At 35.7% G+C, this 129,215-nt stretch overlaps 6 protein-coding genes across 19 annotated transcripts in view; 3 read left to right on the forward strand and 3 right to left on the reverse strand.

Moving 5' to 3' along the window:
- Positions 1-2,985, forward strand: part of LOC113230497 (guanine nucleotide exchange factor DBS-like) — a 135,806-nt gene extending 132,821 nt beyond the window's left edge. For all 5 annotated transcript variants that reach the window (XM_026464454.1, XM_026464456.1, XM_026464458.1 and 2 more), the window contains one exon: positions 342-2,985. In XM_026464454.1, the coding sequence (XP_026320239.1) occupies positions 342-439 (98 nt within the window). In that variant the 3' untranslated portion in view covers positions 440-2,985. The remainder of the gene's footprint in view (positions 1-341) is intronic.
- A 3,110-nt stretch (positions 2,986-6,095) lies between these two features.
- LOC113230294 (adenylate kinase) lies at positions 6,096-8,408 on the reverse strand. The gene is made up of 3 exons (XM_026464164.1): positions 8,125-8,408; positions 7,487-7,723; positions 6,096-6,659 (listed from the first exon to the last, which is right to left on the reverse strand). Exons 1-3 carry the CDS (start codon positions 8,224-8,226, stop codon positions 6,270-6,272), a joined length of 729 nt encoding a protein of 242 aa, XP_026319949.1. The 5' UTR covers positions 8,227-8,408; the 3' UTR covers positions 6,096-6,269.
- Positions 8,409-9,665: 1,257 nt separating this feature from the next.
- Positions 9,666-25,545, forward strand: LOC113230374 (nucleoporin NUP188 homolog). Its single transcript, XM_026464281.1, has 16 exons — positions 9,666-9,700; positions 9,797-10,010; positions 10,421-11,025; positions 11,801-11,921; positions 12,399-12,512; positions 12,591-12,890; positions 13,322-13,830; positions 14,200-14,380; positions 14,715-14,979; positions 15,098-15,387; positions 16,456-16,752; positions 16,834-18,261; positions 18,337-18,455; positions 23,549-23,765; positions 24,381-24,587; positions 24,883-25,545. The coding sequence occupies exons 1-16, from the start codon at positions 9,681-9,683 to the stop codon at positions 25,471-25,473; spliced, it is 5,478 nt and encodes a 1,825-aa protein (XP_026320066.1). The 5' UTR covers positions 9,666-9,680; the 3' UTR covers positions 25,474-25,545.
- Positions 25,546-27,344: 1,799 nt separating this feature from the next.
- On the forward strand, positions 27,345-47,805 carry LOC113230120 (double-stranded RNA-binding protein Staufen homolog 2). 8 transcript variants are annotated; one of them, XM_026463899.1, is made up of 19 exons: positions 27,345-27,473; positions 27,568-27,713; positions 31,168-31,405; positions 31,936-32,098; positions 34,284-34,346; positions 36,221-36,435; positions 37,548-37,649; positions 38,365-38,491; positions 38,829-39,021; positions 40,011-40,168; positions 41,340-41,470; positions 42,004-42,204; positions 42,748-42,976; positions 43,182-43,315; positions 43,666-43,777; positions 44,085-44,203; positions 44,437-44,621; positions 44,723-44,742; positions 45,868-47,805. In XM_026463899.1, exons 2-17 carry the CDS (start codon positions 27,571-27,573, stop codon positions 44,596-44,598), a joined length of 2,490 nt encoding a protein of 829 aa, XP_026319684.1. In that variant the 5' UTR covers positions 27,345-27,473; positions 27,568-27,570; the 3' UTR covers positions 44,599-44,621; positions 44,723-44,742; positions 45,868-47,805. The 8 variants fall into 8 exon arrangements, with proteins under 8 accessions (XP_026319684.1, XP_026319680.1, XP_026319677.1 ...); XM_026463895.1 differs by having other exon boundaries at positions 44,437-44,594; XM_026463892.1 differs by lacking the exon at positions 44,723-44,742 and having other exon boundaries at positions 44,437-44,594; positions 45,868-45,965; positions 46,309-47,805.
- A 2,330-nt stretch (positions 47,806-50,135) lies between these two features.
- Positions 50,136-93,769, reverse strand: LOC113229986 (prolyl endopeptidase). Of its 3 annotated transcripts, XM_026463693.1 has the most exons (17): positions 93,658-93,769; positions 76,674-76,778; positions 65,318-65,541; positions 63,497-63,684; positions 62,489-62,571; positions 61,347-61,489; positions 59,528-59,687; positions 58,397-58,516; positions 57,641-57,721; positions 56,232-56,417; positions 54,553-54,576; positions 54,100-54,213; positions 52,926-53,074; positions 52,116-52,328; positions 51,704-51,843; positions 50,719-50,906; positions 50,136-50,450 (listed from the first exon to the last, which is right to left on the reverse strand). In XM_026463693.1, the coding sequence occupies exons 2-17, from the start codon at positions 76,743-76,745 to the stop codon at positions 50,385-50,387; spliced, it is 2,151 nt and encodes a 716-aa protein (XP_026319478.1). In that variant the 5' UTR covers positions 76,746-76,778; positions 93,658-93,769; the 3' UTR covers positions 50,136-50,384. The 3 variants fall into 3 exon arrangements, with proteins under 3 accessions (XP_026319478.1, XP_026319475.1, XP_026319477.1); XM_026463690.1 differs by lacking the exon at positions 93,658-93,769 and having other exon boundaries at positions 76,674-76,855; XM_026463692.1 differs by lacking the exons at positions 54,553-54,576; positions 93,658-93,769 and having other exon boundaries at positions 76,674-76,853.
- Positions 93,770-97,341: 3,572 nt separating this feature from the next.
- Positions 97,342-121,294, reverse strand: LOC113230110 (PAS domain-containing serine/threonine-protein kinase). The gene is made up of 22 exons (XM_026463876.1): positions 121,235-121,294; positions 120,917-121,013; positions 120,751-120,839; positions 120,104-120,258; positions 118,585-118,730; positions 116,583-116,756; positions 114,930-115,049; positions 114,075-114,255; positions 113,116-113,243; positions 111,275-111,503; positions 109,542-110,252; positions 108,907-109,083; positions 105,029-105,174; positions 104,792-104,903; positions 103,835-104,010; positions 102,644-102,784; positions 102,194-102,393; positions 101,603-101,736; positions 99,412-99,549; positions 98,828-98,905; positions 98,477-98,628; positions 97,342-98,247 (listed from the first exon to the last, which is right to left on the reverse strand). Exons 1-22 carry the CDS (start codon positions 121,264-121,266, stop codon positions 98,095-98,097), a joined length of 3,669 nt encoding a protein of 1,222 aa, XP_026319661.1. The 5' UTR covers positions 121,267-121,294; the 3' UTR covers positions 97,342-98,094.
- Between the last annotated feature and the right edge of the window lie 7,921 nt (positions 121,295-129,215).

A 129,215-nucleotide genomic window follows, 5' to 3' on the forward strand; every position in this document is an offset into this window, starting at 1 on the left:
ACTTCTTTATACTTTTATAAAATTTCACATTATGTCTAATTTGTTTCATGTAGTTCATTATTTTTATGACTTTCATGTTATGAAAACACTTTTGACTTATGACCACGTGCTGCTTTATTATGCTAATCATAAGATATTATGCCTTCTTAATCATCAAAACATTTCAAACTCGATAACACTCGACAGTTTCAGTATTTTGCGTATGAAATCCTTATGCAAAATCGCAATATAAATACGCCATTATTTCTCATAAATATGTTTTCATATATCAAGTCTATGAAATTGATGATAAATTAATATGTTCATAGTAAAACATGTTTTTTATTGGCATACTCTATCAGGTGGCCACGGTGAGGGCTGGGCACCAGCGGCGTACCTCGACCAGCGCAAAACCTCGCGGTCGTCGAGCCGCTCGCACGACCGCCTACATGACCACTGAGACCACATGCCACAACAACTATAAAGTGTCTTATAACACGGTGTTTATTAACATTTATGTAGAGACACACCAGGCAAAGGAACCGCAAAGGACCTTCAAAGCAACCACACTCCTAGTGCTTTTTATTCTTAACGTGATGAATCTTCGATAGGTAATCTAACAAGTACTGGAAAGTGGTGTATTTCGGGTAATTAAATATGTACACTATCGAGGGCATCGGCCCTAAGTTACCTGATCCCCAACCGACTATTTGGTTTTGAGTGAAGAAAAATGTTAAACAAACTTAACCTTTAACCAGTGAGTGGTAACACATTTTGATATGACTTTCTTATTGCGTCATCTGTGAAGGACGTTTTAAGAAACTTGTAAGCCAATTTGATCTTTAATTACATTACATAAATAATTTCTGGAAGCTGTAATTCCTTTACATTTTCCTGTTGAATGCGTAAGAAGACTCTCAGAAATAAAAGGTCGGCTGCTCAGGCATCTTAGGGCATCGATTGTACTATATGAACTTGAAAACGTAACGTAATCGAAGATTGCCGATGTATCCTCGTCATGGCATGTTGCAACATTCATAGTTAAAAAATAAATCATTAAAAAATCACTTACGGTTTTAATGGTTCTGTAGAAATCTTGCAACAAATTGACAAAATTCACGTAACCAAATATGTAGAAATTCGTCTTTACAAAATGACATCCGGCACCAGACACCCCACTTGTTGTTGTTAATGTCGAACAATAATATTTGTTAATGTATGTAAATGTTGTTCTAAAAAGCTTTATTGTAAATTAGTCTTAGCTGTAGACATGAGTTATCGTTAATATTATGGTTACGATTATCCAAAGCTATTGGTAGAGTTGTAGAAAGTTGTTAGGCTTGACAAGTTAGTGGAGAATGCCTTATGTAACTTATGCGGTAATTTTCAAACATTCATTCTTGAAATAGGACTGTAATTCCATTGAACGATCAGTGTTAAATTTAGTCCAAAATTTTAACCATTTTACCCAAAGCCATCGTTTTAATTTGGACTAAATTATTTTTAAAACGCATTATTTAGTAACTTGTTAAGCTGGAGTAACCGTGACTGGTTCTATACTTTTTCTGTACATAATTATTTAATTATAGTTATTTATTTGGATGCTAGTTGTGCTTTTGGTGTTATTTCGTGTTACGACTCGACTCTCCATGACAGTTATTGTGGATTTCTATATCCTTGTAATTTAGGGACCCCATTTGCAGTGAACTCAGAAACGTAAATGCATTATTTAAAAAGCTGTTTATTTTTTAACAGACTTTTAAACGATGCACTATGAGGATCTCCTCAATATCATTATTGCTCTGAATTAAAAGATATCACATTTGTTTACGTCTCAGTGTGACATTGTGAATACAGTTCTAATTGAGTAATTTTTGGGTGAGTTTTCTCATCCTAATTTCAGTGGCAATTTTTATTAATTTAGTATTCGAATTCACTATCGTGAAATATTAACTAATATTTCTAGCTACTACACTCGAATATTAAGTAATAGTTCATGATAATATTATGAAATATTTAAATAGTAATAATAATTGCCACCAGAATTAGAGAAAACTAACCTAAAAATTACCCAGTTATTAGTTAACTGCAATTATTATAATCCTGTGCTAAGCCACGCCTAGTTTAATGATCAACATTTCATATCACTCGTTAGTTAACAAATCATACATTATCAACACCTCATCGTTAATGGACGATATAGGACAGATAAAAAAGAATATATGATCAAACGAACTTGCAAAGTGAAGTTCGATCAATATTATATGAGTACGCTATATTCAAAGATATGATAATGTCTTCATGTTGACAACTGAACTGAAGCGACAAAATTATGTGTATATCTTAAAACTACAAGTACGAAATTATACTACTTTGCTAGTCTTTGAAATTGAAAGAATTTAGTGCGTCCTTAACACTTTATGTAAACCAGTAGCAAATAGTTACTAATTAGTTTGAGCTTGGTACATGTTCAAAAGGACGTTAAGCTTGACAGTTTAAATTAAAATTCAAATTGTAGGCATCTACAATAAGAACGGTCCAAAGTCCAAAGTGTCAAGCTTACTGTGCTCTTGATCTTATACGTAATTTACAATGTTGATTTAAATCAATTATTTACACCGCACCACCATATAAAGGAGTCACCACACTTATCAAAGCGGAATCAGCTTGAGTCGGACAGAAAAATCGTTGAACATGCAAGAAGGGCGAAAACGTCGTTGACTCCCTAACATGAAATTTTAAATTGAACTATGTAGATAATTTTTTTCACCAAAATTGTAAATTACGTACATCCGTGCTAAAATCGACGAGTTATCATGAAGTAATTGGAATCATATCATTTGAAATTCCGTGGCCATCATAGTTCACGCTAAATTCTGGCTTACCATGAATGGTACACAAAATATGAAAATTGACTTTAAATTGTTATTGTATGTATTGGTAAATAAGTTAGAAATGAAATGCTTTGAAATTGTTCTTTAAGTCCTAAATTCCTTTAATGTACCATCATTGTATCGTTACGCTACAGTACCTGCAGGTCGATTCAGAACCTTACGATAACTCTGTTGTCGACCGATTCGATTTGATATCGTACGATTTCTTTTCATTTTTATTCACAATAACCGAATCGAACGTTTAACTGTCGTAGTCGAAACCGAATCGAAATGACGTCACACCCGTACGACTACTCGAACTTTTCGACCGGCAAAGGCTACAAACGTTATTCAGAACACAGTTATCGAATGAAATTTACCGAACGTGCGTCCTATTGTTTACAAAGCAAGAATGTATTATGGAAATCTTTTATTATTTTAAATAAAATCTGGATTTTGTTCAATTTTATTAATTTATCATAGTGCAAGACTAATGCATTCCTATATTTTAGGCCTTTAAAGGATTTTCATTTTTCTTATAATCTATTTCACAGACTAACTCCGTAAACGCTGTTGGATAAAGATATCGTATCCGAATCCGAATCGAACGTTTAACTCTGAATGTTCTGAATCGCTCGGAAAGCGTCCTTCGATTCGAGAACGATATCCAATCGTTCGGTTAAAATATCGAAGTTTTGAATCGGGGGCCTGTTCTGCTCTCATTGTGTAAGTGTCGTATTCCAAAACTCTACTCAATGCTCAAGTCAGGACTTGAGTATGTTTTCAAGCACTGGAAATACGACTCTAACGTCAAGGACTTGAGTATGATTTCTAGTGCTTTAATCATACTCAAGTCCTGACTAGAGCATTGGGTAGAGTTGTGGAATACGACCCTAAGGTTAGTATTCCAGAACTCTACTCAATGCTCAAGTCAGGATTTGAGCAGACTTGAGTATGATTTCAAGCACTGGAAATACGACCCTAATGGCAAGGACTCGAGTATGATTTTCAGTGCTCACTGCAATACTCAAGTCCTGACTTGAGCATTGAGTAGAGTTCTGGAATACGACCCTAAATGCATTAACTTTTTCAAATCATAAACCAAGTTTTGCATACAGTCTATGTTCGTTTTGCTTACATTACACAGAATTTGTCTATTTAATTTGTGTTTTATTTTAATTAATCTTTTTACCTTCTTTTTAATTTTTCACGTCACGTCACATAATTCGTCTAACATTTCACATGTAATTAAATTAATTTAAATTTAGTAAGGTCAAGAGCACGTCAAGCTTGACACTTAAGATTTAAATCCAACTCTATGCCGCTTACGATAACAACGGTCCAAAGTACAAAGTGTCAAGCTTGACGTGCTCTTGACTGTACAAATTTAATTTAAACTATTTAAAAGTAAGTGGTGTCAACGTTTTCCCACCTTTGTATTTTTAATCCTTAGCCTTATATATCTTTTATGGTCAAACCCAACTTACTAGCACGTTGCGACGACGCGTATAAACGCAGCATTTGCTCGAGACAATGACAACTATGTACGTTAGTATTGCATATAAAACATGATTTTCATACCTACAGTCCGGATATAACAACTAAGACAACCTGTTTTGTACAACCGTTAGGTAAGCGTAATCTACGTTCGCCTGCACTGGGTGCTGATAAGATGGCTTGACCTATATGCAACCAGTGGGTTAGAATTGAAAAATGTCCAAGAACAGATCGGTATAAAAGTGCAAATATTATATTATACGGCTGTGAAATTCCTAGTGATGAATTTTATAAACATTTTGATTATCTCCTATTAAACAATAATGTAGGATTTTTTAAACCTTCCTTCGTTTTGTACCCGTTTTCCTCTTTATAAGCGCAAGTACTTTCTTCTTCAGTCGATAATATTAAAGTAAAATAACATTGCCTTCATAATATTATTACTAGTTATATAAAAAATACACTTACTTATTCTATTCGATACTTGTTTAAAGTATTTAGTCGTAATTAGTGTGTAACCAATTATTATGAGAATACGTGACGTGTGTGGCGACGTCTTTGTAATGCTTTTGATTTAAAAGGTATCTCTAAATTTCAAAAAATCGTTTCTTCTAAACTAAATCAATAACATAATCAGGTATAAGACCTGCTTCACAGATTTAAGTATTAAAAGCAAATAATTCTACCAGTATTCAGTTTCAACTTTCATATACGAAAATAACTCAGAACATACCGGTAGGCGCTAGTTTTTATGAAACAAGTATATTGAACAACTACGCATCATGTTATGTAGTGTAAAATGTTGCACCGTGCATAAAATTATCGGGTTTGAATCCCACCACGTGCTTAGGTTGAATGAACGATTATTGTCGAGGTAGCGTTTTGTACATGTCATGTAACACGTAGCTGTAGTACAAAGTTCTTTTCATAGAACGTCTCGTAATCAGATTAATATAGGTATGCAGATATTGCGTAGTGTGTTTATGTATTCGCTTGATGAAATTGTGACATTGTTTATATTGAAACTGTGATCCATTGACTAACAACATGATGACACAATTGTTACCATGTAGTATTGTGCAAGGATATAAGTACTTTAATTTTTTGTTAAACAATATCACACAATGTTTAGACATTTTTTGTAGCAGCACTACAGTGCTGTAGTCGCACGCAGCATAGCGCATCTGCAATAATATCTCATGCAATGTCTAGAAGCGCATCTACAAGCGTCTAGTGTGAACGCGCCCTAATATTAACAAAATGTAGCTGTGCAGTATTGCAATTTGAAAGTGATTTGTGGAGAAACATCGATACATATAATGCACAATTCATAATGAATTATATATGACAACTACATTATACTCTATGTTCACTATAGAATAAAGGAAATATTAACCAAACGATTTATAAGCGGAGATATGACAGTTACTGGGGTACTAAAATGTGTATGGCTTTGCCTTCATTCGAGCTTATAAACAAAACCTACCATTCTATAGAAATGTTCAAATACGATTTCATTGGGAATAAATTTCGCTAACTTTTATGCTGATTTTTTATTGATTTACCTATATAGTTACTTATATGCAATATATTTTAGGCTAATTTATTGCCTTGGACAATTATCATTGTATTATTATTGGAATACTTACGTATTATGAAGAATTAATATTGATATGACAAAAATTGTTTATTTTTTGATAACACTATCTGCCGTTTGGTAATTAAACAAAAATTGTTCCATAATTCCATCCACTGTATTTATCCAAGAAAAATATACTCTAAAGAGGAGCACAGAGAGCTCTTACAAAAACAAACAACAGTCATTGAAACATCACAAGAATTCGATTTCAAAAACCATAAGATTTGTACAACATTTTTGCCTATAGTTTAGGATTGATATATATTACATATAAACATATATTACAGTCCTGCTTTAGACCGACTGAAAATCCGACTCTTAAAGATTTCATCGATCTTGTTGAATACGTAATCTGAAGATTTGGCAGCGTCTACTCGATAGTGAAGACCTCTCCTCATGTAGTAATCAACCAAAGGGGCCGTCTGTGCATGGTATGTGGCAAGGCGCGTTTTTAAAGCATCGACATTGTCATCAGACCTTCGAATCAAGGCTTCTCCAGTCTCATCATCAGTCATAGTTTTCTTCGGTGGGTGAAATTCTTCATGGTAACTGCGACCACTGGATGGGTGAATCAATCGCCCGGTGATTCTTCGGATCAATAAACTTTCCGCAATCGCAAATTCAACCACTGCATCTAACTGTGTTTTTTTCTTGGCTAGCAAATCGTCCAACTATGAAGAAAAAAGAAATGTTTCAAAATAAGTTTAAGTAATGAGAATCATTGACCATTGTATTGATGGTATGGTATATGATGGCTGGTATTTATTATTATATAATATGATGGATTACTTATTTATGGTTATCTTAATACATACCAACACATTTTTATGTGGCCAAGTATGTGATGCTAAAACAATATAAAGAAGTCACAAAAAAGCTACTTTTTGAAAAACCAGTGTAAACCTGTGTTTCCACCAGCAAGGACTAAAATTTGTATGATAAAATTTAATCCTCTGCTAGTACATCTTTGGTGGAAATGGTCTGTATTGACGGGGCTATATGTAATGAGAATATGAAATATTTGTTTGTGTAATATTCAAATGGAATCCTACCCACATAGTGTGTACATTCCGCAACAGACACACAATTCACGCATGGTCTCGCGCGATCACGCGTGGTTTCGCGTAAGCTAGCGATAGCTATTAATATCAATCGTGAGATTGTGGCATTAGTACGATTTAAGATTTAAAACATATTTTTCTGCAAATAATTACAAAGTGCCATGCCAATAATTGCATGTCCTGCAGTTCATTTTTTTCAATTTATCATACAAATAATTTATTGGTATTTCAATATTTTTATTTAATCAAACAAAGTTTATTGTTGTAACTTTCATTTGAAGTGCAGGAAAAATAAAAGTGTCAGCAATTTCCTTCACACGAAGAGTACATGCCCGTCCTGAAGTCACTTTATATAATACCCAATAGGTTCCTTAACAAAGGATTGTATGAAAATATACATAGTACTTACAAAAATTTTAAAAACGAAAATCTCATACCTTCTGGGCCTGACCCACAGTCCTAGGGAATCCATCCAGAAGGAAACCGTTCTTACACTGAGGCTCGTCCAAATTCTTATCAATGAGGCCTACAACCATATCATCAGAAACCAGCTTGCCAGCATCTAAGGTCTTCTTCAGGCTGCGGCCCAACTCTGACCCAGATACTACTTCAGCACGCAGCATATCACCCGTTGAGAGATGGCATACATTATATTTCTCTTTGAGACGTGGAGCCTTTGCAAAAAAAAAGAAAAAAGTAAGTTTACAAAAGACAATGTGCAAATTAAGCCTTTGTTATTGAAAAAGCGAATACAAATTGTAATTTGCCTCGATTTTCTAGGCAAATAAAAAATATTGTAGTAAGTTAACAAACACTAACGTTGATAGCACTGTTGTTTGATTCAATAGTTGGTACCAAGAGTTAACAAAAAATAATAATAATTAAAACCATGAAGAATGCCAACAAATTAAGAGTAATTATGTAACAACAACAGCCGATTGTGAATAGAAACTATTCTACTACTATTATTAATGAAAATTATAGTTGCATTCAATTCTATAGCATGTTTAATTCATTGGGTACCTACAAAAACTAACGGTCATAAGAGGTCAAAGGTGCCAAGGACGTATCTTACCTGAGTACCTTTGCCGGACCCTGGAGGACCTAGAAGCACGGCTCTGATGCCGATAGGCTCTTCATCAGGCTTAGGTTTCACTGCTATAGCAGCTGGAGCCATATCAATCGCTAAATGTCTCTATATCCACGAAAACTTGTGTTTTTAGGAACCGAATGAGTTCAAAGTGACCGGCTGTTTTCTTGCACCCGTCACGTGTGCAGTCTATTATAACTACCTAAAAAGTCTACAAAATTACAGTTGATTGCAGCTAACGTAAGCCGACAGACCGACGTGCGTGAGCCCGACATGTGTTGGTGACGTTGATCGATAAATGTCAATATGATGTCAATTATGTCAAAAATAGAGATGCTTTCATGCTGTAAACCTGTAAACGTTTTGTCGATAATAGGTCGTACTCAAAGTTTAAAAATACGAGAGATTCATACACACCTATGACAGAATTTTGTAACCTAAAGGTTACGGAAACGTAATTCAGTTGAATTATATTCTATTTCAAGTTTATTTTGTAAAAAAGATCTCACGTATCGATAAATTATCTTATATTATTATTGGAAGTTCTAAATTAGGCATAAAATCAACACATGAAGTTTGACACTCTTTCTCTATGCCGCTTACTCTAAAGCCGCTTACATTGAACGTTTCAAAATCCCAGTGTCAAGCTTAATGTTCTTTTGTCATTCCGTTTTTCTTATAACGTTAATTCTATTAAGGGAAGATGCTATATTTTTATTTACTTCTGTTTATTTTTTATTTTTTATTGTCTTTTGGGATCGGATTTTTGGGATAATTATTTTGTGTCCACTGTACTCTTCTCGAACAATGAAAAGAACCAAAAAATATGATTTATGTCAATTATTTTTCATTTCGTTTTTGGGTAATTGAATTTATCTCAAGGCGAATTTAATGATAATAGATGCTACGATCAAGTTAAAAAAAAATTATTATTTACTGATGAATGTACGAACACACTGAGAGTCGTATTCCAGAACTGTACTCAATGCTCAAGTCAGGATTTGAGTATGATTCAAAGCACTAGAAATCATACTCAAGTCCTTACCATTAGGGTCGTATTTCCAGTGCTTGAAATCATACTCAAGTCTGCTCAAATCCTGACTAGAGCATTGAGTAGAGTTCTAGAATACGACCCACAGACAGTAATGATAAAACTGTGAACTACGAAAACTTTACGGTAAGTAAATGCAAAATGATTTGTTTGTTAAGCTGCGAACGCAATTTAATTCTGTTTTAAAACGCCGCGCATAGTATTCGTGTCCAACTCCATTGCTCCAGGTATATTCATCTATGGCTCCAACTGCCCAACAACGTATGTATGTAATGCGTTTTGTTGCGAATTATATTTACCTTAATTTTTATTTCCGAATTTTACGTTGAACAGCTATAATAACAAAACGCAAAATTGACATTAGTTAAAAAATAACCTAGAAATTTGGTGGCGGTAAATATTGCAAGCCTACTATAATAGGTATTATAGTTAAGATTTTACATGTTTTACAATCTAAGTTTTGTGTTTGTAACTATTGTGTTCGCAAGTTATGGTTTCCAGCAACGAAAGGTATAATCTTTTAGCGTACTAAATTATTTTTAACCATTACAATGGCATAAAACTTAGCAGCTTTGGGTATGAGCCTAAAATGCATTGCTTATACAGTTACTGGAAGCGTTTGTGGCGGTGGACAACGTCTGAAAGTCTGACCAGAGATGAATTGGCCACTTTACTCGATAATAAAGCGGTGAAAGACGGATTGCGAGAAGGTCTCGCAAGTTACAAGCTGGCAAAAACGAATACATTTTCTCAACTGCAGGCTAAGCATACTGACCAGGCAAAATTGTTGAATGTCGTAAACATCTTACAAAATTACCTTGTGAGTACCTAATATTATATTATATTTATGTTATTCTAAGTGCTACACCTACAAAAAGTACCTATCATAACCATTAACATAAGTGATGATGAGGTCGACAATATAGCATGCGCACCTATATAATGCCTATTCACTGTCAGCTTGAGAAGGTCTGATTTATAGCGTTTAGATAACAAATCTGCAGATGAAATTTTACTCCACCACTATACTCCATATAAATATGAAAGCATAATGCTTCATGCAAATTATGGGCATGTCTACAACATAGTGATGGATCCCCAGCCTGTATATTCCCCTTGATGGTGGAAAGGGGATAGTGGAATTATTTTATACAATTCCATCACATACTCTCCATGACATGTCCTATGTACCATATGTCATTCTTTTAACAATAATTTGTTTTATTTCAGGACAAAGACTGTTTCCAAATATGGGAAATAATAAAACATTACCTCAGTGACATTTCATGTGGGACATCAGCCAATGCTCTTAAAAATGTAGCTTTTGTAGACACCAGACCAACTGTCCTTCTTTCACACATATGGAACTTTTATCATGCTGAAAGGCTCTTTGTTCTTAAATTGCTGCAATACATAATCCAATTCAAAGACAACACAAATCATAAATACAATGAACAGTTCAAAAAAGTCATCGATGACATTGGGATGGATACTCTAAAAACATCTCTATTGAATCAGTTTGAAAAGCTACTTTCTGTTGCACCTCCTCCAAGAAAAATACAAAGCGATTTTTCAAGTGAAACTGTCAGACAGGAATGGGCGGAATCTAATCTTCGTGAACAACTGGCTATATTACAAATCCTTTTGTTAATTGCAAATGAAAGTGCCTTTTCTGACAATGAATTTAATAGGCTTTTTGACTTGTTTAGAAAACATAGCTTTGGAAAGACTCAAGGGTATAATGATTTGCTGGAAGAGAGACATAGAGAGCATGGCCTGAGGATAATGTATATGGAGGTGTGCCTGTTTATGGTCATTTTGGATGACAGTAAAATGTAAGATAATGTTTTGAATATTTAAGAGCACATTTTGTCTGTGGGCGCATTCCTATTATGTTGTGACGACAGATACTCGTGCAGTTTAAAGTGTTGTGGCTTGTACGTTTAAATGAAGTTGTTCACATGTAGTACAACACGATTAACTGTCGTTCATAACTTTTATGACGTTACAAGACTGTCAAGACAATAGAAAGATCTAGAATGACAGTCATAGGATAAATAAACTGTCACGATAAAAAGTGATGACACAATATTCAGAGCTACTATTGTTGTCACGTTTTATTTATAGTTGTCTCATATCTGCAAACGATAAGGCAGCTGCCGTGAAATGATAAATTGTTGTCACGATCCAGTGAGAACAGCAAGGCATGAATGTCGTTTATCGATAAAAAAAGTCTACGAATCTGTCACCGCAGATGCTCGAGGTGTGGGCTCAGGCTAGACGCTACAGTCGTCTAACGCTAAAATAAAACGTTACGACATAATGGGAACGCGTCTTAAGCCTCCTGTAACCACACTTGTTGGAATGGAATTTCATTAATCCATGCAGAAAAAGTATGTCTATGTAATTAAATTCAAAAAGATTTTGTGCATTTGACTTCCGTGATCTGTGTAAAATTCTTTTTCACTCTTGTGGTCTTCAATGTAATGCAAATTCATATAGGTAAAATGTATTGTTATTGTATTGGAATCGATTCCTAATTTATTTTAAATGTAAAGATTTGTTTACACCAGTTTTCTAAGGGATAATGATTTGTCACTTTGTTTCCAGCTCCCAACTCTCATCATGGATAGATAAAACAAAAGAAAGTGTGGAATATGAACTAACAAAGTTGCACATGAGCTCAGAACACAGTGCTCTGCTTATTTCTTGGATGATGTTAATGTTGAAGGTGATGATAACAATCACAGACATATGTAAAGACTGTAACTGCAAAACCTACCATTTTTTTCTCCACCTATTTATTGTACACGTATTTCGAAGCGACTTTTTAGGAGCTAAATTAAATATTTGTTTTTTTTTCTCTAACAAACCAACATGTCGGGATCTTTATAGGTCACTGATCACGGCTGACTCTAAATACTTTGTCCTTCCAGGAAAAAAAGTATCATTTTGTCCTATCTTCCTTGAAGTAATTTTGTTAATTTGTGTGATGCCATAACCGGGACAAAGTTCCAGAATTGTCTTGGTACAATCTTAAAAGCCTATTTATACTTAATTGAGCCACGGACTGTATATTCTGCCCCCTGACCCTTTAATTAAATGTAGGGTAGGCTACTGCTGGACGCCCATCTGTATTACAAGTACTAAGTGTCATCTTTAAATTGTATGTTAAAATCTCATTATTATATGGTAATTTACATTTCAGAGTGAACAACACATGAAGTTGTTCGAAAGTCAGTACCAGCATTACGGAGCAACAGCATTGAAAATGCACGTTTTTGAATTCCTACAACAAATGCTCAATAACTCTGTTTTTTCGGTAAGTTTTTACCTAAACAAATGTAAAGTATATTTATTAAGTAAATCCGCTATAAATCTTTATTATTTATTTTTTCAGGACAAATCAAAATGTGCCCTGGTGGCCAGAAAGCGTGTTTTTCGATTGCTCAATGAACTCTGCAACAAATTTGACGGCGATGGTACTATCAGCCATCAACCTGGAGTTATGAAACTTTGCGCAGATTTGATACAGTCCCCAACCATTGCCTGTGAATTTTGGACATTGTACAATCAAGATGATGAATATGGTGTAGTGTCGATTTGGAATTCTGCTTTGGAGTTCTTCCCCTTCAACTTTAGTGCGCTTTCGATTTTGGCCGCCGGATTGGCTCAGGCTGGGAAGTGTAGTGTTAGAAATGTAAGTATAAAAGCGTCGATGAATTCAACTGCTGTTTAGTTCTCTAAATATAATTAATGTTAATGTTCATAGCTCCTTGATATCTGACTAATTAAATTTCATTACCAAAAGTTTGTTTGTAAGAGAAAAAGTAAAAATAAGTGGTTGTGTATAATATTATGTCAATTATTTCTGCCAAAATATTAATGAATAATATTAATGATATTTTGATTATAGTGTTCCATGGCAGAATAACAGTGAGGGCTATGTAATTAGCATAGTCCTCAGAGTCCTGAGTCAACATGCTTTTGATTACTTTTTTTGTGTTATTTAGGAATTATGTGATTTTCTGTATCTGTTTATAATTTATATATCTTGCATGTCAAATAAAGTCGATTTTATTTATTTATAATATTTTTGTGAATGTTACCTTTATGTTTGTGGTCTTCCAGTTAATAGCAGAACTGAAAAACTTACCTGTGTACACCGAAATGTACAACCCAAATTCAGTGCCAATAATGTCCTTGCAAGCTGATGATGCTCTCATTGGCCGCGATTATTACCCTCTTGGAGACCCTTCGTATCGCATTGAGGCAGGCTCAAAGGCCACAATAATGGAACGAAAAGAGGGAACCATGATACACTTTCGCACACCATATTCTTATTGGACCATCTTCAATAGCGAAATCGAGAAAGCACTGGACAGGAAAGAACATCATCAACAAAACATCAACGCTACACTACAAAGGGTTTACGAAGGAACTAAAGTTTTGAAAGGTGTACTCACAGCTTTAGTTGAGGATAAAGAAATCCCAAAATATTTGGTTACGCCCAGTGAAGGAGTCTTTGATGTTCTTGTGAGATTCATGAGAGCAGAATCACCGCCTTTAGCTCTTTTAGTTGAATGTGTTGAAATTTGTACTACCCTGATTCCAATATTCCTTAAAGAAGTTCATTTGAGGTAAGAAACGTCACTATTTCCCTGTTTTAGGTTTTGCAGTCAGAAAAATATTGTGTTTATTTATTAATGCAAACACTTGGAAAAAATTCCTACGATCCGGCTGGATTCGAACCAGTCCCATCTTCTAGCAAACCGTGCCAGATGCTATGCCAACTAAGCCACGGAACGAACCAGCCGACCTTACGAATTTTGCTATATGCTTGTTGCAGATCTTTGTTTTGGTTTTTTTAATGACTTTTTGCCGTAGCGCCATCTGTGAGAAGTCTATTTCTTCACTCAGCCAGATACCTTTAAAGCTATCAACAGCTGGCTAGAGAGGTCGCTTTAATAATTGTTATATTGTTATTATAAGTATGTGCTTTATTTCAGACTTATAAACACAGGTCTTCTTCCCCGAATAGTAAACTACCACCTGACTTACATTGAATACGCGAATGGTGCGTCATTTGATTCAGCTGCAGTCGGTTCTTATTTAGTGACGATTGAACAACCCAGTGGAAGCTACAACTTCCTGAGTGCTTATATTGATATGTTGTATGCTTTTCATGAGGTACTATACCTTTTACTTTTCTTTTTTATATATTTTCTTTTAAAATTTTATTCAAAGTGTTACAAGTATATCTTTGTTATAATTATTAATACCAAGATCGATATCCGGCCGGATTCGAACCGACGTCTTCTAGCAAACCGTGTCAGATGCTATGCCAACTAATCCACTGAACGAACCAGCGGACCTCACGAATATTTATATGTGCTTGTTTTGTCGGATCTTCGTATTTGGTTTTCAACGACTTTTTAGCCGCAGCGCCATCTACAAGAAATCTATGAAAGTTAAGTTAGGTTAGGTTTATATTTTTTTGTTACAATAATTGTTTTTTCTTCAGGCTTCAACCGAAGATCGTATTACAATCGACATACTCCTCCCTGGCCTTGTTTTAATCCTGCGCGAAGTATTTCCCAATATATGCGGCTGGCGTTACACTAATACTGGCGTACGACGTAAATTAGTAGAGAAATGCGCCAAATTTCTCACATCTGTTCTTCAACAAAGTAAAGACGGCAACAGCGTAGAATTATTGAAGAAGACGTGTATCTACAGCTTGTTGCACACGGAAAATGCATTGGAGTTGTTGAAGATTATTTCTATTGGTAAGTGGAAGTATGACTACAATTTCCTTCATAGTTTCAAACACAATTACTTGTTAATTTTGTAGATGCTTTATTACCGCAACATTATCGATAGTCCCACATGATGCAACTTTTTCAGGGAACGACAAATTGGAACAAATGATCCACGATGAACCAAATTGGACATCAGGCACAGGGTCCCAATTCTTATCAACCATCCAGCGATGTGTGGCAATCATAATGTTTTCGCTAAAATTGAAACACATGGTCTCTAAAGGAGAAGTGACGCCTCTAGAGCGTTTGATTTTCGCTCAAAACAAACAAATGGACACGTTGAAAGTGGTGCCAAAAGTGACAAGTTATATTAACCATGCTTTTAATAAAAATCTTCCAGTATTGTGCTGTCGACTGTTGAAAAGATTTGCCGAGGTAAATACTACACTATTCAAACTTGTACATTTCAGTAGGTAAGGGCGCGTTCCCATTATGTCGTAACGTTTCATTTATCGTTGGACGACTATCGAGTCTAGCCTGTTCCCATATCACGAGTATCTGTCGTAACGTGTCGTGGACGTTAATTTTATCGTTGAACGACTGTCGTGACTAGCTGTTCCCACTAGATGGTGACGAAAATTTATCGGTTCACGGCAGCCGCCTTGTCGTTTGCACGACAGAATCGTTTAAGCTATCTGTCTTCACATTTTTATCGTGACGTTTTATTTATCGTCTGACGACTGTCGTTCTAGCTCTTCCCATTATCACGACAGTCTGTCGTCGTAACGTCAAAAACGTCGCGAACGACAATTAATCGTGTGATACTATATGTGAACAACTTCATTTAAATACCACGACACTTTAAACTGCACGACATAATGGAAACGCGCCCTAAGAGGTAAAGATTAAATTCATGTTTTGGAATGTAGATGTTTTTACAAACATTGCTTTAGGCTGCGTCGTTTGTTTCTAACTTAACATATTTTATTTGCCCTTATGATTGATTTTAAATGCCTAATTAATAGCCTCTTTAAAAATTACCATTTGGGACTTAAGAGTCGATACTACCTCTGCTCGAATTCATATTTTTCCTGTACTAATACGGTCCATTTTGGTTGGGTCGAGCGCCAGTGACACTGGCTTTATTTCAGAATTTACTTTTTTACTAACTAAATTAAAGCCATTTGATACGAGTTTTATTTAGTTCAATTGATATAAAAAAAATCATTAGTAGTACAGTACTTATTGAATACAGTGGTTTTCTTGTAAAATTTCCATGTAAGTTTGTGTTTTCTTTCTATCGTGAAAATTTTTAGGAATTGTGTTTTCATACCATACAGTAATCAGTGTATATCCTCAATTTTACTATATATGTATTTTTTCGAAAGTGATTGATTCAACACTTTCACTGTTATGCGGAATCAACCAAAGCTATTTGAGGTTGTATAGACTATAGATTTATAATCATCTGTTTAGCACATCACTAATAATACTTTTTTTTAGGATTTCCAAATGTCTCTCTTCGCCTCTTTAGACATGACAGCGTATCAAGTGAGAGTGATTTTCCTAGATCGATTAAGAGATCAATACGAAACAATAGAATTGAAAGTTGCTATCTTAGAATTTGTTGCAACATGCATCGGGAAGCAACCGGGCCTAACCGAAGCATTCTTCATGAACAACCATGAAAATATGAAGAACGATGAAAAGGATAAGACCGCAGAAAAGAAAAACATAGAAGACGATAGTTTTGAAGGTATTCTTGGATACATGGCAGACTATTTAGGAACTGTTAAAGAGGTAAGTGTGTTAACTGATGATTTACCAAGGAGTACCACAAGGATCAACACTACGTCTAATTTTATTTACAAATTATTTCAGGATGTGAAATTACTTCATAGCCCACTTCTTGGGTGTATTATGGAACTCTTTCACGCTTTGTGGAAGAACAATATGCAGATTTTAGTAAAGAAACTTCGAGAAAATCCAAAGTTCTGGGAACACCTTACCAGCCCTTTGTTTAGTGATATCCAACCAGGCTTAAGAACATACACGCAAATATTTAATGTCCTTGGCATTGAACTTTTTGTATCAAGAGAAAAAATTGATACAAACCTTAAGGAAATGCTTGAAGAGTTTTTCGATGTTGGCAAGAAACATCTAGAGCAATGGATTAATCACATTTTCTCCTTTAAAGGCAGAGACGATTCTGTAGAAGCTGTGGATAAAGTGCCTATTTGGTTAGGATTGCTAACGTCCTGGAAAGATTTCACAACGATATTCTGCAAATGCCTGCCGTTTAAGTTGAATATTGCACACAAATCTAAATTGGTTGCGTCTTGCTTAAATGCATTAATGAATGAACTAGACGAATTGAAAGACGGTCGCTTAGTAGTCATCTTAGCTGAATTGTACGTAATCATGTTGGCCAATTGGAAAGACGATTGCTTTGACAACAGAAAAGCGAATGCAAAACAAATTGATAACTTGCTGACTAATACAGCTATAGTCTATGAATGTCTACATCCACGAGCTATCCGCGCTATACTTTCAATCGGAACTGTGGCCATTAGTATATTGGATTATAAAATTAAAGCGAATAGCGTCACAGCGCAAAGTGTTATTCGAGCCGTGACTAACATCAACAGCATAGAGCTTGAGAAACTGTTTGATTACATAAAAGATGAACCGCGGTCCGAGACTCAAGGAAACGGGCACCCATTGAATGAGGACGTACCACCTGTGGTGTTGTCCCTCGCTATGCTAGAACAATGCTTGGACTTGTACGACGACATGTTCACAGGACTGTCTCAATGGTTCCAATCAAGCAGATTCATAAACAAGCTTTTGTGCTGTCTACAAATATGTTTGCAGAACAGACGTCATTACCAAACGTCTCTGGCCGCATTACGTTGCCTGACAGCTTATTCCAGGGGTCCTTTCTCGAAGGATTTGTTACTAAGTGACGTAGACCAGTTTCTGTGGCTGCAACTGCTTCCTCCGAAGATTGACCCGAATGGGTCGTCGCCTACGGTCTGGAAACCTCAAGAATGGTGGCGTGTGTATGCGTATAGCTTGGACTTCATATCTATGATGGTGATGAAACATGGGCAGTTCTTTGCAAGTGACGCAATCACATTCGTTGGAGTCCATTTGGAATATTTGATCGAAGCTGTTCTATTACCTCGTCAAGTCGCAAATATTGACGCTCTGAACCTGTGTGCATCTACCCTTATCCTGGTAGTTCAGTTAGTAAAATTTGAGGCTAGGTGGCGGCTACAAAATATAAACTCATTGAATGGAATCATGGTGAGATTACTTTCAATATAGTTTTGTACATTGTAAAATTTTGCATCTTGTCTTATTCTTGGTTTTATTCCACAGCGAAGCATAAGCGCATGTCTATATCAGTGTGTGACAATGATGATGCGAGCTCGACGCTCTTCAGATCCAATGCTGCAATCTACTGACGAGGCTCTTCACCAAGCCCCTGTTCTCCAACGGTTAGTGACATTATTTCTTTACCAATAAAGGCACTTTCTGCTAATCACCATCAACATAATCATCAGTCCAAGGCAGGCGCCTTAGCCCAATACAGGTTGGGGATTTGACACGTTTTACAGTTTCATCACTGTTTTTCATTAGCTAGAAATATTGCTACGTATACTAAACAGTCGCAAATGTACGTAATGTATAATAATAATAATTTATTGATCAAAGAAAAATGAAATACAATGGCATTACAAGGCACAACATAGAAAGAAACATAAAAATATAGTAAAGAAATGCCAATACTTGTGATTCCCTAACTCCTAAACTAGGTAATCCTGTATCTTAGGAGTTAGTGATTCCTTCAACATTGAGTGCTTAAATAGTACACACGAATAGCTTCAGTAGCAAATAAGTATACGTAAATAAGTGTATTGAAATAAGTGTACTGTAATAAGAGTTTTACCTTGTAATTATTGTAGTGTGTATTAATTGAAGTGTGTGTTTTGGGTGTAAGTGTGTGGAGTGAATGGAATGATGTGGTTTTCTTCATTTTAACATATTTTCTATGTCATTGTAATTTAGTGTTAAAAGTAATTCTTGAAGTACTTTTTTAAGTGTGTGTTTCGGTAGGGAGTAAATCGGACTTAGTTTGTTCATTCTATTATATAAGCTACAGCTTAGAGCATTGTATTGTTGTTTGGCCCATGCGGTGCGACATTTTAATGGAGGACACATTTGTGCACCCCTTCGTTTGTTTGCAGTGGCAGTAGAATAAGGTAGTGACCGGTGTTTGCGTAGAAGCGTCCTTAGCACAAACAGTTGTCTTACTGAAAGTACTTTACATTCATTGTATAGGTTTGCTGTTGAGAATGTTCGTTTTTTAAAGGTCATAACTTTGAGAATAGCCCGCTGAGCTCGTTCCAATTTTAGAAGAGAGGTCTTAGATGCACCACCCCATACCGGGATACAGTATGAAATGACAGACTGGCATAGTCCTAAATATACCATGAAGAGGGTTTTGTGGTCAGCTGAGTGGCGGAGATTTTTGAAAAAGTAAATGAGGCTTCTGACTCTGGTTGAAAGGGATTTAATTTGGACGTGCCAGTCAAGTCTATCAGTAGTATGACACTTAAATGAAAAAAAAAAACAATGTACTCCAATAAATCAATAAAGTAACCATTTGTAAACTAACAACTCGTCGAGACTTAGTAAGGGCACGTTCCCATTGTGTCGTGACGACAGATAGTCATACGGTTTAGTGTCGTGACTTGTATATTTAAATGAAATTATAGAACAACACGATTAACTGTCGTTTACGACTTTTTGACGTTACGACGACAGACTGTTGTGACAATGGGAATAGAACAAGAACGACAGTCGTCTGACGATAAATACAACGTCACGATAAAAATGTTTGGATCAGTCCATCCGTTTTTGGGTGTTATAATGCACGAAGCACTCCGCCATAGTATAAGACAAATATGGTGCTTCTTAAGTTTTCGCGATTGTGACACATTTATAATGTGTAGTTTCATTTCTAATGAAACTATTGTTTCGGATCTATTTCGCGTATATTGATTTTTTAAAACAAACCAACGTTACGAGCCCTTTACTGATCCCACGATCACGGCTGGCAGAGAGGGTGAAGTCATCCATCATCAACCAGTTATGTCTAATATTAATGCAAACCACCATAATATTCTGAACCATAGGGTGATAAAAAAAAATCACAGTCCATTTTTTTCCTGTGCATATGATTCAATAATAGAACACGTTAGTGAAATAAAACAAAAAATCCCGTTGTTTTATGTTAACATTTCCCAATAATTTCTAAGGCGTGGTTACCTCAAAATTCGCCATAACTTATTTATGTATTTGTTAAGTATTTGAGACCGTGTATTTTTTTATTTTTAACAATATGCTCCTTTAAAATGGTCAGTGGCTTTTTTTAACACCCAGGATATAGTTATAGAAGTTATTAATATAAATAGCTTATTTTCAATTTACAAAAGAACATTCCAATTTACGTGACAAACGATTTAGATCTGTAAAAATTGTTTAATTTTTAATTATGACCCTTTTTTGCGTCTCGACTTAAGGCCGGAACAAGTGCCAGATTGACGAATTAGCCTCTTTTTAAATTAAATTCCTAATAATACTAATAGTCCATTAATCACAAAAAAATATATGATTGCTGGTAGTCCTTGAATCATTGAACGTATTGAGCAAAACTTCAATTTATTAAGCTTTTTGTATAAAATAAAATTTTCAATTACGTCCTTCAAATTGAATAAAAAGCAATTTCTATAAATTAAAAGCATGTAAATAAAAAGCATGTAAAGCATACGTCCGTTGTTTATAAAATTTACATGAAAAAATAGATAATTTAATTTCAAACAGTATGTATTGTTCCCTTTTTTTTAACTTATATAGTTCATAAGTTAAGTGTTATTATTTGAAAAAAATTATTCATTCTCACTCGCGAGGTCTGCGCGCACTACGCTCAGTCGCCTTTCAGATCTCTTATTAGTTTGTGCCTTTCAGTCTTTGCGACGGGTGGACGGGTGTGTTTTTGAGCGGGTTTATGCCACACAAAGTTGCTGTTTTTGATTAATTTCACTTGTGTTTGTGTTAAATTTAATTTGTCTGTATATTTTTGACTTTGTTTTTATATTTTAGATTTATAAATTCATTATTTCGTTATATTTACATTGCATCTTTTTTAATAACAACCAAAGACTAGACAATATAGATATGCCAAAATAAATCTAAGATGAAGTGTGGAATTTGTACAATATACATGCAAATAATATGGCACTGGCTGAGAAGGTTTAGGTGTTCTGGAATAGAAGGCCTAGGTGTTCTGGGTAGTGACGCGAAGTTAATTCCGTTGCCCTTTATCTCGGCCGACCCGATTCCCGGTAGAACAAATTCTTTAAATGAACTTCCTGAACTTGGGTCTGGTCTGGGTTTCTGGTGATGCCTAAGTTTGGATTCAGTTTCTCTGGCACTCATAACGAGTACAGGGAGTTCCCTAGTTTGAGACCAGGTGGTTGGCAACAGAAAAGACAAAAGTATATTTCCCAAATTGATACTATCAGGAAATGAACCCGAGACCAAGAGCTACGGAATACACTACGCGGTATTACCCAGAACACCTATTAGCAAAAAACCATTTTAGGAAGGTTCATTTCCCAAAATGGTTCTACCGGGAATCAAACCCGCGAGCAAGAGTTACGGAATACACTCCGCGGCACTACCCAGAACACCTAGGCCAAAACCATTTCAGAAAAGTTAATTTCCCAAATTGGTTCTACCGAGAATCGAACCCGGGATCAAGAGTTACGGAATACACTCCGCGGCACTACCCAGAACACCTAGTCCACAACCATTTTATAAAAGTTCATTTCCCAAATTGGTTCTACTGGCAATCGAACCCGCAACCAACAGTTACGGAATACATTCCGCGGCACTACCTAGAACACCTAGGCCAAAACGATTTTAGAAATTTTCATTTCCCAAATAGGTTCTACCGGGAATCGAACCCGGGACCAAGAGTTACGGAAGATACTCCGCGTTACCACCCAGAACATCTAAACTAAAACCATTTTAGAAAATTTCATTTCCGAAACTGGTTCTACCGGAAATCAAACCCAGGGCCAAGAGCTACGGACTCTTTCCAGAACACCTAGGCCAAAACCATTTTAGAAAAGTTCATTTCCCTAATTGGTACTGCCGGAAATTGAACCCGGAACCTTCTCATGTGTGCTTTATGTAAAATCTACAAATCGCTTAAAACACGACCACACACACAGCATATTTCCGTGAGAAGAAATATTGACTTTATTTAACACATTTGAAGTTCTATATTGCATTGCTATTTCCAAAGTTCGCCCTAAGCAGTCCGATGTCGCTCAGCCAATGTTTGCCTTTCAAAGAAATATACCTTATTGTTGAGAAGCCTAGTCACAGTTTGTAGTGCCCGTGGTGGCACAAGCTGGTGACGTCAGGCACCGCGGAACGCAAAGACATATCCACTTTATTTAGTAGAAATGAAACTATACTGCATTGCATTTTCCTCCCACCGCCGCTTGCTGCAGTTTTGTTTTAAAGGAATAAGAAAACAAAGAAAATAAAACCACCACTGATCCAGAAAATATCGCAAATATTTGTTCTCGTGACAACAAACCCATGCTTCAATTAGAAAATAGTACTCCAACTTCAATTAAACTACTTGTTCTCGCTATTTACATTTTGACGCTTTTTAATGTTAACAATATAGTTAATAAAGTACCTATTTTAATGTATATTTATTTGACCTCGCGCAAAGTACGTATCGTTACACTTTACTGTGTACTTCTTATTGTTGGAATTTCCATCAGTTAAAAACAAATTAGTCGTATTGGTCGTAATCACTTTTTTTTTATTATTAATTTAAGTGTTTATTTACCTATTGTATAAAACAAATTGGATAAATAATACATAAAAGTTATACTTTCAATGACGCACAATTAATTAGTAAATATTGACGTTTGTTACATGCATTTAAAATATAGCGAATAAAAGTATTTGTTTTAATTTTACTACTCTTTTCTACTTCTCCTTTATAGTTGAAAATAGTAGTATTAGTTGTTAATTGATAGGATGTAACTACCGAATCATTGCAAGATTTATCTAATACTCACTATTTATGCTATTACGATTTTGGCCATAAAATATTATGTAATGTTTATTTTATACGATGGTTTATTCTCGATTGTCTATGAGGGAACAACAACGTAGGTATAGATGGCAAAAAAACATTTATGACACTTCTGTATTTTAATTTACAACTTATCTTTATTTGACCGTGTGTTAGTACAAGCGAGTGGTCGATAGATGGCGTATCAAATTGTTACTACTGCCACCTACTGCTTAGAGGTCAAAGTCATTCGCGACTGTTCGAGCCGTAATAAAGTCGCAGGTGCATATCGCCCGTCGAGTATATATGTCGCCACATGTATTTAAACAATCAATCGCTCTATTGAGAGGTAACCATTCTCGAACTTGACCATCATCGCGCACTTTTGCTATTAAAAAATACAATTCTTTTCTTATTTTTCAGAATCCTGGAAATATTGCATATGGCGACTTTATGTCTGTTGTCGTTTAGTCCGGACCTCCTATCTCTTCTCGCGGATCCCGGATTGGATTTAGAAAGATGGCAACCCCTGGTGGAGCTCCATTTTGGCGCGCCCAAGATTTCTTACGAACCATTCCCACAGCTTACATTTGGGACGCTTCTGTGTGCTATAGCAATTCTTACCAGATCTCTCAACCACGTAAGTTTTATGTGTCTTGTATGTTATAATTTGTTTTAATAAATACTTATATTAATTGAGGCTACATTGATTGAAGCCATCAGCGCAAAATTGGTTTAACCCACTTCTATTTTTTTTTATACAATATTAATTTAATTGATAATAAAGTACATAATTATTTATATTTGGATGTTATTTTCATGTATAAAGAATATACAATAATATTTTTTTATACTTCAAAACTTCAGCTACAGCTAGCACGAGAGCTCCTTGTGAAAGAGTTCGTCCAGGGAAGTACTGCCACATTACCTATTTCTGCCGCCAGGGTGCTGGTGAAATTACAGGCACATGTGTACAGTGTTAGTGCCCCTCAGATATTTGCAGTTTAAAGCTCTGAGTGAAACTGCAACTGTTATGGACAGGCGTGTCGCTACCATCAGGTGCACGACTTGTTCGTCCCGTCACTTAATATTATAAAAAACTGTACTTTAGTGTTATTTAAACTAATATTGTAGAAAAGAATAGTACAATTAAGAAGAACACAAACTTAAATTCTACTCTATATCGCTTACGTAAGCCGTAAAAATGGCTATGAAGAACGCAAATTAACAAATGTTATTTCTCTGACTGACAAAGGCTTACCATGCGGAAGAAGGCAGTGGCTCCCGTTCCCCACGCAGTCGCCGCCGCCTGTGCTCCTGCGGCAGCCCAGGGGACCCGCGCCGCGTCAACCGCAGCGAATCTATTACCAGCATCTCGTCGGCTGCCAGTGCTGTGCACTGGCCTAACGAAAAGCTGGTCGCTGGTGCTACCCAGGCAGCTGCTACTTTACTCGCCTCTCAGGTATACATATAATTGACAACGCCATGAAAAGAAATGTGCCAGATAACTAAACCAATTACCTGGTAATAAACTTAGTACTATGAGTACCATAGCAACGGTATTCAATCCGGGGCACTAATCGGAACACCCAGACCAGAACCAATTCAGAATAATTTGTTTCCCAAATTGGCTCAAACGGAATCTTTTCATCAAGTTCCCCAAGTGCTAACCGTTCGGCGTAAGGCGGCAGTACTTCCCTGGACGAACTCTTTATAAGGAGCTTTACTGTTACTAAAAATAACTTTTGTTTTCACAGGCACTGTTAGCTGTTCGCGATCCAAAAGTTCCTGGACGTCACAAACAACTGATCCGTCGTGAGCTGGGCTCTGAGTTGACGCTGTACCACGACTTCGTTCGCAAGAGAATTCTGTGTGCTGCACATGTGCGTCCTCATCTTACTCGGAACAAACTTGGAGCTTGGCCATTAGAACCCAATAAAGAAGAGGTGAAAAAAATCCAAGAAGCTAGAAAGGATTCTGTTAGTGACGACGATGATAGGTCTGTGCCGCGCCCGCCACCTCCGAAGCGATCCTCGCAAGATTCCATGCGCGAGTACATCCTTCGTAAGCATTACCTCGACAAATGCGCACAAACACCAACCAAAGGCCCACCTTCCCCTGTATCTCACTCTACACCGGCAACAGACAAGAAAAAAGAAGCTTCTAGAAGTTCGAAAAGAGTTTCTTGGGCAGAAACTACGAGAGACAGCGATGATAGTCTGGATAGCTCACTAGAAGAAATCGAGCCTGTTTATTCAAACCTAACTGATGTACTAATCAATAATGAGGACGATTATTTCCACTTTTTATCAGTTGTGTTTCTTTATATTTGCCAAACTGAATTGTGACTTTTTATTGTGTTAATTATTTTTTAATGTATTAAGTAATTGTAGTAAGATATTTTGAATAAATAATGTCACCATGTACCGATACATATTTTATTTATTATATAATTATTTTTGTTTCTCAAGATTGTTGTGAGACAATTTATTAATACTCAAAACATACTCCAGCATGTACATATATATCACTCATTTTTATAGGGTGTGCGGTACAGAATGGATAAGCCTGAAATGCGTTATAGTAGAGCTTATGTACGTTAAAATAAAATATAAAGAAAAATATATCTCACGTAGTACCTAAGATATATATTTTTTTTCTTTACATTAATTATTTTCACCGTGTTTTACGTTTTTGTACACCACGACTACAAGTTAATCAATTCCTTCGGTTTTTTGGTGTCATAATATTCTACATTGACTGTGCTAATAGATAGACAGTAAGGAATCAATCCTTAATCGCGTATATTGATCAATTTTCAATCTTTTCAAAGTTTTTGATTCACAATTAAAACTGATAATTATGATAAATTTATAGGGCATATGGGTGAGTGAGTGGGTGGCTGTGTGGGTGAGTGCGTGAGTGAGTGGGTGTGTGTGTGTGAGTGAGTGGGAGAATGCGTGGGTGAGTGAGTGGATGAGTGGGAGATTGCATGGGTAAGTGCGTGGCAGTGGGTGAGGTGGTGGGTTAGAGGGGGTCAGGGTGTGGGTGAGTAGGTTTGAGGTGAGTGAGAGCGAAACCGCTAACCCACACCCAACCCACCGCCTAACACACCCCCTGAATATACAGGGTGTCCCAAAACTCAATGATAACCTGAGAACAGGCTGTTGCCTAGTTTAAAGCAACCCAGAAATAAAATATTTTACGAAATCAAGTCATGGTTTTTTTGTGATATTTTAATGAAAAATGTTGAAAATGTACGACCTGTACGCCATTTTTAAGTACTACAAATACAAATTTGCTAATTTTGCTGGTCTAGTTTTAATACGGTAACCTAAATAGCTCAGGTAATGACCAATGCCAAGAAAACCCTAATTGCTAAAGTTCTAGCTCAAAAAAATTATGTATTTAATTTTTTTCTTGTAATTTTTGGCAGATTTTTCTTCAAGGTAACTTTGACACCCCATACTGTAAAAAATATGTACCTAAAATTAGACTATAGACTACCATGGCAACTCCTTACAAAAATTGGCGCAACTAATCAAGACTCTAAAATGGTACAAAACCTTCTACGTCATGCTTCTTGGAAAAAAAATATTTTGGTTTTTCTGAAAAAAAAAGAGGCCAATTTAAAAAGGTTACCTTTTCTAAGTGAAAATGGCTTTCAGTGCCTCTAAGGTTAATTTAGGTTTCATATCCATGTAGTCGGAGTTCTTTTATTTTTTCCATCCTCTAAGGGTCGTATTCTAGAACTCTACTCAATGCTCAAGTCAGGACTTGAGTATGATTCAAAGCACTAGAAATCATACTCAAGTCATTGCCACTAGGGTATTTCCAGTACTTGAAATTATCTCAAGTCTGCTCAAATCCTGACTTGAGCATTGAGTAGAGTTCTAGAATACGATCCTAAGGGTTGAATACGACCCTACCACACCATTTTGATGTTGATACCACGTTCCCCGCAATATGCTAAGTGGCACGTCTTCCAGTAGATCTGTCACAATAAAAGTTTAACCTTACTATTATTCCCATTTCCTATGGTTGGTAACTGCTACATATTGTTTGTTATTTTGGAATACCGCAGAAATATTAACAGTAAAATGCGTAGTTGTAACTCATTGTAATGTTATAATAATATTTCTGCGATATTCCAAAATAAAATAATTGACATCTATCTTTGGTAACAAAGAAAGCGACTTAAATTGGCAACATTTTTAACATGGCCGCATGTTGAACGAAACGATTTTCTTTACTGTTAGCCAAATAAAATAATATCAGCTTGATTTGTAAGCGGATTTATGTTGAACGCGTAGCTTGGGCTCTAATCTGTTCTCGACATAAAATAAGGGTAAGAGATTTGATGGAAAAGGTTGTACTTTTATCGGAAATCAGTCGGATGTTTGATCGGTGGCTATAGTCGGTTTTGTTTTGGTTTCGGGCAGAAGATGATGCATCATCCGAACATGCATCATCAGGCGATGTCGGGGCACCCGCCCCAACATATGCCGGCGCACCAGGGAATACCGGGACACCACCAAATGCCGCCGCATCAGCTTCACAGGGAGAACAGGCACGTAACATTGACTAGGTAACGTTCTGCTTTTTTCTTATTTATTTGCCTTAGATTTGATTATAGTAGCGCTAGTACACGGTGGGATTTATGAACTACGTTTTCTAAAGTAGAGCTAGCTTATATACCATTGTAAACATTGGAACAATACTGAGAAACAGACGCTTTGAAAACGTAGTTGTGCAATAGTTATAATAGCTATGTATCTAATGTCGTGAAAGCGGGAGTTTCATAAAGTTTATTCAGCCATATGTTCATTAAAAAGTATTGTTTGATTTTTATTCTTCACTAAATAAGAGCAAGTTTTTAATATTGTTAGGCATAGTACTATCCATGCACTAGCTTACATTTGGCGTAAATATAAGTAGATATTTTTATATTTTATAGACGGGGGACCTTCACAAAATTACCAAACAAACCAAAAATGTATTTCCATATCTAGTAATTAATTTAAATTCAGAATAATGTACTTTATTGTTTTCATTTCCACATGAATTTTATGTAAAACGATTTTTATAATAATGTTCATTAACAATATACTAAGCAAATTAACAAAAATATAAACAAAATAAAGAGTAGTAGCTACTCACATAATGTGGCTTGGTACAAGAAGTGCCTAAGTCTGTATTATTTACACACTGCTTCTACCAAATCACAGGTATACTTCCATGTCAATTGATTGCGTACCAGTATGCCCAACGTACAATGCAACTAACAGAAATCATAATAGTAGCACCAAAGCACCTTAAAACTAAGTGAAAATGTTTTGAACTTCTTTTAGACTTTTAGTTTAACACCTGGAAAATAAGTGAGTTCAGTATACATTAATATAATATTTATATTGTTGTAAACAATACCTGCCATAAACCAAACTACATTGATTGTAGTTGTTATGAACTTCTAGAATTTTTGAAAACTTTAATTTACTTTCAGAGATATCAGAAAAAAATAATATGCAAAAAAATAAAAAGGAAGTATGTCTTTTTTTATGATACTAAGTGGTAGGACAAACAAGTTGTGCACCTGGTGATAAGCAACATGCCTATCCATAACAGTTGCAGTGCCATTTAGAGCTTTAAATTGCAAAAATCTAAGGGGCACTGCCATTTCGCTCTCGTCACCCTTGAGACATAAAGTTGATAAGTCCTATGCACCTGTAATTTCGCCAGCACCCTTACACTTCTAAGCCGGAATGCAGTAGTGCTGACATTCCTGCTTGGGGGCAGGAATAGGTAAAGTGGCAATACTTCTCTGGACAATTCATTCATAAGGAACTCTACTTACTGCTTGCAGTGAATATTATACATATAACTACAAATTTTAGAGGTGGTGGTGTATTGCTTGTTGTCATTGAAGATATCATTGTATCATGTATTACTTTATTTTTGTCTTATAAGAATCTCAAAACTGTGGATTAGCTTGATTGAAAGATGCAATACCAATGATGCCTTTTTGACTTTTATTCCATAGATTTAGAGTTCCATTTATTGATCATGACTCTAAAAATGCTAAGCTTAATCTTATCATCAGTTTATAATACTCCAGTATAGCTAACACATTAAATAATGAAGCTAGATACAATACACAAATAAATCGTGTAAAAACATTAGACAACATCATATATGTTGCTCTGATCCCAAAGTAAGTAACTAAAGCACTTGCATTACAGTACTACAAACACCCAGGCCCGAGACAATATAGAAAAGTTAGTTGTTCTACATTGATCCAACTGGGGATCGAACCCTGAATCTCAGAGATGGCGACATCTTGAAAACCACAATGAAATAAGGTTAAAACCAAAAAGGCTTCTCAGAATTATGAATTTAAAGAACTATAAAACATTTCTACACTAGGGTAACCTACGTTTAATTTAGAAGTTTTGCTGCACTGTCTGTTGCTGTCGCATTATCTTCTCTTATTTGAAAAAAACTGAAAACAAACAAACAAAAACTGACAACAGCTATCATTGAAGTTTTATTGGTGATCAAAATTGTTAAAAAGAACTCTTTAGTACTAACATTTTTTATCATTATCGTTATTTGTTATAAGAATATCTATCAACTTGTAGGTTAGGAATTTTTATGTGTATTGATTGTGATGTAGCGCCCTTGATAGATAGGTTTCAAGCCTAACCTATAAAGTGGCATTATTGGTCTTAGTTATTGGTCATGTTACTATAAAACCAGTATACTGAACACAGTTTATGAATAAAGGTAGTATAAATAAACTCTTGGTTCAGCTATGCATACCAGATATTTCAAAAATACATTATTTTGGTTGTGATTCCATTATCTGACTGATAATGATGATAAATAACGAATTTAATATATATATTAATAATCTGTGCTGCATAAACTAGCATAATATACTTACTTCTAATAGGATATTGAAATTTGGTTATATGGACAATTTTTAATGAGTTTGTAAACTTAAATATTCTTGTGAAGTCATAATTCCTGGGAATAAAATAACAAAAAGTACAAAGCAAAAGCTTATGAACATTTTTGTTATGGTTTGTACAGAGAATACATTTCTGTTGTAATATTATATTTTCTTATAAGATCTTGTGAGTTACTATTTGCACAATTTTATTTATACAGTAATTTTTTTTTAATTGTCTCACCTAATCTCTTTTCTGGTACATTCAATGTATGGATTGTTAAACATGTTTTTTTCCTTCATATATATATATATATATATATATAAAATATTATTTAGGTTTGTTCGTCACCTTAATCAATATACATGGTTTGGTGAGGTTCCTGGATGCTTAAGTCGATACTATCAGCCAGTTGTGCCAGTTTCTACTATTAATTTTAAACAATTCTCATACCTGTGTTGATAAGGCAGGGGCTATAAAATTTTATTGGTACAGTGTACACTTACAATAGTTTCATGTTACTACAATATCAACTTGAGTCTGGTCACTCAAACATTGACACTATTTAATAAAAACGTCTGTGTTTTATGTGCCACTGTAGAAGCGACAGTTTTCATATGCAAATATTGTGTAATTTGTTGATATGTCGAGGGTTCTTTGCGGCCCTCTTTGTCACTGAAACTGGTCCTGAATAGAGCTCACAAAGAAACATATGACGACGTCTCTATTGATTCGAGAATAGGGTAATGAATGTAAGATCTACCTTTCTTTCTGCACTCAGACTAATACATCAAAGCTTTCAGTGAATCGGGCAGTTGGAATAACAATTTCGCCGCGAACGGGCTCCCCTTATAGTAGAAAGTGGTCAGAGCTCTTACATGTGCTTTCTACAAAATGTCCTTGCGTCGATTCAACTGATTTTTATTAATTGTTACTCGAATCATTGCTAGCTGCACTGTTGCAACTAATGCAAGTTTATAGTTTCGTTTGTTATATTTGCAATACAACTTGTATTCGACGATATTATTCAACAATACCAGGAGGTGATGAATGAGTGAGTACAAGTGTTACACTAGTTGGTTTTTCGTGAAGGGTACCGCTGGGACCATCGGGCGGCATGGGGGGTGTCGGAGGCAGTGGGGGCCTGGGGGCGCACGGGGGGCATGGGCACGGACAGATAGGCGGTCTGGGGGCGCTAGGCGTGCACGGGCCGCATGCGCCTCATGCGCCTCATGCGCCACACTCTCAACGCCCGCCGCATGCCATCCACCACATGCACCACACGCCTGCCCCGCCACCGCCACAGCCGCAGCATCACAATCACCCACCTGTGAGTTCACATGTATTTAAAAATCGATCAATTTCGAGAACAATATGAATTTTATGTGTTACTCTGAAAGCTTAAATCATATTCTGATAATGTTTTTGCTTTGGAAATGAAACTTTTTTTCCGATAGAATTGGCGTATATTTGTTCTTTCAAACAAATTAACATTTCGGGCCCTTCACAGATCAACGACCATGGAACCTGTAAAGGGCCCGAAACGTTAATTTATTTGAAAAAAGAAATATACGCGATTTAGGACCGCAAAAAATAGCTTCATATCGAATGTGTAACAATCGCGAAAACCTAAGAACATATATTTTTGCTTCACCTTTTTCCGTGGCCTCTAACACAATTAGTGCTCTTGTTTTCCAATTGCCAATTATGTCAGAGGTCCGGGACTCTGTCTATACTTCCTTGTCTCACACCATTCACAGATTTCTTTACAAAAAAATTAGTCCTTCGTACTTGGCAAAATAGAATTAGGCTTTCTATGAAACTGTGTTAAAGTTATAAACGTGTGTGCACATTTGGCAGACAATGAAGCCAATGCGGCGACCGTACCTGGGCGGCGGGTACGGACCTGGGCCGGGCGTGATGCCGCCGCCGTACGCACCTGAGCCGCATCAGCCCGAGCACGCGCCCGCGCACCCGCCACAGAACGCTCCTCCCATCAACGCAAAACAGCCATCACATACAGGTTAGTGTCAAAAATGGTAGTTTTCCTTTCAAATTAAATAAAAATATGTGTACGTAGTAGGCAACAGTTACGTTTCTTTAGGGGTCGGTCTGTCATAGTTTTGTTCCATTTAAGAAGACAAAACATTTTAATTTAAGAAACCATCCACCAAGGATTTGAGATCTGCTTAAGCGTAAGCAATCTATGACCATACTCTTTTCTATAAGTGTAATATGTAGATTGTATGCCAATAAATTAGATTTATACTGTGACGTCTCGTTCAATATGTAGTTATATATGTACAGACTTGTGGCTAAGAGTGTATCCTTTAGTAGCAGTAGAGGTCCTTGTGAAAAAGTTCGTCAAGAGAAGTACTGACATCTTGCCCGTTTCTGCCGCCGAGCAGTAATGTCAGCATTGCTGTGTTCCGGTTTTGAAGGATAGGGGTGCTGATGAAATTTCATGCACATGGGTCTTGTCAACTTATGTCTCAGGGTGACGGGCGCAGTGGCAGTGCACACAGATCTTTGCGATTAAAGTTCTGAGTGGCACTGCACCGTCATAGAAAGACGTGTCGCTTACTACCAGGCGCACGAGTGTTCATTCTGTCGCTTGATATCATTAAAAAAAATGTTTGAAATGAAAATGATAAGTCGACGCGGAAACTATGTTGCAACGCAAAATATTTTCAGTTTATATAAATGTTTTTGCAAGAGTGTGCACTAACACAACACACTCGTCTTGCCGCTAAGATGAGCACTTAAAGGATCTGCTGAAAGATAACCGTTAAAAGCAATATTTCACCGCATTAAGCGCAGAATGGGGGTCCTTAACCTCTTTATATTACTTCAAATCTTTTGATAACACGGACTCCCCATATGCTTAAACTTTTATTCGCATATGTCTGGTTTAAAGAGGGTGTTTAATAGCACAATCATCAAGGTGTGGTAGCCCAGCGGGAGAGCGTTTACTCGCTACTGAACTCCCGTTTACTCTTCAAGCGCAATATCTGGCAATTAAAGCTTGAATTGTAATTTGTAGACTCTTTTTTCGTTATAATATAAAAGTATAATCATAGATAGTCGTATAATTATTTCTAGTAATTCTGTTTTTTGTGCCTATTCAAAAGTTGACATTAATGGAGGTTACGACATTTGGGAATTTAGCAGACGTTTCATAACAGTTACTTACATTTGTGAATGTTTACTTTTTTTTTATAATATCAAGTGATGGGACGAACAAGTCGCGCGCAGGATGGTCAGCTACCCGCCTGTTCATAACAGTTGCGGTGCCACTTAGAGCTTTAAGAACAAGTTGACAAGTCCCGTGTGCCTGTAATCACATGAAATCACATGAGACTTGTCAAAACCGGAACACAGCAATGCTCACATTACGCTCGGCGGCAGAAACAGGCAAGGTGGCAGTGCTTCCCTGGACGAACTCTTTCACAAGGAACTCTACTGCTACTAAACTACTTGCAATACTTCTCGTTACCGGTAAATGAAACCTGCATGTCGAAGATGTTTGATAGTAATAATTTAAAAAGTGCGGTACGTAGATATTAATTGCTTATAATATATTGATTGACTTTTAATTTATAGATAATTGTTAAGTTTTTCTAATTAATTTGTCTTATTTTAATAGTTGCCTTTTGAATAATAATTAATTCACTAAATATAACCACCATTGTTATTATTTAAGTGAGGTTTATTTTAAGTTAATTAGTAAATATTAAGTCGTAGTAGCCTAATGAATATTGGAATAATAATAATGGAGATAAATTTGACCTACCGTCTCTCAAGCAGAAGCCGTGGCTTTGAATCCGGGCTCGCACCTCTGAGTTTCTCGGAATTTATGTGCGATATTTAATTACAATGAATTTTTCGGTGAAGAGAAAAGTCCCTGACCCGCATTGGCACAGTGGACGGACTATGGCCTAAACCCCTCGCCTGAGAGGTGTCCCGTGCTCAGCAGTGGAACGTGTAAATGGGTTGTTGATGAACTTGTTAATTATATTTTTTCTGTCGTGTCCTAATTTGCATGCCGCGGCTACCTGAGGCAAAATTTACTATGTGTTTGTGTCACTATTTCTATTCTGTTACATTTAAGTCATGTTCTGATGGTTGTCAAAAAAAAACTAAAATAAATAAGGAATATAAAAGGTTTATATACTATCCAAAACCTTAAGCTATTGTTATTTCCACAGTAGGTCTGTGCAAGCCGCCTTCGCCTGTAATCATGGCACAAACCAACCTCGTGTCTGACTTTGGTTAGTTAAAAAAATTCTTAATGTGTATGTGCTTTCTTTTATTTTACTTTGATATATTAGAAGCAGTAGAGTTCTTTGTGAAAGATTTCGTCCAGGGAAATACTACCTTACCTATTTCTGCCGCCAAACAGTAGCGTCATTACTGCGTTCCGGTTTTGAAGGGTAAGGGAACTTATCGCACATGAAACAACATACTGTCATAACTCAAAATTGCGGAATTGGGAAATAATCATAATAAAAAACGGAATGGATCTTATTGCGAATTAAATAGAAATTACGATTATGTATAAATAAAAATAATCACATTGATTATTTTAATTTATACATAGTGCTTTATTATTAATTTATAAACGAGAATATGTATATTAGTTTCATTCGGTGTTTGTTTAAATTTTCAAATCGTGTCCTCTCAATTCCATAGTTTTGAGTTACGACAGTATTTGGTTTCGTGTGCGTTGTGTCTCAGGCTGACCGACGCAGAGACAGTGCCCCTCAGATCTTTGCGATTTAAAGTTCTGAGTGGCACTGCAACTGCTATGTACATGCGTGTCGCTTACCACCAGGCGCACATGTTCGTCCTGACACTTGTAGGGCGACATGGCGCGACTTGTGCGAGAGCGAGATAAAGCGTGGGATCTCTGTGCAAGAATAGCCGTGTCACTCACGCGCAAGTTGCACTCTAACTATCCCTATTAGTGTCATAAAAAAAGTTCTTTATTTTCTACTATACACAGTCACTCGACTTGTGATTGATGTACAATTATGCGAAATTAGATATCTGCCAAAAGGAATAACGCTAAGCAACAACAGATCTATCATACGACTGCACACATGTAATTGTGGCATCATTGTCTATGTTTTAGCTTTAGCCGCTTTTTTATTAGCCAGTTTAATTAATTTGAATGTCATTTAGAAATTTTCCATTCCATATAACAAGTACATTGTAGATTTCGCTTTATGAATTTATTTGCGTGATTCGTATTACAATTAAGCTGATTATCGATTCAGTATAAAAAGTGACACTTAAGTGGTAGCTATTTGATATTAATTTAATTCATTATTTGCGTACATAATGGGTTTTCTGTATAATGTTAAGAAGGCTCCACATTCTCGGCAAAATATACGAGACCTGCCGAATACGAGAGTGTAGAGGAAGTATTTGTGTATGTTCGCGTTTATACGTTTGTCTCCGTATCTTGTCGGTAAATGTCAAAAAGATAAAAGGATATTCGGTCACCATCTTGTAGTGCGTACTATGTACAACTTTGTTGTTAAGACGTAAAGGACCTTAAGTTCATACTTTGGAATTTTGATGTTTTTACAAACATTACTCTAAATTGCTGCGTTTATTTTTTTATTTAACATATGTATACACATCAAAAGTGTTAGGGATCAAGCACGTTTCTGCCCATTACTGAAAACCTGGCTTTTTTATTAATTTTTTGTTCAACATTCAGTGGCTTTTTTTTTTATCAATTTCATAAGTTAAAAAATAAATAAATAATGCAATAAATTTGTATGGATATTTTTATTAAATTTTAATAGGGTAATTAATATTTAAAAAAGATACCTTGATCCCAAGACACTATTGGTGTGTGTATTTTATTTGACCTTAAGATTGATTTACATTCCTGATTAAAAGCCTCGGTCTCTTTAAAACACTCCATAATAAAATTGTGTATTTGGCACTTGAGGTTCTTTACCTCTCACCTAATGAACTGTCCCAAGCGAGAATGTAGAAGCTCGGGTTCGTTTTGCCCTTCGTCCGAGACATTTCGCCGAGAATGTGGAGCCCGCTTTACATTAAGTATACATTATAGTTTCGACTGCATTGTATATATACAGAAATATATAAATTATAAACACGAACGCAGGGGTGCATTCATCAACAAACGCCGCTCAAGCAACCACAAGCTCCGGCGCAGGCGAGCCGGTGAATGTGGGGAGCACGGTGGAGAGCGCGGCCGAGGAGGCGTGCGCGAGCGCGGCGGCGGGCGACAGCGAGGCGAATCGCTCGCCGCCGACACCGGCCAACAGTAAAGAGAAGACTCCCATGTGCCTGGTCAACGAGCTGGCCAGGTACAATAAGGTAAAACTACCATATACACTAATTCTGGGCTAATTAATTGTGAGGGTTGGATGGGAAGTCCCAAGTTCGATTCTCGGAAGGACCAACTTAGGAAATGAACTTTTCTAAATTGGTTCTTTTCTGTGTGTGCTGGGTAGTGCCCTGGAATGAATTCGGTATCTAGTACTCACAGTACAGGGAGTTCCTTAGTTTGAGACCAAGTTATTAGTGTGGTTGTCTGGTACATTATTATTATTTAATTCATAATTACGCGCAACCCTGCAACAAAATAGGAAAGTTAAGAATGTTTGCCTTCAATGTGTATCCACATCTGAACTCGATTACCATTGGGAGACCTGTGGAGTCGGCATTGACATAATCGGGTATTTTAAAATACCTTAACATTTGATAAAAAGCAACCTTACCTCATTTTTAATTGTGCAAAAGAGAAATTTCAGTTTTCATAAAAAAGCTCTATATATACCCTTTGAAAAAAGTTGATTTTTTTTACTCATATATTTTTAAACACAATTTTTAGTTTATAAATTACCTCATTCATATATGGGCTTATGTTCAAAGAGGTTTAAATAGGTTTGAAGACCCTCAACCTCAACCCGATTTGGGTTAGCATGATAGTGAACAATGGCCTGAATTTCCTCCTTAGAGAAAACCAGTGCCCAACCGTGGGACATATACAACATATATATTTTTCAAGAGTAACATCATTAAAAAACTTAGTTAAGTTTGACACTGCTCATGTCTCTCCAGGTACAATTTTCCTGTTTTCTGAATTCTTAATTTACAAAACGCAACAATAGCAGAACAATCGTTCAATCAATTAGATGCAGAGCTCCTTGTGAAAGAGTTAGTCCTGAGTGCAGTACACCTTACCTATTTCTGCCTCAAGCAGTAATGTGAGTATTACTGCGTTCCGGTTTTGAAGGGTAAAGTTCCTGGTGATATTACACAGGCACATGGGCACATCTTATGTTTCAGAGTGACGGGTGCTCTGAATGGTAGAAACTGCTATTGTTCGTTCCGACATTTTGTGTCATAAAAAATCACCAGGTTAAACCGGCAATGTGTGAATATTTTGCATTGTCGAATCTTTAAAGTTAAAACATTAATTCCAGATTAAGCATCAATACCGCCTCACATCAGAAACGGGACCCGCTCACAAGAAAGTATTCACAGTAACACTCCGATTGGGTGATACTGAAGAATACACAGCTGAGGTGAGTTATCTGAAATAGTAAACAAAACAAGCAAACACGTATTAAAACTCTTACAATAAAATGATTATACTCTGTACAATTTAGCTTTATGAAGGCGCCTACAGATTTGCTCGATTTCTTGACGATTGACACGTGTGATCAAACAAAACAAGTAAATGTGTAAGCAACAGACGATTCTTATCCTATGTTTTTGTTTGATTGACATGTATGATCAAACAAAATGTAATAAATGTGTAAGCAATAGACGACAGACAGCACATTTTTTGTTGATCGACAGTGGAATTGAAATTAAGCGTAGGTTCCTACAAAGTTTAAGTTTAGTAGCAGTAGAGCTCCTTGTGAAAGAATTCGTCCAGGGAAGTAGTGCAGCAGTATATTGAGAGAGAAAAACGCCTTGAATTGGAGAATAGCAAAATCAACCATTAAAATAATTTCTCCTTATAATAAAATAAGGGCGCTATTTATAAAAATTAATCTTCATGCGTGAACAGCCACCTTAGCCTTAGCTTAGAGGTGGATGATTTTCTTCAAAATTAAATGGGACCACTATGGAGGTACTTACCCTCTTTCTAACAAGAAATGAATCGTCAAAATCGGTTCACAAATACCGGAGTTATTTCGTAACATACATACAAAAAAGAACAGTCGAATTGAGAACCTCCTTTTTTGGAAATCGGTTAAAAAGAACCATAACCGTGTTTAATTTGTTCCTAAGGGCTCGTCGATAAAGCGCGCACAACACGCGGCGGCCAGCTCGGCGCTGGCGGGTACGGGATACCCGCCCCCCTCACCGCGCGCGCCGCCCACTCACCCGCATCCCCACCCCGCACACAGGCACGCAGGTGACCACACACGCATTTTTTTAAGCTATTTAGCTTCAAAAAGCAGAAAGATTTAAAAGTATCCAGGTTGCAAATAAATTGCTTGGCAAATATCAAAAGATAACACTATTTTCTAACGAGTTAATCAAATTTAAAGGTTTGTAGTCCACCATTTACCACTCTGAATGCATACCAAAATCTGGTCTGATTTTTTGCGTTCCTTCGTTTGTCATCGTGTTATTGATTCATCTTGTGGACCGTCATTAAGTGGACCTTATGAATCATCTACACAAGTGCCAGGCGCTTGGAGTCGGCGTAAATCTCAAAGCTAGAGCATAAATCGTATAACGATATACAGGTGCAGTGATGCCCACTGTGGAACTGAATGCGCTGGCCATGAAGCTGTGCCAGCCAGCAGTGTATACGTCCATCCCGCCTGTGCCCGCTCCGCCGCGAATGACGCGCACACGCCCCCCAGCGCCCTTCCGCCTGACTCCTTTCGTCCCCAACGCATACCATCCGCGAATGCTCACTCCTGGGCTACTATACAGGTATGTTACGTTACTTATTTAATATTTTAAGTTTTAACATGTCTATTATATGTATTGTCCGCGCAGCATGTCTTCATTAAAACTGACCGCATTGCATTGAACATAAGAGCAGTGGGAGAAATAAGACGTAAATTTTGCCTTGCCATTCATTTCATCTATGTATTGGTTTTCGGATAATAATAATAATAATAAAAATTGTATATAAGAATGAAATGTGTTTACATGGCATAGATTACAACTAAACGAGTTTGTGCAACAGTATCTAAGGAGGTGGTACTTCCAACCTTGAAATAGGTGGGTAGCCTGTGTTTTTCGACGCACAGTATCAACTTCGGACAGTGTAAAAGCTATTTTTTTTAAATAAAAATGAGGTTATACTCAAGTTTGTTCAAAATACATTGTAAAAGTAAAAACAAAATAGTTTTGAAAATAAAATTAAAATAAAATTTTGGTGAAGTAAAATGTAAGTAAAATGATGCGACTGTAAATTTAGAAGAGAGGATTGCGTGCATTAAAAAATGAATCATTTCAACATTTTCGTTTTGTTTCGCACTCTGTGTCTCACCACCGTGACAATGGGATCTGTAAAACAAATGTATAAAAAAAGAGTAGTTTCATTTCATGTGTAACAATCGCGTAAACCTAAGAACTCGAAATAGACTCGATCCCAGTAAAAGCGATAGCCCCGGTGTGTCAGCAGACGCTGGTTCATGTCCAGTCAGATAGACGGAATTTTTCTTTTCGATCTCTAAAACAATCATAATAACAAATTAGTGTATGTATGAAGTAGGTTTACGCCATTGTTACACATAGGAAATGGAACTACTTTACACAACAAAGAAAAAGGTTTATTTAAAAATATATGAGTATCAGGTAGTAAATACATCATGATACTCAATAGAAATAAACTCGATATGAATAGAGTGAGTTAGTGAAAACCGTGAGTGTAAACTCGTGGTATAAGCAGTGTATTGTGTTGCGTGGTGCAGAGTGCGCGTGTGCGTGGGCGGGCGCGCTTGGCTGGGCGAGGGCGCCACCCCGCAGGCGGCGCGGCACGACGCGGCGGCGCGCGCGCTCGCCGACCTGCGCCCCAAGCACGACGCGCCCCCCACCCCTCACCAGCCGTCGCCTGTCGACAACGAGAACGGTAAGCCCTTCGTTCCCGCCTGCACTGTTTGTGGGTTACCTATGACATCCGTCCGAAATGATGTTTTCCAGAAATAACGTTTGCTCGAATTTTCATAACCTCGAAAGTAATTTTGAGAGGAAAATGTTTTTTCTTTTTAAACCTTACCTAATCGTGTCTTTGCGATAAACAACCAACATATCCTGAAAGAACAATGGTTGCGTTAAAATTCGAACAAAGGTTATTTCGGACAAAAAAAATTCGAGTTTGTGCTATTGGTGCTGTCGCCTTTACGACATTTTTAAATGACATTATTTTGTAATTGTATGCGAAATGAAGTCGATTTTATTTTTATTGTTTTACTTACATAATTAATATTTTGAACACATTTTTTTTTGCTGTATAATCTATTTTTTGAATATAATAATAATGTATTTTTTGAAGACTGAAGTAAAATTACAGCTTATTGCACAAAAGTGGTGCCCGCGATATGGATAAATATACTATTGACTGAATATTGGCCACGCTTATTTGAATAAATAGACGAACTTGTTTCATTTGAATCATCCTCGACCTTATTATTCATCCAATTATTGACTGAATTGTCAATATTTCTAAGTTCATACATATACACTGTATTTAGGACTATGTTTATAAATAATACAATGAAGAGACATATTTTAAAGTTATTCATTTTAATTCAATATAAGTAATAAAACCCGTACCTGTATGTTTACCTTCTCTGTGGTTTGCAAATAGAAAGCAATCGAGGCACTCCCAAAGATCTGCAATCTTTGTGTTTTGTTGAAAAATAAAGTCCACTTGCTTAAGTTCAGTTAAGTGCGTCTTGAACCAATGCTTAAATTAAGACGACACTCTTAACACAATGTATTAAGAGTGCAATTTGTATTGCAAGCATTGGTATGTTGGTTTAAGACATACTTAAGTTTAGTGGAACTGGACATATGTAGTTATATTATTAGAGTAGGTGAAATTTACGTAGTAGTTTAGGTTAATTGTTTGCATATCTACAAAATCAACCCCTTTCCGGTTTTAAAATTTATGTGGATGCCTAGTACGCCTCGAACAAAATCTTGTCAATATTGACAAACATTGTTTTCTGACTTTTCCAAGTGAAAAATACGTCTTCTGTTCTGGCAGGCACCACAATCAGTCATTTCACAATTCACAGGCGATGCTGGTGCGGACCTCCTAAACTCAGAAGTGAAGTCGCCAGTGTCGCTGGTACACGAACTTGCCCTGAAACGCAACCTCTCCGTTCTTTTCACCGTCAAATCGGAGCGTGGCCCGCCGCATATGAGGGTAAACATTTAAACCTTGTGATTGATAACAGTTTAAAAAGCAGTAGAGGTCATTGTGAAAGAGTTCGTCCTGGTAAGTACTGCCTATTTCTGCTGCCTGATAACAAGAAGTAATAGCTCAAAGTACCTAAATATTCTAAAGGCTCACGCACATTATGGTGGGCCGCACTGCACCGCATTGTATAGCAATAATCTTCCTAAATCACTTTCGTACATTTTATGTATAAAATATGGGTATGTTACATATCTATAATGTAATGTATAATCACTACCGCGGCTGTCTGTCTGTCTGATCATGATAAACTCAAAAACTACTGAATGAATTTTCATGCGATTCCCACCAATAGACTGAGTGATTCATGAGGAAGGTTTAAGTGTATGATTTATTTAGGTTTTGTGAAATTTGCTTGAAATATGACTATAAATGTTGAAGACTGTCGGAAAAAACCATGCCGTATTAAAAACTAGCAGCTATCCACACCATCGCTGTATCTTTCTTTATATTTCATTAAAGTTCTAACTCGGTATTTGCAGGTGTTCGTAACAGCATGCACGGTGGGCGACATGGAGACAGAAGGCGAGGGCAACGGCAAAAAGGTGTCTAAACGGCGCGCTGCTGAAAAGATGCTGGAAGAAATGCGTCGCCGCTGGCCACCTGCGTTGCTTCGGGCCAGACCGCCGCATGATAAGCGTAAACCGCAGCCAACTAAAAAGAAACCTCGGAATCTGATCAAGGTAAAAAGTTGTTGTCTCCCGATTAAACGAGCGGTCAGGTGTGATAAATGTTCAGGGTGGTGGTGATTGTTGTTCTTGATTGTAGAAGTGCAGAGTAAGTAGGGAATTGGGACTATTAGTTTTTAAAATGTAATCACAATGGCTATATACAGGTTAGAAAAATAATACTTTATTTAAGCTGTTACACGTCCTAGAGACATGCGGTGCCCCTAGCGGTTTTTTTTTTATAACTTTAAATTTATTTTATAGGGATACAACAGCTTATTTACATTAGACATTAACTCGTCACGTATCCTAGACGTCCGTAACGATTTTGTCACTGTAGCGTCCTCGAGCCACATTATAACGAGCGGCCGCATCTGCGTACACAATTTTTTTTCAATTTCTGAATTTATTAAAAAAAACTAAAAAATTGTAAAATTTGCATAAACATTCCTTCTAAATATAATTTTGTTTTTCGATTGCCTAAATACTGTATTTTTACTATCCAAAATACGTTCGCATCAAAGGACGGATGAGGTAAATCAGTATGCGCGTGCGCAGGAGGGCGGCACGGAGCGCACGGCGAGTGGCGGCGGCGGCGCGGACAACCCCATCTCGCGGCTGGCGGTGGCGCGCCACGCCGTGCGCGCGCGCAGCCCGCAGTACCGCGTGCTGGAGGAGCGCGGCGCCGCGCGACGGCGCGAGTTCGTGGTGCAGTGCGACGCGCCGCCGCACTCCGCCACGGGCCAGGGCCCCAACAAGAAGACCGCCAAGCGGCGCGCCGCGCACAGTACGGCCCTTCTCTACCGTTCTGCGAAATATATTTTTTCGCCTGTATGGACATTACATAGTTAAAAACTACGATGTGATTTATTCGCGTGATAAAGAAACGCGCTTACCAAAAAAATAACCTTAGACAGACCTTACAATAACACAACTCGAAACCTCCCAGAAATTTGACTACCACCGTTCACAAATGCGATGCTACTTTTCAGACGTACTGCTAGCGATGGAGATCAGCGGACCGGAGAACACATCGGCCGGCACGAATAGCCCCGACGCGGGCGCTAACGGAGCCGCCGACGTGCCTAAAACTAACAACCTTAACAATAACGACATTAAACGAAAAGTTAGTACACAATAATTTCAGTGATTTTTAATTTTTTTTTTATATTTAAACCGGTAAACTAGTCAGTTGTCGGAAAATTGTGGCCTATAGGCAGGGACATTGGTGATACGTAATAATACATTTGCGTTACTGTTTAACAGAGTTAGTTCGCGAGAGAGATGAGAAACAACATTTTAAGTCTCCTATACCTATTAAACCTCACAAACAGAAGAAGTACTACTTTCGAAAAAGTAGGTAGAAAGGTGGTACCCAGTCGAATTCAACGAACCACTAGGAAACACATTAATATTTGATTTTCATCAACACATTCCTTGTCCCCGTTGAAAAACCCGATACTAATTGTGTTATAGGATGGCGAAACGACTGCTAGTGGCGGTGCCAGCAACGAGGTTCGACAGCCAGTACCGGGTGTACTGCTCATGGATTACCATCAGAGATCTGGACAACCCACGCCGCCTAACGGTAAACTTTTGATTCTGACAGTTACGATTTCGTATGAAATTGCCAATAGAACGATATAGTCTTATCTTTTTTGAAGACGGAGTAAAATTACATTTACAAGGTTGCTAGTTTTCATAAAATTTTAAATTGTCGATAGTCGATAGAATATTTATCGACTGCAACCACTAGCTGCTTGCAAGCGGGCAACAATTTTGGGCAATGAACTGTCATTTTACTCTATCTTTAATGTCAGACAGACCATAGTTATCAATCAATTGATTCCTAATTTGACGCTCAGATGGTGTTGTAGTACTTTACTAATGTACAGGCGTCAGCGAAACAAGCGCGACAGGCGGGTCCGGAGGTAACACGCCGGGTGCCAAGGATCAGCTTATGTATTTGTCGCAGCTACTGGGATTCACAGTGCAGTTCTCCGACTTTCCTAAGGTAAAAAACGTATCGGAATAAATGCATGGAAATAAGTTTGTTGGCTGGAATCTAAATGCTTAGCAAAGGAACCTTAAACTTATAAATTTTTCTTTATAGCAGAGATTCGTTCCCAGATGTAGATTTTAAATTGATTAATGTTGAAAATATCGCACAGAATTGTCTCTTTATTTATCTCGTTATCAGGTAAGTTATTGTTTAAAATGCTTAGGTATGAATTTGCTTGTATTCAGCGCAACCACGGAGAGTACCTGTCGTTGGTATCGCTATCGACGGAGCCACCGGTGATGTGTCACGGCGGCGGGCCGTCCACGCAGCACAGCCACGAGCAGTGCTCGCGCGCAGCCCTGCGCGCACTCGCGCTCATGGGACTCGATGCGCCCACCACCGGGTAAATTACTTTCGTTCTACCTTCACCGTAAGTAACTAGATATGAAACCTACAGTGTGATTATCCGCATAAACTCAAATAGATCTATTTTTATGTATTTGTCGTTTTTATTGTTATATGCAACCGTAGACAAACAAAAGGAAAATAAGGTAAGTCTTACAATCTGCACCCGTCGACGTGTGTTCTCATCCATCGTCAAAGAAATTGCTCAATTCGGTCATTCTCGGACTAGTGTTCACTATCTAGTTTCCGCAGCAATTTTTTATTATTTCAATATTGAAGTATTTATTGTGTAATTATTAAATAATATTTTACGATACAATACTCGTATATTAAATATTATTGCACGATAAAAAAAAATGGAATACTTAAATAATAAAAATTGCCACGGAAATTAGGTAGTGAACACTATAGTCCGAGAATAACCGAATTAATAACAGGTCGATAACGTACAGCGATTTCGCGCTCGGCTATGGCGATTGAAATGTGTTTTCACTTTTCAGAGTATTGGGCCACGTGCTAAGAAATAAATAACTTGCAATGTGTTTTGTCATAGACATAGATAAGACAAGTTATGTAACTCCATACAAATGTAGTAGCGCAGTTTGTATGTGTGCACACTCGTGTACAGACACACATATGCGCATAATCTCGCGGTGCATTGGAGTTGCAGAGCGCGGTTTCGCACGCGCCTTTCGTTAAAGAATTGAAACGTTCGTTCCGTGTTTAACGGTGTTTAGAATAAAATAATAATAGTAGCCTATGTCATATATATATTTTCATTTATAAAATATGTCGTTATATCGGAACTTGCATTTAATTTTTATTTCATGATCGTACAAGGTCAAGAGCAAGTCAAGCTTGACACTTAAGATTTAAATCCAACTCTATGCCGCTTACGATAAGAACGGTCCAAAGTACAAGGCGTCAAGCTTGACGTGCTGTTGACTGTCCTTCCATTATCGAGATACTAATCGGCAACTCTCTCTGGTATAAAAATACCCTTATGTAAATACTGCAATTGCAAAGGTTGTTTCAATAAAGCGTGAGATACTGTGATAAATATCTTAATTTTTTTAAATTATCTTTACAATCTTTAAAACTACAACTAAATTAGTAATGTGACAACCCTAACCCATGTGACAATCCGAGGGAGGTTAGGTATGTATGGATGCGCCGAATAGGCGGGAGTTGGACTACTTGTCTTAATAATTAATATACTGTGGTTGTGTTTACCATGTACTCATTACATTGTTTGTTTTTGTATATTTTAGTATGCAGGCCATGGCAGGGCCAGGGCCAGGCGCCAACCCCAGCGTCATTACCAATGGAATTTCCGAGTAACGGCGCGTTCCGCAGTTTCATATACTAAGTTAGTTTGTTTCATTATTATTTGCAATATTATGCACATGTCGTGAATATTTCAGAGCGCGAAATGCACGGGACAATGTTTTTTCATATATGATTATTATTATATATTTCTAGCTATGACATATTCACAATGACATTTTTTTGTTTGTTTTTGATCTCGGGTCTTGCAACAACACTAGTTTCCTTTTTATTCGAAACATTTTCCTATTTTACTAGAATTACAAATGTATATTTTTTTTGTTATACTCTACGATAGGTCGCTATTTTATTTAATTTTCCACAGTCCACTGGAAACTGTCGCTCACAAACTAGACATTTTTATTGTTATATTCTTTTTTTTATAGAACGATGTATGTCGAAATCACGAAAGAACGTTTAAGTTACATGAGCCAGGAGGTACGCTCTTCTCGATTTAACTATAGGCATAGTTATTGAGATAACAATTAGTGTATTATACTCGCCACATTATTTAATTGGTTATATTTTTGAAATGTAGCTGACATTATTTTATAATAGTAGATTGGACATAAAGTATCATAAATTATGTAGAAACGAATATTGTTACGAAACTAAGGCTGTGAAGCCAAACCAAAAGTTGATCGGGATCGGTTAGCTTCGTCACCACCGATGCACATTTTGGCAGCCCCTAAAGGAGAGCGTTTAGCAAAAGCCATTTTTTTCATTTGATCAATGAAGTCTATTGTTGAAAAAAAATGCTTATATTAGGGTGTATTAAGCTTCCGGTGGTCGGCTACCGTCTCGACGAATGCTAAAAGTTACATCATGCGGCCATGGTGTCTCCTTTAGTCTAGCTTACAGCAGTAATCGCCGTAGCCCTCGTGCACTAGCTGTTATTTCATTGTAAGCACTGCGCACGAGCAGGAACCGTGGTGTGGGCCGATCACCGTCTAGTCAGAGCCAATCAAGATATGAAACGCGCAGAAACCTAAGTTTAAATAGTCGTGATCGACTCTCAACGAAATAACTCGCTCGTGTGCAGGCCTTGTTTCATTCAGTATTCGCTCTGCCTCCTCTGTTGTAATTTAAGCACGCACTCGCGGGGAGTACGGCGATTAGATACATCGTGTGGCCTCGATTTTTAACCACTCTAGTGAGTGAGCGTTTTTACAATTATTCTTCCCGACCCTAAGCTATGAAATGTGTAATTTTAGACCTAAGAGACTTCGACGATGGACACAATAAAAATTAATTAGTTAGTAATCTACCTTAGACTTAGGCTAAGATTAATGGTTGCTTGTTTGTATGCTGATGCGCCTAAATCTCTGTATAACCTGTACCTTTGCATGTATCACTAAAGTTTTAGCGTAATGTTTCACTAAAAATCACTTTTTTAACATAATCTTTCTACGTGTTATTATAATAAGTGTTGGTACAATTGATCGGTGGCATTATAATGTAGATTTATCTATGTGCTCGTATCATAATGTTTAGAACCGACCCAAAGGGGACCCGCGAACCGATCAGTTGTATACTGATTGTACATTTCATTGTAATGGGTCCGATAATAAACTTTAATACGGCGATGGATTTTTCGATCAATAAGTTTGATCTTTCGTCGTTTAGTTTAAGCGACATTATGTCGCCAGTTTTTGCGGTTTACGAGACAAGTTAAATACTTTTACATTACGTAAACGTTGTAGTAACTAGTAGTTGTAAACCTGCTATTTACTTGGTAACCAATTTACTTAAGGAATCGTGGAAATGATTTTAAATCGAGGCCAATGAAATAATTTCTCTATGTTGCTAGTTGCACAAGTAACTAAGCATAAAGAACTTAAATAGGTTATCATATTTGGTAAAGAAAATACGCCAGAAGGGCATTAAGAAGTGTTTTATTTATTTTGTTGTAAGTAACTAATATTTTTATTATTACGCGGGTAGAGCAAGTCCCAACTGAATTCGTGCTGATAGCAACACCTGTAAGGATACAATAAAAGTTAATATTTCAATTCGTGTTTCTTTTGATGGTTTGGTACAACAGAAAGTTCAAATCATCGGCCTCTGTTCCCATCCTCCAGCATACAATAAAGCTTCATACAGATTTCATTCTTATTTCCATAATACTTTCTGATTGGACTGGGTTTATATTTTTTTTTACTAAGAAAAGTTTGATATGGTCATTTTATTGTTGAGGTTATGTTAAAAATTAGACAATACTTGTTCTTAGATTTTCACTACGCCAGAATGACACTGGATGAGAATGATTGCTTGAAAATGTTTAAAAAAAAAGTGTTATAAAGATTTAGGGTCGAAACACAACTGCAAATCGGCGCGATGCGAATTCGCAACGCAACTGCAACGCTAATTGCTGCAATGCATTTCGTGCCCTGTCACGATTCGGGTAACCATTCTTTCGACGATCGTCAACCTACTAAACGTATTTTTTAAACTAAGGTACCAACATGAATCGTAAAAAGAGTTGCACTGCTGTTATTGATAAGAAAGTATAGGAAAAAAACACAAAGAAGATTAACATCGCAGGAATGTGCGATGCGTCGTGCGAGCTCATAAATTTCTGTTCTGTCTGTCTTTTGTGTTTCGACCCTTACTTTTGAACGCAGCACTACAGCATCGAGATTTCATAAGACTCGTTTATACTTACCATGATTTTTCCGAACATTGAGACAATTACAAGATTTCTAATAACGAAAAAAGTTCAAACGGAAGTGGTCGTAGTAAAAGCCAAAGTAGTCACTCCAACATGTCTTTACATGTCTCGCCGCTGCTCAAGCCTTTTCATTGTCATTTATTATTGAGAGAATCGTTGTTATCTTTTGAAGCTGATTGGTTTTCAGCCAATACTCAATAAATAACTAATAAAACAAATGTTGAGAAGAAAAAATCAATGAATAAGTCGAGCTGGATTCTAAAACAAAATGATAAAAATATCACTGGCCATTTTTTTTCCTGTGCAAAAGATTCAGTAATAGAACACATTAGTGAAATAGAACAAAAGAAAATTTCCCCATTTTTTTTATGTTAATATTTGTCAATAATTTCTAACGCATGGCTACCTCAAAATAGTAAATAAAATTGAGCGATCGGCGCCGAGTTGTCTAGACGCCTAGGCGCCAGCATGTCGCGCCGCGCGACGACAGACCGGCGCTAACGCATCGCGCGTTAGTATTAATACTTTGTTCTGTCAAATACATGAACTCGCGCGCTGACTCCGCCCACTGCCCCACATCGTTCTTGTTGCTATAGCAACGGCGTCTGCTAATCATCGGCTGTCAATATTGTTCACAATTTTTCGGAAAACTGAGACGACATAACTTATTTATTTGACAAGTAAAAAACCGAACAGGGATTTTTCATTTTCATTATACAGTTGCTCCTTTAAAATCATCTCTTTTTTTCCAACTTATATCGGTTATATGAATGAAAATAATATTTTGATTGATAATTCAACTTCAAGATGCATATAAATTTCCATTATCCTGGTCCAAAACGGGCATGGTTCTTGTCTATAACTTATTCCATTTGTCAGTGTCACCTCGTTCACTTTCGTACCAAATTTGTTAGGATTCGTTAAGATACACCCGCTATTCGGACTGTGATAAAATTTGTTTTATTTCTCAGAACTAATGAACAAGTCGAGTTGGCGTTTACCCAAGGAGGTACAATTTTTTTTAAGCATAGGTACTAAATAGTACAATTAGACGTAGTTAAGCAAAAAGGATCCAATCCACAAAATTATCAAAAAATGAGTTATATGTTCCAAACGGTTCCTAAATGGTCACCTATTCGATCAGCAAAGAAATCCAACATATAAACATAAATAGATATCTCTGAAGTTACGTGACATTATAAGTTTTAAAAATAAAACAAGAGTGAGAAACACTTTTAAACTTCAAACTGCCATATCTTGAAAGTGACTGGATGTGCATTGGATCCTTTTTGTTTAACTACGTCCAATTTAGGTACGTACATTTTTAAATTTGATAGAATTCGCGGAATACACCCTCTGGCTCACCTTTCATATACATCTCTTTCGCACAAATCCATCCGTCGTTTCTTTTACCTTTGCACATTCGAATTCTACATCTTTCGAGAATATGACTTTCATCTTCATAACAAAGAATACAGTAATAAAAACAAAAGTTTATTCAATAAAAAAATAAGTAGCAATGCGTAACAATATCACCAGTCTCTTTAAGACACGAGGTATACAACTGCGGAGCGGTAATATTCGTACATTTTGGATGCACCGTTAATTTTTGCACCTCCTGTATTCAATAAACATTGGAAGATTTTGTACATTTTTTTTAATACAGTTTATATCTTTGATCCGTTAACGTTCCTTCTATAGAATTCTTGCGTAAGTTTTAGTTTGCAAGAAATAAACACACATTGCACAATCACTTCGCCTTGCATTTAACTTTTAATACTAGTTGGCGTTTCATTTCTCATATTTGAGGCCAAGCGACTGTGTCATGAAGCACAAGATGTCTGTGTGCTCGTCAATCTGAAAAAGAAATATGTATTTTTTTTATTTTAAAAATAAATGCGAAACAAGAGTCACTATAATGCTAATTATTACTAGATTTTTGTTACTTCTTTTTTCATATTTCTTATTCCGTTTGTAAGTCGTTAATAACGACAACAAATTAAATTTAAAAAAAAACAATTAATGTAAGCAATGTAAACAAAGCAATGTAGATGATTTACATACAGGTTCATACGCAATAGTACTAGCTGTATCGTAGCTTGTGCAAGAAAACGTGTTTACTCACGATCTTGGCGGTGGGTTTTCCGCCACCGTGGCCCGCCTTAGTGTCTATTCTAGCGAGCAGTGGACGTTGCTGCGGGGAATTGCGCACAGCGTGCTGGATGGCCGCCACAAACTTGAGCGAATGTAAAGGCACCACGCGGTCGTCGTGATCTGCTGTTAGCACTAGTGTCGCTGGGTACTCTGATCGCCCTGGGCATGATGAGAAAATGCAATACAGTGTATATACATTTATATTGGTTCGTGTCGACCTTCGAGTTTACTTTTTTAAAAGACTTGAGTAAAATACGTTTGCGGGTTGGCCAGTTTTCGTAAAATTCTTAATAGTTGTTGTAGACAGTTCTGTCGATGTATTGTGAAAGATAAAATTTTGTAAAAAATATGAATGGTGAATGTTATGCCATTCTAATGATTAATATCTTATTTTTTACAGTTGGCCCCCTAGTATCGAAATCAATTCTTGGAGTACAGACGCACATTCTTGTTCTAATGCAAATTATTTATCCATAGTAGATTATCCTTTAATAGATAAAACATCCGCGTAAAAACGACAGTAGGTATAAGTAGCGACGAAAACATCAAACATTGAAACAGGTATATTATTCTGAGCTCTAAAGGAAAGTCGACTGTTCCGAGTTATATTTCGGGGTAAGTACAACTTTCATTATATTTGTAGTATTTTACAAATTTATTTAGTAAGTGATGGAGTTCGCCTATTTATTGTATAACCGTTATCGATATTCAATCGACAATTGATAATTACAGTCAAATATATCGACTGCAATCACTAGCTGCTCTTAGTGGGCAACACTTTTGCGCAATGGTCTGTTATTTTACCCTGTCATGGAAAAAAACGGACTATAGTAAGGTTTTCATAGGTTTCGAAACATGTATAATTACATGAAATACTAACATTAACGGTAATCGAGTAATATTGTTTTCTTTCACATCCTTCCAGAATTTTTAGGCTGATAAAATCTAAAATTTACCATTATCAGGTGTGTGAATATTGTGTAGTGGAGAGTATCGAAGCAGATACTGGAACTGCGTCTCGTTATCGGAGCTGCCGTAGTCTGATACCCACGCGTGCCCGATGGTGAACTTTTGGAACCTTAGCATATCTAACACGCTGCAAACAGAAAAGTGCTATACTTAAGTCTACATAAAAAAAAACCTTAAATTTCGACTTGACGAAGGAGTATGAGCGTTCTTTAACTAGGTATTTTTTGGGGCGAGGCCCAGTCAATATCAATTATTGCCTGAAGAAATTGTACTTTTAATGTTAATTAATATTGTAATTAATTAAGTTGCCAATGAAGCTTGTGGTAGGGTAAAAAAACTCTTAAAATGTTGATAAAGATGTAACTAACGGTTTAAAACAAAAATGAAATTACCACTCACCCGACCTGCACTATAGCAGCTCCATACAAATCTGGCCGCTGATTTATACAAGCCGCCACCAGCAAACCTCCGTTGGACCCTCCTTGAATTGTAATGAGCGAGGGCTTGGTGTATTTCTCTGCTATGAGATATTCCGCGGCCGCTTGGAAGTCGTCAAACACGTTCTGTTTGTTGAGTAGACGACCAGCGTTGTGCCACCGTTCCCCATATTCCCTGTAAAGTTAAAAGTTGTGTTGTAATATTGGTCAGTCTTTTTTAAGTAATTTCAGAATATTCACTGATTTCACACTCATAGAGCGTCAGCATTTTGCTCATAGTCTTTTAAAATTTACTGATATTGCGACGCGTAGGGAACTTATTGGCCCTCTATGACACTGGAAAGTTGCTGGTGTATATAAAAGCAAAAGTTTTCTTTTCTTAAATCCCAGCTATTTTATTTACCGATATTTGCTGTACTTTTTATTATGCACTTTTTACACTTTGTAACGAAGTTTTATGAATAAATTTATTATTATTTTAGGGTCAATGCAAGTTTATATTTATGTACACTATAACTTGGACCTTTTCAAGGCGAGAGTGTATAGGTGTGCAGCTACATCGTCAACCTCATCGCCACTTTCCATCAAGTGAGATGGAGGTCAAAAGCGCACTTATTTTTGTACAAAAAAATGTAGTCTTTACACAGAAATAGACCTTACAAATATACAATTACGAGTTCGAGATAAATTTTAAAATGTAACGGAAGATTAACCATACGTTATTTACACTAACAGTGCTAATCGCGAAATAGAATAGTATGTAATAACACACCCTCCACCCCTAATATTCGGTATGGCGACAACGCCATTGAAGTGCTGCATGAAGACGAGTCGCGTAACACTGAAACTCGGCTGGATATTAATGTTGAATCCGCCATAGCCGTAGATGAGTGCCGGGTGCGACCCGTCGCGAGGCAGACCCTGAAAATAAACAAAAATATTAATAAAATTCATGCGCTATACCACAAGCCATATCTGTCTTTAAGTGTTTATACAACCTCAAATGGCTTTGGTTGATTCCACATAACAGTGAAAGTCATAACAGTGAAAGTGTTGAATCAGTCGCTTTGGAAAAAATATATCAAAATAAAATAGAGAATATACACCGTTGACTTACAAATAAATGGACGACGGGTCTAATACAAAAACCACGAAAAAAATGTCCCAAGTCAACCTATTTAAACGTAGTGACATGTAAAGAAATATGAAAAAGCTAAAACGTTGAATTTAAATTGTAATATCATCGCAGTACTGTCTAATTTTGCTTCACTGTCAGTCGAACAAACGAAGACTAAAGCGTGAATGACGCTCTGTGTACGATTTTAACGCCCTATGTGTATGCCTATGATATACACTGCTTACTATACGGTGTGAAAACACGGTTCCTAAAACATTTTCACGATATAGAAAAAACCCAAACTTACCTTGAAATTGCAAGAAAACAGCTGGATTCAATAGGTACTTTACATATACCAATTTTTTTTTAATATAAACTGAACTAAATAGAACCGTATAGCATACGGTATACATTTTTCAAATGGGTTTAATTTCGTTAGTAAAACATAAATTCTGAAATAAAGCCAGTGTCTACCGCACGACTCAAGCAAAATGAAGCGTAAGGAAAAAATTTGAATTCGAGATAGTATCGACTCTTGATAACTTACAACGCTAATACCGATAACTTCAAAAAGTTTATAATATCACAACAAGGCAGTTTCATAAAAAAAATTTTAGCTGTAGAGCTTCTTGTGAAACAGTTCGTCCAAAGAAATACTGCCACATTACGTATTTCTGCCAGGTGTTGCAACAGACGCGTCCAATCAGATCGAAAGAAATTTTATTTGTTGTACGATGTTTGTATCAACAATAATAACTAGTGGAGTATAATTTTCACAAAAAAAAAAAAATGAATATCATGGTAGTAAAACGATAAATTTAAAAATCACCTTTTTCGAAACGATGAACATAGGAACTTTAGTGCCGTCTTTGCTAGCGTAGAACACCTGTTTAGCCACATATTTTGATGCGTCGAAATCCTTCACTTTTACTTCTCTGAATACCTGAAAATAATTAAATAGTGTAATTATCATACCATTTTAATTATAATCTTATATTATAGTTGTTGAGTTTGAATTTGAATCGTATAGTAAGTGGCACAAAATTGAATTTAATGTTAACTGTGAAGCCTAAGTCTTGACTACGTTCTACCAATGATTGACTACACTGTCTTATCAAATAATCTATAAACAATTTAAAAGATGTGACATAAGTATCTTTATGTTATTCTACACAATATGTAATGTTCTCCCTCTAAACAATACATCTTTAAACGACAAATTATTAACGAATTCGATTACGATTCTACATCAAGGTTACAATTACTAGATTGTTCAACTTGCATTTCGCTGAAGTTTATTGTGTATCTGTAAACAATATTATTGGAGTTAGTCAACTTATAATTTGGATATGAAATCTTAGATAGTAGATAATCATTGTCCTAGTAAAACGACTAACTACATTTTTTTGTGGAACTTATGAGCATAGCGTAATTTCGATTCACATAATCCATGATCAGTAGTGCGATTCACGTAAGTTCAAGCAATCGAAATATCGTTGAAGTTACATAGTCATTCGATCGAAGTACTATCCAAAATGGGTATTCACGTGTCACTTGAACGAACGTTCATATGAGTAGAATCGAAACGTAACGAATAATGAACGACATCTTGGATTGTGAAATTTGACATTTAGTCGTCGCAAGCAATTGAAACAACTGTCAAAATTTTAACAGAATACCTATGACTTGTCGTTTAGAGTCAATTTAAGTTCAATTCATATACCAGAATACGCTTTAACGACATTTGCATCGATCGACTTTAAAATTGGACTCGTTGCCATTCACTGTCACACGTGAATAGGAAAAAGCAGTTCAACGACTAAATCGCTACGATATCGTAACGGTTTGACTACGTGAATCAACCCCAGAGCTTTTTCAAGATCCGGTTACACTTGACCGTTCGCCAATTCGGCGAAAAATCTGCTATAGCCGACTGCCTTTGTTTGCTTTTGGTTGTTGGAGGCAGTTGTTCTACTCCTTTGTTTCCACATCGGTCGCTAGCCGAAGTTGTCCTGATTACCTTGGTATTACTCGGTTATTGACCGCAGTCGGCATGACCGCTTTTGTTTACTTTTGGTCGCTGGCACTATCGTTGCGACCAGGCGCCTTTGTTTACATTCGGTCGTTGGTAATTAATAATAATAACGCACACACTCAACATAGCCCCGCACTGGGTAAAGCCTAAGTCGCGGGTGCCATGGACACACAGACAACCACAAATTACACCCAAACTCGAAGAGAGAAATAAATGTAGGCCATACAAATATTTCTCCCGGCTCGGGAATCGAACCTGGGACCTCTGCGTGGCAGTCCGACATGGTAACCGTTCGGCCACAGAGGCAGTTAATAGATAGGTCATTGAAATACTATGTTACATATTACATACCTCCAACGAAACTACTGTTTACAAAAGTAACAGAAAATGAAAATAAAGTTGGCGCTTTATTGTCATTTTCTGTTATTTTTGTAAACAGTCATATTTATTTACTAATATTACGCTCCCCGAATTTAGTGAAAAACAATAAAGAAACAAAAACAAAATTCAAAAAAAAAACAAAAATATATTTTAACGAATTCTGTTAAAAAAAAGATATAAAAACAGAACAGGTCCAAAAATTAAGTTGGCGTAGTGTTCATTGGAGGTACCGATATAAGGAATTAATCCTTATAATTGACCCTTTCGATAGCATCATTAATATATAGTTTATTTTTTTATTTCACATTTGGTCTGTTTGTTCCCATATGAAGCAAACCACTTTTTAAGTCTGTATGCGGTATTATACACATTTTACTAAAAGTAATGTCGTTATGAAGCAACATATCCTATCTACAGTAATTAGGGTAATTTCCCTCCGTGTCCCATAGCCGTGAGACGCCCTGTCTAGTCGGTTAGTAACAAAGGATATTCGAGCACCTTAAGGTTTGTCAAATAGTGATTTTTTTTTAACGCGTAGCACATACCGTTGGCTCGAAAGGCTGCTTCTTAAAGTCGACATGGTAAATGATCCCTGGGGTGAGGAAGGACATGAAGTGGTAGAAGATCTCGCTCTGTTGTCTCTTGCCGGAGAAGCCAACTATCGAACCCACGTCCAGGTCAAATGTTTGGATGAGTTCGCCGGTTTTTAGACTGTGCAGTTGAAGGACACTCTGTGAAGAAAGTATTTAAAACTGTTTAAAACAGTAAGGGAAAACTAGTTTTTGTCATACACTAAGTTAAACATACTTACTTGTACTACGGATGGCATAGATAAATTACATCTATAACAATATGGCTCTAAGTATATTTAGAACGACAGACACATTAAAAGATGATAGAGAAAACATGAGCAGTGGCGGTTTGCGTTTTAGCTTATATCGGAATAAATTGCCGAGTCCGAAAATTCCCTCGACTATCTGTTACGATGTTTTATACATTAACCTGAGTTAGGGCTCTTACACATAAACACGATACGATATCGTGTCTGTGTGAAGAGCCTTAAACACGGTACGACGTCGCGTCGTGCAGATGACGATTAGCGCCATCTACCTAGATTAGGAAGCGTTAATTTATAATTTAGTTTGTAACACACAATGCCATCTATTGACACGCATATTTGAAGTTCAGAAAATAATTTAAACTTATGTTCAATATTTGAACAATATTAAAAGGAAAAAATAATTGACTTCTTATATTTCATATTAAAGAGGAATTAATTGATATCCACGGTCATTTATATAATATGTACTATCTGGAGGCTATTGACCAGCACCATCTAGATGTAAGACGGAATTTTGACTTTTTCCAAAGTTACGATCTCGTTATTTGTTGAGTTACTGGTTCAATGCTATCATGAAATTAATTTATTTTTTGTGAAAATACTCCACTAGTTTGTTATTTACTATTAAACACAAAGGAAATCGCCCTCCTTCCGACCGAACAAACCAGCGTCTGTTGCCATGACGTGGCTACCGCTCTTGCCAACTAAGCTACGGATCGAGCCGTATTTATTATACATGTTTAATATAGTGTGACCTTTACACAACGCTTACCCTTAATTAATGCGCGCACACACTCATAGCTCCGCACTAGGAAACCCTGTATCGCGGGTGTCATGGATACACACATAGATAACCACAAATTACACCCAGAATCACGAGAGAAATAAATGTAGACCATACAAATATTACGCCCGGGAATTGAACGCGATGAGTGGTAATCCAGCATGGTAACCATTCTGTCACGGAGGCAGTTAAAACTTGAGTTCTATCTTATATTATTTCATTATTAAAATAGAGTATCTGGTTGCTTAACAGTGGAATGGCAATACGAACAAATAAATATATTCTAATTTTATTGGCTATTAAAGTGAAATGAATTAATATTTTCTTACCTTAACATCTCTGATGTAATGTATGACTAATTTGTCATTGTCTACGGCAGAAGTCCAGTCGAGAACATCGCTGGAATGTTCCTGAGAAAACAAAAATATGTTAACTATTGCCAGACATATGCACTGTGTAACTAACTACTCGCAAAACTATTGAAGAGAAAGAAAATAACGTAAAAGTTAAATCCTATATGGCAGTTGTATGAACATTACTACTGCTTGAAGATTTATTTTATGATTATTCCAGGGAGTTTTATAATAATTAATTTTTCACTTATCGACTAAATTTTATTATTTTGTTTGTATTTTAATGTTATATTATTTTCATTGTTGCATGTTCAATTAATTAATTTTGATTGTTTTTTATTTAATAAAATTTTAGTAATGTATTTTTTATACTAGTGTGTCTTGCCAAATATAACATTTTTTACAAGGCCAGTAAATGAATTTAATTGTTTCGTCTCAATAACAGAAAAGATACTAGCCTCATATGCTTATACTTGGACATTACACAAGCTATATCTTTTGACATATTTTTAAAAATGGAAAGTATAGAACTGAGTTTAACGGATAACCACTAACAAAGTAATATCAGCGCGTTGTATGAAAGAGACGGCATGCATTAGTGTACCGTGTATACTGGGTAAATAGAGTACGGTGGCGTAAGTTATAAAGTGCTATTACAATAATTTCGAAGCGTGTTTTGTTTGATTCCGCAATTTCAGCTTTCCATATGTCAGTAATATAATGGAGTCTTACCGGTATAAGGGTTTCCCAATTCTCCTCAGCATGGTTGTTAAGGTCGATCTTGATCAACCTGTAGTTGGGCGCATTTTTATTCGTGCGGAATAGACATACTGAGCCTTCGTTTGTTACATACTGAAAACAACAAAATGCTCTGATAATGATGCTTACTGTATGTACATAAAACAGTGACATATACTGTATCATATTTTGACGACCTCTGTGATCGAATGGTTTTCATGATGTCGTCATCTCCGAGGTCCCGGGTTCGATCCCCGGCCGAGTGAATGTAGAAAAATTTTGGCCAAGTTTAAATGACCGCGATCGCGGAAACAAGTGCGACAATCGCCGCGCGTCTTTCGTCACGTCTATCACGTGTCGATCATGGCAGCTAAGTCAAAACTGTTTCGTGTGTCATGTTGGTCGCCACCCGGCCTCACCATTATGTTACAAGCCACGTCGTGTGCGAACCCACTAATTTTTAAACGAAAATCTATGACTTTTGCGTAATACCACAATACAATTAAAAACAATGCGAGTAACATAATCTACTTATGAATAATTTATCCATTAATGTAGTGACGAAAGAATTGACTGATTTATATCGTTCGCACCAATAGAGACGAAATGTCATTTAATTTGTTTGATAACTATTCTGCCAAATCATTACGGTGCAACTGCGCTCCGATTGGCCAGTCCGAATTCGAAACAATTGACGGGTGTCGTCAATTGCTTAACTTCAAAACGACCAGTTCAACTTGATCTTTGCTATAATGGAAGAAAATTGAAAAATGACACATTGAATATTAAATTACCGATGAAATGTGTTTTTCTCACACCACGGAACGGAACAGCAGCCCATTGTTAGAGATATTATCTTTATTACAATAAATACAGAATATTTTTGGAATATACGGGGACGTACACACAGGTCAGTTGTTGGCGTTGTACTATTTCAGCGCAAACGAGAGTTGATATTTAAAAATGAAGTGAGGCCCATTTGTCTAATGAGTTGCCGGGGATGGATGGCCCTTACTTCGCTCTATTTCTGGTTGTATACTCCATAAGTGAGAGAAACATTTCTCCAAAGTAAAAACAAAATCTTAAGTCTTCTTCATTTATGGGTGACATTTAAATTGGGCGTACCTCGTAGTCAGCCTCGAATTTATGCACGATCTGTGTGAGAGGCAGCTTGCCGGTGATCTCTTTCTTGTCGCTCAGCTCCGCGAAGAACAGCAAGTTGTCGCGACAGTCTTTCACTGGGGAAACTATGAGGTACTTGCCGCAGTCAGTCACTTCTGCGCCACTGGAATTTTTATTTACGAACGTGTCAAAAATTAGTTTAAAAAACGTTCTAACTGAAAAGAAAATATGTTTGAACTATGTATGTGTACCTACAGCATCCAATAGTCATCATTTGAATGAAAAAAAATTAAATACTTTCTTCATCATTCATAGAGTCTACGTACAAATATAGTATATAATTCTACCCGATTTTGCTTATATTACGAGGTAGAAAACTTGAGCACATCTTTACCTTTGTTGGCACAGTCAAGGCCATTGGATGCTTCAGAAAACAAAAAATCTACCCAACATTTCCGGTACCACTAAATACCCAAGTACTAATTTACAATGAATACTAATCAAATTAACTATTAAATTTTTTTTACTATGTTTGTTCAAAGTGTACATGTACAACAAATGTCTACGTCGTAGAGGCAAACATACGCGCGTCTGTCCACCATTGTCAGCATGTTGGTATTGTTATAACTGTCAATAACGAAACAGCATGTTAGTATAAAAAAAAGAAGAAAAAAATACTATCGGACATATAATTCGAGTCACTTTACATTTTTATTTTTAAAGGCCTAGTATATACTAATTAAAGAAAAAGATCTACCGGTTTTATAAATTCAAATTTTCAACAAAGACATAATGGAAATGACGTTTAGTATACCAGTTACAAAATTGCTAGTTTTTGTTCATATCGACTACTTAGAATTTTTTTTATCTTTACACTTTTCATCAATCAAACATTTTTTAAACGTTGGCCATTTATTACTGAAAACGGAAGGTGGCTCAAATGTTATGCATCCGAAAGTGACCCAACACTTTGAACAAACACTTGACACGTGTTTTTGGAATTAATCAATAATCATCAAATTTTTTTGAGAAGGCTCCGACTAAAAGTGAAGGTCTAATATTTTCATTAAAAAATGATATAGGATGTAATATATATCAGTACAGCTCCTTTTGAAAGAGTTCGTCCAGGCAAGTACTGCCACCTCATCTATTTCTTCATGACTGTGTTCTGGTTTTGAAGTGTAAGGGTGCTGATGAACAGGCACATGAGACTTGTCAACTTATGTCTCAGGGTGACGGGCGCAGTGGCAGTGCTTCTCAGATCGATCGTTGCGATTTAAAGCTCTGAGTGGCACTGCAACTGTTATAGGACAGGCGTGTAGCTTACCATCAGGAGAACGACTTGTTCGTCCCGTCACTTGATATTATATATATATATATATATATAGACATTTTTATGTTTTTATTTAGTGTCCAATCTGCCGTCCACTAACTAATCAGTTATTTGACAACCATTTTAAATAGCAAAACATAGAGCACAAAATTCTGTTTAAAAACAGTTAACATTAGTTAACGTGTTCACCTTATCGGAACTAACCCTAAGGGTGCATAGCTGGAATATCATCAAACACTTTCAATATTTAAAACTGGATATCATAAAAAACTGTATAATTATCAAAATAATAATAATAATAATGTAACTAAAGGTGTAATGTTGTGGACTGTGTTGTCTGAAGGGAATAAATGAATATGAATATAAAAAAAACCATAATTTTTATGATATCTCAAAAAATATTTTGTGACTTAAGTGGTTTGAGTTGGCGGACGGCAGAAATTTGTGGCGATTTCCTGCTAACGCTAAATCCAGGCATGAATCACTTACATCCTCCAAAGAGGCTCTTCGGGGAACTCGACGACGATGACGTCATCGGCCTGTGGCGTATTGAGTCGGTGGTAACAAAGCTTCTGGTCGCGATTTAGCTCAGTCTCTGACCCATCCGCCTTACCAGTTTGCTCGGGGTATCTCTGGATAAGAATAAAAAGTTGCCTAAGATTAAATTTTTATTAGCGGTATCTGAAACTGATTAGTTTACTTAGTTAATAGATTCAGGGGTTACTTTGCAGAAGTGAGGTTATTAAAAATGGAAGTAAAATTTGCTATTGAGGATGCCTCGTAAAGAGACTAAACACTTGTCGGTTATATTTTGGTGGTGGTATCTGTGACTGTACTTGCACTTGCGATATAGATTTCATTTATTTTATACAGTGGGAGGATGCGAAAATTAAGTGAAAAAGAGTTCGTCAAGGGAAGTACTGCCACGTTGCCTATTTCTGCCGCCAAGCAGTAACGGTTTTGAAGGGTAAGGGTGCTGGTGAAATTACAAGCACATGGGACTTGTCAACTTAAGCCTCAGAGAGATGGATGCGACGGCAGTGCCCCTTAGATCTTTGCGATTTAACGCTTTGGGTGGCACCGCAACTGCCGCATATTTTATTTAAAAAAAAAATCAATACCAGCGTAGATATTTTATACGATTTAACGCGTTTACAGTACCGCATAATAAGGATCGAAAACAACCCCGGAAGTCCTGGTGGACTTACGGGGTTGATTTCGATTTTTTCTCTCGAATTCCGATGAATTCGTGTGAAATAGAAATTTACTCTCATTATCAGTGATCAGAATTGAGGAAGTTCATTTACCTATGAACGTTATCATAGCATACCCATTTTGTCATCAATGCGTATAAAATTTCTTTTTATTGGGAATTGAACCCAGGACCTCATCTAGCACTCACAGCTCAAACCTTTAGGCCACTGAGCTCATTAAGTTTACAAGTTACAAGTCAATCAATATAATCTACTTATAATGAATTTCAAGAAATGGTCATTTGAAGAAGCGGTCAATTCAAGAAGTGGTCAATTCATTTTTAATTGTGGTCATTTCTCATTGCGGCCCTAAACCGCCGAAAGGGAAATTTCATATACGTTGACCATCCCGTATCGTATGATGAAGTGTGTACTTACAGAATAAAACAAGCCTTTGTTGTCTTTCGTCCACGACATCGACGCAAATTTGACTTTCTCTAAAATTTCGGGGTAATCTTTTCCTGTAAAGAATTTTATAGTTTATTACTTGATTAATATTATTATTTGTGTATTGTTATAGAGCAAAACATTCCACTTTTTTAACCGACTTCAAAAAAGGAGGAGGTTCTCAATTCGACTGTATGTTTTTTTGTTGTATGTATGTTACGCGATAACTCCGGTATTTGTGAACCGATTTTCATGATTCTCTTTGTGTTGGAAAGGGGGTACTTCCATAGTGGTCCCATTTCATTTTGAAGAAAATCATCCACCTCTAAGTGTGGCTGTTCACGCATGAAGATTCATTTTTATAAATAGCGCCTAAATTTTACTAAGGATTAATTATTTTAATGGTTAATTTTGCTATTTCTCCAATTCAAGGCGTTTCTCTCTTCATATACCTTGAGTAGTGAAAACTGATTTTTATTATCTCCAGTGTCAAGTCCTGTATAGTGGTGAATTTAAGGATATTTCAATAAAACTTAGCAAATAGACGTAATTCCACGTACTTTTGAGGTCGGTTTTTTTAGTACTCTGTACTGAGATTATTACATTAACAATTCTAAACTGAACATTTGTAACACATTTGTTTATTTGCAAATTTCTTTAGCGAGCAGTCGCTACAATCTTAATTAAGCGTGCGGCCGAATCAATCTAATGCGAATAATAATTTTTTTCTTGCTCTGCCCGACATCCTTATTCTCGTATATTTAATTACTTTGTATTTTTAAGTTTTTAGTTTTCTATTTTTATATTGTTGTTGTTCTCTTACGATACGATCTCCTCCACATTTAATTTATTGTAGCTACACACTGACGGATTTTGTTCCATTACACTAAAGGCGATATTCGAACAAAAGTGTACACCCTATAAGTCTCAGTGAACCAATAAATAAATATTATAGCACTTCACCATATATCTCGACAATTAAAATTCCGTCAAAGTTACCTGTAGCAACATCCTTCAAATGTATCGTGATCCAGTCTGACCCACTGGCCGATAGCCCGTAGGCAAAAGTGGACCCATCTTCAGTGAATCGACTGCCCGACAGTGCGATCGTGCCGTCTTCTGATAAAGTGTTAGGATCTAGAAACACACGCGGCTCGCCATCTAAGCTGTCTTGGACGTACAGGACACTGAAACAAAATTGTATATATTTTATTGTTTAACTTTGTTTACTTATGTACATATTTATAGGAACGCTGCAGAATTAATAAATTAATTATGAAAACAACGTTCATATTAACCACATAGGTATGTCAGGACGTTTAATCGAATTAAAAAAATATATAGAAGATAAATTGCTATTTAGACGAGATAAAAATGAAAATGTGAATAGTAATTTCCATGGTAGTTTTAACAATATCGACCGTAAGTGATTGAATGAATTAATGCTATCACTGCCATTCCGCTGGCACTTTATCGAGATTCAACTACCATAGGACCTAGATTTTAGTATATTAAGGAACATTATCATAATTGCAATATAGGTAAGGTAGTAGTACTTCCCTGGACGAACTCTTTTTACAAGTACCTCTACTGCTACTAATGTCTATGTTTATATCTTTCTTTCTTTCATTATAATTATTGTACATAAGTGAAAAGAATAACTCTCAACTTGAAATTTCACATTCTGTTTGAAATCAAACATCATCGATCCATTGTATTTCATTGCATTTAGTTTGTGAACCATCGACATGCAGGTTTACTTTACTATGTTTGTTTTCCTTATATTTATAGATGGATAGATAGATAAAAACTTTATTCACTTCCATGACCACTTATTTGCATAGGATCCACTAAAACTAAAACTATAATAATTATTATATTGAACCACTTAAAATAACAAATTTTTATGACAGAAGGAAAGTATAACTACAAATAACTATCATTATTAATACAAAGATCGAACACTCAGAAAAAATTCCTTCGATCCGGCCGGATTCGAACCGACGTCTTCTAGCTTACCGTGCCAGACGCTATACCAACTAAGCCACGGAATGAACCAGTGGACCTCACGAATTTTTCTATGTGCTTGGGTCATGTCTTTGTATTTGGTTTTTTCAACGACTTTTTAGTCATCGCGCCATCTATGAGAAATCTATGAAAGATTTATCACTCAGTTAGTACCTTTACAGCTACCAGTCCTGGCGAGAGATGTCGCTATTCACTGTATTTTAAATTTTTATTGAATTGATATTCAATATTTCTTGTGAAATTACTCCTCTAGCTTGTTATAATTATTAATACAAAGATCGAACACTCAGAAAAAATTCCTTCGATCCGCCCGGATTCGAACCGAGACGTCTTCTAGCTTGCCGTGGCAGACGCTATACCAACTAAGCCACGGAACGAACCAGCACACCTCACGAATTTTTCTAAGTGCTTGCGTTGTGTCTTTGTATTTAGTTTTTACAACGACTTTTTAGTCGTAGTCATCTATGAGAAATCAGTCAGTTAGTACATTTACAGCTACCATACCATGTCAGCCGGAAGACGTCCACTGCTGAACATAGGCCATTTTGAATTTTTTTTGAAGGGCAAGGGTGCTGGCAATTACAGGCACATGGAACTTGTTAACTTATGTCACAGGGTGTCGGGCGCAGTAGCAGTGCCCCTAAGATCTTTGCGATTTAAAGCTTTGAGTGGCATTGCAACTGTTATGGACAGGCGTGTCGCTTACCACCAGGCGCAGGACTTGTTCGTCCCGTAGCTTTGTATTATATAAAAAAAATTTAAAAAACAATAAAAATTTAAGTTAATACTTACGTCTGGTTCTGCAGACCAGTATTTTTAAAGAAGAAGTATCGGTCTCCTCTTCTAAAGGGACACGAATATTTAGGATAGTTCCATAGCTCAGTAAGCCTCGCGTGAATATCCTGTTTGATAGGGCAGGCATCTAGATAAGGCCGGGTGATGTTGTTTTCTGCCTCAATGAACTCTTTGGTCTCCTTCGAGTCTGGGTTTTCGAGCCACCGATAAGGGTCTTTTATCTGTGGAAAAAAGAGAAAAATGAATGCCAATACAAACAGTCCGTTGTTTAACATATTTGCCGCAACAAAAAACTGAAAACTTAAAATAATAACGTTTATTTTAATTATGAGACCATTTTTTTTATTACCAAGTCTTGTTTTCGAGTTGTCAGGTGCTTATTAAAAAGTAAACCGCGCAGTTTATTTTTTAACTTTTTTTTTTTTTTTGTTAGAAAGTGGGTACCTCAATAGCGGTCAATTTTGTTTCATAATACCAAGTGACGGGACGAACAAGTCGTGCGTCTTGTGGTAAGCAACACGCCTGTCTTTAAATCAGAAAGATCTTAGGGGACTGCCACTGCTTCCATCACCGAGACGTAAGTTGACAAGTCCCATCACCCTTCAGCACCATTACCATTCAAAAAGGGAACGCAGTAATGCTCACATTGCAGCTTAGAGGCAGAAATAGATACTGACATAAATGGATGAACTTTTCACTAGGTACTCTACTGCTACCATTTAAATTTTAAGAAAATATTCTACATCTAAGAGTGGTAAACTAAGAAATGAATCTGTCTGATTGAATTTCACCTGCTTTCTGTTAACAAATTTTAATAAAACACACTCACAGGTGTAGCACCAATGAAAATAAAAAGTTATCGTAACCTAGAGCTGATGTGATGATGGAAATGGCAGATAGATGAGAGGAACTCTTCAACAGTGTACAGCAGCTACCTAGTGTTTGGGCTCATTCCGTTTTGACTTCAATTTGCATTTGAGTAGAGGGGCGTCGCAACAAAAAACAATAAGTTACATTTTGACTTGATCTTCTTTTATAATGCCAAATGGTAGTATTTATACGTTCCTGTGAAAAATTTATACAACTTGAAGAGCAACCGTTAAATCTTCCTTCAAAATATTATTATGTTTCAAATGGACGAATCTGATTACCATGCGACAAATCCGTTTAAAGAGAGTATACAAAATTAGAATAAAATTTATCGGATTTATCAGTTTTTGCTCGGAAGCCCCTCTTGTCGTTTATCGTACGCGGCAACCAGGTCACTAAAAGCGGATAAAAAAGTTTCGAAGTCAATTTTTTTTAAATAGTTTTTCTTGTATATGCAACTAATGAGCACGTGTCGATGTTTCGGTTTTGGGTATGGTTTTCTCGCATCGAAATTGCCGTTTTAATATCGTCGAAACTATTCATGGTGAAATGTGTGAACAATCATATTTTCATTACCGTGTGAAACAAATTCTTTTGTTACGTACCATAATTAGAGATGTACCAATGCCTGAGATTGCTTTTCTTTCTATATTTAATTATATTACAAACGGGTTGACAGCCCGTGACCAGTGCAACCTGGCCGAAACTAAAAAGCTGAAAATTATTAAATTTATATTTTATTTTGATTGAAAATCATCATATTTTTTACTATAAATCATTATAGATTAGACAGAATAGACTGCGTATAAACTCGATCTATTTTTTGTGTAACTAGACTAGTTTGTTGTTATTATTTTATATTATTATTATTCACAGATCGAACAAACACAAAGAACAATTCCTTCGATGCGGCTAGGTTTGAACCAGCGTCTGTTGCATCAACGTGGCTACCGCTCTGCCAATTGAGTTAACAGACACAGGTTCGAGTCCTTTTTTATTTGTTTATGATACCAAGTGCCGGGACGAACAACTCATGCGCCTGGAAGCCTGTCCATAGCAGTTCCAGTGCCACTCACAGCTTTAAATCACAAAGATCTGAGGGACACTGCCACTGTGCCCGTCACCAAGTGACATGAGTCCCACGTGCCTGTAATGTTACCAGCACCCTTTACCCTTCAAAATCGTGACGTAGTAAGGCTCATATTACTGCTTTGCGGCAAAAATGGATAAGCTGGCAGTACTTCTTTCACAAGGATCTATACTGCTACTAAAAGTCTTAAGTACAGTAGGATCAAGAAAATTTATTTTTATTTGTGTTTGTTCCAACTTCGTATCAATAATGTCTTTACTCGGCTGTAACATTAGATTATGTTAGCTTCATTGTTTTTTACTTTTTGTTTTACATTTTCTTTGATTTTTTTTAACCGTCTTCAAGAAAAGGAGGAGGTTCTCATTTCAACTACATCTACATCTACACGAACTAGGGGATGAATCCGGGTTTGCGCACTTTCTACCGGAAACCGATTTCAATAAAACTTGGCAAATAGATGTAATTCCACGTACTTTTGACGTCGGTTTTTTTAGTACTCTGTACTGATTATTTTTCTTTTTCTTTCTGTATATTTTCGTGTTGTGGCGTTGTAATAAATGAGTTCTATTCTAAATTTATTTTATAGCGTTTATCCCCGTTATTACATTGCATCGCGAAAGTTTAAAAACTGATCTTGTTTAGAGATGGGTTTTTACCCGATAAATATCCGTCAAACGATAAAAATCCAATAAATATCCGTTTTTACTGAGTATTTCTCCTAAAACATGGATATTTATATTTTTGTGTTTTTTATAATTAAATTCATTAGAATTAATTTTTTATTAAATAGTTACGTAAGATTACTACTCATTTTGCTATTGTTTTATGTAACAATACTGTTTTAGTACCTACATTTTCGAGTCGATAATATCTCACTAACTGCGGTAGAAATGTAAACTAATTGCAACATATTCACCTAAACTTTTATCAACATAGAACTTGGCTGGTATAGAAAATTCGATTGACAGAAAGTAATCAAATTAACTATAACCCTTGAACTGATCTATCTTGCGTTAATAAAGTGCGACCTAACTTTATGGTCTACTGAGTACTAAATAAAGTCATGTTTGAACTTGAAACAGCCTAAGGATCCTATTTCGCATTTCACACACAAAATCTATTAATTAAAACACATGATATAAAAATAAATGTTTACAACTCTCCTTAGCGGCTCTCTACGTCTCTTTCGCACTCATGTAAATTATTCGGTAGCGAATTTAGGCTTTGGCAAAATAGTGGCCAAGTGATTTTGAATTGAATTTCCTTTGCATTAGAATTAAATTTCATTTAAGTATTCCAATGAAGTCCGTATAATTTTTAAAAATAAAATATTGAACATATGTACAAAAACGGACCAACTTAGTAACTTGAAAAAAAATTCCATACAAAATGTTAGACAGCTGATTAATACTGTGTGAAGACAATTGCACAGGGCTTTACGGTACTTAAAAGGATTCTTTTTGTCACTGTGAATAGAAAAAAGGTATAACAAGCAATATACACGTACATGCTACTAAATTGTATCAATATTTTCATTAAACTTAAAAATATACTTTATTTTACTAAATATAAATAATAAACAACGATTAAAAATATTTATCCACGTTTTTGGATAAATATCGAGTAAAAATGGATAAATATGGATATTTATCCAAGGCCCATCTCTAATCTTGTTACATTTGTTTGATACTGCATAATAGCATTAAAATCAAGGTAACTGCATTAATTCTTGACCTACAACTTAAGACCTCGGTGCTGTGACATTGTGACATTGCGATACCTGGCTTGTACTTGAATTTATAGAGGAAAACAAAAGCTTTAATATGTTACAACTTACATTCGTATGTTTATAACAAAACTGCACTAGTTATATATAAATAGAACACGCGTCAAGCAAAACTGGTTCTCTATCGTTACAAAGGGTTTTTTTTAACTATGACTGTCAAATTGATTATAATATTAAAATTGCTTTAAGTTGATTGTCCTTTAACACCGCGCCGCCGCATCTGACTAGCACCCACTCACACCGAAACAGACTATTATATTAATTTCGTCGGTAAGCATACCAGACTTGCATGGTAAGTATATTACAAAAATGTGAAAAATAATGTATTTAGTACATTATTGCAGAGGACGGGAAGTAAGGGATTAACGGCAATTTTTGGTGGAAATAGGCCGGCGAGATTCTCGTCTCGTCTCGCTTCGCCGGTGGAAAACCACCTTAATTCACACTAACGCGACAACGGGTGATCATAGCGCGCAACATTCATTAGTTCGAGAAAACATAATTGGTGTAATGGATTAGCACTGTATGTACTATATATGTGTGTGTACGTATTTACCACACGTGGATTTAAATTATCACATTATCCTGACTAACATCTTACGTACGACCCACACAATATACAATGGTGCGACCTGCGCCTCATACAAATGACTTATTATCGGTGAGTAGAAGTTTCAACTAGTGCTCTAATGATTGGCTGTATATGTAAAAAGTAGATACATGAATGTTTGTTATCTTCTTTATTTACATTGATGAATAGTAGTATAAACATAAGGTCCATTGAAAATGAAAAAAAAAATTCCGCATTTCAATCGTAAAATTTTATTTCAGGTTAAACAAACCGACGTTTGTAGTCCCACGGTCACGGCGCTGACTGAGATGGTACAGTCATCAATCAGTTATGTCTAACATTAATGCAAACCGCTCTATAGTTCCCCACAGTTACAGTTATTAATGTAAGTACCTCATTTTTAATTCACTAAAGAATATTCCTGTAAGTGGCAGTAGAGCTCCTTGTGAAAGAGTTCGTCCAGGGAAGTACTGCCGCCTTACCTATTTCTGCCGCCAAGCAGTAATATGAGCATTACTGCGTACTGGTTTGGAAGGGTAAGGGTGCTGGTGAAATTACAGGCACATGGGATTTGTAAACTTACGCATCTGGGTGACGGGAGCAGTGGTAGTGCCCCTTTGTGATTTAAAGCTCTGAATGGCACTACAATTGTTATGGATAGTCGTGTCCCTTACCACCAGGCGCATGACTTGTTCGCTCCGTCACTTGGTATTAAAAAAAAAGATTATAAGTGAATGAATGAAATACTCCTTATTGCACATTATGACATTACAATAACGGAATAGTGTGAACGGAATAGTAGTAATGTGAATATGACTGGATAAGCTAAAGTACAGACGGCGGCACAGCAAGCTGCATATCGACAAATCTTGTTCCGTTGTTGCACTGAAGGCGATATTCGAACAAAGTGTATAATGTGGTGCTGTTGTTTTATGATTATCAAGTGACGAGAAGAAAATCGTGTGTAGTGGTAAGCAACACGGCTACCATTAAGAGTTAAAGTGCCACTTAGAGCTTTAAATAGCAAAAACGCGTCCGACACGCTGACACATGAAGTTGAGAAGTCCTGTGTTCTTTTTTTTGTTGTCCTTGGTTTCACCAACGGCAGCATCTTCAACCTACAAAACCGGAATGAGGTAATGCAGCATCACCTATACCCACAATACTGTTTGATGGCAGTTATAAATAATCATTTTTATGCGTTTTACCCCTCAGCGAAGAAAATATAGGTTTTTAAATGTTTATGCACAATAATGCTACAATGTACAATCTATAGCTACACAGAAAAATAAACCTTAACTAGAGAAAATATGTGTCAAATTTAAACTTTAATTTGAAAATTTTATAGATTATATAGATTACTATATTATATACTATATATTTTATAGATTACTTAAGCAATTTTGTCATAAAAAAACTCTAGTCGATTTTTCTCAATTATTTACCTTACCCACATTATATAAAATATATAATAATGCGAGCGATTAGTGCATAAATGATGACCACGTGAATAGCAGTTTTGTCCTCTAGATTTTTTGTCCCTGTTTTTTTCTATAACATACAACGTTGAAGGTTCTGACACAGTATTTCGTAGAAAAAACGCAATAAGAATACAAAGTAAGTTGGTGAAATCGATTTTGAATATTAAACAGTGGACTCGAGAGATTAGATCTTGTTACGTACAGTATTTTTAATATGAATTACGAAACACAAATTTTGATTATTTACCGTCTTGTATTACTAGAAGTTTAGGTAAATATGCTCTGATTATTCCTATATCTGGTAACAATAAAGTAACTAACCCCCACCTTACACAGGATCCGTATCTAGCAGCGGACGTACGTACGTGATGATGCGCTTGAGCTAAAAAAAAACAATATTGTTGCCGCAAGTAAAAAAAAAATAGGGTTAGCTGCGGTTCCACCAGAGATGAGCGAGGTAGCTAGGCAATGTGAGGACATAATAGCGGCGCTGTGAAACGGCGTGATGGTTTTCACCAGAGATGAGGGAGGTAGCTAGGCGGTGTGAGGACACAATAGCGGCGCTGTGAAACGGTGTGACGGTTTCCACCAGAGTTGAGCGAGGTAGCTAGGCGGTCTGAGGACACAATAGCGGTGCTGTGAAACGGTGTGATGGTTTCCACCAAAGCTGTGCGAGGTAGCTTGGCGGTGCGAGGATGTGTAGCGAATTAGCTCCAGTTCCCTACACCGTTAAGCACACATTCGTCGCTCACATACCTCGCAAACATCTCTCGCTTTTTTGTATGTACAAATACTTAGTTCCGCTAGCCCTTTTCCACCAGAGCTGCTTCTTCGCACAGCGCATAGTTACCTCGCACATCTCTGGTTGAAACGCAGCCTAATTATGAGGTCACGAAAAAACATTATATTACGTTCCATATTGGTATAAATTAGTTGCTAAAATAATGACTCTTCTTTTTGGATTCGTTGTAATCCGGTTGAAAAGAATTGGTAAAGATGACGGGCAAGTTGTTAACCTACAGACGCGAATAAATGAATGTCAATGTATTTTTTTTATTTACATATTGCATACCGTATGAAGGAAGCTGAATGTTACCACTGCAAACTAATGTTGATATTTCAACAACTCAACGGGATTTCAATGTTTAATTAGACCTTGTCCAGAAGGATCGAATTCGCTGCGAAATGCTAGCGCGAATTTAAACGCGTGTCGGCGTGGGACTAACTGGACGTTAATACATCGCGTCCACAAGCATCGAGTGAGTTTAAAATTCGCAACACAAATAGTGATGCCTTTTATAAATGGTACATAATATTTTTATTTACAATTTTTTTTAAGTAAATTATACGAACACGATGCTCAAGTGACGATGTGGCCGACGACGTTACGCATTGGTTCAGTAAATGCCTATCCACTTGAGCCAGGAACAGTCCTAAATTGCAACTTTCGGGAAACATAGATACCGGCAGGAATATCATGTTTTTGCCGTGCGAATCAGAAACAGTGACGTAGCTTGGGGGGTGCAGAGGAGGCTATGTACCGGGCGGCACAGCAATTGCGGTGGCGGCGTTTTGGCAGGTGTTTTTCACTTAAAAATAGAATAAATACCTCCATTTGAGAAAACGATTATCCTGAACAACAACTAAAGGTGGCGACGGCAGGCGACTATATAAACACAATCGAGCCGAGCCTGCCCGAACAACTACTGTTGTAATCGTGAAAATAAAGGGGGCAGCAAATTTAAGGTTAGCAGAAATTGACACTACGCCACTGATCAGAAAGAATGAAGCAAAGAACTTCTATATAACGTGATATGTACACCAGATAATCATACTAATTACATTAAATTGAGTGATTACCTCCACTATGACTATCAGAGTAACGAAATAAACTCTAGATAGGCCTGGTATAGCCGTTGGTTTTAGGAATAAATTTAGAGAAATAGTTATTTAGGCAATTTGTTACAAATACACAAACCACATAAATACTAGTAATAGACTGTGTAGTGGGCGGGCTCCGCGTTACCTAGCTTATGACCAGACGGTGATATGAGTGTCAACAGCGTGTCTGTCATCGTTTAAATTTGATACATGATTATTTTGAGGAAAAATAGAAATATTATAATAATAAAGAAATAATATTGTGCCATTATATCACGTCGCGTAAGAAGCCAAAGTTTAAAAAATACTCCGGGAGTGATTTCATTTCATCGGTAAGTATCAAAACTGTATTTTCTAATATTTTGAAAAATACAATACTATAATTTCGAAACAAAACTATTTTCTTGCAATCCGGTAATAACATTGGTTGGTAGCCATCGCCGCCGTCAAAAGAACAATTCGAATGACGCTCAATGAATTGCTTGCACTAGTATTGCGTATTACACTTGGTACTGGGTCCGCGTGTTGTAATCAAATTATCGATATGTAGAAACTCTGTATTTAGAAACCCGATTTTGGTTTAGTTCAACGTTTTTTTATATTATAGCGGTACAAATGTGTAAACATAAATTGTTTACAGGTATTTAAAAGCTAACAATTTTGATTACTTAGATTACTTAAATGTTTGGTCCCAACACTCGCATTTTTTTAAATTTTTAATCTAAGTAAAAACGATATATTAATAAAAAAAGGAAATATAGATAGAAAAGGTACAGTGTCGATAATTTTACAATGCACGTAAGCTCGTGGAGTATCAAATGAAGACTTTATGAGATTGGATATTTTCTTTCCCTTACCAACACGATTCCTATGTCCCTACTTGCTTATTATACGTCACCTTCGTCTGCTTGAGTTCTTAGTTTTATTACAGGCACGATTTACTGTGCAGTTTTTGTATTAATTTTTTTAGTTTAACGCCGCATCGTTTTTAAAGAAGAAATGGACTGAAGCAACAGGCAGTAAAAGCTGGGTACCTACTAAATGACATCACATAAAATTATATACATATGAATAATAACCGAAAAATTCATTAATAAATAAATCATTTGGTTAATCAGGTAATATATGACATGAAACTCAAAGTCGCCATCACAAATTATAGACCACATCTAAATGTGAAAAAATTTCTGAAGCATTGTCACTTATTTTTCGTCAAGTTTTCATGAAACAAATGATTCGCTTCTTCGCCTTCGGAAATAAGTATCTTTATTTTTTTGACAAACTCGTCGACGCTATAGGTGTAGTCATGTTCAGTCAGTTCAGAAAGAGATAATTGTTGAACAAATATATCATATTTCTGGGAGAATAAAGATTTTATGATAACTGAGTTTTAATATTTCAACCCTTCCAGTGATCGGATTGACTCGAAATGTAGTAGGTTAATGAAAGTACGATGACAGTATAATAGATAATTAATACAGTGATTGTAGCATGTAGCTAAGTATACGCACACGCCTGCGTAGCTAATATCAATTAATATTTGAGAGTAATAAAACCTTATGCGTATTTGGTAACAAATGTGTGCGTGTAAAAGTCAGTTACGATAGTTCTCGAAAAATTTGCTGTAAATGCCGTTTCCATATACGCCGTGGTTAACCCTAATTATAGCAAGTATAAAGCAATGCCTAATTCAATATTCCGCTGGTCATGAAACATAATGTCGATATCAATTACGAGTATATGTCATATCCCTATCTGTAGATTGTCAACTTTTAGCTTTTGTTCCAAAAAGTTTATGTTCATAGGATTCTTAGTTTTTATGTGACTAGTAATAATTAAACCTTATTAGATCCAAATAAGTTTCTTTTTTTTACCAAAAACTTTTTATTATTGTCTACTTTCGTTTGATTTTTTATAACCAATCAAAATTATGTTATCTTAGTACTAATGTAAGATTACGTTTTCAAATGTGTGCGTGTGGCGACACCGGTTTTGATACAAATGTTAGCACCAGTACACCATGTGAACGAGTTCGTCCACGGAAGTACTGCCACCTCTCCTATTTCTACCGCCAAGCAGTCAATATGAGCATTACTGCGTTCTATGGTATTTGTCAACTTAAGTATCTGGGTGAGTGGCAGTGCCACTCAGATTTAAAACTCTGAGTAGCATTGCAACTACTATGAATAGCCAAAATGGGCAATACGTTACTAAACAATTAATTTTTCTGGCCAATATTTTATTTTTCAACTACTGATGTTTATTGTTTGTTTATTAATTTAACTCACAACATTTTACATAAACAAATTTGCAAAAACAAAGTCTATTAATTGTATGCGACTGTACAAATGAACTAACTGCGCGCTCGGTTATTTATAAATTTGTGCTTGTACCTTGTACCTGCCCTAAATCGGTCTTAGTAGCTTAGACTGTCGTTTACTGGTAGTAGGGACAATACTTATTAGTGTAAACATAGAAATTTCTGTATAACTTACTTACAAGTCTTCGTTATTTGCAGTAAATGACATCAACTCATCCGAAGAACAGAGTCCGATGTGATTACATAGCGAAAAGAGAATAAGTCCGTTACGAGAACAATTTCGTTATTCAAACTAAGGCCTATGTAAAGGTATTTTGAGAATTAATATATATCTTCGTTTCGGAAATATAAAATCGAACAAAGGTCGATCTGACATCCACAGCGAAGAAGAACGAACGAAATGTACTATGTCCTGAGAACAAGTAGTCTTACACAAAGACCTTTGTTCTACGGATGAGTCGACATAGTTAAATAGTTTTAAAAGTCGACACGGATATTTTTGGCGCGTTGTCATATCGGTTCTTATTGGCAATGTAGATCCTGTCAAGCAATTCACATTTTGAACTGTAGCTCGTATCAAAGTCGTTCTATTATAAATGACATAGTTAAAAAGTTTTAAAAGTCGGTTCGGATATTTTTGGCGCGTTGTCATATCGGTTCTTATCGGCAATGTAGTTCCCGTCAAGCAATTCACATTTTGAACTGTAGCTCGTATCAAAGTCTTTCTATTAATGAGATATTCATGTATAAACAATATTGCTGTATACGCCTGTATACCTTGCAACTGTATAAAAAATATATGACAAAACAGTGTAAGTTTGTCTATGTGTGTGCCGATGGTGTATCTAAATAAATAAATAAAAAATATATGACGTACGATTAATGGTGAATGTCCGATTTCGAAAGTCGAGTACAATCCTATGTCTGAATAAGCTATTTAAGACAAAAATAATCACGACAGTTAGAGAGGAGAGCGTGATATGAGCGGAGATACGTGACATAAGTAAAAGTTGAGATGTAGAGAAATTATTTGTAATTAAAGTAATTGTTACTAAATTGGTGCCTGCACTAACCAGGTACACAAGCTATCGTACATGATATTACTTAGTCCGAGTATAAGAAACGTTATGTTATGAAAACTATGTTAACAAACCGCTTCAAAACAAACGTGTAGTTTCTACGTACTATTTAATATTAGATATTTTGCAATGACGATTAAAGCTTCAAACAGACACAAGTAATTAATATAAGAGCTTTAGTTTTTGTTATAACGTTATTTTTAAAGGTGATCTATGAGTCACTGGAAAACATGTTTTAAGCTATTTAAAAGGCAAAGATAAAATGTGCAACTCACCGTAGTGCCATGGTAATTATCGACGACAGACTCGTCCCGCTTGGCCTCAGGATATACGAAGCTGATGCTCATGTTCTTAGGCGCAGATGTAGTCGCGCAAACGCACTGCAACAACGCACAAACTGACAACACATGGCGCACGACAGTCGAGCACATGGTCGCTCAATCACTGGCCGGGCGCGCTTCAAACACGTCTTTATAAGACTGGGATTAACGCACCGGATCCAAGCAAAAGCAATCCTTCGCACACCAGTCGCACGGTATATTAAAAGTCATTTTTGCTGTTGAGGTTGAAGTTTGTAATTTTTTCTTTTTTAATCGACTGCCAGTTTGGGTGGAGTATGGAGATTTGAATAGAAGATTTATAAGTGTATTGTAGCGGCTACATTACTTTCTAAACTACTTATGCGATTCTAGTAATTATGATGAATTATTAAAGGATAATTATTAACCATTATCCTATAATAATTCATCGTTATTCACCGTTATTTAAGTGTCTTAACATCTTACCACTGCCTTGTATGTACATCTTTGAAGTACACAATTTTGTAAAAATTAATAATAAACTTTTTAAAAAGACGCGAGACATTCACAATAAAAATGTAAGGGGCCAAGATAGATTAGTTTGTAATAGTTATACCAAACTAAGTTACTATCAGCAACAGTGTGGGGCCATGTGTGTAAAGATATATAATGCTTTACTCTCTGATATAAAAATGATAAATATTAATTTTCTATTTAAACATCAGAGGATGTCATGGCTAAGAGATAAAAATTTCTATTCAATTAATGACTTCTTTACATATAATTGTCAATAAATTTGACCACTTAACTTATTTGATAAGGAATGTACATCTTCATGACATGGCTATAACTTACTATTATAATATGTTATCTTTATACATGATAGGACTTGCTTTAGAATTGTTTACCTGCCAAAATGTTGACATTCATAGATTTGCATGCCGATAGCGGTAAAATATGAGCACTGGTTTATTATGTATACATGTACCAACTATTGTAAACCATATTTTAAGCAAATAAACATCATTGATTAATTCATTCATAAACTGTACAAAAAATAAGCTTTTGTATCTGTACTGCCCTCGTCAGAATCATAAACTTGCGTAACTGACATTTTTAGCGAAATTGAGTTATTAACAAATCCGGGATTAGCAAAACGATATCTTCAACCATCTATAAACGGTTTCTTTTATATCGTCTGGGATAGCGCAATTACGCGTAACCAGCATTTGATTATGAGTTTTCACATCAGGAGTTTAGTGGCCAAATTAAACCCGCGTAAATGTCGTGGCAACCAAATTAGCCTCATTTACGGGAATCTATTGTTATCAGTCCGTAGACAACATAAATTAATGCTTACTGTGTAAAACTTAAAGTCGTAGCCATTGACAAAACAAAGTAATAACGTTAAATCCCCCTTCCGTACAATTTGGTTCAATGCAGGTATAATTTAGTTTCATTTAAATTGTTAATAAAATCAACGTAATTGACATTTTTTACAAACAAAAAAAACTAAGTGCCAATATGTCCAAAGTTACTAAAATGCATTAGTAATGACAAGGATAGCACGTATAAACTTACAATATGAACTTTGTAATGCAAATGTTAGGTAATCCTTACGATGATAAGTGAACAATTCCATTACGGCATATAAATACAGTAATTTTATCTGATAACATGATATCTACTCAAAAGGTGTGCAGAACATGCTTTGACGCGTGACGACTCTCGGAATAGGTTTAATAAGCTTGTTTGCTTGTTAAATCGACCGCTACATTAATTACGTTACACCCGAAAAGGCGCGGCTCCGTTTCTTATTTTTTTTTTATTTACTTGGGCTAACAAACAGTAGACACAATTAAAACTTATAACATTTTTTTACAGTAAAAATGTAATGATTGTGTCACTGACACCGTTTACCACAAATGACTCCAAAAAACTGAAAAGTGGTGACGCATTCAATAATAAACAACTATAACAACAATTTATACAAGAAACTAGAATTACTGCAAATGAACACATGCGTTATATACACAACGTCGCTGGCTGTTTTTTTTCCATTGACTATTATAAAATATACACTATTTTACTTTGGTTATTATTATCAAAATATATGTAAGCATCCTGTATTTTTATATTAGTATTAATAAACGAGCATGAAATGAAAGTGATCGATCTTTTACATAACAAAGAAGAATCAAAATCGTTGAGCGAGCGCCGATAGCAGTGCGTTGCAGATCTTTTTGTTCTGCTTGGTGTTGATTGGATATAATTAATTGTATTGACATTCATTAAATTAATTTAGATTCATTAAGTTCATTCCATTCCAATTATCCAATGGTATAAAGTATACCTATTGTAGAGCGACCTTGTCGTTTAATTAATGATTTCGCTCAGTACCTACCTATATACTATAATACACCCGATTTCAAGAAAGACATGAAGTTATTTATACTACAACTGCAGCATTCAGGGGTAGTTTCAAATACTCAGCTGCAAAATGCTGAATTATTATTCCATCATCTACACAAATTCAAAGCAATACTTAAATATACAAGAGCTATTTTTGCTAGAAAAATCTCAACTTGGCAAATAGATGTAATTCCACAAATTTTGAGGTCGGTTTTTTAGTACTCTGTGCTGAGATTATTATGTTCATTTATTACATCATCATCTACATCAACCCACTTATACGTCCCACTGCTGGGCACGGATCTCCTGACAGGCGAGGTTTTAGGCCATACTCCGCCCAATGCGGGTTGGGGTATTGACACGTTTTCCGAGGGTTGTGAACCTTCTTCGATGTGCAGATTCAATAACGATGGTTTCCTTCATCGAAAAGCTCATGGTAAATTTCAAATTAAATTTCGTACATAAATTCCGAAGAACTCAGAGGTGCGAGCCCGGATTCGAACCCACGGTCTCTGTTTGAGAAGCGGGAGGTCATACCACTAGGCTACCGCGGCATCATTCATTTATTCATCAACCGCGGCATCATTCATTCATTCATCATCGTATTACAATTAAACATATTTACAATCACTTACAGCTATGCTTGTATTTACATTTACACATTTATTTATTTATTGAACATGCACTTATAATATATAGTCATATTAGCGAGAGCTCGAAATTGCATATGTAATGGTATTTGTCTTTACAGAAAATTCTACTTTGATAGTAAGTACTATTAAGAGAAAAAATTTAGTTATCAATTCTTGTAACACTTTAGAAGAAAATACTTATATAATAGTGATTGACGTACAATAATCATTTTCTTGTTGTTTACGAATAATTCATATATTTACTTGTTTTGGTTTTTATGCGAACGGTACACCAATCCATATTATTATGGAATTCAGAGCTCTCACTAATGTAATGTAAAATTGGTTATTTTAGATATTGTACACTCTATTACTCTATTGTTTGGTATTATTACAATAAATAATTTTACTCACAGTCGTTTTATATATTTTTGCTTATACATAACTCTTGCAGTTACTTCCTCTCTTAGGTCCTAACTAGACGTGTGCGCTGATCATAAAATCGGTGACGTGGCGTATAATATGTTTCAAGTGTATAAAAGAAACACAAACATTGTTTAAATCAACCAATATCAACACACTTACACTTTTATTTTAGCAGGTATGTAGATACACGGTAAAAACAGATTACTTACAAAAAGACAAAATTCTTTTTATGAAGACAAATTTATTAAATCCAACAAAACGATCCTCTCCCTATAGACGCTAGAGAATAATAATATATATAATAGTAAAAAAACGTCAAAAGTGTATTTTAGTTAAAAGACGGAAATATTTAATCCAAGAGCAAATTAATTTACTTCAAGTCACAAAGCCATTCTAGATTCAACTAAATATTTATTGGTTATTAGAAATGTCCGATTTTGACTTGAAAAAAAAAAAAAAGAATGAAAAATGGAGAGGTACTTAATTCTTAGACTGAAGATTTATGTTTTCTAATATCAAAAAGAGTAAATTTACAGGGTTATGGACCCAACAGTGCGTCTCACTGGCGTGAAAGCACACAGTTCAGCGCCAAACCTTAAAGTAGCAGAAATAGAACGGAATCTTCTAAAATACTTGAGTACCATTCAGTGCCGTATAAATGCTACAGCGGCAGAAAGCACTAATAATTCAAAATATATGAGATAACTTATACTATTGAAGTTAACAAAACGATGGCGCGTTTCAGAGTACTACTAATGCCATCTAGCAGTTGCGTGATGGAACTAATTGCATTTTAAAGTTTGTGCTTGTTACAAGTGTAGTTTGATTTCATGCTGAATCTAAATTTCTTAAATTATGACTATAAATAACACCCTAACAAACTAGAGATACTACATATTGTTTCTTTGGATAAATGACTGTTTATGATTTTTATGAGTACAAGCACAAGTAAAAGTAATCGTTACCGCGAGCGCCTTCGGCGACATGTCACGACAACATTGGTTATGAAAACGCAACGAAATGTTACTTTAAAAATATACTCTAGAATTTAGAATATTAATCTGAATAGTAAACTACTTCTATTTTTTGTTTAAGAATATATTTTCTGAAAATACACCCAAGAAATTTTGAATTCATTTAAGATTATTTAAATTTCATGAAAGAGGTAAAATTTCTTGATGTAAGTAATGTCCAATTAATTGATTAGAAATAAATAAAAATAAATAAATAAATAACGCACACACTCAACATAGCCCCGCACTAGGGAAACCCTGTTTCGCGGGTGGACACACACATAGACAACCACAAATTACACCCAAACTCACGAGAGAAATAATTGTAGGCCATACTACTATTTCTCCCGGCCCGGGAATCGAACCTGGGACCTCTGCGTGGCAGTCCGGCATGGTAACCGTTTGGCCACGGAGCCAGTAAGAAATGAAATAAAATCTTGAAGTGAACGAATTTGTCTAAAAGTTAGAATAAAGTTAAGAGTAAAATTGTATTAGAAAAAGATAAGCAGTATTTTTGTAATGACAATATTTTATTGCTTTTAATAAATATTCTTTCAGAATTAGCAAATATTTTAAGAAATTGCTCTTTCTTATTAGTAGAAATCCTCAAAAGTTCGCGGAATTACATCTATTTGCCAAGTTTTATTGAAATCGGTTAAGGGAAAGTGCACGAAACAGGATTAATTATTATTATTATATTATATTATTATTATATTCCGTATTCTGTAATAAACATTAGGAGATTATGAGCTTATTTTAATGTAAGAGAGTATATTTTATTTCTAAAAGTCTATACATTTAAATATCGTGCTATGAATTTCTTTTCTTCAAAACCAACGTACCATTTCGTCTTAAAGAATGTTATTAAAATCACATAAAAATAAACGCTCTTAATTTAAATCGAATAGTTCATTTTAATTTAACGGAAAAAACGTATTGAAATATAGTAATACATCAAAGCCGCGTGGAAACTTTTTTTTTGCCGTAGCGACGTCGAAAAAATCGCGGCGTGGCGCCATTTCTAGTTAGGATTAGATATTTTTTGTCAAATTAGAGGTTTATTTTTGCTTTTTATATAAATCAGCCAACAATGACTCATATAATTCATACCATAAAGACTAGTATATATACAATAAAATTATTAGTAAAAGTTGTTGTTTTTTAACTCTCAGTTTGCCGCAACCATGACACTTGTAAAAAAAGCATCTACTCAAAAACTGCAGAAACTCGAGTTTATTCCGCGTGCGTATCGTCAAAATAACAGTTGATCAAGTTCTTGGGTCTGATCTAGTTACAACGCTGTACATTTGTTTTCATTTCTACGTGCTAGAAATACCATTTCAATTTCTATTTACAGTTTGTAAACAAATTCGGACTGCAATGAGGTACTTCAATTATAACGACAGACGCATAAAAGCAAAATACAGAACTAATTAGTGATAAAGATTGTAACCATAACACAGTCTCGATTAGCACGGAAGGTAAAAGAACACTTGATAATTAAAATAAAATAAATACATAATAATTAATGATTTCTATTACCTATTCAAAAACGTTTATATTTTTTTAAACGGCTAGATGGGTGGTTTTGTTGATGGTTGAAAATAAATTACTATTAAAGATTAAACAGAAGAAAGGATATCAAATGAAAGGTGACTCACCAATATCTGAACAAAACTTACGTTCTTCTACTACGTCTAGTCTACGTAGAAATACGTTATGCATGTAATTACATGCCAATGTTTACACCCCTGTTATTTATTAATCGTGATATCTTTTATTACCTAACTAGTGTAGTTGGAAAGAGATAAATTATATATTTGTTCTTAAGTTACATTATAAAACTTTTGTAATTTGAATGTACAGTGATTTTATTAATAACATTTTTTCTTTTTTTAACTTCGTTTAATTCTGAAATTGTTTTGGATTGTGGATTTTTCTTTTTTATATTTAGTTTTTATTTTTCTTATTACATTTTTCTTTTCAACCATATTTACTGGAGGTGGAAGCTTTAGTACCTAAATCACTGAGTATCCTACTTTAAATTCCACACCAGCCACCATAAATTAAATTGTACAAATCGTAAGGTCCAGTGTTCCGCTGTGACAATTTTGCGAAGTAAAGAAATTTAATATATAATTATTATAATGTAATTAAGATATGAAATTATGTTTCAAGAAAGAAAAGCGCTGATCTTTCCCCTTTCTAGTTTGTTAAACGTGATCACCAATTTCCAAAACATTCGTTAAAAATTCGTTTGTGTCGAAAAAAAATGGAACTATTGATGACCTTTTTATATAAATTTCAACATAGATTTTGCAGTTGCTTACAATACTTGTGGGTAGGATTTGCAACTGGACGTAGTTAAACAAAAAGGATCCAATCCACATCCACTCACTTTCGAGATATGGCAGTTTGAAGGTAAAAAGTGGTTCTCACTCTTGTTTTATTTTCAAAACTTACAATGTCATGTAACTCCAGAGATATTTATTTAGGTTTATATGTTGGATTTTTTTTTGCTGATCTAAGAGGTTAGACTTTTGGAACCGTTTGGTACATAAAACTAATTTTTTGATAATTTTTGTGGATTGGATCCTTTTTGCTTAACTACGTCCAACGTTGATTAAAAAGTTTCAAACATAGAACATGAAACTGTGAATCGAAATATGTAACTTCAAAATTGTAGGTTACGTCTTTGCGTATTAAAGCGGAGAATATATTCAATAAGAAACTACTTAACAGTGCACGTTTTATGAAAACACACAAAATGAGTGCATGAAAATTGTACCTTACGTCACTTTAAATTTCCAGTATAAAAAAAATTACAGTTAGCATAAATCAAACTGCGGTGTATATTTAAACAAATCACACATAAAACAAATACTGTCGTAACTCAAATATTATGGAATTGATAAAATGCGATTTAAAAATTAAAAAAAACTGGTTGAACCATTGAGTATTAGTTTTTACTTATAAAGAAGGGTACAAATGTATTGGTTCTATTCAGTAATTTTTTGAACTTTCAAATAGACTTTCATCAGTTCCGTCATTTTTCAGTAACGACAGCAATTGCTTTGATATGCGAAATATTACTGATACTAACACAACTCATATGAATGAGGAAAATAAAACAATGGCACTATCAGAACAACGGAAAACAAATATCACAACCAATCTGTATAATGCCCCCACACACAATAAATTAGATAACTTGTTACATCATGCGGTACGTGATTTGAGCGTTGCGTCAATTGAATGGAACATTAAGGAAAACATTGCCTTTTATAGGGATCTATTAAGTACTTATTTATTGAGTGACTGTTTTTTATATTTGATAGTTTGTTCCGAAGTCCAGTAGGAATAAAACGGCGATAACGTAGGTATAAAAAAAAATTACTAATTCGAAAACAAACAATCATTTTACGTGGAAAAAACTATCTTGTGTAAAGTATCTTGGGCATGATCTATTAATAATAATAATAACGCACACACTAAATATAGCCTCCGCAGAAACCCTGTGTTATGGGTGCCATGGACACACACACAGGGTCGTATTCCAGAACTCTACTCAATACTCAAGTCAGGACTTGAGTTATTGCAGTGAGCACTGAAAATCATACTCAAGTCCTTGCCATTAGGGTCGTATTTCCAGTGCTTGAAATCATACTCAAGTCTGCTCAAATCCTGACTTGAGCATTGAGTAGAGTTTTGGAATACGACCCATAGACAACCACAAATGGACATAGTTATGCATACAAGAACCAACCCACACCTCGAGTGAAATTGAGTTACGTATTTAGGTAGAACACCAGACGTGTCTTTTACCCGCTCACAAAAGATCCTGGCAATATACCAAACCAAAACGGAGAAAATAAAAGTCCTTCAGGGTATCAACCCTAAATAAGTAACTTTTGAATAGCTAATCAGTACAGAGTACTAAAAAAACCGACCTCAAAAGTACGTGGAATTACGTCTATTTGCTAAGTTTTATTGAAATACCCCCTAGTTCGCCACTATACAGGACTTGACGCTGGAGATAATAAAAATAGGCCACACGCAAAATAGGCGCCTTGACGTCGAGTTGCGGACACTAGCCCGTTACACCAAGTATTACCAAGTAATAAAAATAGGTTCTCACTACGACACTACTCAAAGTATATTGAGAGAAAAACGCCTTGAATGGAAGAAATAGCAAAATCAACCATTAAAGTAATTGCTCCTAAATTAAAGTTAGGCGCTATTTATAAAAGTGAATCTTCATGCGTCAACAGCCTATCCTTCGAGGTGGATGATTTTGTTCAAAATGAAATGGGACCACTATGGAAGTACCCCCTTTCCAACAAAAAAGAATCATGAAAATCGGTTCACAAATACCGGAGTTATCGCGTAACAAACATACAGTCGAATTGAGAACCTCCTCCTTTTTTGAAGTCGGTTAAAAAGAACCATGCTGCTTAACTTCATACAATGTATTTTTTTAAATTATCTGGAAAGTGATATTTTGAGGGTATAATAATAATAACGCACACACTCAATATAGCCTCCGCAGAAACCCTGTGTTGCGGGTGCCATGGACACTCACATGGACAACCACAAATGGACATAGTTATGCAAACAAGAACCAACCCATACCTCGAGTGAAATTGAGTTATGTATTTAGGTAGAACACCAGACGTGTCCTTTACCCGCTCATAAAAGATCCTGGCAATATACCAAACCAAAACGGAGAAAATAAAATTCCTTCAGGGTACCAACCCTAAATAAGTAACTTTTGAATAGTCAAAAAGCACCATGCTGCTTAACTTCATATAATGTATATTTTTTAATTATCTCGAAAGTGACATTTTGTGGGTAGGTTCTAGTTTGCATAAATCCAAATTACACACAAACTCACGAGATAAATAAATGTAGGCCATACAAATATTTCTCCCGGCCCGGGAATCGAACCTGGAACCTCTGCGTGACCTCTGTGATCCGGCATGGTCACCGTTTGGCCACGGAGGGAATTGCATGTATAAGGACATGATGCTGAAATAGTATTAAGAGTATGAATGTTAAAAAAATATTAAAAACACATCCAAACTAATATCATAAATGCGAAAATAACTTCGTTATGTTTTCAAGCTTAAACCGCTGAACTAATTTTGATGAAATTTGGTATAAAGATAGACGGGACGTAGGAGAAGAACATAGGCTACTTTTTATCACAACAATAAAATTATGAAACTTAGTATAGTACTCGAAGTGCTTATTCTACGCAGACGAGTACCAGTTAATACCCATATTTTTCTTGTATACTGTAAAGGGTCATTTGCTTTGAGACGACACATACGACCTCTTGCTACTCATAAGTATCGAAAAAGTCGCTGCTAGAAGGAAAGCTGGACGTAGACAAAAAGCATGACTGTTGAGAGTCTATACAGCTTCAAATGGCATAACAGCGCATGACAGTGAAGCTGTTGAACCAGTCACTTTGGAAAAAATATATAAAAGTAAAATTCAGGATATACACTGATTACTATACGGTGTGAAAACACGATTCACAAAAATTTTCACAATAGAAAAAAACACAAACTTACCTCGAAATTTTACAAGAAAACCGGTGTATTCAATAGGTACTTTACATATACCAATGATTTTTTTTTATAACAACTGAACTAAAAAGAACACATATACTTATTACGTTATACATTTTTCAAATTGAAAACAAAGGTTTTCAACCAGTGCGTCGTGCCTGTTAAATTTACGGAGCTGAGACGTGGACACTCACGATACGTCTAGTCCATCAATTTATAGTCGCTCAGCGAGCTATGGAGCTATGTAGTTTCTCTGAAGGATAAAATATATATAAGATAAAATTCGTAATGAGGTTATCCGACAGAGAACCAAGGTCACCGACATAGCTCGCGCAATAAGCTAGCTGAAGTGGCAGTGGGCTGGCCATATCTGTCGAAGAACCGATAACCGATGGGGAAAACAAGTTCTAGAGTGGAGACCGCGACTCGGCAAACGTTGTGTAGGACGCCGGCCAGGTGGAGCGACGACCTGCGAAAGGTTGCTGGCGGGAAATGGATGCGACAAGCTGAGGACTGAAAGTGATGGTGATTTGTAAATAAATTCTGAAATAAAGCCAGTGCTCCTGCCGCTCAACCTAAGCAAAATGAACCTTAGTATCGACTAGGAGTCGAAAAGAAAAAAGTGTGGACTGGGATTACGAGTGCAGCGCAACAACTTCGTCACGTCGTCAGAGACAGCGACAGATATGCTGAGCTGACTGCCAGTCTTCACTGGTTAGAGGTACTTTAAGAAGATTTAAGAGTATATTGTACTTGAAATTATCTTTCTTTCTACGTAATAGGGTCGGTGTCCGCACTTAGGTATCCACTATTTGTACTTAATGGTATACAAATAGTGGATACCTAAGTGAGGGCACAGACTGTACCTACATATTTAGTCATACGTCTGCTATAATGTTCTGTGCCGTGTGTAGGTAGATTACTAGGTCCACTGAAAATCAGAAAGTCGACAATAAGCTGAGTGGATGACGGATTTTCTAACAACGCAGCGCATACTCAATTATTCCATTTTTGTTGATTAATTTAGTTACTTAAAGTACTGGCAGGCTATGACGTCCGTTTTGACAGATCACAATAGTGAGGTCAACTCTCTATTCATTATCGAAAATACATAATCAAATGCGAAATTTTAAGATTTATAACCAGTATTGCAAGGAGTAGCTGATTAAAAAGTTTTAATAAAACGAAAATAAAAATGTTTACTTAATATATCGCCAATTCGAAACTGCTTTGTTTTGCATTGAGCTTTGACTGCGAGTTTTCCGGAGGTAGAGTTGTGCTGGACAGCGATCCTATAGGTGACGATCGTATATGATTTCATTCTTAAAAATTTCGAATCTCGAAAAACAAATACCGAGTTGTGTCGTAAAATTATACATCCATACATTTTACTGCACTTTAATTGCATGCATTTTAATTTTTACTGTACCTACGATAGGACAAAAGAGTGAACCGTCTCGGTAAAGCAAGTGTCATCTGTATAGTGCTAACAACTAGTTTACACACTTTTACACATTGGCACTTAATTCTAAACTTGATAATCTGTATGCGTAAATGTTGAACTCGTAAGAAAAGAGTCGGCATTCGGTATTTTACAAAGTAACTACTGTTAAAAAAAAAACGACCTGTTAAATAAAGAAATAATTGAAAACTAGCATTCAGAAAAAGCATTTAGCTAACCCACGACTGGTACGATGGACCAAGATCGTTTAAATCCGTGTACGCTTTAAGTAAAAGAAGCGTTAATAATTTATTACCCTATTGTAATAGAAAAGATAAGCCGTTCCCAGAGATAACATTCATCGGTGCAAATATTTCTTCAACTATAGTTATCGAGTGCTGTATAGTTGATATACTGTTTGAAATGTGTTGCTGGTGGCGAATGGAGAAAATAAAATGGATTAAGGAGATATCAAATCGTCGCCTTACTTTCTCAAACTCGTATCATAAAGCACAAAGTTACTGAAATGCAAAAAATGGATTGTGTATACAAATTTAGCAGGCTGATTTCACATCACGTTTCTTTCTTATTCACACACTGACTTTTACCTATTCTTAAAGTAATGCATCCAAATTAACGCCCTTAATAAGAAATTCCAAATAAATAGAAAGTTTTGCCATCTCCTAAATAATCACTCTTTATAAGATACGAGTTTGAGAAAGTAAGGCATCGAAGTGAAGAAGTTTTAAAAAGGGTTTGGTTAGAGAGAGGAAGAGAGAAATCTTTTAAAGACAGTAGAAAACAGAAGAGGGAAAATGAATACATTACGTAGCGACGAAATTATGAGACTTATAATTGAGGGAAAGATAGAAAGAAAAAGAAGAAGACCAAGAATTGCGTACCGTGAACAAATAAAAAAGAACGTCAAAGTGGGCAGTTATAAAGTGGTCTAGCAGCTGGCTATGAACCGTGAGGAGTGGAGAAGGCTATACAGACGAGAGCCTGGCTCTTAAATAGGATGATGATATATGATGGTATATTAATATTATAGTTGATAAATCGTAACAAATTAATAAAAACCAAAAGGAAAAGCAATCCAACGTAATAAATTGATATTGAAATTTGTCATTTTTTTTATTGCAATAATTAATATAAATAATTAACCAATCGATAATGAAATTGATACGCTATCTTTTTTTTGCATTAATTAATTCGATAAAGTAATTTATGGAAAGCCTCTGCCTGTCCCAGCAGGAGACGGGCACGACGAGATGTATGAATGTGCAAGATATAAAACTAATATCAACTGATTTCGTTTTAAGTCATACTTTTGCTTTTTCATTATGTCATTAGGTAAACAGAACACAAAACATTACTGTTTTATACCTACATATAAAGACTCCACTCCAAGATGCTGGGAGGAGCCACAATGGAAAGGCTGAAAGCAATTTTTATTTTAAAGACACTACACCAGTTAATTTTTAGTTATTATTATTTTTAATTATTACAGTACCGGCTCGCTATGATGGTCGTTTTGACAGATTACAATAGTGAGGTCAAATCTCAATACATTATCGAAAAAAATATAATCAAATGCGAGTCACATCCATAAGATTTTAGATTTATAACTAGTATATTACAAGCAAGCAAGGGGTAGCTGATTGAAAAGTTCTAATAAAACGAAAATAAAAATGTATCGTCCTTCATTGATATGCCCATAGAGGGTATCATACAATAAGAACCTATACGTTATTTAAGACCATTGTAAACTTTATAATGAGCAATACATTGAATTTCTGACATTTCATATTTTAAATGTTGAATAAATGATATTAAATAAAGTCCTGAAGAAGAGAGTCTTATATAACTATTCGTTCTTTTGTTACATTCTTTTAACGCACACACTCATATCCGCATTTGGGAAACCTTGTATCGCGGGTGCCATGGACACACACATAGACAACCACAAATTACACCCAAACTCACGAGAGAAATGTAGGCCATACTAATATTTCTCCCGGCCTGGGAATCAAACCCGAGACTTCTGCGTGGCAGTTCAGCATGGCAACCGTTCGGCCACGGAGGCAGTTATATTATGGATACCTTTTTAAATGAAATTATCTACATTTTTGCGAGCATACAAAATATTTGAGTAAAATGTACTTTGACGCCACAGTAATGATACCAGTCTTCTTAAATGAAATATTTACTAAAACTATCTCATTTTAGCATAAAATAAGTTATCGACTAGTTATTGAAAAGTTGTCATTTCATTTATTGTCAATTCGAAACTGTTTTGTTTCGCATTGAGCTTTGACGCGAGTTTGTCGGAGGTTGAAGTTGTGCTGGCCAGCGATTCCATAAGTGACGATATTAGATTTCATTAAAAAAATATCGAATTTAGACCAACAAACGCCGAGTTGTGTCGTAAAATTTCAATAAATTTTACTGAACGTCACTATTGACAATAATGTAAAGCAAGTAGCTCCCTCAACGTAGTTATGAATTAATACAAAACTTGATGAACGGGCTAACGTCAAAACGACCATCATAGCGTGCCGGTACTATAATACAAAAATCGAACACTAAGAAAAATTCCTTCGATCCGGCTGGATACGAACCAGCGCCTTAACAAGTATACCGTGCCTGACGCTCTCCCAACTGAGCTATGAAACGAACCAGCAGACCTCACGAGTTTTTCTGTGATTGTTGCAAATCTTTGTTTTTTGTTTCTATCTACTACTTTTTTGCTGTAGAGCCATCTGTGTGAAATCTATGAGTTTTTCGTCACTCAACCAGGTACCCTTTGCCTGACTAGAGATGTCGTTTTAATAGTTGTTTATTGAATAACACGACGTTTTACTACCATGATATTCTTTTATTTTTGTGAAATTACTCCACTAGTTAGTTACAATAAAAAAACGTACATATTATTCTTATTTTTATCTCTTGCTTAACTTTTTTTATTTATTAAACTCGATACATCTGTAATATATTCTATACACTTTAAAGAGTAGTTTAATTTATCGTCCGGTATTTGAGCACCATTTCAAAATTACGAGGAAGAATAATTAGAAAACTCATATAAGTAAAAAGTGGCAACGATAGTTCCACACTCTACTAATACCAGAAACATGTATAAATACTTTTTGAAATCACAAACAATTATTTTGAAATAATGTGACACAATTATTTATTGTTCAAATAACTTATTACAGATACAATATCACACAGTTTAACACTATATTGAATTATATTTATATTACATAAGCACTTCTAATACTTTTTAAAATTCTAATTAAACATGTATTATTTTGAATTTTTATATGTGGTAAGACACAATTATTTATGTTGATATTAATATTGCCAATACATTGGAGTACATTCAAATTCCATGTCGTGCTTGAATAGCTTTCTCTTAAAAAAGCCATTCGTCGCTTAGGAAACAACACCGCTTAAGTAATTTTGAGTAATTTTAAATGTACATGAAACTGCGTTTATTATTGTATACAAGATATTTAGAGATTTTTTTTAAATTTCTAAATGGACAGTTATGGTTATGTATAAACCACCACTGTCTATTTGTTATGTAGTTTATTTTGATGTTCTGGTGGTAGCCATTCCTCAAAGCTTTTTTTTTTTCATTTTTTTTTTACATAGAAACAGATCCGTGTTATAGTTTTATGTTGTTTGGACAAAGAGCCCTGTGACTCTTTTCTTCCTTAGTCATTAAATGCTGATTGTGTTCTATTGATTCAACTTTCCCTTTCAAACGACTTACAGCTTTTTTAACTGCCAATTATTAGTTTTGTGTTTTGGATTAATATAGTTATGTAAACATATCATGGTTGGCTTAATTTTGTTTTATCTCATGACCTTGGATTCAAGTCTTCAATCAAAATATTAGAGATAATAAACATAGAAGGAATATAAATCAGTAATAGTTTTGTGTTGCCATATAACTGTTTTTGTCTTGTCTTTTATTAAAATGTAATTCTACCTAGTAAATAATTTCTTTAATTTGTGTATAAACTATGTAATATTACCTACTTTCATGTATAAATTACATCAATGTTCGGTCCAGGCTCCAAATCATTTTACTTTTCTCTTCTGGTCTTTATTTACTATTTATTTTACTTCGAAACAATATTTTTTGCTGACTACCTGCTACATTTTGATGTCTCCCTGAATAAACATGCATTAAAAGTCAAAAGTTCTTACACAAATTTTTATCAGGCTATAATGCTCCATTATCTATTATAAATTATTTCATACAAAAAAAACATAAATAATCTATGTTAATGTCACTCAAATGATTTAACTAGAGAAATATAAATTACACATGAGTAAAACTAAATGTTAAGGTTAATTTATGTCCATCATTTTCATCATAAATTTATTAAGTTTTCACTCTTTTAATTTTTCTTTTAATAATACATGTTTCATTGTTGTTGACTTTTGTCCTAAAAAAATGACACACCTACTATTTAATTTGTCCGGTTCAACAGGTCCGTTTTTTAAGAATGGATGGAAAACCTGTACGTAATATATAGTTCACAGGAGGCAGAGGGCTTTGTGTTACATAGTGCCAAATATTCATGTACATAAATGAAGCACAACCAACACTTAAAACTACTTTGCAGTTTTTCATTCCTATCTTAGGGTCGTATTCCAGAACTCTACTCAATGCTCAAGTCAGGATTTGAGCAGATTTGAGTATGATTTCAAGCACTGGAAATACGACCCTAACGGCAAGGACTTGAGTATGATATTCAGTGCTCACTGCAATGCTCAAGTCAGGATTTGAGTATGGTTTAAAGCACTCAAAATCATACTCAAGTCCCTGCCATTAGGGACGTATTTCCAGTGCAATCTTAATTGACTTGAGCATTGAGTAGAGTTCTAGAATACGACAACTCTACTCAATGCTCAAGTAAATTAAGATTGCACTGGAAACACAAGCACTGGAAATACGACCCTAATGGCAGGGACTTGAGTATGATTTTCAGTGCTCACTGCAATACTCAAGTCCTGACTTGAGTATTGAGTAGAGTTCTGGAATACGACCCTTAGTCATCAAGTTAAGTTTATTTAGTACTTATTCACTATTTCTATCAAAATGCAATTAAATGTATTTATATTTTAAGTGTCTAAAGAAATAATAAACACTTGAAGAATATTCTCTCTATAGTCCATACAGATATATTACCAGTCCAGATGGTAGGGTATCTGGGTAACCTAACATTTAAAAATATAAAAGTATTGGAACTAATTATAAGATATTTGCTGACCGAATTGTATCACCTAATCTTGAATAAATTGATAATTTAATACTATAATTGACCGTAAAATTGCATTGGAAACAATGCACTGATAACAATTCAAGATAATTTCATAAATAGCTTTCACGAGCGTCACCTAATAGACAAAAATAAGTAATTAAAAAATATATATACTCACAAATCTATATCTAGGAACGGTGAAAGTGGAAGCAGTTTTGGTATAATTCAACAACGGTCTTTGTTTAGACGTAAAAGTTGTTAAATTTATTAAAATCCGGTAGTGATTGGCAAAAAAGCACCGCACCGCCATGAATTGACGTTTTATGGTCAGTGTTGCAATTAAAAAATATATTTCTCATTGTTTAGCCATAGTGCTGCCATGTTTGCGGTTATTTATGCTTTAGGCTCAACTCACACTGGCGCAGAGTCGAAGCGTCGCGACGCATCATGATTCGCCTTTAGTATATTCATCTCTATTTTACCATTACTAAGGTACAAATTTGTGTTATGCAAATATGGAAAAGGGCGTCGACGCTTGCATTCACGAGGTTTCGAGCGTCACTTGCTCGAGCGCAGTGAGGCGTCAGACGCCGGCCACTTTACGTTTTGCAAATTTTACGGCGCATGCAGAGGTGTGGACCTCTGTAGTGGTCCCATTTAAATTTGAAGAAAATATTCCACTACTAAGGGTGGCAAACTAGGGGATGAATCCAGTTTCGCGCACTTTCTGATGGTGATACATAAGCGTGCCTTATTTCAGCGTGACTATGACCAGGATATTTTATTGTCCACACTGGAATAAGCTTATTCCGACGCCGACAGTACCATTTTTGATAATCTAGAGTATCAAAAATAGAGCCGCTGGAAAAAGCTTATTCCAGCGTGGACACTAAACCATAACTTTTGAACGGCGGACCGAATAAATCCACTTTTTTGCGACTAGAAACGACTAAATGGCGACTTTTTGACTAGTCAAATTTGAAAAAATCGACCATGGTCACTTTTTATGTAATAAGAGCTTGGTGACTGCGGGGATTTAAATTTGCGGCACTCCTGTTATATAAGAATGGAATGGAATATGGCTATGTATTTGTGGCGTTTATGTTTTGATTCTTGCTGGCAAAGAAGTGCTGAAAACTGTTTGAAGAAAATAAAAGAGATTAGGATAATTAATGTCATTTATTTATGATTGACCTAACTCAAGCAAAGTAACCCATCGTCCGTCATAAGGCACTATCGAGAAACGGACGCGTCGGACAAAGACAAAGATTATCTTGGTTGACGACAAATTTAGAGAAGAAATTTACCAATAGAAAAATCTGATTCAAATGATTTCAATGTCAATTTTATTTGTCTCTCACTTGAACAACGGTGTGAGCGAGAAACAAACACATATTTTATTTTTAAAAATTACACAAGGAGTGGATTCATTAATTCAATCGCAAAGAAAATAATTTGTAACATGTTATGTTATCATTTGTCATCAACCCACATTAATTAACAAGATAAATTAATGTCCATTGGACACTACAAAAGTATAATCTTATGTACTTTCAATAGTGCTTTGTCGACAAATTAGTCTGTTTGTTAAGTGTTGGGTAAGCATGCCGTAGTATTCGCATGATCCCTGTAGCATAAGTAATACAGTTACTTTATCATCAATAATTTGGTTTACGTGCTTGGAGCATTGGATCCATAAAATAGAATAATCAAAGTATAACCAACTATTTGCTTTATATATCTCGGCAATCTTCAATTTCTATCAGTTGTCCTGTGCAGTTGGTGCTGTCAGACTTTGTAGTATATAGTGTAGTATTGTAATCTTTATTTTGGTTATATTATTCTGTTTTTGAAAGTTAGATCATATTGAAAACTGGTGATAAATGAGGACTATTACGTCTCTTTATTAAATAATAAAGTATGTAGTTCTGAATATGTAAAAAAAAAATGGCGGATTTTGTTAGTCTTTGCACGAATAAATTTGTTATTATAAAGTATATTCTTAGTATATATTTTTAAGTATATTCTTAATTTCTTAATTCTGTGGGTTGTTACACGAAATCCCTATTACTTCGCAGGGACGTAAGCACTTCTTATACCAAACCATAGAGTTATTTGTCACCTTTTTAAGTGGCTGCTTTTTAAGGCTCTTTAGGTAACGATCAATAAATAAATAAGTTCCGATGATAAAAAATGTAATAATTCCTATACAAGGAAATCTGTACTCGAGTGCATTCGGAAATTCGAAGATTCCCGAGAGATATTAAGACAACAATTAATAATAATAATAAAGAATACTTTTATCTCGGGTGTCATGGACACACATTTAGACAACGAGAAAGTACAACCAAACTCACGAAAGAAACAAATGTAGGCAATACAAATATTTCACCCGGTGGCCCGGGAATCGAACCCGCGATCTCTGCGTGTAAGGCCAGCATGGTAACCGTTCGGCCACAGATGCAGTTATTATTGTAGTAACTTGGATATGTTTTCACAATATACTAGACAAATCACTACATTGTTCATATAGTATACTAACTTGTCGACGCAACATATGCAGGGTCAGAGCAAGTTAAGCTTTGTCACTCAAGACTTAAATTCAACTCTATTCCGTTTACAATAAGAACAAAGCTTGATGTGCTCTTAACTGTACATAAATACATTCTCTTGAACACTACATAGATATGTTGTAATTAATAATATTTACAATAATACTAACAGGAATAGGATTGGTTCTTTTTAAGTTTAGTAACTACATTGATTGTAAGAAAATACTTATATATTGTTCTAATACTGATTTTAGTCATAAGAATATTAATAAATCACCGTGAAATGGTAAAAATTTTCTTGTCACACATGACCGGACTATATTTTTCTAAAGTCTGCTCCGTACTCTTCATTAATACTGTTACAGATTTGCCTTTCTAATCTTTTATTTTAAAATTATACGGTTTGATTCGGATCTTGGAGCACAACAATAAAATGGTATTTTTATAAGAAATTAGTTCTAGCAGGTGTACCGCGCACGAACGACACTCTGGTAACATTACCTTGGGTAATTTTCCGAAAAATTTCAAATAGTGGAAATTTTTCTTGAAAAAATTTTGAAAAATTGGAAAAATATAATTTGAAGACTGGTGTTATGTTCTACGTTTAGATATATTTTTATGTTTTATTTAGTATGAAGTATAAAATAAAATTATATAAACTGTATAAATGTAATTTTCTAAGCCTCATTTAGCTAATTTTCACAAATTCTTTTTAAGAGTTTAGTATCTTCAACTTTTGACAGATGTCACTGTCAAATGTGGAAAAATATTCAGAAAAGTATTTATTTTTCTGCGAAAGATAGGATTTTTTCAAAATGGAAATTTTTCCATGACCTGACTGACGAGACTAGGTAACACTGAAATTCTATCGGCTACATGTTGTTGTTTTAATTTATCTATCAAAATTTTGACAAATAATTAGTAGAATGGTTTAACGCAAAAACAACAGTAATACCTTTAGCGGGTCAGTTGTGTGTTTCACTGAATCTAAAAAATAATGACAAGGTTATTTTCGATGGATTGTACTACAACTGTAACATAAAAACAAGGTGTGGCAACACTTTACCATTTCATAGTGATTATAGCCTCTGGATAGTAAAGTTTTTCTTTATCTACACCTAATAGTTTAGAATCTTAGCTTTATTAGTAACAATTCTTTAAAATGGAAATTGCAATTATCAGAATCTTTTTCAAGTGAACAAACGCGTGCTAGTACAAGAACAAGTGTAAATTTTAATTAAAAGATCATTTGTCGTAAGTAAAGTCGCAGAATGAATTTCTTAAAAAACGTGAAATGTTTCGAAATTTTTTGTTGCCGCTTCCCTAAAAGAGAGTTTAAGACATGTATTTTATTAAAAAATGTTAGTAAAGTTGTATAATAAATGCAGAATTCATAAGCAATTGTTTAAGACCCTGGTTAGAAGCTATCTACCTACATACAGATAGAATGTGTAGTATAACCTATTGTACTAAAAATAAAACCTACATATACGTGGCAATAATAAATAGGTAATTTCTATTAAATTAAAAGGACATTTGGTCATTTGCATCATTATCCTGCCCTAATTTCCGTTATTTCGGTTTGGCGCAGTATGTTTTCTTCATCCATTCGTCTCTGTTACTCACTCCCTCTCTCTCTGTTCACTCCCTTCACACATATAAACAATCATGACAATAAATACACATCACATTTTGAAATAAATAAGACGTTACATAATTAGGGATATGTTTAAAGGAAAAATAATTGCATTCTTTTAAAATTATGCTTTAAAATTTTTTATATGCATCCATTTACGTGTACAAAGCACGTGGCGAGTAATGGATGCATCAATATTATTTTACGACTGTCCTCTAAGTGCTGCTCTTTCGGTCAGTTAGATGAAAATACAACATTAGTAGACAATATAGTAAATCATATCAAATATAGTGTTCTCTTTTTCAAATTAATAGTAAAAAAAGGAACACTACTGTTGTCAAAATTTACTATACCACAATACACTTTCCTCGGAACTTCGCGCTAATTTAAGTTGCACTCTGTCAGTTTGTCTCACGCTATCGCGGGTTTACGAGAAGCTGTCCTGCTCGCACTCGTCCCAGCTGTCGCACTCGTATTGGTCGCAATCGTAGTCGATATCGCAAGCCGCATGGCCAGTCGCGTCGGAACTTATATCCGTGAGGGCCGCTTCCGATACCGGTTTCGATGATATGTCTAGTATCTGGAAATGGATTTGCAGAGGTATATATAAACTTCACGTACATACATCGATCAAGTGATAGAATATGAATGCCGAAAAGAACAAAAACGTTTTCCAATTAAGTTTTAAGTGACCGGAGACTCCGACATTTGATTGGGATGCACAAACGGAGTTTTCTGTAATTCTGAAAAATTAATGAAGTATGCCACATGACATGAGTTAGTTAACATATCAATATGTAGATCCTCACATCAGCTGAAGAGCGAAGACTGTAGTTGTCAGACTGCGCGTCTCGGTCAGCGGTGGACAGAGCATGTAGAGCTAACGAATTTCGTTTCGGCTCATCCCGAGATATGTTCTTCCCTTCCGAACGGACTGCAACTTCAGATGGATTTGAACGTTCTGTAAGTTGTTTTGTATGCAAAATAAATGACAAAGGAATGAAATTTCATCAAGTATATTTTTAAATGGTTTTAAAATTGCCTTTTTGCGTATCAAAGGAAATTATAAATATTTACCAGGAAAATTCAGCACACGATTTCACAAATTAATCATAGGTATAAGTGAGATGAAATCTGAATATCAATTTAAACGGGTGTACCCTTCGCTAGAGCTTCAGGAGAGTTGCTACGTGGCGATCTGCCGGTGTAGTACATCTCTGGGTTAGCTTCATGCCGATCTGGAATACGGAATATTTGCTTTATTTGATATTATATTTCCGAACTATTTATCTCTTAACAGTGCCTATATATAATTACGCACTATTACAAAAACTACTACTTGAGCTAAGTAAAGAGCGACGAGCTAAGCAAGCACTTTATCATGAACAAAGAACCCATTTTCCTAGTAAATAAGTTATTTTTTGCCTAAAAAGATGGGTTGGCTTTACGTTTGTTTAGCTGGGTTCATATTTTATAACGGTGGCATGTATCCAAATCCTCTAATATTTCTCGACATAGCAGTAGAAGAAATGTGTAGTACTGTGCTTCTTTCTCTTGTTCGTTAATTTGACATATACATGTCGTTTAGTCAAGCTAATGAAATACTAGTGTTTGCGAACACAGTTCTTTCGCCGCTCCGCTTTGAAAGACCTTACACTTCGTATCATTTTAAGTAATACCGGCATTATTAAAAGCGGTTGATGTTTTTAAAGTTTGGCAAATATATCTTGTGTATAAAACTTACCGCAATCTACAATTTCGTGGAATATATAGTTTGCGATAGGTACAGGTTGTCGAATCCACGGGTGAGCCATCAGTTGCGGCACTGTACATCGGTGTGCTGGTTCTTTGCACAGCATCCAGCGCAGGAGTTGTTCTAAATCTAAACAGAAACACCGAGATCATGAAATTTAGTAAATGAATAAAGGATTGAGTTTACTTTCTAAATTATTGGTTCAATGAACCATTTTTTTATGACAAAAATTTTAGACGCGTAAGACGAAAAACTGCCTGGTGGTATTGAAATTCTAGCTGATCTGTGTTTCCGTTTAATTAACTGTTTGTAAATAATTTATAGAAACCGTGGTTTTTAAAATTGCGCCTAAGCCAGTTAGACCGCATATCAAAGCCAGAACAGCCTAAATGTTATTATAGAAGTCAGTACACAAATCAGTTGCACGTATATTCAGAAAAAATCCAATTCATCATCACCGGAAATTCGTAATTTTTCTGCGTAGAGTTTACAGAAATCTGGAAATGACCGTTTATGGGTTGGATTTATGGGTCATTTGTGTATAATGCTAATTGCACTAGGCATAGTCAGAGTACAATATTTACTCAACCTTTAAGTAGTACACGTAATATAGGGCAGATAATAATAATTAACGAAATAGTTATATTTTACTTACAATTACAGAACTTCTCATTTATATACACTACCATAGTAAAGTATTTTGTTATATTCTGTCTTTTTTTAAATGACATTTGCAGGGTTGCTAGTGTTCATAAAATTTTAAGAGTTATGTACTTGTTATCGACAATTTTATCGATAATTGTGAAAGAAGATAAAATTTTACCGAAAATGACTGAATTGTGAATGTTACGATGTTCTACTGATTACTAATTGCGTTGTTGCCTTCTTTATTCTTATTTTGACTAGTACCGAGATAAATTTTTATTCATATACATTATAACAAGAACAGCCGGTTTTGATTATTACATTAAATCAAAATGAAAAATTTTAAAATATGTCTCCTCTTTGTATTTTTCATAAAAATAGTTCTAAATACAGTGTATGTATGTATCATCTTACAAAAATTGACAAATCAAATATGCTTGTGTTCAAATTGGATGAATAATAGGTCGAGGATGATTCAAATGAAACAAGTTTGGCTATTTTTTCCATAAGCGTGACCAATATTCTGTCGATACGTAGTCGATAGAATATTTATCGACTGCAATCGCTAGTTGCTCGCAAGCGGGCAACACTTTTGCGCAATGCACTGTCATTTTAGTCCCTCTTCAAAAAAGATAAGACTATAGTTATACATAAAAAATATAGAAGAAATGTAAGGTCCGTTACACTCTGCCGCAATTTTTTGTACGATTAGTTGTAAATTAGTCAATATTATACAATCTGCAAGTCATTTTATTAATAGTATAAATAAATTAATATAAGTAAGCGATAAAAATCGATTTAAATAGGTTGTATAAAATGGCAACACAGTGGAATAGAAAAAATAACTCATTACATGTCTACCATGTCAACCCTTCTTTGTTTGCGGATGGATGGTAAGGGATGTTGTCAGAATGTATGCGTTACCGTGAAAAGGGATGCTTGACAGGTACTTAATCCTTTTTAAGTTGTTAATAATGTTTCTTGAACATTCTTTAATTATTGTAATTAGTGTGTCCGTAACAATTAAAGCAAAATAAATAAAAAAACCAATATGTACGTACATTGTAATAACATTTTGAGAAAAGGCTGCATGAAGGATTTTTCGGTTTTTTGGAACTTTTGAGGTTGATAACATAAAATGATAGATTTAAATTACTTTGTACATTGAATATTAAATTCTAAAATTCAAAATTCTTAAATTCTATCGAGCTATTACAATTACTGTGCAAAATAAGCTATTTATGTTGAACAAGGAGCAAATACGGTTTTGCCTTGTTAACAGTCAAAACATTCTTGTTACACGGAATTGGAACTGGCAGGGCTCGGTTTGCCACGGTAATGGAGTGGGGCGTATTAATTTTGGCGGTTTGAGATATAACACGTTTTTTAAAAGGCATATAATGTGTTTGTTAAAATTCTCCTTATCTCCTTCTGTAATTCACAATATTTGTATATCTTCGTTGAAATTTAGGTGAAAATACTCTGGCTTATTATGATTGATTGTAACTAACTTGCAGAGTAAAAAATAATTAATTACCTTCAGACACAACTTGCGGGAAGGTTAATGGGCCCTGAATGGTGTCTTCAATGTCCGAAAACGGGTTAACGAAGAACGTGAGCACGTACAGCGTTATCCCCATTGACCACATCTCTAACTCCGGGCCTGCGTATCTGCGAATACGATACCAATCGTTATTTAAAGATTTAGCTTTGTACAGATTGTGGTCCCATTTTTTTAAAATTTACACACAAAGACGCTTCGCTCTGGTGTTAAATGACACAAAGTTTTCCGAGAAATTGTCAATAATATTGACATCCGATGATATAAACGCCGTTGCTATAGTAATAGTGGGCGACGTCAGCGCGCGAGTTTGTGTCAGTGGCCGAACGGTTAGCTCTGTGGGCGCTGATGAGGTCCCAGATTCGATTCCCGATAGGATAGGATAGTTGCTGTGGTTGTTGACCACGTATTTTGCAGGATTTAATCTTCACTCGAGTTCACGGACGATACGGATTTTCGCAAAGTAATGCCTGAATCTATTGATTACAAAAAATCTCGTTCAAAAGTTTGTAGCCAACTATCTAACGCAAAGTAGCTTTATATTATAGATGTGGTATGGCAACTTACTTATTTCCAGCCAGGACTTCAGGGCTACAGTACTCCGTAGTGCCATAGAAAGTGGAGAAGAGAGTATCCTTGCTCATGAAGGTGGCCGAGCCAAAGTCGATTAGTTTCACGTGGAACTTGTTGTCTATAATCACGTTTTCGTCTTTGATATCACGGTGCAGTATGTTCAAAGAGTGGAGGTATTCTACTGCTTGTCCTATCTGAAAACCGAATACAAGTAATTTATTGTCCTAAGAAAAAATTACGTCATAACAGTATTTTATATAAATATTTTTCTAATCTTGTTGAATGTCATGAAATTTACATAACAAAGTACCTAAATAGTCGACAGTTACGCAAGATCATTGACCTTGACATTTTTCGTAGTAAATGAAGCAGTGGTACCAAGGTAAGTCCATTGACGAGTGGTCTTTTATCGAATATCTCAGAATATTCCATGCAATAAAGTACCTGTCTAAAAATAAGGCTAAGCAGCGGCTCGTCGAGTCTCGGCCGTCGTTCAATGAACTCAAACAAGTCCATACCGGCGCCGTGTTTCTCCATCACCATTTGGAAGTACTTGTCATTCTCGAACACGTCCACTACGCTCACCTTGAACCAGAATCATAGTGTCACATAGGCAGTTTTATTTAATCTATTTTAAAAGAAGTGTTATTTGCTAAAATGAAAGCGAATGTAATAGAATACAATCGCAAGTTTTCAATTTTTTGTTTAGACCGACAAAACCAGATATTAAACAGATCACAAATTACCTTTGTTTATATTATCTATATCACATCGCCGATGAGCAGCAACCATTCATCCATTGGGCTGCTAGCCCTAGCAATGTTAAAATGTCAATTCAAAATATTACTTGCGTCAAATGGCTATCTGCTTAACTTTTTCACTTGAAAATAAAGATTTTGTAGCAATAATGATTGAGAATCTGCTTCAATATCAAGCATAAAATATTGTAATAATGTTTATCACAAAATCAGCGACGAATTAGATGCATCCAAGTAACAATTTACGATTTAGAAGCGGGTATCAAGTCTTGCCGATTAGTAGGAGTAAATAAACTTGATCTTTGAAATTGCAAACCTAAATAAATCTATCACCCACAATGTAAATGATATTTTTTTTTGTTTCATTTTAAAATGTGTCCGAAATTACTTACCTTTCTCACACACAAATTCATACAGATCTTAAAACATGTATGAAGATAGATAAATTCTGGTCAGTTAAAATATACGAAGTATTTAGTAAATCTTTTCCTACTATATTGATGTTGCCCACAACAAATTAAATTTGTCTAAATGCCATCAGATTCTGGTACACATATATCATGATATTAATCTATTTTTTAATTAAAATACTGGTTTGTTATTATTATTGATATAAGGATCGAACAAGGAAAATTCGTTCGACCCGACTATATTCGAACCAGCGACTGTTCCCTCAACGTGGTTACCGCTCTGCCAATTGAGTTATGGATAGAGCCAGCAGTTTTTATGAATTTCTCTATGTGCTGGTTGTGGATCTTTGTATTGGGTTGAAACGGCCTTTTTGTCGTAGCGCCACCGGTTACATAGATCAGAACAGGGCGACATAGAAAATCTACCAAAGTGTGGAAAGACGATGAGTTGTGACAAATCTACTTACAATATTAGGATGCTTCAAAGTAAGTAGCAGACTAAGCTCCAAAGGTACTCTTCTGCCATCAGGCCCATCAACCCAGAACTGCGAGCCCACTTTCTCCTTCAGAATGAACTTGGCCACTGTGAGCAGCCGATCTGAACGTCGGTACGCCATTTTTACGCAGCCATAGGCGCCTTTGCCTAAAACACATAAAAAGGTTTTCATAAATATAAAATAAAACGCATATTTTTCCGTGAATATGTGGGAAGATGTCACGAAAAACTGTGAAGTCTCATTTTCTTTCCTGGCCTATTCATACACTGTGGCAAGCTGGCAACATTCCTTGCAGTCTTGGATCTTTCAACCCTGTATTACCCACTACAGGGTTTAGGCCTCCTTTCGCTAGATAGACCCACAGTCTCTGGTCTAGGTTTTGTCCGCGACTTTTACTAAGTCGTCGATCCAGCGTGCCATTGGACAATCCGGATTTCTTCGGCCTGGCCTTGGCTTGGAGGTTGTTCAACTCCACTCAACGTCTTTAAAACGGTCCCCAACATCTTGAACTTTCGTCTGACGTCGGATTTCCGTGTTTCAATTTTATCGAGGAGTTCAGTACCGCCGCTCCATGGCTGTTTGTACAAAGCGTCTGTTTCGGCACCATATGTCAATGTTGGTAGTACACAAAGGTTAAAGAGACGGGTCTTCATAAGAAGTATATTGTCTAAAGTAGGGAGAGTGAGAGTAGGACATTTAATATTACGACTTTTTGGTTACCGAAAGATGGGAAGAGAAAGTGAAGACAGCCAAGGAAGAGGTGAAGAGACGTGGACGAGGACTATAGCGAATGGCAATGATATATCGATAACAGGGAATAATTGAATAGGGAGGAGAGTTTTTGTACAACATTTAAAAGAAATGGAGGGAAATTGAAGACCTGTATACTCAAACCATACTTTCCTACCAAAATTATTTTAAACTCACCAATTTGCTTCAGAGTTACATAGTGTTTACTGTAGTCCCCGGCTACTTGTTCCTCACCACATTGGCTAACTATAGACATAGAGTGCGGTCGGCTACTAGCAGATTTGTTGCCCTGAAATTCCACAGGTTTCAGGGTTCAGTTAGTTTGTAACAAATCAATATAAATGACTCTTAGTGTATTAGATCCTGCATAACTAAGTCAAATTTTTACTCCAAATGATTTTAATTTGTATTTACCAATGCAAGTGAGTTGTCAGCCGTAGAAGCAACGCTTGATGCGAGAGTAGTATGCCTCGGTCCATCTTCTAGCTGTACGCCTAGCCATACGCAGCGTACTCTACATCCGTTAGTAAGTTGCATAGTCGATACAGTGTATAGGACATCTAGAAAAAAAACAGAAGTATATAAGAGCCTGTCCAGAAAGCGCGATTTACGCGCGTGTCCACTCGCGCGTTTTGTTTTGTATTGCGTCCAGATGCAGCGAAATCACGCGCGCGTGTGATGAGACGGATTTGGTCAGTTATAAACATGGACTTGGATACAGCGGTTGTTGTGGCTTGCATACCGTCGATGGAGACGTCGTAAACGAAGAGAAAGTCGACGATTTAACGTGCATCCCATTCTACGTGACAGAATGACGCATAGTATGTTTATAACTTTATACCCAAAACTCAGAGAATATAGTGAAAAGTTTTTCAACTACTTTCGGATGTCAGTAGCATCGTTTGATGATTTACTAGAAATGATCAAAGAAGATTTGACTCCATGTCAAAATTATGTGGTACGGGATACTGTTTCTGCAGAAGAAAAACTCGTGATTACTTTGAGGTAATATTTTTTATTGCTTTAATAATTATAAACAAAGACCCAATTAACAAAAATAAAGAATTTGAACAAAATTAACAAAAACTATGAATCATTCTTATATAATACGAGTATAGGTGGGTACTTAACATTTATTTTAATTATCGTATAGTTCCATTAATTCAGATTCATTGGAATCTTGTGTAGATGCCGGTGATGGGTTTTTGTAGCTAGACGTCGTTGGTGGTCGTGACGCAGTGCAATAACCTCGATTGTAAGTCGAAAAGGTTGCAGATGGAAACGAAGATGTTGAAGGGTCTGTTGCGGTATATCCTGTTTCTCCATAATAATCTCTCTGTCCACGTTGTGTCATTTCTGTTTGGTAATGATATTGTGTCGAAGGTTGGTAGTCGGAACGAGCAGCTGCAGATTTAAGACACAGAGCTTGATGAGCTTGAAGTACTTTCATTAATTCAATTTTTGTTTGAAGTCTGTTTTCCTCTGGTACTTTAACAAGCTCTTTGTGTAAGGACAAACAAAATAGTTTGTCATCATCTGACTCCACTTGGTTTGATGTCTGTGGCTGATTTCCAGATGCTAAATTTGTTTTTATGATGGAGAGAAATTCTTCGTCGGCCGCATTTAGTTTTTTCTTCATTTTCGTCTGACTACGTGGAGGTCTCATTACATCTTCCCCATCGCCCGAAAACTCCTGTTCTTCAGCTGCAACAGACGCGGTGTTGATGTTGCTCTCAGTTATTTTATTCCGTGTCGATCTTTCAAGAAACATCAAACGTTCAAAATAAATATATTTGGCTTTGCCTGAGGCTCCTGATCCAGACGGTGTGGTTTTCTTCTTCTTCATTTCTCTTACAAAGCCATCACGCAACCCTTTCCACTTCTTCTGCAGTAAAGTACCTGTAAACAATAAAAAGATTGGAATAAAATAATAATTCTTATGTAACTTTCTTTTCAGATATTTGGCTACAGGGTGTTATTTTGCGGACCTGCATTATGCCTACAGATTAGGAAAGTCTACAATTATCGAAATAGTACAGAAAACCTGTTACGTCATATGGAACAAACTGCAAAATATAGTAATGAGAGAACCAACGAAAGCCGAATGGAAAGAAATTTCGAAACAATTTAAAAAATACACAAATTTTCCAAATTGCATCGGCGCCATTGACGGCAAGCATATCCGTATTATAAAACCTAACGATTCTGGATCTCTTTTTTATAACTATAAGAGTTATTTTTCAACTGTTTTGTTGGCCGTATGCGATGCAAATTATTGTTTTATTGCAGTGGACATAGGCGCATATGGAAAAAGTAATGACTCCACAATTTTTAAAGACTCTATTTTATATAAAAAACTTGTCGAGAAAACTTTAGATATCCCAGATCCAAAGCCAATATCGCAAATAGATACAACCCCCTTACCTCATGTCATAGTAGGAGATGAGGCGTTTAGCCTGTCTGAAAATATAATGCGCCCTTATTGCGGTAAATCTCTAACAACCAAAAAAAAGAATTTTCAACTATCGCTTATCCAGGGCCCGACGTTACATTGAATGTTGCTTTGGCATCTTGGTAAATAAATGGAGAATATTTCATAGACCGTTGAATGTGGACATAGAATTTGCAGAAAACATCATTAAGGCTTGTTGTGTTCTCCATAACTACGTAAGGTTAAGGGATGGCTACAGGTATGATCACACTCTCTACGAAACATCTCTGATTAATTTGAACACTGAGGCAGTGAGGCCTAATGCGAGATCATTGAATACAAGAGATAGATTTGCTGATTATTTTGTTAACGAAGACAAACTCCCTTGGCAAGATAAAATGATATAGTTTATTAACGTAAAATCTATGCAAGGAATAATATTATTTAATAAAGTATTATTTACTTACCTAAAGTTTTTTTTTTTCTCGGAATCACCAGCTTCACAAAAAATTTCTACAATTTCTTCCCAGTTCCTACGCTTAATGATTCTATTAGAATAATCTGACGATTCCATATCCCATATAGCTACCCTTTTCTCAATCTCGTCAATAAAAAGTTCCGTGTCAAAGTTTTCACGCTCCATTTTTAACCGAATACGTCCACTCGCCACGGACACGCGCGTAGTACTGGACGCTGCAATGGCGCCGGAGTATCTCGACTCGCGCGACGCACGCGCGTAAAACGAGCGAGTCGAGAGTCCCGCTCATTGCAAGCGTTTTACGCGCGTGTGAGGTAACGCGCGAGAGTATCTGGACGGAATGTATGTAGCTCTAGTATCTCGAGTACGCGCGATAGCCTACGCGCGAGTGGACACGCGCGTAAATAGCGCTTTCTGGACAGGCTCTAATGGCTCAGTGTAACGAAGCTTGACATGTTACAAGACAAATTTCGAGTACTACAAACACATTAAGACAAGCAAGTTAGTAGTTTATAACAAGTTAACAGACGCTAGATGGTGACAATTATTTGTTACTTATAAAAGTCAAATAATGCGAAAATTTACATCATTGTGATGCACAGGTTCTCCTCAGAAGCACGTAAAATTTTTAGTTTCGTCAAGCTCATGTTAAATTTCAAATTAAATTTATAAATTCCCATGAACGCAACAGGTGCAAAGCCCTTTGTTTGAGAGGTTTTAGGTTAAACCTTTTGGCTACCGTGGCTGCGTTTATTTGTATTTGTTTATGTGCCTTGACAACAAGTTAACAATGGCGGTTGATTATGTTGACAAAAAATGTAGAATTAATCAGTTCAGAACCGGTTAGGGCAAGTTTTCTGGCTGCTTTAAACTGGAAGATGCAATGGTTGACTGTAGGAGTAATATTATTTACTTTGCGTTGTATTGTAAGTAGCCTAATAACATCACTTAAAACATTTTTTTATAGAGGGTTATTTGTAAAATACTAAGAACCTCACGGGAATACATTACTAATATCATAAACAACAATTATTGTTCCATAATTTTAAATAATGCATCAGATTTTACTTTTGCAGAAAAATAAAAACATTTAAATTGATCGCTCTAAATGGTGATAACTTTGTGCGTAGAGATGCACATTTGACCTTACAGTCTTACTACCAAATACATATCTAAAAAGTGTCAGTACAACAAAAAGTGAAAAGTTTATTTTTGGTAAATTTATTAAGTTTTGTTAGAAGTTACGGAACAAAAGTTGTTTTATATGATGTTAGAAATATAGTTCTGCGAGGTTGTTAGTCTTTAACAAGTAACTCTGTAGAATATACATTATTATGCTTAGTCATAATTTGTCAATTCTCAGCTATTATTAATTTTACTCACTGAGTTCAGTTCCATCCTTATGCATCACGCGGCCTCTGTAGGTGCCGTCTCTGTGTTGACAGTCCGCTGTGGTGGTACATTCACATTGCTCTGACTTGCTGTTCCGCGAACGTTGAGGTGTAGAGGTTTTTAGGTTACGAAGAAGGCGGATGGCTACAGACGATTCCGGTGCGTCTTCTGTAAAAAAAGAAATGAATATTATTAATTTCGCTTTCTTATCGGTACATAATTATTGTATCTAGAGCTGCACTAGTTTAGAAAAGTTCACATTCCAAATTAATCCTACCGAAAAAATAAAAGCCAAGATCTCCTCGTCCAGCGTCCACAGTGTAAATCGAATGCCACTGAGGACCTTTATATTTTACACGAAACCAAGTAACTGGACGGACGTGTCGGGCGGGTGGTAGTAATGGTGATAAAAATCACAAATATCTGAGGGGCACTGCCACTGCGCCCATCACCCTGAGACATAAGTTCACAAGTCCCATGTGCCTGTAATTTCACCGGCACCGTTACCCTTTAAAACCGGAATTACTGCGCACACATTACCGCCGTGCGGCAGAAATAAATAAGGTCTATCCCTAATTATTTTTAAATCATTATAACATATATTAAAAAAAAATAGATCAACTTACCATCGTATTTCTTCCTTGGCGCAGATTCCGTCTGAGTTTCCAAATCGATATCATTACTCAAACTATCGACGCTTTCATTCCCATTATGTCTCGGTAAGTCTTCGATCTCGCAACCGGGTGGCGGCATTTCATTAATGGGCGTAAGAAAATCAGCACTAGTCTCATTAGAGTCACAGAAATCGAGAGACAGACTGCTCTTATCGTCTTTTAATTGTGCCTTCAAAGACCTATATTTACTAGAATCAAAAGACAATCGCAACGATGGATCATTTGTTCTTACTCTAGGTGTACTACCAGTTGGCGTAACTTCTTGCGAATGCTGAGATGTATAATAAATAGAATCAGATTTCTCGTTATTCTTAAATTGTTTAACATTACTATGCTCCGATCGCAGTATGTTTTCCGAGCGAGATTTAGATATACTACTATGGCAAAAGTTCTCTTCGTCTATCGAAATACCGGACATGCCTGATGTAACGTCGGGCAACGCAGATACATCGTTTCTTTGTTCCGTTGTGCTTATACTTGAGACCATGTCTTGTGTGGGCGTGGGTGTATGGGTGACAAGACTGCACGACTTGTCCAGGCAGAGGGCACTGGAAGATTTCTCTCGTGTAGTGGAGAGTAAAGAGGCTTGTACATTAAGTGACATGCAGGCTGATTTTTGACTGCCGTTGAAAGCTCCGCACGAATCTTCGTCTGTGTCTGACGCTGTGAAAAATGAGAATGGCTTAAAGGAAATTAGATCTACTTGCTTGCTTAAAGTTTACAACCCGTCTGAAATATCTGTAGACAGACCTTGATTCCTCTCCTTCTTATTTCCGCTCATTACCGTCGCCATAGTAATCGCGAAATCATGAAAATGTTATTCGATAGATTTTTTAATAGTAAATAACCATTAACTTCTTGGAGAATTAAATAATTTGAAATATTATTATTGATACAAAGATCGAACATGAAGAAAAATACTTTCGATCGAATGGACTGGAACCAGTGTCTGTTGCCATGCCGGGGCTACCGCTTTTAACCATCTAGACCGTTCTTAACAACTACAGACCCAGTTAGTAGAGCTTACGAATTTCTTTATTTGTTACAGATCTTTGTATTATGCTTAAACGGTTTTTTTCGCCGTCAGCGTTCCTGTGAGAAACTTATGAAGTCACTCATTTATTGAACCAATGTCTGTTACCATGCCAGGACTACTCCTGGTATGGTAACAGACATTGGTTCAAGTGCAGTCAGATCGAAGGAACTTTTCTGTGTTCTATATTTGTAACAATAATAATAAGAACAAACTAGGGGAGTATTTTTACAAAGAATATATCGCACCCCTCATGGAAGAATGGCCTACGTGAAGTTACGTCAAAGATGTTCACTGCTCCGTTGGATACGGAAAAATATAACCTACATCCTCTGCGATTCTTGTAACTCTATCGATTAATATTGTCGATATTATTACTAATATGTTCAGCAGTGGACGTCTTCCGGCTATGATGATGATGAATGGAGTAATAAACATTTTTGACGCAACTTCACTTATGCCATTCTTCCATGAGGGGCGCGATATGGAAATCATTGTAGAACACCGCGATATTCAATAAATAAATGTCATTTGACCATTTTGACCAACATTGTACCAACCTTTCCGAGCATGAGTTTCATACAACTCTACAGATAATTCAATCGGGTTGTATATATGCTATTATTTTAACATTGGAAGTGTCTTAACATACCGGAACCATCATTCTCATTATTAACAGGTGAAAGGGTCATATTTCTATTCCGTTCGTTAACTTTCACCATATCGACTTCTCTGCAAAAGTTCGGTATCACGTCTTCAATGTAATAACCAATCACTTCCGAGTGTGGCTTGCCGAAGGTCAGCATGGCGAAGTGGTGGTTGCAGGCTGTTATTATACCGTTGTCGTCTACTACTAGAAGACCGCTGACATTGTACGTCACCTGTTATATTAAAAAAACCTGAATAAACTAGTGTAAGTCACAAGTATTACGATTTAGTAAAAGAGGAACTATATAATTGATGTCCTGGAAAACAAGGCATATACAAACATTAATCCAATTATATATTTTTAAAGAATTGTGGCCAAATCCAAAGTAATTCCTTTTTTTACTTATTACTGAGATTTGTTCAGAAAATGCTAAATTTTATTGTGAATGAGATACAGAGCTTTACATTGATAAAAATAATCACACGACAATGTTAGCATATTCTATGATATGATTTTTAAACCATCTTAGACGCTTTTGAGATAGGGCACTATTCTAGAAAGCCATCGTAGTAAGGGACGTATATGATTATGACCAATATTTGCAGGACAAATGGTAGTAAAAGTTGTTCGTATGGGTAGAATAGCCCCCTAAGTATGGTGACATATGGCACTCTAACTTTATGGACAAAAATATAAAAGTAATTAAAAGACACTTTAAATTGTATATTATCTACAAGTGAAATTATTAAAGAGTTGAATTTGACGACTCTGGACTACTTTATGGCCTTAATAGATTTAGAGTTGGAGAAGTTATTCTAAAACTTAAGCGTGGAACACACTGCGCTCCCAACCCGAGTTCCACCCGCTCTCCGTGTGTTTCACGCTTTAGGGCTAATTACAGTAATCTCACTCTCAAAAATAGATTTTTAAATAATAATAAAAATGGTACCTTAGTACAGGTACGATCTGGTGGTGGTTTGTGACTGTAGTCGCGCTTGTTTTATTTATTTTATTAATTTTATGCGAAGGGAGGGTGGATAATTAACTGCATGAATAAAATATTCAACACAAGCGCAGCTATTTTGCACGATTTAACCTTCACTGGGTTCGCGGAGTAGCAAATTAATTTACTTCCATTTTTATTAACATTGAGTTCCGCAAAGTAACCCCTGAATCTATTAATTACTCAGATACGATTATTTTTGTTTCAGATCCTGGATTACCTCGCCTACAAATAATAGCTAAAATGTTACGTTAGTATGGACGGGTTGCATGAAAGGAGCCTTTCTGCACAGGGTATCATCCCTTTCCTGTGCATTTGGCTCACTCTGGCAATTGGCAAATTCTTTCACTACGATGGCAAGCATTGTAGTATATGTATTGTTAAATAATCTCAGTACAGAGTACTAAAAAAACCGATTTCAAAAGTCATTCATCCCCTAGTTTGCTACCCTTAGTGGTGGAATATTTTATTCAAATTTAAATGGGACCATATCTGAGGAACTCTCTTTCCAACAAAAAATTAATCATCAAAAACAGTTCACAAATTAGTTAGTTAATTAGAGTTATTGCGCAACATACATACAAAAAAACATAGTTGAATTGAGAACCTCCTTCTTTTTTTGAAGTCGGTCAAAAATGGGTATATTTTTTAATATTTTATTAGTGTAGTTATTTCTAAGCATATACAACTTGGTACTTGATGTAACGGGCTGGTGTCCGCAACTTGATGTCAGGGCGCCTATTTTGGGTGCGGTAAGCATATGCAAATTATGGTATTGAAATAAAACGCAATAAAGATTCTTTATAAATGTTGACAGGTGGCAAAGTTTGAGGTAGCTTACCCTGACGTTAACGTCAAAAACTGGTCTGTCCTTGGGTACTTTCATATTTATCCACGTTGTGCTTTCACTGCTTTCAGGTTTTGTTATCCATAAACATAGGGGGAACGATCCACCATCTAAAGTTCTTCCTGAAATTGATTTATGTGAACATAACTAAACTTATAGTTTTACACTTAAGTACAGTGACAATAAATAAATTTTGATGAAAATATAATTACTATAATGTAATGTAAATTTAAAAAATGTATATATAAAGGATTTATTCATGTTCACATTCAGACTAGGTATCATGACTGTGGCATGTCAGTACATTTACTGAAATATTGTATATGCCTGTATAAATTTACATAATTTCAATAAGAAAAAAGATTTTCGTGGTATTAACCTTAGAGCTCCAAATTCATGGTACCACGATTTCGGTAAACCAAGTAGATTCTTTTATGGCGAACTGTATACATCTTAACAATAAGATTCCGGAGCATATATTAAGATTATCATTTCCTAAGTCTAAAAACTACATTAAAAATATTTTAATTGAAAAGTCATATTACAAAATTGAAGACTATGTGTTAGATAAAGATGTATGGAAAGACAACATGGCTCTAGATTACAAACACACTTGATTCAAAGTGTATTTATTCCATAGCATTTAAGTTTATTTGAAAAGAGCAATCCCTGGAGTCTCTTGCTCATTCTTCTCAGGGAAGTTAGCATAGTGAGCGAGCAGTAGCTTAAAAGTGACGATTTCAAGAGTAAATTTATTTTGCCTATGGAATAAATGATTCTTTGACTTTGAGACTGGTGTTCGATTAAATGTCATATAATATCATAGATATTGACACTTGATTCAGGGTCACATTCAAACAGGTGCTTGATTCATGATCAATTTCAGACTGGTGGTTGATTCACTGTTACATTTGGACAGGTGCTAGATTAAATTTCATATTGTACATATTTACCTGTAGCTTTCTGTTTGGAAACATTTTTAGCTAACAGAGTATCATAAGGTATTTGTATTGAAGGTATAAGCGATGCGATTGGCAGTCCGATTAATTTGTCGCGCGATTCTGCCTGGAAAAGCAGAGCCGCGTCGTCGCTGTCACAGGCTACTATCAAACCAGACTCTGCGTCTATTGTTAACTAGAAAAAAAAACAATATAATTTATTCAGTTTTCGCGATTATTATTATTACACATAGGTAATGAAACTATTTTAGTCAGCCGTGACCATGGGATCTGTAAAGGGCCCGAAACGTTGGTTTGTTTGAAAAAAAAAACATGTATACGCGATTTAGATCCGAAAAAATTGTTTAATTTCTTATGAACAATATGATTTATTTTTTCATGACAAGACAAATCATGAAATATAATTGTGTTATAATTGTCTTGTAGATAGTAAGACAATTATAACACAATTATATATTGATAAGCGAATTTTTCTTTATTCTTTTAAAGAAGGTTTTATTTGTACAAATTTGCCTCATCGGGGCCCATACTGAATATATAATCTACATGTACTTCAACATAGTAGGTATAGCTAACTTCACTATGCTACACATCAGTGTCCTTGGGCAAGGGACTGGCTAAGATGCTGTTGCATATTATGCCTATTTACACATTTGTTCACTCACTTCAAAACATTTTTTTATTAATGATGTTACAAAAATTTGACTAGCAAAGTTTACATAGAGCAGTGTGATCTTTTTGACATGCGAGTAGGAATGACGAACTGAGACTGACATTTTTAGCTGTATCTTGATTGCGTTGACAATAAGCGATTGCAAGATTATAGCATGAAATGCAATATCTACTTACAACAACGTTCTTACAGCTAACTGGCTCCGCTACCACTAAACAAGGCCCGTCGTTGTCGAGCTGCCTGATCCATAATGACACTTGCACTAATCGACCGTCTTTTGATAATAGTTCTACTACCTGTAATACAATGGAAAATTCGGTTGTACAAATTATCAAAACACACCATACATAAATTCAAAGCACATGACCTTTATTTCATAGGCAGTAAAATACATTTGAAATCGTCACATTGAAAACTACGCTCATTCGTATGACAGATTACACTGAAATTATTGAATATGAAACTCTAGAAGTTGCTTTTAGTAAAGAGACATTTTGTTTAAGTTGAATTCAACATTTATGATTTATAATATTTATTATAACTATCGTATATAGAGCATCCAGAAAGATTTAAACGGGTGTCAATACTTTTACTATAATTATTTGTTTCGCTATAGTTTTGAACTTCGAAAATGGCAAATTTTTAATATCAACTGGAATGTTAAGTATATGCATGACTTTTATACCTTGTATATGTTATGTCTACCACAATTTTACATGAAATAATTGCTATTCTTCTTAACATAAACTATCGTAAATGTTGTAACAAAAAGGGTGTAATTTGATAGCTATTGCTAAAAGCCTGCAATTGCAGCAATCTGAAAGATCTTCGAAGTAGGCTTACAAAATCGAAATACAAGTAGTTGAAGCAGCATTAGAGCTGATTGTGAAAGAGTTCGTCCAGGGAAGTACTGCCACCTAACCTATTTCTGCTGCCAAGCAGTGATATTAGCATTACTGCGTTCCGATTTTGAAGGGTAAGGGTGCTGGTGAAATTACAGGCACATGGGACTTGTCAACTTATGTCTCAGGTTGACGGGCACAGTGGCAGTGCCCCTAAGATCTTTGTGAATTATAGCTCTAAGTGGCACTGCAACTGTTATGGACAGGCGTGTAGCTTACCATCAGGCGCACGACTCGTTCGTCTCGTCACTTGATATTATATATGAATAAAAAGATAAAACTCGACAATGGAAAAATTGTTCTATTGTCCGTGGCAGTACCATAGCATATTATATGATTCAATTCAGTTGAAATATATATTTTATTCAGCAACATAGTATTACAGAATATATACATTAAATATATGGTGATAAATAAAATTACAGTGATCTTCTATGCTACGCCTAAAGGCGTTTGAACTAAATAGGTAAAGGTAGGTAGGTGTAAGGAACGTAAGAATTATACAAATTATAAAGTTCTTAGTTAACATTGTTTGGCATGAGTATTGGAATTATATTCATTACGTTATCAATATACAATTAAATATTTTGAATCTATAAACTAAAAAATGAAGCGATGTTCGTGCATGCGCCTGTAAAGATAATTCGTGTGACGTATTTTTTGATATTATATTGGTAGTTCGGGGAAGATGAACCTAATATAGTCGAGCTCTTTCCAAGTCTGCTGTTACAGTTTTACGAATATAGTAGATGTTTAATCATATGGTATTTTTAAAATTGTTACTCCTGTACACTTTTGAATACTTATGAATATTAAAATATCTTGCATCTTATTACACATGACAAGTGCCTTTGCTTTTGAGTTAGTATTAATTTCATTACCCTTAATATATCCACGTGAGTGAAGAAATAATAATATTATAACTACCTTTCCACTAAGTAATACAACAGTTCCATCCTCCGCAGTGTCCCCATCTTCAGGCTCGTGCAAACTGAATGTCCTGGCACTCCTGCATCTGAGCAGGTCGGAGAAACGAAGTCCGCACAGTTCGCCCGATGAGTAGCCCAGGAGTGAACACGCTTTATTGTTTACTATGAGGATCTGAAAAGAATAATCCAGTTTTGGGACCAATTTCTCAACTGAGTTATATGGTATCACATATAGTCCACTTAGTTAATTATAATTTGATTTATCGGTGAAAAAAAAAACAACATTGTGTTGTACAGTCTTCAAATAAAAATAATAATGCATTTTCTTAGGGTCGTATTCCAGAACTCTACTCATTGCTCAAGTCATGACATGAGTATGACTTAAAGCATTTCCAGTGCTTGAAATCATACTCAGATCCTGAGTTGAGCATTGAATAAAGTTCTAGAATACGACACATAGACCCGCCGACTAAGTAATTAAGAGGGAGCAGAGGAAAAATTCCTAATCTTCGATTTGATTTTAGAGGGGTATATCCACTTTAAAGTTAAAAATAAAATATTATATGAGTAACTACACGATATATTCAAGCATAGACATTAATCAGAAACATAAAACAATAAAGTTTCCTCGATAGATAAAAATCACGAAATGACCTCTAATTTTCACATTTTTTCGATTTATCCTCGAAATGCTACAGGTTATTAGGACAAAAATTAGATAATTAATTATATTTATGCATGATCGACAACTGTCACTACGGATTTTTTTTTAATCCCTTTAGTTTTAGAGTTATTCCGCTAAAACGAATTTGGTACTTTTAATGCGCAAAATTCAACATCTCCTGTCGCATGTCACGCGAACTTCAGGCACATATTTGTTTCACAAATTTGGCCGGAGCCAACGTCAAAACTTTTTTGACATGAGAGCTCTTAATTAATTATAATATATAATTATACAACAAAAACACTGTGTCGCGGGTGCCATCCACAAATACACCTAAATTCACGAAAGAAATAAATAAAGGCCATACAAATTTCTTCTTTTAATTCAGGATGGCAAGTGAAACTTATTTATTAGGAATGCAGCACGCTCGCGTAGTAATATATTTATTAATGCTTAGTTGAGTCCTTAAGGCCTAATTGAAATTGACTGTATATTATAATAAGTAAATTTTTCTAGCATCTAGCTTCTGACACTCATGCGTCAATGTCAGCCTTAGATGGGTGCTATGGCTAGCTCTATCTATGTAAGACACTACCGTGATATACTGTGTGGTATCGTTTCACAGTGAGAGGCAAGACATTGCATAGAAGTACAGGGTCGACCTCATCGTCACTTTCTATCAGGTGAGATGGAGGTCAAATGTGTACTTATATTTTATAAAAAAAAAGGTATGAGCTATTTAACAATAGTAAAATTCCTTTCCATTCCATTTAAAAATATCTCATATCTTTTAGGTCATGGGAGAAGCGAGAGTCTATTAATCTCAGTACAGAGTACTAAAAGAAACCGACCTCAAAAGTCATTCATCCCCTAGTTTGCCACCCCTAGAAAAGGAATGTTTTCTTCAAATTTAAGTAGGACCACTACTGAGGTACCCTCTTTCCAACAAAAAAAAAAATAATTGTCAAAATCGGTTCACAAATAGGAGTTATCGCGTAACATACACACACAAAAATTTTAAAACATACAGTCGAATTGAGAACTTCCTCCTTTTTTTGCAGTCGGTTAAAGATAGAAATAAAATAATAATGACGGACACACTCATAGCACCGCACACTAGGGAACCTTGTATCGCGGTTGCCATTGAGAAATCACGAGAAATGTAGGCCATACAAATATTTTTCACGGCCTGGAAATCGAATCCGGGACGTCTACGTGGCAGACCAGCATGGTAACCGTTCAGCCACAGAGGCAGTTAAATTAATCATAAAATTTAAAATATTTTACATGACTTTTGGGTACGCCGTGATCTAGTAATTTATAAAAGTTACCTCACCTTAGAAGTGTTAGGTTCGATAGTGAAAACTGCTTTGCTAGGGTTAACAGTTTGCTGCAAACGGTCGCTCTGGGACTGTGCAGGCGAACCGGCAACGTCAACCGATGCAAGAGAGGTGTTGAAGCGGAGTCCATTTGGTCCATCCACTGTTTAGTACATAGTTCCAAAGTCAGTTTCAAGGTGCAAAATATCTTTTATTATAATATACATATGTAGAATATATGACTATTTACAACATTTAAACCATAGCTTCCCAAACTTTTTGGCTCACTACCCACTTAGGCTTGACATCAATAAGTTTGTAAGGAATTTTAAACTTTTTGAGAATAGTTTACATTTACCTCTAAGGTATCTAAGATATATTGCTAGTTTACCAGCTTTTAATATTAGCTCCTACTCTAAGTAGCAACATTATACATACTAACCATCATTTAAACTAGTAAACGCGACAACAGAAAAGTGTAATCATTTCCATGTAGTACATCAAAACATTCAGGGCTTTTCTGGCAAAACATTAGAAATAAGTTTTTTTTTTACACGATTTTTCCGTTGACGTGTTTTGTGCATCAGAACACTGGTTGAAAGATTATGAAGCAATTAACAACGTACAAAATTATGTAATAGTTAGTTCGTTCATAAAAAAGAACTTAAGTAGAGGCGGATTAAAAAGGCGGTAAAAATTTTACCTATGGAATAAATGATTATTATGACTTTGACTTTGAGGCAAGATAAAAAAAATTACCAACCACAAAAAAAATATATTTCTTTTTAATCTTATTTATTAATAAGGCCTGTAACATTTGGGTGTCATGTCGGTCTTGTGACATCAATACCTGTGGATTATTCTACAATATCGTGTCGCCTCGTTGTGACAGACAAGACCTCACTTTTTTTCTTTTCATTTTTATATTGTAAATACCGGTAATTATGTTTGTATTATAATATTCATATACCAAATATACTTTCAATATGTTTGTATGCCAAATGTTTGGCCGGACATAGCGAAACTATACCTACTCATTTTGTACATGTCAACTTACATATCTAAACTGTGTTTTCACATATAAATGAATTATTATTATTATTATTATCATATGAGTATATAGAGTTTTAGCCCTCTTTGCCAACGTGATCATAAGACATTTAACTCCCCAACCTGCCAAATATCCCCTAATTGAAATTGGCTTCTTAGAGCCAAATAATGGCCACATTCCATTAAATGTAGCATATCTTCAAGTTTGTTACAGAATTTACATAGTCCAAAAGCATTATGTCCAAATCAACACAATAAATGTATGGTCTATTGAATAAACTCTGAACTGACACTACTATTGACCTATACATGGGCATGATGGCATTATACCATGGAAGCATTTGAAGACCATGACATCATTCTCATCTCATTTAAACTCTCTAGATTTCAGGCCCTTTACAGGACTGTGATGGCAACATCATCAACCAGTTGTGTTTAATATAAATGCATGCAATTATTGTATCCACCTAATAATAATGAAAGTACCTCTAACAATGTCAGCAGCAGCCTTGACTTTGGTAGGAGTCTCCAACTCCATCCTAATGGGGTGCAGGCGACGCCTCAAACGTGGAAAGCTCTGGTTGCCCTCAAATGAACAGTTGGCATATACATTGCAGAAATGGGCATAGGGCTTTACAGTCCTGAAAATGATAAAAATAAAAAATATAAACAAATATTATATCTATCTCATTAATTTTAACTGCCAAAGAAATTGTTGTTTTTGTTCTGGGTATCTGTCATGTCCAGCTTCCAAGGGTGACCAGTGTCCAGCCTCCACAGATGACTAGCGGATCGACTGGCCACAAAGACAGACTAACTAGACTGACAGGAATTCAAAATTAGACAGACTTCCTTTTGAACAAAACATAATAACAGACTTTTTTTTAGACAAAAGACAAAGACAGCAGTCTTGGCACTGACTGACTGACTGAATGTGTACAGACAGACTTTACAGTATCAATTGAGTTTTTAGAGTACAAAAATTCACACTAAATCTTTCCAATTTGAGTAAATACTAAAATGTAAATCTTTATCCATAGTACACCTTTTTCGTTCAAGATACAAACATTGTATTAATAACAACAATATGGTCCAGGCAAATCTACAGTAAATAAAATATAGATGGTACATACCTGCATTTATAATCAAATTCTGTCAACTTATTAGGAGTAAAATAATTTTGATTTTCATTCCCAACTTCACTAAGGCTAATTTTATTTCTCTGAAAGCCAAAATTTCGAATCAAAATATTGTACAACTATCTGAGATATAAAGTAAAAATGTTGTCAATTTGCTTACAGGTCTGGGTGTCAAGTTCAGATGTTCAGGAGAATAAACATCACCAAATTGACCTAGTCTTGGCTTGATTGGCGTCAGAATCGAGGTGTCACCACTTCTGGGAATGATAAGCTTTTTACCTTAAACTACACAATGCCCAACTTATATAGCTCGATATTTACCGAATATTAACAAACGAAGCGTAAAGGTCTACTTTATGATTTATTTACATCCTTCAAACTTATTTTTGGAAAGAAAATCAATAAAATCCAGCGCGCAAGTTTAAACGTACATGTCTAGGTATAGTTAAACTTTGATGATTTGGAATAAGAAAAATACCTGTTCAAGGTAATAGATGCTGCAGAATCCATCGTCAGCAGAATGTTTATTCGATTATTATAGGAAAATCATTGAATATTTCAGACTTCTCTTAAAAACAGCCGTTGACAACGTTTTCAAACAAAGAACGAAAATTAAACAGCTGTCAAGTTCGTTTTTATGCGTTTTGTTTTGATGCAGTGAATTTGTACAATGGTTTTACTAAATTCCAAATGTTTACGTATTTATTTTTTCAGAATAAAAAACATGCCGAAATCAGTTAAAACTTTGTGGTAATGTCATATACTAAATCTATGGGTAATGTAAATAATAATAATAATAATAATTTTTTTTCACATACTAAGATCAACGAGATCTGTCGGAGGGTAAAGTGAACAAAATAAAAGGCTTAACATCAACAATGACTTCATAGTTTCGTGCATTGTCGGTAGATGGCAGAAAATGTACAATGTGTGTGCTTAAACAATTTTTATTTATTGTAATTCCTTGGGGTTTCTAGTCAAATAATAAAAATAATTATGAAATGATTTATCATAAAATATAAAAATAAAAAAAAAGATAAATAATTAACGTATTCAAATTCTCGCAACTCTCATCAACTCTGCTATGTTTTTACGAATACGATAGAACATTTCGCCACTACTTCCGACTGGGAGCGTGGCGTCTCCTGTAATCCGGCTTCTCGGAGGTCGGGATCGGAGGATGGTTTGAGGTTGGGAGTTCTGGTGCTGAGTGGCCCATGTTGACTGGACGTCCACACTAAGCCCGGTATTAATATGGACTCCCCGGAGGAGTCTGGGGAGTGCAGGTTCACTAAGGAGGGGCGAACCGGGCCAGGGGGGAAACCCAGCAGCCAAAAGTCCCCGTATCGGGCAGTAGTGGGATAGCGGCCGGGAGTGGGTGCTCAGTGACAGCCCGACCAATACAATCAGACCCGTTCCTTTTGTTTCGCTGAAGTACACTACCATTTTACAATAAAAAAGCTGTTTGCGTGTTAGTTTATATTAATGAATTAATGAGTATAATTCAATTGATATTATCTATTATTTAAATTAAGCTGTAAAATAAAGATATGGCACTATCATAATATTTTGCTGCATACTGCATACCTTATGATAGTATGTGATCTGATGTTAAGTATTGAAGATGATAAGAACGATTATTGTTTCTTGGAAGAGTTCTTTGAGGATTTTCCTGGAAAGTGTTTTATAATATTTTTTCGTCTCCAGCTCGGAAAGGCTTTCTTTTTCATTAGAAATCTGTGCCCAAAAGCGTCTTTTTCCACTCTAGTGTGGAAAAAGTTTTTGAAATTTGAACTTGAACTCGATGGCTAATATTACGACAATCAAAAATTTATTTAGTGCAGTGAATGGATAGGTCTGTTAGGAAAAATATTAATTTAAATATTGTACAGGGAAATGCTCGCAGTCTGAGACCTAAGCTAAAATCATTCGAGCAGTTATTGGTCCAGGAAATGGTACACATTGCAGCAGTAAGTGAAACCTGGCTCGAACCAGATAACTTTTTAAAAGTAAGGGACTCTTCTCGGGGACTCGTCAAGGGGATCTTTAGACTAGACAGAGAAGTTTCTTATGGAGGCGATGCTATTTTAACCCATAAATAAGTTCAGGCCCAGCGTGTTCCGATTCGAATTCCCAATAGAGGCTTAGAGGATAACCTCTGATAATAATCACATTAGGATATATAACTGTGAACACATAGAAAATGTTTTTATAGTATATTGTTCACCTAATACGATGACTAGTGATAGTGATTGGCTATGGTTATTTTCAAATGAACAGAGCAAGTCTATCATAGTCGGAGACTTTAACGCACATCACACGAGCTGGTCGTATAAAACAGATATTAAAGGGACTCAGATTTTTGACGAATTACTTATTATTGAGCAGCTACGTTACGTTAAACGACGGTACACCCACACGTTTCCAATTCGTTGATGGTAACTTCTGAGAGTCATCACCAGTCGTTACCATGGTCACGTCAGATACAGCGGTGAGACTTAATTGGGTAGTTACCAATGAATCACTGGGTAGCGATCATCTCGTTATAAAAATTTCAACAACTTTTACGTGTAACTTACATTTTCGTAAAAGACGTAATTTCAAATATGCTGATTGGGAATCGTACCAGTCATATTTGAAGGAGGTATTTACAGATTTAAGTTTCCCTGAAAATCCTCAAGTGGCTTATAATAAATGTATAGAGCAGTTATACAAGGCTGCAGACAGACACATACCTTGTATTAAAATTTACCTTAATCCGGATTCTAAATTTCGACCTAGACCTTACTGAAACCCCGCACTGTCTAAAACAGTTGCACTTCGTAGATTGGCTTTAGCCAATTTGGCGAAATCCCACTCCTCAAAATTGGGATATCCTCTCATGACTGCAAAACTCTTGAAAAAGACCCAGAGCAAAGCATGGCACACATTCGTGATTCGATAGATACTGTAATGTCCTCGAGTGACATGTGGCGTAGAATGAAGTGGCTTAAGGGATATAGGGCACATAGGTCGTTTGTGGATGAAAGTACCTACATCAAATAAATTGCTACGAAATCTCACAAACCTAATTTTTATTCGGATAACCCATTATTGAAATACCCAATTACAGTACAAGAACTAGAGAAAAGCATTAAATCCAAAGATACATCCTCTGGCTGTGACGAAATCTCCTTTTCTATGATCAAAAATCTTCCTGAAATAACCAAAAAGATTTTAGTAAATATGTTTAATAAGTTCTTTTTATTAGGTTTTGTACCGACACAATGGCGTGATATCAATTTAATTCTTATACCAAAACCCGGAAGATGGCCATGGCCATGACTTATCAGCTCTTCGACCAATTTCACTTATATCATGTCTGTGTAAGATTTTTCACTCTATTATTCAAAAAAGGTTAGAATGGTATTTAGAAAAAAGAGGTGTATTCTCTGATGATACTTTGGGATTTAGGAAATATAGGTCATGCTTAGATAATTTGAGTCGTCTGGTAACTAGAATCCAAACCGGTTTTTGTAATAACAGGGTTGCTGTAGGTTGTTTTATTGACATCGATAGCGCTTATAATAACATTGATGTGAGTGGTATGCTGTCTATCCTGGATCGGTTAGGTGTTGGCTCTAGGATGTGTACCTTTGGGAATTTCTTAAAGAAAGACATTTAAGGACACAAGCGGGTAGAGTTGAAGTTGTACGTAGCACGGGTCGGGGTTTAGCTCAGGGAGATCCTATATCCCCCTTGCTCTTGAATGTGGCGACCATAGACATAGTCCAAGAAATAAATGACAACCATGTATATATTTCTCAATATGCAGATGATTTTGTTATTTATTCTACCGAAAAGAATATTGCGGCCGCGGTGAATCATTTACAGAGACCCCTAAATAATCTTACAAGTTTATTATCCCGTCTAGGACTACAGTTCTCCACGTCAAAAAGAAGGGAACATTTCAACAAGATTTTAGTGTTCGAATTAATGGCGCGCCTTTAGAAGTAATTCAAAATGTCAAATATTTGGTTCTGTGGTTAGATCGATCACTTCGATGGTCTAAACACATAAACGAGACTCTGGAAAAAGTATCTAAGTTCCTAAATATTTTAAAGGTTTTAGCTGGTCCGAGTTGGGGGGTTCTTCCAAGACATCTGAGAAGGCTGTATATCTCGATTGTGAGAAGCCGCATGGCTTATGGAGGCTTCTTGTTTGGTGATAGTTGCCAGTCCCATCTTTACAAACTTGATAAAGTTCAAAATCAGGTTATCCGTGTTCTAGGCGGATATATAAAAAGTACCCCTATCCATGTGATGGAAGCAGACCTGTGTTTACAACCTACTGTGTCTACATATACGTAGATGTTATTTAGCGGGCAAATTTTGGATGAAATGTAAATCAATCAAAACTAGCAGTATTCTCATCGATTTAGTAGCACAGTCGTAAATTAACATCAATTCATGGAATAGGAAAAATAAACCGATTTTACCCACCGTTCACGAAAGATTTAAAGAAGCAGCAGTTTAATGTTCTCAAAATTTAGAAATGCTTACGAGATTTATGTGGGTTAGTTATATTGATTTATCTGCAAGCATTATTATCAATATATGTAGACACGTTAGAAAAAGCAAAAAGGCGATATAATATGTAGCATTTAAGGAATATATGTTGTAGGTACTTCAATGAACATTATTCGGCATTTTATGAAATATATACCGATGGATCCAAGGACAAAGATGGGATTGGCGCAGCCTTTTATGATCCTGATGGCAAGACGAATGTGCTTTTTCAAATAGACACTGACTTGTCCATAATGAATGCTGAGCTTTTTTTAGATTCGTAATTTTGACTGACTCTAAAAGCTCACTTCAACACATAGCTCGGTCAACCTCGACTATTCGAGGCACCCCGATAGCTTATACAATCATAGACCAGATCTTAGAATTACAACGTAACTCTAAAGCAGTCAGACTTCAGTGGATACCCTCACTCACACGTTTGCATTATTGGTAATGAGAAGGTAGATTCACTTGCTAAGCGAGCTTATTGTACTGGCGATACGATATCTGTTTTGCCCTATTAAACAGATTGTTTGTACAAAATTTAAACTTATTGCCACCAGCTGTGGAAAGAATACTTTGATGAAAGATCCAAAGAAAAACGTATCTGGTTCAAAACAATTCAACCTGAGCCACTGGAAGTTCCATGGATTAATAATTGTATGATGAATAAACTTGGTGCTGTGACGGCTCTGAGGTTGCGCTCTGGGAACATTCCTTCAAAGAAGTATACCTTTTTGATGGGCACTACACCAACTCCTTATTGTAGCAATTGCGGCGTCATTGAAGACATTTACTAGGTTTTGATGGAATGCGTTCGGACCGAGAGACTCAGTAGACAGTTGGGCAGTGTGGCCAACATACGGCAGATTGGGTGGTGTAACAGCATACTGACCGTTTCGTCGTCATCCGAAGCCAAGATACTGTACAAAATATATTTAGATAGTCTTAATCTAGGTTAGATGTATAAATTAAATAGCATTATGGAGCGACATTACTACTGAAATACACGGTAAATATCCTTAAATTAAGATAAAAAAAAATCGAACTTGACTATGGACTGTTGTGGTGCACCTAACTTTTTCTTTCGATGAAAAAATTACCTAGTGACATGTTCATCTACGCGATTTGTGCGATAAATAATGTACGTAATATAAATCCGTTGGTATATTTTATTCTTATTATTGTTAACATAACAAAGATAACTAATTTTGTTAATAAAACTGGTTTGTTCATAAGTTTAACTGTTTTCCTTTCATCTTGTAGTGTGAAACTACGGACCTCTATCATTTTCTTCTCTCTCATCATACGTTTTCTAGTAAATGTCCTTATTTTTCATGATTTCTGAAAGAGTTCCAACTAATATAGTGTTTCTCTCGGCACAAAGTTGTTTTGCGTCTCGTGTGTTGAAACCCTTGCTACGCTCAGGATTTTATTTATGGATATACTTGGATTTTCAATTTTAGGTTCCTTTGCTTCCACAGGTTTCAAAATAAGCACTGGCGTCAAACTACAACTAGATCACACGTAAAATGCAGCTAATAATATTAATGAAATTATTATTGAATTTTTTCAATTTACTAATAATTTCGTACAACATTTTTTGGGTATATCACACCATGGACACACCTTTACTTTCATCCGATTTGTTAGCTTTCTTGTTATTAAATCATCTTAAGGTGCAGTAATTACTGTACGAGTATCTATTTACTTCACTATAACTAAAAACATTTAGAGGTCTACATTTTATTGACAGATTAATAAACAAAATAATGCAAACTGTGTTTCTTATAAGAATTACAAATTAATATACCATAAGACATTATTGATCTAGATTTTTCCTAGAAGGCAACAAAGTGCCTACTGACATACGTTCCGGTTGCTGTCCACACTTTCGAATCCCAAGGTCCTTTCAAGCTGCGGACTCCACCCAGCCGTGGTAACAATTTAAATTGCAGTTCAATTGCCAAGTTTTCAATCAAGCTTAGATTAAACCTTTCTTTAAATAAACGGCAAATAAAAGTTTGTATATATACATGTAATAGAACACTGTATTACTGGCGCGGTTGCACCAATTTTTATATTGCGTTGCAATAAACAAATTTTCCCTTTTACTTATTGGTTCGAAGGACTTAGACGACTGAATTAAACAAGTTTGCATTGAAACGTACGATATATTGCCGTGTAAGCGCCAGGGTTCTATAAATTACAATTAACTAGCAATTGCACGAGACTTAATAATAATAATAATAATAATAATAATAATAATAATAATAATAATAAATAATAATAATAATAATAATAATAACGCACACACTCAACATAGCCCCGCACTAGGGAAAACCCTGTGTCGCGGGTGCCATGGACACACACATAGACAACCACAAATTACACCCAAACTCACGAGAGAAATAATTGTAGGCCATACAACTATTTCTCCCGGCCCGGGAATCGAACCTGGGACCTCTGCGTGGCAGTCCGGCATGGTAACCGTTCGGCCACGGAGGCAGACTTTGTTCGCGTGGTCGGCAATTGTTACTTACGTGGCTATTTCTCGTTGTTTTGTTTATTAAATAATTTAACGTAAACTGTGGAAAATATACTCTATAACAAAATTTTATACTGACTTACAAAGATTGCTTTTTAATTTACTCACAAGGAGCTCTAATGCTACTAAAAAGTTCTGTAGGTGTAACCGTATTCAGGATACTCAGGTCTTTTGTAAAGGTGAGCTTAAATCAAGCTATATAATCTTGGAGCAGTAATGCCCTATTTTATTATGGAAATAGGTAACTTTAGAAATCATACATTATCAAAAGATATTACGAAAACTTATCTAAAGTTATAAATCTGGGTCGTATTAACGATTTGTAATGCACTCGTATAATCCTATGAATTTATCCCTAATAATATGGTTAAACCGAAGAATAGAACCTTACGTAGATGAATACATAACATTACTAATAAACCCTTACGAAACTTCTAGGTTCTGTAAGTAAACGCTATATTGAAATCACTTTACAAGACATCTAAATATCGGACAATACATTAAGGGTATTAGGTACCATAAAACGGCCATAAAGTAATGACCTGCTCTGTTAAGAAATGGCCTGAGTGAACGTAATGTCAAGCCAAAGGTCCCTTGGCTCTCGACAATGGAAATACTTTGCGGTGGGTAGGATAGAGAATAATATTGGTATTCAATTCAAAGATAATAGATAATCATAGAAACTATGTTTATTTATTCAAGAGAACATTTACAACAAAAAAGAATAGTACAATATATGAACGTATGGTATAACAAAATCTAGTATTATTGAAAGGAATGGAGCCTCATCCATATTTGTAAGGATTCGTGCCTACACTGCTGGATTGCTGTAAATCTATTCAAATAAATGAAATTAAATTATAATTGTAAATAAAAATAGGTACCGTGAAAAAAACTTATTTGAGAGATGTAAGCATTGAGATAGAAGAACAAAGGAATTTAAAAAAATATTATATAGGTATTAAATATATTAAAATTAAACGGTCATTCTCGGACTAATTTCCGTGGCAATTTTTATTATTTAAGTATTCGACTTTTTTGTCATGCAATATTGTTTAATATCCGAGTATTGTATCGTGAAATATTATTTAATAATTACACGATAATATGCTTGAATATTTAAATAATAAACATTGCCCCGGAAATTAGGTAGCGAACACTAGTACGAGAATGACCGCAAAAAGTATGACATATATCGCTGGCTCTGCAACTCGAAGCGAGACACCAAAGTGCACCACTTCTTTCGGTCTTGTGCCAATTCTGACCATTCGGGCATATTCAGCTTCTTCAGTTCTTTGGCAACTCTATCCTTTAAAGCAATAATAGGGGTTAAAGTATGAAATTGCCGATTTGTACTGAAAATC

The sequence above is a fragment of the Hyposmocoma kahamanoa genome, unplaced genomic scaffold (genome assembly GCF_003589595.1).
Source record: "Hyposmocoma kahamanoa isolate Upper Pololo Valley unplaced genomic scaffold, ASM358959v1 63, whole genome shotgun sequence".
Classification (NCBI taxonomy): Eukaryota; Metazoa; Arthropoda; class Insecta; order Lepidoptera; family Cosmopterigidae; genus Hyposmocoma; species Hyposmocoma kahamanoa.

Bases quoted from the DNA above. Each gene is read 5' to 3' on its own strand.
- LOC113230294 (XM_026464164.1), bottom strand. From the start codon at position 8,226: ATGGCTCCAGCTGCTATAGCAGTGAAACCTAAGCCTGATGAAGAGCCT. The intron at 7,724-8,124 runs GTAAGATACGTC...TTTTTTGCAAAG, and splicing joins GGTCCGGCAAAGGTACTCAG to GCTCCACGTCTCAAAGAGAA. The intron at 6,660-7,486 runs GTATGAGATTTT...TTTTCTTCATAG, and splicing joins CTGTGGGTCAGGCCCAGAAG to TTGGACGATTTGCTAGCCAA.
- LOC113230120 (XM_026463891.1), top strand. From the start codon at position 27,571: ATGATGCATCATCCGAACATGCATCATCAGGCGATGTCGGGGCACCCG. The intron at 39,022-40,010 runs GTATGTTACGTT...TGCGTGGTGCAG, and splicing joins ACTCCTGGGCTACTATACAG to AGTGCGCGTGTGCGTGGGCG. The intron at 42,977-43,181 runs GTACGGCCCTTC...GCTACTTTTCAG, and splicing joins CAAGCGGCGCGCCGCGCACA to ACGTACTGCTAGCGATGGAG.
- LOC113229986 (XM_026463690.1), bottom strand. From the start codon at position 76,829: ATGTGCTCGACTGTCGTGCGCCATGTGTTGTCAGTTTGTGCGTTGTTG. The intron at 53,075-54,099 runs GTGATTTTTAAA...GTTTATTTTCAG, and splicing joins TGTTCATCGTTTCGAAAAAG to GGTCTGCCTCGCGACGGGTC. The intron at 52,329-52,925 runs GTGTGTTATTAC...TTAACTTTACAG, and splicing joins CCGAATATTAGGGGTGGAGG to GGAATATGGGGAACGGTGGC.
- LOC113230374 (XM_026464281.1), top strand. From the start codon at position 9,681: ATGGTTTCCAGCAACGAAAG. The intron at 16,753-16,833 runs GTAAGTGTGTTA...AAATTATTTCAG, and splicing joins ATTTAGGAACTGTTAAAGAG to GATGTGAAATTACTTCATAG. The intron at 24,588-24,882 runs GTATACATATAA...TTGTTTTCACAG, and splicing joins CTACTTTACTCGCCTCTCAG to GCACTGTTAGCTGTTCGCGA.
- LOC113230110 (XM_026463876.1), bottom strand. From the start codon at position 121,266: ATGGATTCTGCAGCATCTATTACCTTGAACAG. The intron at 110,253-111,274 runs GTATGTTAAGAC...CATTTTTCACAG, and splicing joins TAATGAGAATGATGGTTCCG to CGTCAGACACAGACGAAGAT. The intron at 98,906-99,411 runs GTAAGTTTTATA...TCCGTATTCCAG, and splicing joins CCACGAAATTGTAGATTGCG to ATCGGCATGAAGCTAACCCA.